This window comes from Rattus norvegicus, chromosome 5 (genome assembly GCF_021556685.1).
Source record: "Rattus norvegicus strain SHRSP/BbbUtx chromosome 5, alternate assembly SHRSP_T2T, whole genome shotgun sequence".
NCBI lineage: Eukaryota > Metazoa > Chordata > Mammalia > Rodentia > Muridae > Rattus > Rattus norvegicus.
This window is the reverse complement of record NC_141538.1, coordinates 138,672,263-138,795,823: the sequence shown is the minus strand read 5'-3', so window position 1 is coordinate 138,795,823 and position 123,561 is coordinate 138,672,263. Positions and strand designations below refer to the sequence as shown.

General features: G+C 48.0%; 1 protein-coding gene, 3 long non-coding RNA genes and 1 pseudogene across 5 annotated transcripts; 3 read left to right on the top strand and 2 right to left on the bottom strand.

The window, feature by feature from the left end:
• Nucleotides 1-18,604: 18,604 nt before the first annotated feature.
• On the top strand, nt 18,605-27,059 carry LOC148006017 (uncharacterized). Its single transcript, XR_015620467.1, has 2 exons — nt 18,605-18,801; nt 25,782-27,059. It is a non-coding gene; the product is annotated as an uncharacterized LOC148006017 (long non-coding RNA).
• Slc2a1 (solute carrier family 2 member 1) lies at nt 22,546-50,791 on the bottom strand. The gene is given in 10 exon segments (NM_138827.2): nt 22,546-23,633; nt 23,910-24,113; nt 25,355-25,456; nt 25,861-25,965; nt 26,244-26,431; nt 26,523-26,685; nt 27,374-27,614; nt 27,764-27,924; nt 39,504-39,599; nt 50,566-50,791. Coding segments are annotated over 10 exon segments (1,479 nt in total). The 5' UTR covers nt 50,584-50,791; the 3' UTR covers nt 22,546-23,432.
• Nucleotides 50,437-60,797, top strand: LOC108351021 (uncharacterized). Of its 2 annotated transcripts, XR_015620469.1 has the most exons (7): nt 50,437-51,591; nt 54,010-54,135; nt 54,848-54,966; nt 57,312-57,498; nt 59,972-60,125; nt 60,241-60,382; nt 60,474-60,797. It is a non-coding gene; the product is annotated as an uncharacterized LOC108351021 (long non-coding RNA). The 2 variants fall into 2 exon arrangements; XR_015620468.1 differs by lacking the exons at nt 54,848-54,966; nt 57,312-57,498; nt 59,972-60,125; nt 60,241-60,382; nt 60,474-60,797 and having other exon boundaries at nt 51,208-51,591; nt 54,010-54,658.
• Nucleotides 60,798-71,878: 11,081 nt separating this feature from the next.
• Nucleotides 71,879-72,271, top strand: LOC108351140 (NADH dehydrogenase [ubiquinone] 1 beta subcomplex subunit 4 pseudogene; annotated as a pseudogene).
• Nucleotides 72,272-73,449: 1,178 nt separating this feature from the next.
• Nucleotides 73,450-84,140, bottom strand: LOC148006016 (uncharacterized). Its single transcript, XR_015621443.1, has 3 exons — nt 83,838-84,140; nt 75,413-75,523; nt 73,450-74,871 (listed from the first exon to the last, which is right to left on the bottom strand). It is a non-coding gene; the product is annotated as an uncharacterized LOC148006016 (long non-coding RNA).
• Nucleotides 84,141-123,561: the final 39,421 nt, after the last annotated feature.

Below are 123,561 nucleotides of genomic sequence, written 5' to 3'. Positions count from 1 at the left end.
TTAAGAACACTAACACGGGTTGGGGATTTAGCTCAGTGGTAGAGCGCTTGCCTAACAAGCGCAAGGCCCTGGGTTCGGTCCCCAGCTCCGAAAAAAAGAACCAAAAAAAAAAAAAAAAGAACACTAACACTAACTAACTTCTAATTTTTTTTTTTTTTTCAGATCTGGGGACTGAACCCAGGGCCTTGCGCTTGTTAGGCAAGCGCTCTACCACTGAGCTAAATCCCCAACCCCTACTAACTAACTTCTAAAGAACTGGGAGTTCAATTTCCCAGCAAAGCCAACTTCCGGCTTCCGAGGACACAGACATAAACATGATGCATAGACATACATGCAGGCAAAAACACTCGTACACGTACAAAAAACAAAGAGAATCTAAAAAGAGAGGGGGAAGGAGGAGAGAGAGAGAGAGAGAGAGAGAGAGAGAGAGAGAGAGAGAGCTTGCCTGCCTCTAGCAAGTAAAAAAATTATATATAGTAAGATTGCAGGATACAAAATGAACATAGAAGTTGGTTGCTTTCCTAAATACCAATATTGAATGAGTAGAATTTTGAGATTAGATATATAGTATCATTTGTGCCCGGGAGATGGTTCAGTAGGTAAAGGAACTGCTGCCACCCCTTGAGACCCGAGTCCCATCCCTGGAACCGACTCCACAAGTTGTCTTTTGACATCCACATGCCACGGCACATGGCACGTGTGTGCACATGCAAACACACACACTGAACAAGTATAAAAATACCTGTGGTGGTTTGAATAAGAATGGCCCCTGTAGGCTCACACATTTGAACATTAGTCAAACTAGGGAATGGCACTATTTGAAAAGATTAGTAGGATTGGGAGGTGTGGCCCGATTGGAGGAAGTATGTCACTGGGGGTCGGCTTTGAGTTTTCAGAAGCTTAAGCCAGTTCTCTCCTGCTGCCTATAGATCCAGATGTAGAGCTCTCAGCTCCGTCTCCAGCACCATGGCTGCCTGGACGCTGCCATGCTTCCCACCATGATGATAATGGACTGAACCTCTGAAACTGTGAGCCAGCCCCAGTGAAATGTTTTCCTTCATGAGAGTTGCTGCGGTCATGATGTCTTTTCATAGCAGTAAAACCCTAACTAAGACTTAAAAAAGATTTATTTATTTATTATATATAAGTACACTGTCGCTGTCTTCAGACACACCAAAAGAGGGCATCGGATCCCATTACAGATGGTTGTGAGCCACCATGTGGTTGCTGAGATTTGAACTCAGGACCTCTGGAAGAGCAGTCAGTGTTCTTAACCACTGAGCCACCTCTCCAGCCCAACTAAGACAATTTTTAAACAGATTTATTTATTTTGCTTTGTGTCTGAATGTTTTTCCTGAGTGTATGTGTGTTATTACATCATGCCTGGTACCTAGGGAGGCCAGGAGAAGGTGTCCCGTGGAACTGGCCTTGGGTCCTTACAGGAGCCACAAGGGCTCCTAAGCACTGAGACACCTTTCCAGCCCTGGACAAGACTTTTTTTTTAATGGACAAAAAAATCTGAAAAGACATTTTGATAAAGATATAAAGGTGACAAATAAACGTGAAAAGCATTCCATACATGGTGTTGGGAAATTACACATAAAATAATAGTGCACTACTACTCTGTTTAAAAGTCCACCTGGAACTCTGACTGCCATACTGTCCCCACCAGTGGACATGTGATGTGGGACAACACATATAAATGCCAAGTGGATGGTCTCATTGGGAATTTGGCAGTTTCTTAAAAACCAAATGTGCTTGTACTATATAATCCAGCTGTCACCTGTTCCTTGTTGCTTATTCAAAGGAGCTGGAACCCATTTGTAACATAATCTCTGTTTATAATTTCCAGAGCTGGAGTGAACAAGACGCCCTTCAGTATGTGGATAAACTGTGGTGCATCTATGCCCAATGCAGTGGTGTTCAGGACTTAAAACGGAGCCTTTTAAGCCACAAAGACATAGGTATATACTACATTTTAGGAAGCCATCTTTAAAAACCACATGCGTGATACCAACTGTATGATATTCCGGAAAGGGCAAAGTTATGAGACAGAAAGATTAATGTTTGCTAGGGTTAGACTGGAGGAACAGATGACTAGATGGAGCACAGAGGACTTTCAGGGCAGTGAAAATATTACATATTGTACATTAATAGGTACATAGATAATAGATACAGGTCATCACACATTTATCCAAACCCCAGTCTGCAAGAGAGAACCCTGCGGTAAACTATGAACTTATAATGTGTCAATGTAGATGCATCAATTGTAACAACTGTTAAAATTGTGATACATAGTATTGCCCTCTAGTGGAGGGGCTGGTTGGACTGGAGCGGGAGATACACAGGGTATATCTGAATTTACTATTCTATTGCTGTAGTAAAACACCATGGTCAAGGCAACTCACGGAAGAAAGGGTTTATTTGGTTTTATGTCAGAAGCCGTCTAGAAAAGGATGGCAAGCGAGTTTTCTGGACACGACCCACCATTTTGCACACCTGCAATGGGCAAGCTCTGAGATGCAGGGTCCTCAGAGACTCCATCCCAGGATTGCTTCTCGCTGCTGATCTGCCTTTCCTGTCACTATGTCATAGCTTAATGATGGCTGGGCATGAGCCCACCCTATGGGGCAGGTCTTGTGCAGACTCAGTGTGAAGATGTACTTTCATGCAGTAATGCTGTGTGGACAAATTGATGATTTCATAATTTCTGATCATGATTTTATAGAACCCCTGAATGGATACAAGCAATCTCAACCCCCCCCCCCCCGTAGAATAAAACACCACAAATGGAGCTCTGTAAACCTTCATGTGTCATGGGCTAAATGTACTAGGAAAAGAAAGCAGGCTTAGAACAAATTTATGTTCAAGGAAAACATTCCTCCTAGCTTAGGAATGAGGCCACCATCTGGTAACTAAAGGTCATAAACTGGGACTGGGCAATTTATTGTAGGTACAGGGACTGAAAATAAAATATTAACTAGTTTATCTATACAAGACTTCAAAATAATAAGACACAAGGCAGATGATCTGTCTCTTGGCTGAACCATTCTAACTTGTGACATAAAAACTATTGCTCTAAACTTATAAGGAACTTGTAATGTCATAAAATACAAATGAGGGCTGGAGAGATGGCTCAGTGGTTAAGAGCACTGACTGCTCTTCCAGAGGTCCTGAGTTCAAACCCTAGCAACCACATGGTGGCTCACAACCATCTGTAATGGGATCTGATGCCCTCTTCTGGTGTGTCTGAAGACAGTGACAGTGTACTTAAAAAGAAAAAAGAAAGAAAGAAAGAAAGAGAGAGAGAAAGAAAGGAAAAAAGAAAGATAGATGTTTGGGGCCACCAAGCTGACTCCATGGGTAAAAGTGCTTACTATGCAAGCCTGATGACATGAGTTTGCTCCCCAGAACCCACAAGGTGGAAGGGCAGAAGTGACTTGTGAAAGCTGTCCTCTAGCATCCACATTTCTTCCTATTCTCTCTCTCAAACATACACAGTAAAGAAGTAGACTTGGAGAATTTTTTACAAGGGAATGTTTACAGTAAAACATTTTAAGTTTATTCATGTAAAAGAAGTAGTTTTACTTTTAAGTACGATTAAGTAGGCCTGTGAAAATGTTAAATGTAGCCACAAAAAGCAATAAAAATTCCATTCCAGGGCTGGGGAGATGATGGCTCAGTGAGTCAAGAGCTTCTGCAGGAGGTGAGCACTTCAGTTTGAACATTCAGAACCCACATGAAGCAGGGTGTGGCAGCATACGTCTGCAATCCCAGTGCCCCTTTGATGAGGTGTGTGTCGGGACGGGGGTTGGAGTAGCGGTTGGGGTGGGGGGCCCAGGGCCAGCCAGTCTGATGGACATAGAGGCTAACTAGTCATAGAGACCCTGTCCAAACAAGGTGAGAGCTGAAGACTGACAGCCAAGGCTGTCTGTCCCCTGACCTACACACACACAACAGGCACAAATGGTTTTCCAAGTGAAAATAAAAATGTAATAAACTTATCAGTTAGAAGACAAAGTGTTTTCATATTAGTTAAGGAAATATGTCCCTAGGCTGATTTATTGACTCTCAAGGGTTCCACTTTGTTCCAACATCGCCACCTAGGGGACAAAGCTTGAATTCTGGGGAGCGTCTTAGTCAGGGTTTCTATTCCTGCACAAACATCATGACCAAGAAGCAAGTTGGGGAGGAAAGGGTTTATTCAGCTTACACAATCACATTGCTGTTCATCACCAAAGGAAGTCAGGAGTGGAAATCACACAGGACAGGAAGCCAGAGCTGATGCAGAGGTCATGGAGAGACGTGATTTACTGGCTTACTTCCCCTGGCTTGCTCAGCTTGCTCTGTTGTAGAACCCAGGGACGGCACCACCCACAACAGGCTGGGTCTTCCCCCTGGATCACTAGTTGAGAAAATGCCTTACAGCTGGGTCTCATGGAGGCATTTCCTCAACTGAGGCTTCTCTTTCTGTGATAACTTCAGCTTGTGTCAAGTTGACACACAAAACCAGCCAGTACAGGGAGGCAGAAGCAGTTGTATCTCTGAATTCAAGGCCAGCCTTGTCTACAGAAAGAATTCCAGGACAGTCAGGGCTACACGGAGAAATTCTGTCTGGAGGGTGGGGGTGGGGAGAGGGGTAGATCCAAGCTGCACCTAGAAAGTTGAAGTTAAAAAGATTCACAAAAACATACCAAGCCATTACCGCTCACAAGAAGTCTAGTGCACAGCTTTAAGATCAGAAAAGAGACACTAGAGAAAAAGAAGCACTATAGTCAAAGGGCCACAGAGGGCTGGAAAGGTGGCTCTGTGGCCGAGAGAGGCTGGGGTTCTTGGAGAGGGCATGGGCAGGTTGCCAGCGTCCATGCGGACAGCTCACAGTAAGTCTTGCTCCAGGGCATCTGACACCTTCCTCTGGCCTCCATAAATACCTGCACATACAGGTCCAGGCACACACATGTACATGTGAAACTAATAAAGATTCTTTTTAAAGGGCTACGTTTAAAAATTATAAGCCATCAGAAATATATAATTCCAGAATGATAAGCATCTCCAATAAAGACTTTTTAATGTATTGTATTTTATTTATGCTTATGCATATATGGAGGTCAGAGGATGACTTGGAGAATCCAGTTCTCTCCTTTCACCGTGAGGCTTGCAGGGATCATACTCAGGAGGTAAGGATTGCAGCAAGCACATTTAGTCACTGAGCCAGAAACCATCTCAAGAGGCTGAAGAACACAGCCAAAGACTGTATCCCAGCACTTCCGAGGCTGAGGCAGGAGGGTAGCCTGGGCTCTAGAGTGAGACCTTGACACAAAAGGAAATAAACAGGCAGGCAAGATTTCTCAGTGGGTAAAGGCCCCGAGGTCAAGACTGACAGCCCCAGTTCAACACTGGGACCCACAGAGTGAAAGGAGAGAAGTGACTCTGGCAAGTTTTTCTCTGACTTCCTTATGTGTGCTGTGGTATGCATACCACACGCATGTGCACATACGATGAATAAATACATAAAAATGTATAAAGATTAAAACACAAAACAAGTATCCACTAATTGTAATACAAGTTTTCTTTGTTTTGTTTTTAAAAGATTTATTTATTATCTATAAGTACACTGTCGCTGTCTTCAGACACACCGGAAGAGGGCATCAGATCCCATTACAGATGGTTGTGAACCACCATGTGGTTGCTGGGAATTGAACTCAGGACCTCTGGAAGAGCAGTCAGTGTTCTTAACCACTGAGCCATCTCTCCAGCACCCCCGTTTTGTTTTTTACAAGCTAGAGGAGCTTGCAAATTTATCAGCTCATTGCACAAGGGTATAATTTGAGTCCATCAGAAGTCCTGCGTTGTCATGGTGACTTTAAAAAGGGCTCACTATATCTACTGTGACTCAGAGAGAAACAGCCTGGAGGATTGCAAAGCTCGGGTCCTGTCCCGGGTGTCAAGTTTCTGACTGATAGTGATATGGTGTGAATAAATTATCTACCCACCAGCCTCCACGTAAGATGTCAAACTTGGCCTTCCTGTGCGGGACATGAGGTCACAGTCAGGAACTGTTGAGCTGGCCACCTCGGCTTGGCCGCCTGAGAACTTAACTCTAGCGCAGCTGTGAATTGCTGACCCTGTAATGTGAGCTCTGGATGTGCTGGAACGTTCCCCCTGCTGACTAATGGCTTTTTCCAAACCCAAATGTCCAGGATTAAATACAGTTTACGGCTCTCCCACCCAAAGGCACCAGATCACGAAAAGTGAGCAGGCCTGCTCAGTACCTGGAGGGGAGAATCAATACAGAGCTGATAAAGAGATTAAGCAGCCTAGGCTAATAATTTTGTGTTTAAAGTAAGATTGTGTGCATGTGTTTCACCTTACAGGTGAGATTTTAAAATAATCTGGCCTATTACAGAATCCGATAGGTCAGTGTAATTGGATTAGGGCTCATGAGCTATAAGAAAATTTTGTTAAGTCCATAAAACGGTATTGTAATATTTGACAACTAGACTCGCTGAGTTTGTTTCCTTCTTTTCTTTTTGTCTCAAGACAAGGTTTTCTCTGTGTAGCCCTGGCTGTCCAGAAACTCATTTAGTAGACCAGGCTGGCTTTGAACTCAGATGTCTGCCTGCCTCTGCCTCCTGAGTGCCGGGCTGACTGTGCCATCACTGCCTGGCAAGCTTACATTTATACATTCTTTGTAAAGTACTTGGGCAGGACTTGTTTGCTGGGGGGTAGGAACTGGATTAGCCAGGAATACAAAAGCGTAAACAAAAAGAGAGCACGAAGTGTACAAATTCAGTTCAAAATACGTAAATATGTCAAATTTGTAAGTTTATAAGTGAAATTCAGCAAAGTTTAGCTTATTTTGTGTTATCTGAACAATAATACAAGATCTCCTTAAGCCCAGTAATTATCTTATACCATGTACATTTGGGGGTTGTTTTTGTGTTATGAGTTGGGGTCTCAAACCTGTGATCCTCCTGCCTCTGTCTCTAAGTGTTGTGTTTACCAGTATGAGCCACGTGAGTGGCTGGGTCCTTTGTTTATGTGTTTGTTTTTGTTTTTAGAAAGGACATCTAGGAGGGGTTGGGACTGTATAGCTCAAGGTGGCTTTGAACTGATGACAGTGCTCCTGCCTCAGTCCCCAAGTGCTGGGATTATAGATGAGAGCTACTAGACCTGACTCTAAATTGTATACTTTTTTTTCATTGATGTACATTCACTGTACACAGTGGGTGGTTTTAAAACATATTTATGTGTCTGAGTGTTTTGCCTACATGTATGTCTGTGTAGCATGGACATACAGTACCCATAGGGGTCAAAAATATCAGATCCCCTGAAACTGGACTCTTAGCTGAGAACCATATGGGTGCTGGGAATTGAACTCGGGTCCTCTGGAAGAGCAGCCAGTGCTCTTAACCACTGAGCCATCTCTCCAGCTCTCACATGGGTTTCGAAGAGACATTCATATGACGTATACAGCCTCCTTCCCCTATTCTCCCCTCACAATATTTCCATCCATTCTCATATACAACCCTGCTCCTGCCTTAGTGTCCTATGTACATAGATGATTTTATGTATGGGTGGAAAACCTAGGATCCACAAAGGTGAGAGGCTCTGATGAAATGTATGCTATTAAATGAACCTTGGAGGCCTATGTCAAACCCAGGTCTTGGGTTTGGATGGATAAATTTCACATTAATTTTTAACTTACGATGTGGGAGAAAGCCTCACCCTCACTGGATCTGCCCTCACACATGAGAGAATAAATCACTTTGGCTGGGAGCTCCCTGGGAACCAACACCCACTTCTGACCTCCTCAGGCACCAGGCACACACATAGTACCTGTGCAAACATGTCGACAAAACAGACACACATAAAATAAATCTAAAATAATCTTAAGAAGAAAACAAAGGGTTGGGGATTTAGCTCAGTGGTAGAGCGCTTGCTTAGCAAGCACAGGCCCTGGGTTCCGTCTCCAGCTCCGAAAAAAAGAAAAAAAGAAGAAGGAGGAAGAAGAGGAGGAGGAGGAGGAGGAGGAGGAGGAGGAGGAGGAGGAGGAAGAGGAGGAGGAGGAGGAGAAAACAAAGCCCGTTGTGTTGTTTGCACTTAGGAGGTGAAGAAATTTGAGCTTAGAAAGCTTAAGAATGAGAAGTCAGCTCTAAAGCCTGTCCCCAGCCACCAGACACGGAGCTACTGTCAGGTAACCTGGGGACAGTTTAGCTAAACACCTAATTTCAGCCTCAGGAAAGGCAGTTTCTTGGCTCTGCAGTGAAAGGTTGGCTTCAGGTATGGTGGTAAAGACCCAAGCCCCACTCCCTGTTATTCCGTCCATGTTGGCTCCATTCAGAAATGCCTTCTTTCCTCCAGTGTAAAGGTTGGAGCTGTCCCTCTGGGCTCAATGTAGCCAAGAAGAAAATGTGACTGGCACTTTCTCAGCTGTTCCCACAAAACAATCCTTGCCTCTCACGAATCTGATGGGACTATGGGTCTATTCTATGAGGCCGAGGGGAGACAATGTTTTTCATTTGCCATGCCTGGGACAAGAGGATGACCTCTGGGGCTTTCATACAGGCAAGTGCAGTATAAATGTGTGGACTGAGAGTTCAGAAAGAGTGAGTCTCCGTGGAAGGGCGGTTACACAACAGGCAGCAGAAACCCACACCCCCCCAGTACAGACTAGCCTGACTTCTCTCGCTGGCAAGCTCTCAGGGTCCTTCACTGTGTCTGTCACTCACCTCTGAGCTGAATTCCTCCTACAACTGCACTTTGAAGACAGAATATCTATTTTTTCTTTCTTTTTTTTTCGGAGCTGGGGACCGAACCCAGGGCCTTGCACTTGCTAGGCAAGCGCTCTACCACTGAGCTGAATCCCCAACCCCTGCAGAATATTTATTGCTTTTCTCCCACAATCTACATAGAAGATACTCAAGGACCTGCCTATGGATGTGAAACCCAGCTTCCAGAAACCTGAACTTACTGCTCAGAGAGTAAACAAAGAGAAACAAAAGAGGCTGACAGTCAAGGTGGCAGAGCGGACCTGAGTAACGCAAAGAGGAAAAGCCAGATTCTCCAAATACTTACGGACAACTTCTTTGTGCCAGACTGATCCCTGTTGGGCATAGTGTTTCTGTGGCTTTTCAGGAGGGAGGGGCTGGATGGAGGACATTGGGACTGTAGTTTCACGTGGCCCAGACCCGGGTTGTGAAGAACCCTTGGTGATGGACTGAACCCTGGACAGCCTTTGGGTTACCTTATAATGCTGGTTTGTTGGGGATTCTCCTTTTCCACTTACTGAACACCCCCGTCGAGAAACTGACAGCCAGAGGGCTGAGAGGATGGCTCAGTGGGCAAGGCACTCTCCTTTTGAGGGAGGGGCTGATGAGGGAAGAGGGAGGGCCCAGTCTGAACTCCTTTCTCAGTGCATGTGGGTCTGAAATAAGGGTGAGAGGCTGTTTCTGATAGTGAGGTGGGGGTGAGAGACGGCTCAGTGGTTAAGAGCACTGGGTGTTCCTCTAGGGGACTAGGGTTCACTTGCCAGCAGCACCCACGTGGCAGCTCACAACTGTCTGTAACTCCAGTTCCAGGGGACCCACTGTGCCAGGCATGCGTGTGGTGCAATCTCTGTGCGAGCAGCAAACCCACACCAAAAAACAGAAAGAAAGAAAGCGGGGAGCACCTACCCACTTTAAAACTGCCCGGTGAAACAGAACTGAAGGACAGGTCGACATAAAAGGAGATATAAGGGTTGGGTTGCTTGTTTGTTAAGGCCAGGGAGTCCCATCATATCCCGTGTATGCGGATAACCAGGAACCCCACTCTTACGTCAGAGGCCCACTAAGGAGAGGGAGGGCTGCAGAGATGGTGGAACAGCTAAGCTTAGCACTGGCTCTTCTTCCAGTGGGCCCAGCGCGATGGGGGCTCACGCCGTCTGTAGCAGGCATCTCATGCCCTCTTCTAGTCTCCGTGGGCATCAGGCATGTGTGGGGTGTACAGACATACATGTTGGCAAAAGACCCACGCATGGAAAATTTTAATTAAAAAAGAATGGTGTACCTCATAACCCAAGGCTGAAATCCTGAGACTCAGGGTGGGTTGGAGTGGGTCCTGAAGGCCCAGGATTGCTTGAAGCTCTGTTACCTGAGCAGGAGTTCCTAGCAGGCTCAGAATGGAAAGAGTTTTGCCCTCCCTCCACAGTTTGCTTCTTTTGCCCAGACCATGAGGGGACTGGATACTGGGCCTGCACTGGTGGGACTGTCCCAATCAGCTGATTCAAATGTTAGCACCTAGAAACACCTTTACAGATGTATGCATGCATCATGGAATGTCTACCTGTGTGCAATGTCACCAGCTGGGAACCAAGTGTTCAAATACGTACACAGGCGTGTGAGGGACATGTCACACCCAAACCATAATATTGAGTATCCCTTAACCCAGGCAAAAAACTAACCACAGTAAGCCCACTCCTGTTAACCTGGTGCCTGTATGTGTTCCTTAAACCGAATTTCATCTCCAAATAAGAACAACAGGAGGTCATGGTCTTATGTAACACACAGTGCTGCTATCTATGTGTGATCAAAGCCACTCCGTCCCTTTAAGGGGACATGGCGTCCACGAATGCCATACATTTCCCTTAAGCTATTTTACAGATGAATACTGTGATGTGAAACTGACAATGCCCCTTTAAAGTCAACATGTCCCATGTTACGCGCTAACTGAGAAGAAGAAAGAAGACACAGACGGGCGCTTAGACAGGCACGCAGATTGACACATCAGGAGGAAACAGTTGGTGACAGAGCTGGAGTACTTGCTTCTGTAAGTGCACGAGTGGTAGCAGCTGAGATTGCAGAACTCTCTATTGGCTTGCACCACCCACTCTGCATTCACCTCGTTTTCATTAAGAGCCCCCAGCTGATCAGGGTTTCTAACCAGGGGCGGGAAGTGGTACGGGACCCAAATCTTCATTCTTGAAGCGTATAGGCCATTTGTGCTCCTGCCTGGAGTGGGTTATAGTTTTCCAGTGATCATAATAAAGGCATAGTGATAATAGAGGCCCTGAGGGCTCAGAGTCTCCCTCACCTCCACGGTGTAGCAAGCCGATACCCACTTAACAGTCTGGAGCGATCACACCACTTCTTGGCCTGCTGGTTCAGAGTCATGGGGAGTCCCAGGTGGCTGGGGGGGGGGGGCAGTAGCTCAGTGTCATTGTCACATCTCCCAGTGGAAGTGCTCCTTCCTCTGGAGCTTAAAGCCAGCAGAGAATAAAGTTGGGCCGCCAGGAAGCAAAGGTAGCAGGTGATGTCACCTCTACTCCCACCCCTTGACTCCTAGGCCCGTGAGCCCCTGCTGTGGGAAAACCGACAGATTAAGCAGAGACCTAGAATGTGTATAGCCTTCTGGAGAGTCTGGCCCCGCTGGTTTTGTGTGTATCCTAATTGGAACCAAGTTGCCAGAAGTTCATTCCACTTCCTGTTAAGCCAGTTGCTTCAGGATGTCGAGGGTGATAAGATCCGTGAATTCCATGAGCATGGGCTCGCTGCAGCATTTCTCTATGAAGCGAGGTCCTCAGTCGGAAGCCATGATGTATAGAGTGGCAGGATAACGGGTGAGCCAGTGGGTAATAGCGTTGCATGCAAGGAAGGTAGATCCATGTCTAGAGTCAATGCTGATTCTAGAAAGACCAATTGCTGGTCTTTGCATGGTGGAAGTGGCCCAGTGTAGTCACCCTGCCACCAGGCATCCACTGATCAACCAGCATCGGCTGATCATCCTGGGAGATGCTGTCCAGCCAGGGATTGGCTTCTCACCCTGGGAAATGGTGTCATGTTGGGGGCTCAGTGTTAGTTGGTGCTGTTGCTGCTGGATTCGGAGCTGAGGCTAGGTCAGCTTTGGTGAATGGAAGTCCATGCTCCTGGCTCTAAGTATAACCTTTACTGCCATAGAAGGTTGCTTTGTTCATGAGCCCATTGAACGATGCCAGAGGTAGCAAGAGAAGGAGCTGCCTGGCCACATCTGTTGAATGGGTCACTGTTATCGACATCCTTCCCTGTTAGATCACTGTGTGCTTAGCGTTCATGTAGCACACAGACGTGTTCATATCTTTTGACTTTACAGGGAAATTGATCATACATATCCCCACTTTTCTTTTTTAAATTTGTTTTTATTTTTTATTTATTGATTGATTTGATTGGTTTGAGGAAAAGTCTCACTATGTAGCCCTGGCTGGCATGATTCTTATTATGTAGTTCAGACTGGCTTTGAACTCACAGAGATCCTCCTGGTTCTGCCTCTTCTGTGTCAGGATTAAAGGCATGAGCCATCCATCCCACCTAGGTCAAATTTCTTTTTCACCTAATTCCCGATCATGCTCCTTACAAGTTCCTGACCACTCGGGCACACTGTCGGCTGTGAATGGTGAACCCGTGGGCTTGTATTATTGCATTTCTGGCTAGTTCGCCAACCTCCCCCTCCCCAAACAAAGAGCATAATTGGGGGCTCTAAGTTCTGCTCCCTGGGAAGGTCGCCCTTGGTCATACCAGACTGGGCTGCAGCTGCCTGCTTTTAGGCTGTGCCTGCGTATCACACAGAATCATCCCAAGACCTAAATGAGCTTATATTATTTTCTTCCTCTGTGACGTCATCTTCATGAGGCCCGAGTGCAGGAAGGGCAGATACAGTACAGCTGGAGGGAGGGGCTTTGGTCATTGGGCCCGATTCATGGAACTTACGTGTGCCTGCAGGGCCTGACTGGACTAGTCACATACGTATCATTTCCATGTGATAACAGAGTGTCAGTTATCTAGCACACCTAACTTTATGACTTTATGGGACAGATAACCATAGCACCTACACATGACAAGCGGCTTGGGTCACAGAGTAACCTTGCAGCTGATGGTCAAGCTTTTGGTTTCAACCAAGGTGCAATAGCAGTGGAGAGCTGCTCCTCAAAAGGACAGTCATCTGCGGATGATGGAGGGGCCATGCTCTAAACTCCTAAAGACCACACTGCAACTATTGGTACCTGCCAAGGACTCCAAGACCTCCCCTGCCCGACACACCGAGCGCAGTTGGTCTGTCAGCTCGAGTAGCCCAGACGGCAAGGCAACAACGTACATCAAGGTTCACTACCTTAGACCTTTTGTTCTAGGGTCCACTCAAAAGTATCAGCCTTGGGGATGGGTCGCTGTTAAAGGAGCTGGATGGACTCGGTGGAGAAGTATGTATTCTCTCTCAGTCAAAGAAGGCAGAAGGCGGCTGAATGCTGTTCCTCTTTCTCAGTGGGTGGAGAGCCCAGGCCCAGCAGCGTATCTTAGGATGGGCTGGCTTTGTGTGCCCCGCAGCTCCTCATCACCACAGTTTCACCGAGGTGGAAAGGGTTTTTTGATTGTAACTTCTGAGCCTTACACTAGTGTCATACCGTAAGTCTAAATTGGCTGGTGCTTCTCGATTGTTAAATAATAATAATAATAATAATAATAATAATAATAATAATAATAAGCAAAGTACTTTCATTAGTGTTACGGACCAGTGTAAGAGAAAGGTAAGGCCCCTGTAATTAAATGTAGGACTCAAGAGATGGGACGGTGAAAATATGTTGCTGGCCTTTCTGACTAAATGAAAGCCATGTTGGTGGGACTTTGCACAGGCATAGAGAAAAGGCCATTTTCCATAGTAAAGGCTACACACCGAGTACAAGGAGGTGTGTTAATTTCTCAAACAATGAAACCGTATCAGTCACTATAGATCCCTTGGAGGTACCATTTGGTTAAGGGTGTCACATTCTACCACAGTCTCCATGATTTCTTTGTGGTCTACACAGTCCAGGCAGGCGCACCATAGGCAGCTGTAGTGGGAATCACCACCCACGCATTTTCGAGTCTTTGATGGTGGCATTCATTTCTGCACTAAATTAAGAGCAACATTGTTTTTAATTACTGGTGTTCTAAGTACCATGATGATTAAGGAAGAGTTCTAAATACCGTGCTAATTACGGATCCCACGGGCTCTGCTCCCTCCTGTCCTCACTCATGGTGTCTGCTACAGGAACAGGTTAGGCAGGAGGCCACACTTCAGACTTAACAGCTGCTGCTGCTGCTGCATCTTCCTCTTCCTCTTCCTCTTCCTCCTCTTCCTCTTCTTCCTCTTCCTCTTCTTCCTCTTTCTCCTCCTCTTCCTCCTCCTCCTCTCCCTCTCCTCCTCTTCCTCCTCTCCCTCCTCCTCTTCCTCCTCCTCTCCCTCCTCCTCTTTCTCCTCCTCCTCTTCCTCATCTTCCTCCTCCTCCTCTCCCTCTCCTCCTCTTCCTCTTCATTTTCCTCTTCCTCTTCCTCCTCTTCCTCCTCCTCCTCTTCATCTTCCTCTTCCTCTTCCTCCTCTTCCTCCTCCTCCTCTTCATCTTCCTCCTCCTCCTCTTCATCTTCCTCCTCCTCCTCTCCCTCTCCTCCTCTTCCTCCTCTTCCTCCTCTTCCTCCTCCTCTCCCTCTCCTCCTCTTCCTCCTCTTCCTCCTCCTCATCTTCCTTTTCCTCCTCTTCATCTTCATCTTCCTCTTCCTCCTCCTCCTCCTCTTCCTCTTCTTTTTAAATAATGGTTCTTTAGAAAAAGTAATGCACAGGGAAGTTCACTTAGCTTTTAGAGAAAGGAATAAGAGGTGTCCATACAATGAATTCGAATTCCCATCACCAGCCCCAATGTAAGGGAGGTTGTGACCCCTTCAAAGTTAGTACAGGACACTCCCAGACACCAAGTTCTTGGCATAAAGCAGACTTGTTACCGGAGAGGGAGAGATCGTAAAGGCAGACATCAAGCAGCAGCAGCAAGTGTCCCCCTGAACCTCCCCATCGACCCCAGGAGTGACTTTTTAAAGAGAAAAGGGGGGAGTCTTTGCTAGGGTGAGTTAGTAAATCCTGACTGGACAGATTAACCAAATGATAAATTTTAATTGTTGGACTTTGGGGTTTTGTCTCAGGAATGAGGCAGTGGCCAAATAAGGAAATAGATCTTGGGGGTTAGATTTAGGAATGTAATCTGTTTTTAGCAAGGGAGAGGGAAAGGAAGGAAAAGGGCAAATCCTGCCCTTGCTGTGTTTGCCATCCTTGGGCCTGCTAGAGTCCCTCAATCACCGTGAGGTCTCTGGAGGAGGTGTGTGCTCACTCGCTTAGAGATACAAAATAAAGGAATCTGAGAGAGAAAGGACCAGTTCGATAGCCCTCCAAACACTAACAGCCACTACAGGAAAAAATCTTCTGAAGGGTCCAAGACATCAGGTGTTTCCAAAGGAGAATCCATAAAGAGCTCATGACCTGCACAGTCCTTCTGAGATAGTTAGCGCACTTCTAGCAATGCAGAACCATGAACTGAGACTGAAGTTACCATCGCAAATGCCCAAGTCAGCTATTTTCATAAATTGACTTAATTGGTGTTGAAAGAGGGCAAGGGAACTCACGTTATTAATACCGGGAATGGACGAGGCACCACCGGTGCAGACATCATAGGTTAAGTGGGTAATTGAGTGACACTAGGGGAACTCACTATTCAGTGTACAGTTTCTCTTCTGTTGCTGTGAAAACACACCACTACCAAGGCAATAAAAGAAAGAATTTAGGGGGCCATAGGGATGGCTTAGTGGTTAAGAGCACTGGCTGCTCATTCAGAGGACCCAGGTTCAATTCCCAGCACCCACATGTCAGCTCAAAGCCGTCTACAATTCCAGTTCCAGAGTTTCTGATACCCTCACACAAACACACATGCACATGAAACCCCAATCCACATAAAATATATAAATTAACTGATTAAAAAAAGAATGAGTTTAATTGGACTTACAGTTCCAGAGGGTTAGAGTTCACAACGGCAGATCACAGGCAGGCAGCTAGAGCCCCAGCTGGGAGCTATCATCTTGAACCTCACCCAGGAGGCAGAAAGAGAGCTAACCAATCTTTTGAAACCTCAAAGCCCACACCCAATAACACACCTCCTCCAAGAAGGCCACACCTCCTTTTAAAAAATTATTAATTTATTTTATGTATATGAGCACACTGTAGCTGTCTTCAGACACACCAGAAGAGGGCATCGGATCCCATTACAGATAGTTGTGAGCCACCATGTGGTTGCTGGGAATTGAACTCAGGACCTCTGGAAGAGCAGTCAGTGCTCTTAACCGCTGAGCCACCTCTCCAGCCCGAGGCCACACCTCCTTAATTTTTCCAAACAGTCCCACCAACTGGGGACCAAGTATTGTAGCAGATGTACCAATGTGGGCCATTCTCATCCAAACCACCACAGGCAGCTTAAGTGAAACGGACCAACTTCTTGAAAGACAAACGTTTACAACCTTGTCACGCAAAAGGGAGCAGATGATGTAAGCTGTCTGGAATCAGTAATTAACAGGCAGCCAATCAGCAACAGGAAGAGGTGGGCTTAGCAGTGAATTTTCTCAAACACTTAAGGATAAGCTGTACCAAACCTCTACAGTCTTTCCTTGAAGACAGAAACAGACAACAAATCCTAAGTTATAATTCGGCTTTAACCTGAGATCAAGAGGCCCCCGTTGCTTTGGAGGCAATAACCAACAACTTTCTGGTTTGATTTAAAGCCCTCCCTACAAGACAGCATTCATGCTTGATACTTTTACTGTTACTTGAGACAAAGCCCAGGGCTGGCTAAGCCCTAGGCCCAGGCGAGAACCTGCTGCCATTCTTTTGCCAAGTGGGCATATCGACAAACTGTTCCCTACGTCTTTACCTTTCTAGTCACACATTAGTGCCTCTCTCCACCTGTATCAGAAAAGCCTCTTTTTGCAGCAGACGGAGATGAATGATTTACAGAGGCCCACATCTGGCCAACACACGGATTAGGAGGCTGTGGAGTAATCAGCCCTCAGAAATCCACAGCACACTTCTTCCCCCTGAGACTCAGGGAATGGTTGACAAAGAGAAGGTGGGAAAATTGCAAAGGTCAGGGACTGTAGGCATGTCCAGTCAAACATTATCTGTTCAATGTGACGTTGTTGCACCTATGAGCTCATATGCAGCTGCATGCAGAAGACGTGTACAAGATCCAAAACCCCAGCACTGCTGGTGTGGTGTTCACGAAGCCCAACCCCCTCTATCTGCAGAGCAACTGATGCAGTGCAGGATGCCAACGGATGGCTCCTGGGGGTGGGGGTCGATTTTCCTCAGGGAGGGAGGCAGCCCCTGGAAGGGCTACCCATGCTCTAGTACATGGCTCTACATCCATGCACATACAGGCGGCACTGCATGGAGTAGGTTTAAAAAGAGAAGAGGGATTCTAGAGAGAGGGTGCCTTAGTTCAGCTCGGGCTGCTCTTCCCCATTTCCATTCTGAGCTCACACATGATAGCTCACAACTGTCGGCAACCCTGGATCCAGGGGGCTGACTCAGTGCCCTCTTCTGGCCTCCACAGACACCAGGTGCGCATGCGTGACACAGACATACATACAGGCAAGATGCTCATATACAGGAGATTTTAGAGTAGCTTGTCTATTTACTTATTTTGTCTGAGACAGGGTCTCACTGTGTAGCTCTGGCTGTCTTGGAATTCATTATGTAGACAGCAGGCTTTGAACCCACAGTGATCCACCTGCCTCTGCCCCCATGCCCAGCTAGTTGAAATACCAAAGCAGAGGGGTGAGCTGGGCTCAAGCTCTCTCCCTTCCCATCCCCCCATCCTTCCACCTCCTCTTCTCCTCATCTTCATGTGCTTTTGCTCACCTCATCACTCTCATTCTGGTTTTGTCTTTTTTTTTTTTTTTTCCGGAGCTGGGGACCGAACCCAGGGCCTTGCGCTTGCTAGGCAAGCGCTCTACCACTGAGCTAAATCCCCAACCCCTTTTTGTTTGGTTTTATACTCATCTTTAATCCCAGCACCACAGAGGCAGAAGCAGGCTGATCTCAAGGAGTTCCAAGCCAGCCTGTTCTCTACAGTGAATTCCATTCCAGCTAAGGCCACATAGTGAGACCTTATCTCAAAACAGAAAACAAAAAACACACAAAATGAGAGTGACTGAAAGTGCACACAGGAAGACCGAAGAAGAGGTTGTGGAAGGATGGGGGATGGGAAAGGAGCGAATGCTTGTGGGGTGGCCGTCGATTTGATCAACATACATGCCTGAAACTCTCATTTTTAAAAGTTTTTGAGGGAAGTATTGCTTTCTGAAAATCAAAAGGGAGAAGATGATGAGACCTCAGCTGACACCTGCTTTACACTTATTCCACTTCCCCCACCCCTGGTTTTTGTTTGTTTGAGACAAGATCTGTGTAGTCCTGACTGTCCGGGAACTCACTCTGTAGACCAGGCTGACCTCAAACTCAGAGATCCACTTGCCCCTGCCTCCAGAGTGCTGGGATTAAAGGCGAGCTTCACCACCAACACCACCCGCATACTTATTCCACTTTAATGGGGCCACGGATGAGGGCACTGGGGATCAGAAGCGAAAAGAGACTTTCCCGAGATGACTCAGCTCAGAAGCAAGTCTAAAGTCAGCTGCTTCTGACTCGTTTCTAAGGCAGTGAGTGCGTAGTGCAGGAGGGTGCCCTCGGAGCGCGCGCTTGATTACTTAACAGTTGAAGGAGTGAACAGACGCCTCACAGAGAAAGTGACAGTTAATTTGGAGTCGTGTGACCACACCACGTTGCGGACGTGGAATGCTGTCCTCTGAGGAGAGCAGCCATTACCACCCAGGCTTACGGCACGCACAGCGGCACCTGGCTTCGTCATCACTGTGTCATCCAGAGCAGCTGGGATGACTCACAGCAGCCCTGAGCTTTGTTCAGTTTCCCTCATCGACGAACCAGGTGGGACAAGTCTTTAGACCCCGCCCCCTTGAGGTTCCAGCTACTCGTTCCCCGCACCTCCCCACATGCTGTAGGCTACTTTGCCCCAACTACGCATGGTCTCGGGAAGATGCTACAGTTTACAGAAGGTGAAATGTTAATTGAAACGGGAACTCAACTCCATCTGTGAGGCTGTGGGCAACTCAACCCATGATGCGGAGAGAATTCTCAGTGGGGTAGCTGTTTAGGGGTCACCTGTGTCCCTGGAAGTAGGGCCAATAAACTCATTGGTCCTCTAAGCTACATTTGGGTGGCACCTCTGTTCTTTCATTGATTCCTTGTCTGGGGTGCGTAGATATTTACTCATGTCTCCCCAAGGAAAGTGCAGGTAAAAACGGAACAAAGGCAGACCAGGAGGGAAAAAAGCTTTCGCAAAACTGCCGGGTTAAGACAGCTCCAGGAGGTGTTTCTAGGGATTACTGAATGGTCAGCTTGCCTGGAGCATAGAACACCAAGCATCTGGTGTGATCTTTAAGAACTATAATTCAGGTAAAAGTTCTGGACCGCATCATGAGACAGTGTGGACTATTAAGGCATGTGATAATATGGCAGATGGTGCTTTAGTGAAATCCATTTTGAGGGACTGGAACAGGGGGACCAAATGGACCTGACCCCTTCAAAGCAATTTATTCTCTTAACGAGAGGCCGAGGTTAAAATCAGCCGTGAGTTAAATTCACCTGCCAGCCACTAGTAGGCAGCAGTGCGCCGATGAATGGATAGACCCAGGCCTGGTTTTCCCACAAGAAGGGGCAGTGGTGAAAGGAACATGCAAAAGAACACTTTAATTTTCAGACTAAGAAAGATAGAAATTCAGATGTGCTCAATGATAAAACAGAATCAAATCTGATATGGGGGAAACCAACTACTTTCTGATTGAAACTGAGGCCCGTTCTACAGGAGAGAAGTCATGTCGGGGGTTGCAAACCCTTCCAAACCAATGGCTGGAAAGGTCACAGGCCCTAGTGGAAAGTTACAGTCATTGCTTTGCTAAATGGATGTGGCATTCCCACCAATTTGCCTTCTAATAATCATGTCTCACCCATAGACTAGTGCCAAGGCCAGTTTCAGTCAGAGGAGCTTCTTCATGCAGTAGGCAGCAGTAATTGTAGACTCATAGCTGGCTAAAGTTGTTCAGCCGTTAAGTGGGACACTTATATGGTTCCATCTAAAAAGGTCACCGGGAAGAGAGGGTAGAAAGAATGTAGGAACAGGAGGGTCACCACCTGAAGAGTGATGGAAGGCTGGTTTCTGAACATGGTGTTGGCTGTGTCACTCATGAACTCACAACATAAGATTCAGCCATCAGCACAGGGAGGGAGAGGAGGGACCCCACCCATCTCCAAGGATCTAGAGGCCATTGATGTTAACAGTTGCTGAAGGATAGCGTGATAGTTTCTTTGAGGTGTAGTCACTGGCAAGAAGCCCATGCTTCTGTAAACAAGCTGTCAGCCATGGTCCTTCAGGAAATTCTAGTGAAACTCAAGAATAAGGAGGAAGAGAAGGAAAGGGGAGGGAGAAGGAGAGGGAGGAGAAGGAAGGGCCAGTGAGATGGCTCAACAGGAGGAAGTGCTTACCACTAAGGTCTGACCACCTGAGTTTGATGCCTGGAACCTACAGTGGAAAACCAACTTCCACAAGTTGTTCCCTGACCTGGACACACATGGGAGGCACGTACACTCTCCCACTGCCGCCACTCCAATATAATGAAAATCTTAAAATTAAAAAAAAAAAAAGGAAATTAGAGAGGGGCTACTTGGTAGAAGCGGGGCCTCAGGAGAATGAAGTAACAGTGTAATGGAGGGAAATATGAACAAAACACAATTCACGCATGAATAAAATGCTGTAAGGAAACCCATCATGTGTAATATATGCAGTGAAAAGAAAGACGGGTATTACACCGAGGGAAAAAGGGTACCCAGGAAAGGTTTATAAGAAGAAAGACACTAAATTTTAGAAGGATCACTACCATGAGGAGATTGAAAGAGAGGAAGCTGTAGCATGATTTGGGGAAAGCAGCTGGACGGGGGACTGGAGAGACAGTCGAATGGGAGGAGGGGCCCATGAACATGCAGTTGACAAAAGACAACAGGCACGCTTTCCCTATTAATGAATGCACTTTCTGAATTGGCTCTTCTGCCTAAAACTGCATCGGAGGAATTCAGTTTGGGAAGCTAAGAGTGGGTTTTCATGCTCTCGTTAGAAGTCCTGACCAGATTCTCTGATGGAAACTGAGGTCTAAGAATAGTTTAGCTGGGGCTGGGGATTTAGCTCAGTGGTAGAGCGCTTACCTAGGAAGCGCAAGGCCCTGGGTTCGGTCCCCAGCTCCGAAAAAAAGAACCAAAAAAAAAAAAAAAAAAAAAAGAATAGTTTAGCTTTGCCCCTCCTTGCTCTGGCAAAAGGACTGTAGACTCCTGCCGTGGATGGACAGCATTTTAATGAGGAAAATACAGGCTGCCGCGGAGTCCAGATAGTTCTCAGGGAGACTGAAGCAGGTTGCAGATAAAGTACCAACTTGTCTAGGAGCTGGTGAGACCGGGGGGGGGGGGAGGGGGGGAAGGCAGCGACAGGGAGAAACCCCAGGCTACTGTTGGCTTTCAATCAGACTGAAGGGTTCACCTGATGCTCGACAGGTGTGCCCCTCCCTAGCTCAGAGCCCGCCCCCTCACTCCAATTGGTGAGGGCGTCGCTAATCCCGCCCCCCAGCACGGTAGCCGGAAGAAGTGGCAATCTCGGCCCATTTGCGCCTGCGCGTCGCTGTGTTTAAGGACAGGCAGGCTCCAGGAGAGAAGGCTGCAGATTCTGGCTTTTTCAGCCGAACTGAGTGATGACCAGCTTCTCCGGAATCTGGAGCCCTTTGGGCCTTAAGGCCACTCTCCTTGGCACGCACCTACTAACATGCTCCCCACCTGACCCTACCCTGTGTGTTAACGGACAACTAGGCAGTGGGAGGTCTTGCAGGTAGTAAGAGGCTAATAGGCCCGTACTCTAGTTTGCCTCAGTTCAGGCGTGGCCCTTCTCAACTTTAACTTGGACACCAACTGGAGTTAATTCCTTATACATTCTCTGTAGTTCCCTTTCCTTAAGCCCTTTGTCATGCTGAGATTGAAGAGTTGTATGAAGGGGAAATTCCCTTTAGGCTTCGTAAAGGGGATTTTTTTCTGAGACAGGAGACCCATGGCACTCTACTATAGCTATTTCCAGAGTGCCTAGCCCTGGATTGAATAATGCTCTGAATCCAGGTAAATCCAGACAAGTCAGATGATACATTGCCAGTCCCTTCAGGTGCCTCTGAATTAGGTAAAGGGAGGTTTCTCTGGGAAGGATCTGCCTGTTTAGTGTTGCCCAGACACCCTGGACACTCCCTCGGGTGGCCTCTCTGCTTCCTTGGATACAAGGCATCACAACAGCGCACTGTGGCAGTACGATGGGCTCATTTTGCTTGGAGACTGGGTATGGGGAAGGAGTAAAATGTGCCTGTCAGATTCCTTCCTACCTTCACTTTCAAGATAATGTTGAAGCTTGATGTCCTGGTTAGCTATCAGTCTGAAAGCAGTGTGATGAAATACTGACTTGAGTTTTCCTCTGGGACAGAGGTCATACAGATTTGAGATCCCCAGCCACTGCATGGTCATAGCCATGCTGCCCTTCTCACTTCCATCCAAACCTGCCTGGCCCCAATCCACAAGCATTTTGAAACCAAGTTTCTAAAAACCAGCCATTTATATCTGCTTAGGTAAAGTTACAGGAGTTTGTTGGTGTATTTACAAGTGGGTTTGTCCAGATATATACTATAACTTAGTGTCTGTATTTAATATTGACAACCAAAAAATATATAAATATCTTCCATCTATACACAGCAGGGCAGGAGTGTCCGTGTCTTCAGCAGTAAGTTCTCAGCCTCCGAGGTCCTTCTCATGGTGTTTGTCTGGCCCTCAGTGCACAGGAGACCTGAACCTGGCAGCCCAGCCTGGCCCTTCCCTCTCCTCCCTGCACTCCAGTGCTTTCAACTGGTCTCAGGCAAGGAAAGATTAATCGAGTGGTTGGTTGAGTTGGAAGAGACAGGAATGGGCGAATCCTAAATGGAGCCTGGACCCCTATGGTGTCGAGATCCAGGCCTGCAGAAGTGGGTGGCAGCTACCGCCTCCTGCGGTAAAGCCTCCTAGCTCATTGTTCAGTATTAGTGTGTCCTTGGCCAAAGGTCCAGCCCTACAGATTAGCTTGGCAAAGAAGGCATGTGTCTGGACAGGGCGTGGTCTCCACCCTCAGGCACTAGGCCAATCAAGGTGAAGACTACAGTGTGGAGATAGGAGAGTGGCTGATAAAAAAAAAAATAATAACAAAATCAGTAATAAAAAAATTATAAAATCTGCTGCTTATCTGAATAGATCTGAGCAACAGTCTTGCTTTCATTAAAAATTCTGGAGCCATCAAAGTCCTGAATATTCTTCTGGACTTCATTGCTGACTGAAGAAAGGTGCCCAGGCCCGGCTCTCCCGAGATCTGTCAGTTTGGAAGAGGTCTCATCTAGCTGCCTGTGCTCCAGAGAGATCCTCGGGGCTGCTGGGAGTAGGCGGGACTGGCTGTGGGCTCCTCACACTTGGGAGTCAGCCCCCAGAGGGTGGAAGAGCTCCTCAGGTGTCTTGTCGCTCTGGCTGGCACCCCCCTGCCGGAAGCCGGAAGCGATCTCATCGAAGGTCCGGCCTTTGGTCTCAGGAACTTTGAAGTAGGTGAAGATGAAGAAGAGTACCAGCAGCACCGTGAAGATGATGAAGACGTAGGGGCCACACAGTTGCTGGAAAAAAAACACACACACACACACACACGCACGTCACCCGCCAGCCTGGCTAAAAGGACCCTGAACCTTTGGTCTGAAGAAGGGAACTGCTACCAGCCACCCAGAAGTGCTGGGAAAACTGAACCAAGGGGAGGGAGAGCCTGGACCGGGCGGCCCTGCCAGGTGACCTGGGCTTCTGGGCTATCTGTCATATGACTCGGGCCAGTACATCACATAGCGCGCTAGCTCCCTCCATGGAGTTGAGTGATGGAGGACAGTGGTGATGTGGCTCACCTCCACATATTGGAAGCACATGCCCACGATGAAGTTTGAGGTCCAGTTAGAGAAGCCAGCCACAGCAACAGCAGCAGGTCGGGGCCCCTGGCTGAACAGCTCGGCCACAATGAACCATGGAATAGGACCGGGGCCTACTTCAAAGAAGGCCACAAAGCCAAAGATGGCCACGATACTCAGATAGGACATCCAGGGCAGCTGCTCCTGTTGAGGGAGAATGGGTGAGGTTAGGTGGGATGTGACAGCTTCTCAGGAGGAAGAGAAGCTGCAGAGGGGCAGGCCTGGGGTGACTTGGATAGGCTCACGTTGGAATGTTTGGGAAGGACAGGGGATGTGGCCTTGCTGGAGGTGTGTCATCCTCAGTAAGGACCCCAGCAGCAGGCCTGCCTTCCTGCTGCGAGCTCTCTAGCATCATGGCTGTGGACTCTGCAACCATGAGTCCCCAGGTCAAATTGTTTTTATAAATTGCATGGTGTCTTATTACAGCAATTAGAAAAGCAACAGACACACCCAGGTACCCTATGCAGGGTCTCGGTCTCACAGGGGTCTGTCTAGTCCATGCCTGTCCTTTAGTGCTCTTGGACTCCATGGTGCTTTTCCTTGTTGGGTGAGACTCAGGAGGGTGTGTGTGTGTGTGTGTGTGTGTGTGTGTGTGTGTGTGTGTGTGTGTGTGTGTTGTCATAGTGGTTAGTGTTTAGTGACAGACTAGGGACCAGCTGACCTAAGGTCAATTCTTAGCTTCATTCCTTATCCAACACGGGACTTTAAGTAAAATGGGAAATGCAAGGTAAACATCTCTAATCTGAAAAACCAGAAATGCAAAATGCTTCAAAATCTGAAGCTTTTTGAGCTGGTCACATGGTTCCAGAAGGGAAAATTCCACCTGACCATGTTTGATGTTAGTCAAAATATAGATATGATAAAAATACCATTTAAATCTGCCACCAGCCTGTGTGTAGAAGGCACATATGAAACAAATGAATTCTACTTTCATATCTAAGTAACTCATTGAATATATGCAAATATTCACAAAGGGTAGTCCTTCAGAGAAGCTCAGTTCCTGGTTTGGAGAATGGAGGCAGGTGTGTTTGTGCACCGCTGTGGTACTGAGGGGACCATTATATGGCTGAGGGTTGCTCTGGAGATGAATTGAGGCTATAGAGGTAAAGACTCTACAAGGTTCAGCTTTAGGCAAGGCACTTTCACATGGAGATGAAAGTTTGGGTCTACATGTGCAGGATGTCCCAAGTCCCCAGGCAGGGAAGAGGAAGATCAAGATGGGAGGAGACAACCCGAGGGTCAGATCCCAGGCCAGAGACACACTGTATGGACAACCTAGGCTGGGTGCAATGTGGGCAATTTTGGGATCTAAATCCAGGTGAAATCTGCAGTCACGGCACCTTGAACATGCCCGTTGTGTCTAAATCCAGGTCCCCAGCACTCACCAGCAGGGCCAGGGCGATGGTCATGAGCACAGCACAGCCCGCCATGCCAGCCAGACCAATGAGGTGCAGGGTCCGACGGCCAGCTCGCTCCACGACGAACAGCTGTGGAAAGGAGAAAGGCATGCTCTCTCTGTCTGGTGCCCCTTCAGAGGCCCACCTCAGTAGCTAAATTTAAGGCAACACACACACTAGTAGGGGAACACCTTTCCCCACCAAGCTCTAGCTTGGGGGGCTTGTAGGGACCGAGGGAAGGAATATGCCTTCTGAGCCCAGGGTACGGGGTGACAGGTACTGGAGATCAGAGAACTAATGTATACTGGCTGTGACCTTGGGAGAGCACTTGCCTTCTCACCTCCCTGGGCATCTGAGTCAGCTGAAAGGTATGAGTAATGAGCCTCACAAGTTTACTGACATTTAGTCTATCTAGCTCCCACAACAGGCTGCCATTGTGTCCTGATGCCCTGAACCGGACCGGATCCTGGCTGCTGACCAAAAGCACGACTTACCGACACCACAGTGAAGGCCGTGTTGACGATACCCGAGCCGATGGTGGCATACACAGGCTGCTGCACACCTGCCTTCTCGAAGATGCTCGTTGAGTAGTAGAACACCTGCCAGAAAGGGAGATCGTTGGAGACAGAGCCACCATGTTTATGGCCTTCTCCTTCCGCTGTGCTAGTTACCAGTGGGTGTGGGACCCAAGGTGAATGAATAAGTGGGTATGTGTATGTATGTGGAGGGGGATGAGCAGTACCCAGGCAGGTAAATAACTGCTGCAGGTTGTGTACCCGTGGGCAGACTAAAATAATTTTCCTTGGGCCTCAGTCATGGTGCACACTGGAGCCTGGACTTGGCTGGGGCCACAGGAAGGGGTAGGTGGGGCACTCACAGCATTGATGCCCGACAGCTGCTGGGACAGCTGCAGCACCACGGCGATGAGGATGGGCTGGCGGTAGGCGGGTGAGCGGAACAGCTCCAAGATGGTGACCTTCTTCTCCCGCATCATCTGCCGACCCTCTTCTTTCATCTCCTGCAGGTCTCGGGTCACATCGGCTGTCCCTCGAAGCTTTTTCAGCACTGGTGGGACCGGAGGGAAGGTGGGGTGTCTCAGAGTGGGGAAAGGCCTGAGCTCAGGGGGGCAGGGAGGAGGGCAGGGCCCAGCCCGTACCACTCTTGGCCCGGTTCTCCTCGTTACGATTGATGAGCAGGAAGCGGGGGCTCTCAGGGCAGAAGGGCAACAGGATACACTGTAGCAGGGCTGGGATGAAGATGACACTGAGCAGTAGAGGCCACAAGTCTGCATTGCCCATGATGGAGTCTAAGCCGAACACCTGGACAAAGAAACTAGGACTGTGAGTGCCCTGCCCTGGCCCTACTCCAGCATCCACCCCAGCCACCAAGCGGGCCTTCCCTGCCCACCAGCTGCTGGGCGAGAGGGAAGGACCTCTCTGACCCCATTCTCGAATCTGCAAAACCAGCTCAAATTATACAAGACAAGGGAAGGGCTGGAGAGATGGCTCAGCAGTTAAGAGACCCGACTGCTCTTCCAGAGGTCCTGAGTTCAATTCCCAGCAACCACATGGTGGCTCTCAACCATCTGTAAAGAGATCTGATGCCCTCTTCTGGTGTGTCTGAAGACAGCTACAGTGTGTTTATATATAATAAATGAATAAATCTAAAAAAAAAAAAAAAAAAAAAAAGACAAGGGATAAAGCCACGTATAAATGTGTCTGCACACATGTGGGGGTTGCTACTCTGGCTGTAGGACTAAAGGGTGGGTGGAGGGACCTCTAGAAGAGGAATACCCTACCCATGAAGGCTTCTAGGCCTGGAAGCCCAAATGAAGGCCAAGGGCTCTAGCTGTAGGCGGGTGGGCCTGGGGCTCCTGTGTGCTCTGGGATCTGCCTACCGTGAGGCTGTCCTAGGCAGGGTTGGGTAGAAAAGCTCTGCTCGACTGTGACCCGAGGGACAAAGCTGTGCCAGAGGCAGTGCTGGTCAGGTAGACCCAGACTGGCTTACCTGGGCAATAAGGATCCCAACGACGATGCCCAGCTGGTGCAGGGTGCCCAGGGCTCCACGAAGAGCTGTGGGTGACACCTCCCCCACATACATGGGCACAAAGCCGGTGGTCAGGCCACAGTACACTCCAATGATGAAGCGGCCCAGGATCAGCATCTCAAAGGACTTGCCCAGTTTGGAGAAACCCATAAGCACGGCAGACACAAAGGCCAACAGGTTCATCATCAGCATGGAGTTCCGCCTGGGGATGGGTCGCAGGTTAGCCAGCTCCCAGGACCCCAGGACCCCAGGCTCCCCAGGGATGAGGCCATAGTCAGGGATGTTTCTATTACCAGCTTCCCCCAGAGCTCCCCATGCAGAACGACATGGGCTGGCGTCTTTCCTGCTTACCTGCCAAAGCGATTAACAAAGAGGCCCACAGAGAAGGAACCAATCATGCCCCCGACAGAGAAGATGGCCACGGAGAGAGACCAGAGTGTGGTGAGTGTGGTGGATGGGATGGACTCTCCATAGCGGTGGTTCCATGTTTGATTGTAGAACTCCTCAATTACCTGCAGGGAGAAGAGCCTGGGTAGGTGTGGCCACCTCACCACAGATGCCAGAACTTGGCTCTGCTGCAAACTACTGTGTTCTCCAGCCAGCTCTCTTCTTTGTATAGGTTCAGTGTCCTCCTCGGCTCTCTTCCTAAGTTGTTCAAGACTCTCTGGGGAAGATGGCCAAGGATGACAGCTGGCTTTGGGCACAGAGCAGGAAGGTACAGGAAAAGAAATGCTTCTGCCCAACTGGCCCCTTTCAGATGGCTCCCTGCACACTCTAGGCCACAGCTGTATGTAGGCCCTGGGCCCTATCCCAACCCCCTGCCAGGGAGGAAGGGCAGCTGGACAGACAGGTTATGCCATTCTTGAGCCTGTAGGAAGTGTACACTCACTGACTCTGCATTTTGAGCCTGCAGGACTAAGGGACACGCTCCAAGGCACACTGTCACTTCTGTCTCCCAGGCCCAGCTCCCCTGTGGCTGGCTGGAAACGCCACCTGAAGGAACCAAGGCCTCCTTTCCTTTCCAGGTGCTCATCTGGGATGTTCAGGGAAAGGCCCTAGGCAAGAAAGTGGTTCCAGGAACTGGAGAATCTGTCCTGGTGTGGGCTTGCTCATAAGCCCTGCCCCCACAGAGGGCCTAACCTAGTGCCAAGGATATGGCCATGGGCAGGTGGCACTGGTTCTGACACACTCACCACTGTCAGGCAACACTGACAACACCCAGTGCCACAGGCCTAGCCGGACCCACCCAGCGCATATGCAGCCACAGACAGGCCCAAGTACACACAGGGAAACAACTTTCTGGTCCACACCCTGACGTGACCCAGCATAGCTTGCATTTCACTTCACTTTTTTTCTTTCTTTCTTTGAAACAGGGTCTCAGGAGCTCATAGCAACCCTCCTGCCTCAGCCTGTTGAATGTTAGGATCATAGATGTGAGTGGCTGGGCTTGGATCACATGTACCCATAAGGCTCCCGGTTTCGGCCAGCCACAGCCCCTCCTCCACCATCACTTGTAGCGTACCCAATCCCCACACTGACACAGGTGTACACTGCATGCCCCTGTGCATGGAACAGCACGTGGTCTGCACAGCCACTCGGTATCCAGTCCTGATTCTAAACCTCAAGTATGGCAGAAAGGAAGGAGTGCAGAAAGGAAAGCAGTAAAAGTGTGTGGAAGTGGGGCAGCCGAGGTCAGTTGCCCTGGTCCTGGGCCCTAGTCCCTCCTCCTCTTTACCCCTGCTCTGTCACAATGGTTTGTGGGTCAAGTCCAGAGACAGAGCAAGCCAGGCTCGATTGGGAAAAGGCAGCCTAAGCACATACTGTATACAGAGTAAGCACCTGCTGTACACAGGGAAGCCAGGCAGCACAGGGATCAGAAGCTGGTTCTGAATGGGAATGCAGTCGAGTTCTCATCCCAGCTCACTCCTTTGCTCCAGGCTACTGTGGGCATGGTGAGCAGCTGTGAGCTCCAACCTCCTCCTTCTCTAACACCGACTTCGGCATTGCGGTCATGCATCACTTAAACAGGGCCCACTCTCTGAAATGTGTTATTAGAGTGCATTTGGAATAAAACTAAATGGTGTGGGTCATTCAGGGTTCTTGATGCAATTAAGGGATGGCAAACATGAGATACGCCAGGATGCTGCCCTGTGTTTAGGGTGTTTTAGGGCAGGCTGTTCTAGTCTGTAGAAGGAACTCACTGTAAAATTATGATTAAAAAAATAAACCCAATAAACTAATGATAGCTACCTACTTCTGTTACCATTTATAATTTTTGAAAATTTTGTTCTAAAGTCTATGTGTTTATCTGTATGTGGGTATGCGCACCTGAGTGCTGGTGCTCATGTGGGCCAGAAGGGGGCGTCAGATTCCCCCAGGGCTGGAGGTATAGGAAGTTGGCAGCTGTCTAAACCTGCACGAGCAATCTGTCTTCTGCACTGCTGAGCAGTCCCTCCAGCCCCTATTGTCATATATGGTATTGTTACTTGAACATGACCGTGTGCTAGACATGTTTCTGTCATAGTGAAGACTAAAACTTGGGGTCCTGGGTACACTAGGCAAGGGCTCTAGTGCTTGCCTGTTTAGCCCCGTGCTAAACTTTAATGACTGGCAGCACAGTGGGTACATTTACAGACCCATGAGTAACACTGTTATGCCAATGTTGCTGGATCACAGAGCTACTCTTTTCTACCTGGCTTTGTTTTGCGGTGCTGGGGATAAGCTCAGGGCCCTGCACATATTGGTCACATGTTCTACCACTGAGCTACTCTCCAGCTGTTACAGCATGGCCAGTCTGCACACACTGTCTGTCACGGAAAGGTCTTTATGTGTGGCACACACTGCTTCCTCTACAGTGCCAGAAGAAACTGAGGAAACATTACCTACCCTCCAAACAGTACCTACACCACATGGTACTGGCCCCAGTTCAGTGAAAGCCACTGTCAAAGTCTGACTACACTTTCCCGCCATAATTCAACATCGAGGGCCGTACCTCGCTAATCCAGCCTCTGCTCCGATGGCCATCTTCCACATGTTACCTCCCTTCTTGCTGTCACTCCTGCCTCTGAGATCCAGCCCAGATTTCCAGACTCCCAAGAGTTTGTCCTCCCTGAGGTCAGGACCAAAGCCAGTGGTAGGGGTATCTTGAGTCAAAGGGTCCTAGGCTCTCCTCCTAGAAAACGTTGGTACTTCAGGGGTCAGAGACCGGGCCAACTCTGGCAAACAGAACAAAGTGCTTGTGTTCTTCAAGGGATGCACACCCCAGAGAGCGGCTGGCATGGCCAGGCCCGTTTATCAGGCCCTACAGAGGACAGGCTGTTCTGAGTAAGGGAGCCACACAGATAAAAAAAAAGTGCCTCTCCAGGGCCCACGGCTGGGAACTGGGGCTCTTTCCCTTTGGTTGTGGAGGGTGACCAAGCAGATCCACAAGCAAAACTGAAGGGTAACGGGGGCCATGTAGGCAAAGCACTCATACACATAAAAAATTTTTTTTGAGATGGGTCTGTCTATGTAGTCCTGGCTGTACTGAAATTCTCTATATAGACACCAGACTGTCCTTGAACTCAGAGATCTGCTTGCTCCTGCCTCCCAAATACTTGGGTCTAAAGGCAAATGCCACCACAACTGATTAAAAATTCTGTTTTGAAGCCAGCTATTGGAGCTGTTCAGACTTAAGCTGCCTACATGAACTTCAGGACGAGCCTCTCTTCCTTTAGCTCAGGTCTTTATTTAGCTCTCCTCACAGTGCAGGGACAGAAGCAGCTAAGTGATGATGTGCTCCCAAGCTCTCCCACATCCAGGGAAGCTGCTGGCCTGGGTTTTCAGCAGGGAACCAAAGCTCACCCTTTCCCAGCTCCTCTATGCTGCTATGCCATCTGCTGAGCATGAAGAAGCAGGGGCAGCCAGCTGCCTATATTGTAACAGCAGCCCGAAACTCAGGGACAGCAGAGGCTGAGCAGGGCTTCCCATCAGAATCAGAAATACTGTTTGAGAAGTTTCTGGTTTTCTAGTCCTGCTGCTCTGGGAGACTCCTTTTGTAAAGCCCTCATGGGGCTTCAAGCTGACACTGGCTCAGGAAAGACAGGGCAGCCCCAGAGAATCCTAAGAATTCTCTATGGGGAAAAGTTCTAGGGTCACCTGTTCTATCCAGCTCCTGCCCGCAGCGTCCACCCGGGAGAAGGGTGTCCGGCAGGGACAGAGCGTCTGCTGACCACTCCCTCACAGGATCCAATGAAGCAGCCTTCTTAGCCCTGGCTTACGCTTGGGGTGAAGAGTGGTAGCTGCCTGTCCTGAAGGTTCCCACCCCTTGTGCCAATCACAAGCCCAAGAGCTATCCCTGATGCTGCCATGGTGCCCACCCCAGGCATCCCAGGTCTGCTGAAAGTGCCTCCCATCAGTCTGCTGTGCTATGTGGCATCCTCACGAGGTCCACCCTGTGTTGCTGTCTTTCACCTCCAAAGCAATGCCTTTATGAGGGTAATGAACTAGCACAGTCCTCCACTCACTCCTCCTTGTTGGGAGCATTTGTGCACACTGAATTAGACCAGTAAGAGGCAACAGTTGATTGAGGTTAAGGAGGCCTATTCGGAAGGGCCTGGGCACAGCTCTCACTTGCTTCTCAAACAATCCTTTTAAACTGTAAAACAGCAGGGCTGGAGAGGGGGCTCAGCAGGACTGGAGGCGGCTCAGTACTTTGTTCTCTTGCAGAGGACCCAGGTTCTGTTCCCAGCACCCAAGGGCAGCTCACAACCATCTGCAATGCCACTTTTAGGGATCTGATGCTCTTTTTGAGCCTCTGTGAGCATATGGTACAGATATGTATGCAGGCAAAACACCCTCCAAACGTAAAATAAAAAATAAAATGTGAAACCATTTCCTCCTGGGTTCATGCTGATGAGATAGGGAGGGCTCTAATCAGTTGAGAGATCTGTCGTGAGTTGTCCTGCCATGAGGGCTGACATCTTAGAGATGCTCTTTGTTGGCGCAGAGGGCACTCAGGCTTCCTTGACCACACTCATGGGAAGCACATGGCTCGGTGCAGCTGAGGCCCCTGGGCTGAGACAGTTTACAAGAAAAAAACTATTCCTCATGACCTGCTCGCTCCCTAGAGTCAGGGGTGGGACCTGCACACGTTCGAGGGCTTCTTAGAAAAATCCTAGGCCACACTCTACCAGGCCGGGGCAACTATGTGTGAGAATGCCTGCTCTCTACAGAGGAAGTACTCGCTTCCTCTCTGTGGTGGCAGGGTGGTGTCTGTCTGTAAAGGGACGTGAGGCAGAACACGTAGCCTACTCACAGAATAAGCCGTTATTGATGTTACTTTTGTTCCCCAGGAGAGAAGCCACCTTTCAGAGAGAAGCAACAGGGGGCTAAGCTGACTCTGCTGTAGAGAGCTCGCTTAGCACACCAAGGTCTCCAGTCTCAGGACAGCAAAGACATTCGAAATAGAAAAATACCTAAACTACAGAGGAGCATCTGAGACAGGGCTCCCAGCTTACACTGCCAGGGATATACGGACTACAGGGGCAAGAAGACCCTGAAGGAACTGGGGGCTTGAATCAGAAACCCTAAAGGCTCTGTGGCCCGAGAGCAGAAGCCCCAGGCTCTTAGGTTTTTGATAAGAGGCTCCCCACCTCAGGAGTGGGAGCTCTCTGTTGTAGGGGACCTGCAGGGAGCGATCCTATGAAGGGCAAGTCTGAAGCCACATACACCCTGCCACTTGCTTTTCTTTCAACCCTTTCAAAATGTGAACCCCACTTTGCCTTACAGGCCATATGGGGTACTGGCTAGCTTGGCCGGCCTGCTGACCTTAGGATTTGAGACTGCTGCAGAGGTGTTTGGGACCCTCTGGATCCTCACAGTACCCATCCTTGGATATTCTACTTCCAGGCCTGACTCTTCTCTCCCGTCCCAGCAACGATCCCCTCAGCTCTTTCCCCATGTTCTGCGGGGATGAAGGGGAAGTGGCCCTTCTATAGGCTCACTGCCTTCCCACTCCCTTACAAGAAGGAAAGGGTCAAGTTGTCTAGCTCAGTCTCTCAGCCTGCTCTTGACCCATACCCCCCAGCCTCTCATCTTTCCCAGATCGCTAGCCCCTGAACCTCTTTTCCCCTCAAATTAGCCCGGGGCTCAGAGTCTCTATAACACCACACCTGAGGATCAGCTGCTGCAGGTGGGGCTGGACATAGTCCCACCCACTGCATCCCCAGAGGCCCCCTCTGAAGCCTGGGAGGAAGAGGCTCAGGTTAAAGCTCAAGGAGCATCAGACAAGGAAGGATGCTTCAGATCACCTAGAGTGGTCTTCTTCCTCACCAAGGACACTGCCCTGGCTAGTGGTCCCTTCCCTGCTCTACAGCCTGCAGGAACTTCTCACACAGACAGAGCTTCACTTCACTGTGTCTGTGGCTGTGGCAGCGGCAGCAGTCAGGGCCACCTCAGCCCTCAGGATGAAGTTTCTTCAGCAGCACTCTGACTCACAGCCTCTGGGCAGACAGTGACACCCACATCTCAGACTGCTTTCCTTCTATTTGATCACCTTTCAGGGAATGCAGTTCCCCTCTGAGAAGTCCCCCTGGCCAGCACCCTCCTCCATCAAAATCGTGTCTACAATACCTGCTGTCATCCTACTGAATATAGGACAGCTCATCACAATAAATACCAAAGGGCTGTCCAGTGCAAAGTACCCATGGTGCTAAGGTTGAAAAACATCGTTAGGGCCAACTGCCACCTCTGCCCTACTGTGCCCGTCCATGTTTCTATTGCTGTCTTCGGACAGCTGACTAGAAGACACTAGCTATGTTCTAGATCAGACTTCAACACTGCTGCTGGGTGCAGGGAACCAGGGGGGCTTGCAATGATGGGCCATGACGGCATGAGGGATTGTGCAACTGTTGTGTGGGAAGCTCTTGAGATCTGTACATGACCAGGCTTGACTCAGCTCTGAGCTCAGAGCACAGTGGGCCAGTAGTGTGAGAAGTTGTGAGCAAGGGTCCAGAGGCAGAAGCAGGAAGATGGGAATAGGAAGAGGGAGAGACAGGGAGAAGGGGGAGGGAGAAGGAGAGGGAGAGAGGGAGAGAGAGAAGAAAAGGGAGGGGCAGAGGCAGGGAGGCAGAGGGAGAGACAGGGGAAGGGAGGGGGAAAGGGAAGGGGGAGGAGGAGAGAAAGAATATCCACCCACTATTGCTCAGTGCCTGTCTCCCAGAGGTTGAGCAGAACACAGACCAGAACCAGACTCACTGGATTTAAACTCCAGCTCTGCTCTGTGCTAGCTGTGTGTCCTTAGTGTAGTTTCTTTACATCTCTGTGCTTGTTTCTTACAAAGTGGAGGTTATGGGGCCTACTTAGTGAGGTTATCATGAGAACAACTGAATGACCACCTTTAAAGCACTTAGAATACTGAAAGGAGAGTAAGTGAGTTGTAAGGGTTTGTGGTGGTGGGCCACACTAAAGCTGTTGGTATCCCCAAAAAGATGAGACCAGTCTTCAGCTTAGAGTCAGCTCAGCTCAGTAGTGCTGGGCTGGGGGTAGGAAGCAGGTCCAACTGGGGCCATTTCTAACACTGGCCAAGCCAGGTCACTTAGGGCCAGGTCACTTCCTCTGCAGACCAGGATCCTCCCTTGTCAAACAAGAAGGGCTGAGCTAACATCAGGCCCCTCCCAACAGCCTCTGGGTTCCAGAATGCCTCTTTCTCAAGAGTGCTTGGTCCTACCCCTCATCAAACAGAGGGAGGCACTGTGTAGGTCAGCCCAGGATGGTATCCAGGGTGTCACTGTGCAGTCACTGCACCCTCTGTGGCCAGGTTCACCCTTTCCACGCCAGGGCGGGGGCCCACACCCCTCCCCTCCCGTCCCACTGCAGCTCAGCCTCTCACTTGCCAGCCAACCTTGCTTCCTTTCCTTATCCAGGAAAAGGAAGACAGTCTAGTCCTCCTGTGTGCCAGGCTCACAAGGTGCAGGGAGAGGAGGTAATTTGAGGGCAGGTGCAATATAAACATTAAGATAATATCATGATTAATTACCACTCCCCGCAGAAGCCTTTCAGGCCTGTTTTATGGCAAAGAGCAAACTCCCAGTGAATGTATGTCTGCTCACTGTGGGCAAAGCTACCTCAGGACCTTGGCCACCCAGCCTCACTCCCTCAGAAGTACTCAGAACAGAGTGCCCAGTGCGCATACACAGATTCCACCCCAGGGAAACCCCTTCCATGACACTTTTTGCCTGGCATCTGACCCTCCTTGCTGTGGGGTCACTCCTCATCCAGGTAGGAGTGGGCTGCCAAATCCTTCATCGTGTCTTTCTGCTGCCCTCCCCTAACCTCTCCACTTTTGAAATCTGTGGGTTCAACCGGCTGGAGAACATAAATATTTGTAAGGAAACTCCATCTGTGCTGATCACGGACAGACTGTTTTGTCTTTAATCCCTAAACAATACAGCAGTCCAGCAACTTCTGACAAAAGCACTTACAGGGTCTCAGATGCAGGTGATGTGGGATAGAGTGTGAGGGGGGCTGTGCACAGGCTTGGGTGGTGCTGTGCTATATTACATGTGGGGTCTTGACTGTACAGATTTCAGTACACGTGGGGGATGGGAAGATCCTGGAACGACCCCTCAGATTCCCCACACACTCTCCTCTAAGGTCTCCCCCCACATCATCCCTTCTAGACGGGGGACCTTAGAAGACTGTTGAGTTCACAGCCATAGCTCCTTGCTGCAGAGGGGTCTGACGGACTGGATGCTGGGTTAAGTGCTTGTTGATTGCCAGTGCTGGCAGAATTGAACAGTGCTTTCCTTGAGCAATGGGTTCAATCTTATCCCAGCATGGTGGTCACTGTGCTATATACTAGCTGAGCCACACGTCCGTGTCCTATTCTTTCTACTTCCACCCTCTCCTCATGATACATGGGAAACCCAGACAGGCTTGTGAGAAATGTCTGCACTAGCACCGCTGTGCTTAGCTCGGGAATGTCACTCCATCACGGTCATTCTCAAGTCTGGCCCTTAAGAGGACCTTTGGATAGGTATTTCTGGCTGCTTTTATACATGCAATTCACTGGGTGGGCCCTCTGTGGCTTACCTGTCCTCAGACACAATGGGCAGCCTTCCTCCCAGCACTGGCCTCCCACTGTTCCTTACTAGCTAGGAAGCCTCCAAGTCAGACAAACTCATTCCAGCTTTGCTTGTCCCTCCTTGCAGTCTCCCAATCCCCTGCCCAGCACAGTTGCTTCCTACAGGTTCCCTAAACTTACCTCCTTAGCTTTTTCCTCTCCTCCTCTACTGATGCCTTATAACATGTTTAAAAATGAAGTCTAGAATAAAAACAAAAAAACTCAACACAAACAACCTCATACACGCCATCCCGCCACTAGGACCTCTTCTCTCTTCTCTACCAAGTCTACTCTTTCTCTCTTCCCCTCTTCAAACTAATGTGAGGAGATTTCTACACACACTGCCCACCTATCTGCTCTTTGTAGCCACAAAGCTATCACCTTTGTTCTACACTAAGCAGTGTGGGGGTGACCGGTCCAGCTCCGAGTATTTTCTCCCCTGCTCCTTTACTGTTGGGTGTGAGCCTATTACAAGGACACACTTGTGGAGAGAGTAAGCTTGACAAAGACCTCCATCCTTCAAACCTCAGGTCTTCATTCACCTTGTGATGTTCCTGTTTCTGGGTTCTATATTTTATACTGGCTTTTCTGAAGCAGAATCTTATATAGACCACACTGGCCTCAGACTTGCTGTACAGTCAAGGTCTTAGAACTCCAGAGCTTCCTTCCTGCCTCCACTTAAATCCCCACTGGGATTCTAGATGTATGCCACCATGCCCTGCACTGTCACCATGCCCTGCACTGCCACCACGCCCTGCACTCCCGTCCTAGATGTCAGCTCTCCATCCTAGGGTCCTTTCCATCTGCCTGGCACTGTCCTCAAGAGCTGACCTTCGCTCTCCTTACCTCACAGATCTCCCCCATGCCCATCTGGATAGCAGTGACTCCCTCAGTCTCCAGCCTGTGCACAAGAGACCACTCAGATCCGTGAGCACCTCTACACACCTCCAAAGATGGCCAACAGCCCAATCCCTGCCACCTCACACCTAGAGACAAACCAACTCCTGCCACCTTGCATCTACCAGCTCCTCCCCTGAACCAGACATATAGAAGCCATTTTTGACCCCTTTTCCCTCGTGTCCTCATACGGAACTTTGACTACATTACACGTATTTGTTTGTGGGGGAGGGTAATGTGTATTCTGGTATGTGTGTGGTGATCAGAAGACAACTTGTAGGGATCTTTTCTTGTCTTTTACCATGTGGGTCCTGTGGACTAAACTCAGGTTGTCAGGCTTGCTGGCAGGCATCTCGGACGCTGACCCATCTCTCCAGCACCCAGCACTTGTTCTTATGACATTATTCCGTGCGTGTCTGACCCCAGCTCACACTCTCAGATCCTTCAACTCCAAGTGCATTAATATTTCCAAAGATGCAGATCTGACTAGGCCTCTCCTCCTCCACAGGCTCAAAGGTCCTCATAATACCCACCCTCCGCCTATCCATCTGACTATGCCAGGACAAGCTGGGGGCTAGCTATGCTGTAGATCCAAGAGACTCACGAGAAAGTGGTCCAGTTCTGGCTTGCTGTGGAGCCAACTTCTCTTCTCCCCCAGCCTAACTCCCAACACTCGTCCTTCAGAGGATGCAGCTCTTTACTTGCTGGGCATCTTACCGCCTCCCCTGCGGGCCCCTCTGCCCTGCCTTTAGAGCCCTAGTTATGTCGTTAGCTCACTGTGACCAGTTACGACAGTGCTTCTCAGCTTCGGCTACCCTCAGCAACAGTTAAGGAGCTTCGCTGGCATCCCAAACCAGAATCTGGGTGTCCAGGGAGGGACCCTCAATGCAGCAAGCTTATCTCCCTACTTCCTCCCATCTTCCCATCTGCAACTTCCCCAAAAGAGCTGGCTGCAAAGCACACACCTTCATGGGTGCTGTTCTGAGCACTTAGTGAAAACAAGGTTTGGGATTTGTTCCAAGGGCTCACAGTTGCCATGTTAGATCCTGGAAAAATCCCATCAGGGCTGCTGCAGCTCAGTATGACTCAGCAGCCAAGCCTTCCTAGGGACTGGCTCCCCAGCAGCAGGCGTGGCCCCTACAGCCAAGCTCCGCCCACTTGGAAGAAGTCCAGCTGATTCCACACAGTCTGGTGCCCCAGCTGTGCCCCTGGTCCTGAGAGGCACTGGCGCTCACTGTCTAGTCTCATCAGCCTGGGTGGCGAGCACGGTCCTGACAGGAGGACATTCTACTTCCATTCCATGATCCCGAGGAAAGTGTGAATTGTTAAGGACAAGAGAGTGTGGGTCAGGAAGGCAGCCTGAGGCTATGGAAACAAAGAGCTTGGCTGAGATGCCACCATTCACTAGTACATGACCTTGGGCCCACGGGTCACTTCATCAGCCTGGGCCTCACTTTCTGAGTCTATAAAACAGAAATCACCAGTGTCAACACATGTGAAAAGCCTAATGCAAAGGAGGGGCTGTGACAATCTCCACTTCTGTTCCTAACCCGTGTTCCTTCTCTCAGAACAAGTAGGTGATTGCCAGAGTCGTCTCCAGTCTAAACACCCAGAGAGCAAGTGGGGGCAGATCTGAGATGTGCAACCTCCAGCTTCTACAGTACCTCGGGGCAAGATGCCATGTTTGTTTAAATTGACCGGGGACTTCCAGGGACAGGAAGCAGTTTGAGTGTGGAACGGGGGTATGCTGTACGTAGATGGCATGTGAGAACAGACTGCATGACAGGGTGGCACTGGGAAAGGCTCCTCTTCTGACCATTCTCCCCTCTGCCCGCCCGCCTGCCCAGCAGCAGTGCAGAGCTCTCAGGAGCCCCACATGCTCTGTAGGTGAAGTCCCACTACACTGTGTGGGACTGTGCTGCTCGGGATACAGTCAAGATGGCCAACCACAGTACCACCATTCTAGGGCCCTGAGATTCTTGAATTCTCGATGGGAGGGAAGATGGTCAGTTGATATCAATGATTGACACTGCAGCAGCACCATGAGTGTTGGGGTGATGGTATATATGGGTGGAGTGGCATAGCACTTACCTTCTGGGGGGCGTTGATGACACCGGTGTTATAGCCGAACTGCAGGGATCCGAGCACTGCCCCTCCCACGGCCAACATAAGGCGGCCCGTCACCTTCTGCAGAGGGAAAAAAAAGAAATCAGAGTTACAGGCATGTCTGGGCCCAGAGTACTACAGAGCAAAGTCAATGCTGGCAGGTTCCCATGTTCAGATATGCCTCGCCTGACTCCTGGCAACACACCTGTCCTTCTCCCAGGAAACCTGGCTACTTCCTGGCCTCAGGTGCCCAAACCTGCCCAGCTGACTCCTCTGAGGAGAGAGCAATCAGGCTTTCCTTTACGCAGTTAGAGGCTTTGGTTTTCTAAGGTCTCACTGTCCAGGTAGGAGTGATACTTACATTTCAGGTGGCCCCACACTGTGGGGAGGATGCGGACACAACCTTCCCTCCCTCACCAGGGAGGCCTAAATGAATAAAAGGGACAGTGCAGATGGGGAAGAAAGGCTCTGGATTTGAAGTCAAGGGCAATGGCCCGAGTCTAGCCAATGGGAACTCTAGAAGGATAGCTGGGTCTCCCTGCCCCACTGCCTTCCCACCCTCCATGTGCCTATCTGCAAAATGGGAACAGTCATTGTTCAGTGCTGAAGACATGACCCTGCCCTTCTCTAGCTTTCCCACCTTCACTTGGAGAAAACAACGTTCTTGGGAGCTCAGAGCAAGAGATCAATCTACTCCAATCTACTCAGGAGTCCCCATACCAATGCCCCCACCATTACCCCCAGTAAACCATGAGCTTTCATTTCAGGGTGAATTGTACCAGATAACAGAAATTAAAAAACTACATGCCAAAGCTACTAAGTGCTAAACCAAAGAGTTCCTAAGGGGAAAAGAGTTGAAGACAGCAGCAGGAAGGGTTGAGGCCAGCAGGTGAAATGGTCTGTTTACACAGAGGTGAAGGGTCAGTGAGGTGTCCACCCGAATAGATAAAGGTTAGGGACTCTCTCCAGCCCTTCAAATGAGGAAGCTAAGTAATGTAACTTGAGGCGGGCCCCTAACTGACTGTGAGACATGAGCTGGGGACTCATGTCAAAACAAAAGTAGACCGGCACCTACAGATGCCAAACGCCTGCACAGCGCGGGGTCCAAGAGGGAAGCATAGGATCAGGAGCCCCGTGAGCCTACAGAACAGTGGGGACAGTCAGAGCTAGGCTTCAGCCTTGGGTGAGTGTCTGGGCCTGTCTCTAGATTGTTAGATAGAGCTGGGCGTAGCCCTTAAGCAGACCTGTTCCTCAGTCTTCTCATCTTCCAGAAGCCTTCAGGACAAGGATTGCCAAAGCTATAGTTCTCACATGACAGTCTGAGAAGAGGAAGGCCTGGGTCTGCTCCAATGCACACTCAGAATGTTGGAGCCTGCCTTCTAATGGTCTGCCTGTCTCTCCTTGGCTGACCTTGCAAATTCATCCTTTACTGTGAGGCTTCCCTCCAACTCCCATCCTCTGTGAACTCAAGTCAAAAGGCTTGGCCTCTCAAATCTCCTGTCTCCTAGCTCTCTAGGGAGCCTCCAGATCCAGGACTGTGGGGTGAGTGGGCAGGGAGCACATGACAAGCTTCTGGGAGTCACAGTCAAGCCAACGGTCATCAGGTGACCACTGGGACTTAAGAGGCTGTGGTAATCATCAGTGGCAGGGCTCAATGGTGACAGCTGAGCCCCACCATATGCGGGGCTATCTGCTGAGTGATGTGCTCAGGGTTGTTCAGGTGTGACACTTATGGTATACAAATATGCATTTTTCTAGTACACATTAGAATAGAAATGAAATTATCACATACCTACAGTTTAGTGAGCTGTGGCATAGCAATAATGGAACATATGATTTCATATTACTTACAACAAACATATGAACATATGATTTCATATTACTTACAAAAAAACTAATTTTTTTAATAAAAAAATAGTAAGAGAACAATATAAACTTGTCAAAAGTTATACGGGTAGAGCATGAGCAGAGCTACTGCCATGGAGGGAGAGAGGTGGGTGCTGTGACACCAGGCCCTGTCTTACATTGAGCTACTTAGGCCTGTGTCTTCCATAAGGTGCTATCAATCTCCAGGGATTGAGACGGGAACTACTGGAAACAAGGACAAACCCTTTCCTAGGGGCTTTGCCATCGCAGTGGCAGATCAAGGTCTAACTTTACCTGCCTAATGTCAAGGGCGGCTAGTAGTCAAGTGAGCGCTGGTGGGGAGGCAGCACCCATAGTGCAGACTTCAGGAGAGCTGCTGGTGGTGGGGGGTGGGGAGGGTGGGGGGTGTTAAGGAAGCCTTGGAAAGATCGCTTTGGGAGGAGGATCAAAACTCAACTCCCAGTAGGTGACTTTGAAATCGGCTCGAAGGACAAGGACACAGTCTGCCAACTGGGAAGCAGTGGTAAGACAACATTCCAGGTAGACAGAACAGTATGTGCAGTGGTAGGCTGATACCGCTAGGTTAAGAAAATGAGGCTTGGCAAGGCTCAGTACAGCTAAGGGGAGGAATAGAGCTCCTACCCCTTGGTAGGCACATGGCTGAGGTCTGTCACCTGCGCCAGCCCTCTTCCCAGCCCGCAGCACCCCATCTACCACACTTGATGACTGCTGACTCAGACTTAAGGGGAATAAGGCCGGAACAAAGTCCACCAGCTCCCTTTACTTTGTTGTTAGAGGCTGAGGGGGCAGCCCTGCCTCTGAGGAAATAGGGACAGCTCACTGTCCCAATTGCATGTTAGTGTCCATATAAGGCCTGGGAAATCTCAACCAACAAGCGTTTGCTGAGTGAGGTAAGGACAGGAAATCACCCTCAACTTGGCCACCACTGTCCATCTGCTGCCATTAGCCTGCAGATGAAGTTGAGATCCATGAATTCAACACGTGTTTTTTTTAACCAGGCTGCCATGAATGTGATGACATAGAAGGGATGCAAACCTCATTTGAGAATGTGGGGTACCATTTCCTTCCCCAAGTCCTCTGTGATACGCCCATAGGGATGCAGAAGACCTTTGATTCAGGTATAGAGTTCAAATCCCTTAGGCAGACCCTGAGCTCTCTCTCAGTTCATCCAACACCAGGCCTCTGCATACAAGAGGCTCTTCCATGAGCCCCTCCCCCACCTCAGGAAGTAAATGGTGGGTGTTAAGTGGGGAACCTTTCTTCCCATTATCTGAGATGATAGGTAGCCCAAGCCACAGGCCAGTGCATAGTCTTTCTTTGATCACTGCCTTTTAACCCCACCTGTGTTGTCCTTCTAGCCTGTCCTGTCCTGTCCTGCTACAGGCTCTTAGTCAATATTGGCAGAGGGTGGGAAGGCGTGTGACACCACCACTAGGAAGCAGAGGCAGGGTATTCCTAGTGGGAGGAGAGTCCCAGCTCAGACGTCACTCTTGTCTGCTACTTCCTGTAGTCTTCAGGTGTGCTGGAGCATGAACCACTTGGCTCTTTAGCCCTGGGAGACAGGGAGGATGTTCAGCCCCCTGTACACATTATTTATTATAGTTCTTTTCTAAGAATACATCTGAGTGAAGTTCTCTGGCCTCCTATTTCACTCCCTTAGTGATGGTTTAATCTGGGAACACCAATGTTGGCCTTCATGTGACCTTAGGTCCCCATTCCTCTTCAATTTCCTTAAAGCCTTCTAGTGATGTTAAGATTTGCATGACTGACTCCCGGGCACCCTGGTGGTGGGTGTGTCCATCTGTCTTGAAAGGGGGGAAGAGTGGGAACCAGGCACTTATCAGCAGCACCAGTAAGGTACCAGGCACCCTGCCAGGGGCTGCTCATGTCCTGATTTAACTACCATGAACCCACTCTACTCCACTCTAGAAGAGATTGCTTCTGCTTTAGAGAACAGAAGGCTCAAAGAGGGAAGGAAAGGCTCCTACCCTGGAGTTCTTGGACTTCTCTGAAGCTTCAAATGGGAGGTGGAGGGGTAGGTAGGGAGGGCCTCTGGTACCACAGATCTGCCCTTCCTGGTCAGGTTCTCTCCTCTACTTCCCGGTACTGGTTCCTGAAGGAAGCTGGTGCTTTCTATGTAGGTCAAATTCCACTCCAGCAACTCTCCAAGTCCTGTCAATTCTGAACCAGCAGCCAAAGTCTGGGGACCTGTGGGACCTTCTCACTGGATTTTACTCTAAGCCAAGGTTGGCTGACAATCACCCCTGGGCTAAGGAACGAGGTCCCACCCAGCTAAGAATGGGCTTTATGGTTCTAAAGGATGGGGTTGAGGGAGGGGAATACATGAAAGCTACATTAAAATAGAACTTCCATGACCATTAACAAAATCGTACTCATCTGAGTTTGTTTGTGGCTTTGTGCTTCGGTGGCTCAGTTGGAGTTGAGGCAAGCTAAAGCAGACAGATCTTGCCACAAATTTTACTAGCCTGCCTTTTATAGAAAATGTGCCTACCTGAAACATACCTCCTTGAGCTGCTGGATGCGAAGTCAATGCCTGAACTGTGCCGGGCTCTCAACGCCTTTCAGGTAAAATGCACACCACCCTCCTTAAGCAGCTGAAAAGGGTATTCTTCCCATGAAGGGCAAACAACTACCTCCTTTGCCTGCAGGAGTGGACCTGGGGTGAATAAAGGAATCCCAAAGAAGCAGACACCCCTATGGTACACTTGGTAGTATGTTGGCACCAATTCAGCAGAGATAAAATAATAATATAATAATATGAGACTGGGCATAGACAAATGTCACTGTCACTCTTGGCAAGTTTAAGTCCCATCTTTTTCACTTTGGTGACTTTATGAAAATCCGTTCCCTATTTCTTCCATTCTCTTTGAGGTATTCCTAAGACACTGAGTGAAGACTGTGTTTGAACATGCTCCCAGAACTACCTGAGTAAATGAACATTGATTTGGTTATTAACTGAAGCAAATCCCTGTCTGTGCGACTTGGTATGTTCATTGGCAGCCGGAGCAGAAATGAATATATGTAATGCACCTAGTGACAGGATCACTGCTTCTCAATCACAGCAAAACACATCTGCAATGGAATATGTGCAGCTGTTGAAAAGACTGTAAAACATCCGTATGTGCTGGAAAGAAAGAGCCCTGGGGTGGCTTGTTAGAAAGAGATAAACAAAAACAAAAGCCCCTGACGTAATTGTATTGGAAAAAGAGTTCATGACCCAAAGTCCCCTGAGTTGCTAGATGTAAAGCCAATCAGTGTCCTAACTGCGCAGGACACTGAATGGGATGGGCTGCATGACACAGACGTGTGAGCCATTACACCAATACTGCACTCGGGCACACATCTATGCATACATACGAAAGGGGTCTCTGGGGTAAATACTAACTGAAAGCAGAGACTAGGCGTTTACTTTTATGCTTCTTAGTTTGCTCCATTACTTCTGTGATTTTTAAAATCCAATTTTATTTTCCATTCACATCTGGGGATTTTACTGGATACAGCCCCAGAGCTTGGCAGGCCCAGCACACTGCCTTCAGAAGTGTTGGGGAGAATGGTAATTCCAGTACGGAACTCTAGCTGAAGGTTTTACTTAGCTGGGAGACACTGCTCCCAGATTCATGAACAGGTCTGCTGTTACAAGTAAAAGTTTAGAGTAGAGAAAAAAAGGTATTATGGTAGGGTAACCTCCCTGGTGAGGGTTGACATTCGTCCAGTTGACTGTGATAAGGTGGAGGGGGCAAGGACAGGGCCGACAGAGCAAACTAACCCATAGCTGCTGTGGGCATGACCTGCTAATAGCTCTGGAGTGAAGGCTCCTTGAACTATACTCTGGCTGTTGGGGTCAGAAGAACTCTTTATGGAGAAGACAAAGGTGGTACTGAGACCAGAGGCCAAGTGTCTGGGTGAGGATGAGGATGGCACTATGGCCACAGTACAGTGCCAACACAATGATGCAGCCCACAACACTGAGGGCAAAGCTGGCTAACAGGCAGGCTGCGAAGGCCCACGCTCAGGCCAGTGCCCAGCTGAAGGAAATGACTTCAGCAGCTAACACTACTATCCAGAGAACTGGCACTGAGCACTGCCACACCACACTAGCCATGTGACTGACACAGCCACCACTGGCAGCACCCAAGGCTGTATGTGGTGTGGACCATGGATATTGGGTGCGATGCTGAAGACTTGCTCTGGCACACTTGGGGGCCACTTGGAGTCACCAGGAAAGCTGAGCAGGAAGCCATGGCTCAAGCTGGGAAGACAGCTGTAGCTTGATGCTCAAGGAAAGCTAAGAGGTACCGTTTCTTCTTCCCTCTAGCTGGGCTCCCGTCCTTCCTTCAGCAGCAGCCTTACGGACACCTGAATTCCTGACACCTACTGATGTGAAAACAGACCGGAGATCTAACAGGCCTCACATCTCTGTGCCAACATCAGTATAGATGGTCTACAAGTGAGCATAGGCTGGAGACATGACAAGGAAGCAGTTTCCCTGGACATTCTCAATTTCAAGGCAGAGGACATGAGCTGTGGATCAAACAATTTGGACAAATCATCTGGGGCCAGGCAGAAATGCTCTGCCACTTCTGGATGTCAAAGCCTTGGGGTAAACCAAGGCCGGGTTGGAGGCCCAGTGGCCCATGGCTCAGTTACTGCAAATCTGTCTCTGTATAAGCTCCTGCCAGGCTGGGTGGCTGAGTGACAGAGCCTTGGGCTCCACCCACTCCTCCCTGGGAGGGAGGTAACAATTGGAGACTTGTTTTGGGCTAGGCCAGCCTGGACACAGCCTCTCAGCCACTGAGTCCCGCCAGGAGCTTTCCTGGCCTCACAATCCTGGGACAGTGGTTGCTAGACTGAATGGCTTTGTCACCTCTGTACCCAGGAGAGAGGTGAGGGGTGAGGCTGCAGGCCCCAAGCCAATGTTGCACACTTCCCCCTTTGTTCCAGGCCTCCTAGCTCTGCCAGTGGGGGGTGGGGGATACTGATGTTTGTACCCTTGGTGCTGGAGCAGATCTCTGGGCACTGACACCCTGTGACCAGAAGGCACCCAGTAAAGCTGCACTCCCTGAAGTCACAAGCTGATTAGAGGGGGATTTGGGGCTGACCCAGCCAGGGAGAAAGTAAGGTAGAACCCAAGGGTGGCTTGACACTAAACAAGAATCATTTTGGTTTGTTTACATTGCTTTTATGTATCTAAGGGAGGGGAAGGGGGTCTTTCCACACCACCCTGATTGAGAACAAGAGGACAGTCTTCACCACAATTACCAAAGAAACTGAAGCTCCCAGGAAATCCACTTCCCTTCACAGAAGCTTCCTGACGTCTACTTAGACCTAATTAATGCAACCCTCAGAGTCCCACTGTACCCAGAAATGGCTTGGCAGTCCTGAAGCCTGGGGACTTCTGCCCACTTGGGACGGGTGGAAGATGGCAGAGAATGTGGGATAAGAGGGGAAAACTGTCAGCAGAACAAATGCCTCAAATCTTAACAGTCTTGTCTTGGACTTGGCTGGCCTCAATCTCCTCCTCTGTAAAAGGAGGCTAACCCAATTCCCGGTCTCTTCTGGAGAGTGGCTAGCTAACCCATGGCCAGGCCTCTTCCTCAGTTTCCTTTATCCTCATGCTACCTGCAAAGGCTGGCAGTGTATTTTGGAGAGTGGGAGGGGGGTGCAGCACGGAGTTGATAGTTACTTTTCTCTGAACTTTAAGGTCAAGGTGGCATGGACTCCCATTTCTCCTACAGTGCAGTTGTTAAGGCCTCACACGATAGGCAAACGCTCTACCACCGAGCGGCACATGTCCTGAGCACTCTGTGGTGCTTTCCTAACTACCCGAGTGGCCATCAGAGAACTGAAACAGAAGCCCAAGGTAGGACAGGCAACCGCACTGGCTGGCTTAGCTCTAGGTCTGGCACTTTGCCAGAATTCTCTCCACACACCAGATTCCTGACCTGACCAGTGAGAGCTTTTTTTTTTTAAAGATTTACTTTATTTATATGAGTACACTGTCACTGTCTTCAGACACAGCAGAGAGGGCATTGGATCCCATTACAGATGGTTGTGAGCCACCATGCGGTTGCTGGAAATTGAACTCAGGACCTCTGGAAGATCAGACAGTGCTCTTAACCGCTGGGACATCTCTCCAGCCCTGACCAGTGAGAGCTTTAATGCTCCCTAAGTAACACTCGCAGCTCAGCATCCTGAACCCTCAAAAGCACATGCTATTAGGAGGTAGGCTTCGGATGAGGTTGAAGGTTGCTGAAGTTTATTCTGGGTCCAGCATGTCATAAGGAAACATTTGGAACATCTATAGGGTCTGGCAGACATATATGTTGGGTCTGCTTTCTCCAAATTCCTTCCTTCCTTCCTTCCCTCTTTCTTTCTTTCTTTCTTTCTTTCTTTCTTTCTTTCTTTCTTTCTTTCTCTCTCTCTGTCTTTCTCTCTTTCTTTCTCTCTTTCTTTCTCTCTTCCTATCTATCTACTACTTACTTATGGCCCTATCTATCTATCTACCTACCTGCCTACTACTTACTTACGGCCATAGCTACTAACCTGGAACTCACTATATAAACAAGGCCAGCCTCAAACTCAAGAGATCGGCTGGCATGCCTGCCTTCACTTACTTATCTGTGTAGTGGGGAGAGACACATGCTAGTGTGCACATGGAGGTCAGAGGACAACTTGCGGAAATCAGTTCTCTCCTTCTACCTAGCATGTGAGTCCTAGGAATGAACAAAAGTCTTCATGCATGACCGTCAAAGTGCCTTCACCCATTCAGCCATCTCTCTAGGCTTTTCCGACTAAATTCTAACAGTCTAATGACTAGGATTGCTGTCATTCTGCAGATGAGGCAACTGAACTATGTTGAGAATTTAAAACCTCACTGTGAATCTCAGATACTTACGTTCTTCTACCACCGTATCCCAAAGAACCCTGTGATTTTTAGGTAGTTATATACTGAGTGCAGAGGCTGACCAGTAAAACTAACTAGCCTAACCAGGATGGCCAGGGCATGGAGGTGAACTCCTGCTAGCCAGGAGCTTCCACTTGCCCCTCCCTATTTTCTACTTAGTTACAGAGTATACCAGAGGTGTGCCAGACAGTCAAACAGCTCTCCAGGACTCTGTTTTAATACACAACACAAAAGGCTGTGGCCCTGATTGGGAAATCTGTGTCTCCAAAGGGAAGGGCTTTTCCCAAGAATGTACACAAGATTATTAAAATGTACCTAAACTGGGTACAGTGCCACACGCCTTCAATCCCAGCCAGAGGCAGGTGGGACTCTTAAGTTCAAGGCCAGTCTGACCTACAGGTCTTCACAGTGAGTTCCAGGACAGCCAGAGCCATGTAGAGTGACCCTGTCTCAAAAAACAAACAAATAAACAAAAACCGAAGTACTGAAACTGCTCTCTTGTGCTTTCTGAGTTGTTTTATTTAAGCACGAAAATCTTTTGATGTGTTGGGTGGTGATGGTGGTGGTGGCAGAGTGGCGACAGTGGCCCTGGCACACCTTAGATCCCATCACTCAACTCAAGAGGCAGAGGCAGGCGGATCGGAGTTTGAGGCCGGTCTGGTCTACAGAGCCAGTCCCAGGATAGCCAGGGTTACACAGAGAAACCCTGTCCCAAGGGGAAAATCCTATTGGTGTAAATAACAGTGCAAGTGCATGAATTCATTGACATAGATATAAACCATGGGGAAGGAGGGATTCCAAGATGGAGCCAGGAAGGAAAGTTTGTGAAGTACAGTAGAGAAGCGCACGCATCCACATGCCTCAGGCAGCATTTACTATTACTACTCTCCTTGCCGCTCACAATTTAAGAAACACTAGTGAAAAGAGACAGTGAGAACAGCCCAGACCTTAGGAACTGTATGACTTTAGGAAACTTACTTCCCTTTAGTGTGTTCCTGGTAAGGAAATACAGAACGGCATGGGAAAAGCAGTTTAGCCACGAGCCCGGTGATCAATGATTGTCGATTTTCTCCTCTTATCCGCTCAAAAAATAAACATCCAGCGAGTGTGGTGGTACGCGGCTTTACAGAGCTCGTGAAGGAAAGGAAAGGCAGGCTGATCTGCGAGTTTTGAGGCCAGCCTGGTCTACATAAGAATTTTAGGGCAGCCAGAGCCGGGTAGTGAGATTATGTCTCCAAAATAAAAATAAAAATCCAAGGAATTTGAAAGGACAAATTAACCTCGGTCTGGCACTACAGAGGGTAAAGCAGTGCTTTCTTTTGAAGAAGTCGGGGAGAAAAGTTCTACATGGAGAAACCGAAGTTCGGAGTTTAAGTGGCCTCTGAAAGACTCCGGGGCCTCAGACTTTCATTTTTTGTCTCTTTTTTTGTCTTTTTTTTTTTTTAACTTAGTTACATTCTATCCCTATCACTGTGGCCCTGCAGAGACTGTTAATACGACCATCGGGAGCCAAATGGAGCTTCCTTTACTGGGTCCCACCAAAACACCCCCATTGCCCAATAAAGGCAGCCCGGGATTTAGCACATGTTCGGGCTTTAAACGGGGAAGTGGGGACATGAAAGTGCGCATCCTTGAGCCTTCCTATAAACCAAGACGAGAAAATCCAAATGCCTTTTTAAAAAATTTAAAAGGGACTAGAACAAACTACACAAAGCAAAGGCGATACAAGAAAGAAACAATGTCGCACATCCAGGAGGGATTCCGTAAATCGGGCTCAAAGTCTGATCACAGGTGGAGAGATCCTATCCAGACAGAGGCTTGCCCCGGAGAAAGGCCCCACATTCCTGGAGGACTGCGCATCGTGCGGTCCCCGGAGATCGTCAGCCCCCGACCCAGGCCTGGAGGAAGTGCCTTCACCTCCTAGCCAGCCCCAAGGCCCGGGTTCCGGGCGCCGCGCGGCTCGGAGCGGGTTCCGCCTCCTCCGCGCCTAGCCGGGGCTGGGCCGGGGGCTCGGCCCTTTTAGCCAATGGGCGCCGCGCTCCGGCCCCCTCCCCCGCGCGGGAGGAGCCGCCGAGGTCGTGCGCGACGTGCGGCGCCTGGGCCCCCGATCCGCGGCCCCCGCCCCGGCCGCGTGAAGCGCGCGGTGGCCGCGTGAGGCAGCGGAGACTCGGACAAGCGCCCGGGCCCGCGCTCGGCAGCACATCGCCGCCCAGGGCGCACAGCCCCGCTACTCACCTTGCTGCTGGGCTCCATGGCCGCGCTGCGCTCGAGGCTCAAGCTGTGCGGGCTGTGAAACGGAGAATGGACGTTCTGTGACTATGCGTCTCCCGCCGGACCTCCGCGCCCTGACTCACTTAAGACCCTGCAACCTAAACCGACACTCCACAAGGGATTCTTGTGTTCTTAGGAAGAGAGCGCGCGGAGCTGCCTTTTTATAGGACCGCCGCCATTGGCCCGCGCCGCAGGGGGGGGCGTGTAGGTGGGCCGGGGGGCGGGGCCTGAGGACCACGTCCGGGGCGGGACTCCAAGGGGCGTGGTTCTGGCGGGAGGGGCGGGAGGGGCGGAGGGCGCCTGACCGCAATCTGGGTTTGGATGCTAGAATTTGCAGTCCCCGGGTGCGTGGCACCCCTGGGGGGCGCTCGCTGTGTGGCTCTGGGCTGGTTTGCACACCTCTCTGAGTCTCAACGGCCACTAGCAAAATGGTAGCGCTTGGTTCAGGGCTGTAAGCCAGTGCTAGGTCTCCGGCTTCCTCACTAGGCTGCGGGATAACTTTGGTAAACTGGCGATAATAATAGTACAACCTCCTGGGTTGTTAGGAAGATTAAGCGAGTTAATATTTGGAGGGTGTTTACAACCACGTCTGTTATGTGTAAAGAAAGTGGCATTAAGTTCATTAGAGAGACCACGGGAGGAGGTCTGGCTCCGAGGTTGAGTTCTCTTTCTCCATGCTCCGAGTACCTATGCCCAAGCCCAGTTTCCTCTTTTGCTCCTAGACACCATGTCCGCCACTTCTCTGAGCTGTAAAGCCGCCACCTCCCTCTATTTCTGACTGTATGGTGATACCTAAGTGTGAAGACCAGAGAGGGTGGGTGTCTAAATGGTTAAGGACACAGAACACCTTGGCATTGAACCAGCTCACCTATAAACCGCCTCTAGCTGGTTCTGGGCAAGCTCCCAGCCAATGAACAGCGGTTTTCTTCTGGATAAAATGAAATTTGTATCAAACTGGGCTCTGAGAATCACAGGTGTGCTCCTGAAGTGGTAAGTATTACAGTTGATAGCCTCTGTGGTCCCTCGGGTCTGTTTCCCATCTAGCTAGGTTCAGCTAAAGGAGGGATCTGGGAGAAGTTAATTTCTGTTGGAGACAGGAAGCTGAGCTTTGTCCCAGATGCTGGCCTAGGGGGTACCCTTGTTGGGCATGGATCCCTGAAAAGTAAAGCATGTGGAACTGGTGAGTCTGGGATCCCCTTCCTCCTGTCCCCTGATCACCACCTTGTCCCCTTCCCCTGCTTACTGCAAGATCTATCCCCTCTGCTCTTGCTTCCTCCAACCATGGACCTAGTTCTTTCCCTCAATACATATGATGTCGAGGCTGGAACAAGGCCCAAGCCTGGTCACCCAGGCCCTTCCTTAGGGTACCAGTTCATAAATTCAACCACCCCCATTATAGAAGTACATCCTATATCTCAGTCAACAAGACACCAATTAGCCATCTTTTTTCCTCCTCTATTATGGTCCTGTGCTAGTCAATGTCCCAGGGACAGAGGCATTAGCCTATTACTAGCTTCAGGGAATCCTCAAGATGGGGGGACAGGGAGAGGGGCAGTGTATACCATCACCAAGGATGAATACAGGATAAGTCTCCAGAGATAACTGGGGTGTGTTTGTGTGTGTGTGTAGTAGTAGTAGTAGTAGTAGTAGTAGTAGTAGTAGTAGTAGTAGCAGCAGCTCTTTGGGAAAGAGGAAGTGATGCTAAGGAGGGTTTGGAAAGTAGTTCAATAGGCAGCTAGAGATGTAAGCCATTTTTGATAGAAGAGCAGTTAGTTACAAAGGCAGCCTTTAGACAGCACCCCGAACCACAAGCTTCAAACATTGGAGTCCCAGCTCTGTAGCCACTTGCCGAATGCACACTGCTCACATCTCTTCTCAGCTTCAAAACCCACATCCATCTCTAAAATGGGTCTAATAGTCTCCTCCTGGTTTGAATAAATGTTTCTCAGAGTAACTGCACTAATACTTCTGGTTTGCTTTATTGAGGCAGGCACCCCAGCTGTCCTGGAACTCACTATGTAGACCAGGATGACTTCGGATCCACTTGCCTATCAAATGCTGGAATTAAAGGCTTGTGCTACCAGACCCTGCTCAAACTGCACTAATTGTTGGCGTCAGCATTTCAGCCCAGTGCCATGGTCCCATGGCACCAACACAGAAAAAGCAGAGTAGCCAGGAAAACAGCGTTACTTTTCCCCATTTCCCTATACCTGCCCAGACACAGATCCCATTGTCTGCTTGGAATTCCACTTCTCTGTCCTCTCTTTGTGTAAATGTTTTATAGCCCCTGGAGGCAACTGTTTGGAGGCAAATTTACTAGGAGCTATGGACACTGGATCAGAGGTTAGATTCTTAGGTGGACTATTATCTTGGAGACCGAGTCCTTGGAAACAGAATTTAACCCTGTAGAGAGCACCAGAGAAAGTCCAGGAGATACAAAGCCCTTAGCTAGGATCGTGTGCCACAGAGAGAGGGATGTGAATAGAAGCCCGGAGGAATGGCTTCTTGAAGTGTTACTGGCTCCTAGAAACTGGTGTGTGTGTGTGTGTGTGTGTGTGTGTGTGTGTGTGTGTGTGTGTGTGCGCGCGCGCGCGCGGAGTAGGAGCTGAAGAGATAGTTACAAAGACCCTGGATGCCATCCATTGAGGTAGAGGCCAGAACTTTCATTACTGGATGGGCAGTGGGGAGCCATAAAGGGTTCCAAAGATCCCGGTGACAACTCAGCATCCCCAAAACCGCCCCTACCTGAGGCTTCTAAAGAGAAGGAATTGAGGGGTCCCACAGCGACCACCTAGACCTGGTGAGACTTGCTAGTCTGTGCCTGCACTGGCAGCTTTGTTCCCTGGAGGCTGACTTCAGCCCTTAAAGGAACCAGTCTTTCCTGGGTTGTGTCCAAGACGCTCCAGCCCCTACCAGTCTGAAAGAAAAAGAGCTCCCAGGACTTGGGGGGAGGGGCCAGGTGCACATGATGATTCGGGCAAGTGCCGGCCTGATGCGTGTCAGCCAGCACGCCTGTGGACCCAAGGCCCTAGAAATGGGCGGTGCTTTCGCGGGCGGGTCCTAGCGGCAACGGAATAAGAGTGAGTAAGACAGCCCGGAAAAGGCTCTGTTGCCTTTAAAGGCAAGTGTTCCCGGTAGAGCGAAAAGGCTTTGCTGAATCAGTGGCAGCTGATGCAAGGGGCGCAGGCAGGGGATGGGAGGGGGAAGCCCTTAATCCGAAGGCTGTTTTGCAACTCAAATCCTCCCGCGCTGGAGGTAAACATGGTATAGGACTCAAGGAGGGCAGGCTGGGCCAGGCAGGCTGGGACAGTTCTGTGTGTTTTTATAATTCATTCTGATTTGCACACCTGCCCCAATCACCTGCTACCGGCTCATCGGTGTCCCTTTATGATCATTTTGTCTCTGCAGGCGCCACCACCACCTATTCATTGATATGAGGGATGCTGAAAGGAAGTATCCCTCCTCCACTGTATCCTGAGCGCCACAACTGGCTGTCTAACTGCCTCCAAGGACAACGTTCTGGGTATCCCACAGGTGCTCACAATCACCGTGCTTAAATCTCGGCATTGCAGCCCTAGTCCTCCAAATATCCCAAAGATGGCACTTCCAAACTGTCTCGGACTCCTCACCCTCAGTACCCAATATCCAGCCAACCCGAGGCTTCTGCCCTTCCAAAGGACTGTGGGCCTCCCTCACCTCCCTTCTCTTCACTCCCACTCTCCATCACATAGCGCCATTTCTCAGTTTTCTTTCCACCTTCCATGACCGTTGTCGCTGTATTAAGCATTTTCCCATGGTATATGACAGCACGGCTAAACCTCTCAGGCATCAATCACATGAAGGGTCATATGCAAAAGTGTGTTTGTGCAGGCACATATCATGGAAAACCTTCTGAGCTCAGAAGTCTGGAGGACAGTTCTGTCTGGAAGGGAGGGGCTCCACTGTGAGGGGGCCTGCTGGATAATCAGGGTGAGGCCGCTGGAGAACCAATAAGTGGTTCTCCTGTTTCTCTCTTTGCCCCAAGCTGATATGACTCAGCAACTCACGATAACTAATCCCATCTTTATTGAAAAATTTGATGCTTTGTCATTTTTTCTTCCTTTTTTATTATTTTTAATTTCTCAAAAATATGGCATTAAGGATGGGGATTGAACCTGAATGGTCGAAGGTTTGCTTAGCCTGGATTTGATTTCCCAGCACTGGACAGAAAAGTTGCATTAAGATTATTATTTATCTTCACAAGTAGGTTCCGGGACACTTTCACTCACCCCAGCTTGAACTTTACTTGGGATAGGAGGATCTGTCTCGCCACACCCAATTCCTGACCCTGTTGCTGTTTTTTTCATGACGATACTGATTACCCAGGTGTGTTTTGTTTGTGAAAATATCAAGCTGTGGATGTTTCTAATGTCTGTGTTTGTCTGAATGCATATTGGGCTTCTGTTTGTTTTTACTTAAAGTCTTTATGTGGTTCTAGGGAAATGTTCCCTGCCTGCGTCTTCCAGTATGGCAAGCCCGCAAATCAATACCTGAAGCACACTGGGTCTCCTAACACAGACACACAGACACACACACACACACACACACACACACACACACACACACACACACACACACAGATACACACACACTCATATACACACAGACACACACACATATACACACAAACACACAGACTCCACACAGATACACACACACTCATATACACACACAGACACACACACATATACACACAAACACACAGACACCACACAGATACACACACACTCATATACACACACAGACACACACACATATACACACAAACACACAGACACACACAGATACACACACTCATATACACACACAGACACAGACAGACACACACACAGACACACATATACACAGAAACACAGACAGACACACACACAGATACACACACACATACACACAGACACATACACACAGACACACACACAGACACACACTCACTCACACACATACCATACATTCACACACATACACACACACCCAGTCACACACACACTCACACACACTCACACACTCACAGACACACACAGACACACACACAGACACACAGACACACTCATACACACATACACACTCACAAACACACACACACACTCACACCATTTTGTTTTATTTTGGTTGTTTTTCATTTGTTACTTTTTTGGACTGACTGACATTATGTCAAACTCAATCCTCCTGCCTCAGCCCCCAAGTGAGCCACTAACTCCTGCTTTTTGTGTGTTAAATGAAACAGTCTGATAATCCAATTAATTAAATTTCCTCAGGAAGTCTACGAGATGAAAGTTTTTCTGCTACATTCTCTAAAGAAGAAAAGGCTCTACAAAGCAATTTGCCCAAATCATATAGGTGATAAATATGAGTTTTAGTAGATTTTAAAAACATGGGGCCGATGAGATGGCTCACTGAATGAAAGGGCTTGCAGTACTTGACTTTGACTTGAGTTCAAACCCTAGAACCTGCATAGAAAGCCAGAGACTGCATCTCTAGCCCAAGGATACTCAAATTGAATGAGAGGTGGAGACAGGCACTCCTGGTGGCAAGACAATGGAGAAACAAAAGAGACTCTGCCTCAAAAACAAGGTGGACATTAGAGGGAGAGAATAGCAAAATTCATAATGCATAGTGAGAGAGAGAGACAGAGAGACAGACTCACAGAAATACACACAAACCCACAGAAACATACACAGAGAGGTGTAAAATGAATAAAACTTACAAACAAGGTAGAAGCAGAGAACTAACTGCAGAAAAGTTGCCCTTTGACCTCTACATGCCCTAACTCCCACATTCACACACAAATCTTTAAACTAAAGAAGGACTGGACCAGCAACACTTGTCTAGGCCCCTGTCCCAGTACCAGCCGGGCAACTGCCTAGCCTGGTTCTAATCAATTAGATTACAATTATTTGAGCCTTATCTTCCCCTGAGATAAATACCTCTCCAGGGCAAGCCCTTTGTCATTCCCAGCTTCCTTCTGTCCAGCAAGTTAGTTGGCACCAGAAATAAGCTGTAAATGCTTAATGAGTGACAGAACCAAGGAATAAATGAAGAAGGAGGTGACAAGGTGTGGAGAAGACATAGTATAGGGCTCAACAATAGACCTGCTTCACGGTGTGCCTTGGGTGTGTGACCTGACCCGAGTCTCCCAAATGCATCCTGGGAATATCTCCACCTAAAGAACTGACTGTGAAGGGGTTGGGGATTTAGCTCAGTGGTAGAGCGCTTACCTAGCAAGCGCAAGGCCCTGGGTTTGGTCCCCAGCTCCGGAAAAAAAAAAAAAAAAAAAAAAAAAAAAAAAAGAACTGACTGTGAGGGCTGGAGAGATGGCTCAGTGGTTAAGAGCACTGACTGCTCTACCAAAGGTCCTGAGTTCAAATCCCAGCAACCACATGGTGGCTCATAACCATCTGTAATGAGATCTGATACCCTCTTCTGGTGTGTCTGAAGACAGCTACAGTGTACTTACAGATAATAAGTAAACAAATAAATAGATAAATCTTAAAAAAAAAAAAGAACTGAATGTGAATATGAAGCGAGAAAATAATATTGCATGATTGTGGCCATACAAGTAGTTAGACAATAGTAGTCATTATATCCAGGTTTGCATCCTCAGAACCCTGTTTATACCAGGGTTGCAGGCCCTTCCTGTCTCTTGCAAATTCTATATGTTGCTTTTTTTCCAGGGGCCTCTGAGATTGGAGAGAGGATTGGATGCGGCTCGGAGACCTCCATTCCTCAAGCCTCAGGAAGGTGCTAGGAATCAGAAGTCTAGTGTTATCTCCAGAGGTGTTGTCCTAGGCCAGTCTTCCCTGTGGATGTTTCTCTCTCTAAAATGGGCCCTGAATACTCTACAAGTTGTTGGGTTCTGAGGTGGGTTCTATACTTTGTCCTGGGCCTGACACATAGTAGGCCTTCTATAAAGATTGGGTGTGAGGAGCAATAAGGAAAAAGAGCAGCTCAGGGAAAGCGGACAGCCATCCTTGGCTGGCTTGCTCTGAGAACTGACCTCTACAGAGGGGTTAACTGGGCATCCATTTCACACAGATGTAACCAGCAAGCCACTGTCCCAGGAAGCTGTCCTCCATCCCCTCCACCTTTACAGGGAATCCCAGACAGGCTGAGGAAACTGTAGCTTAGAGGTTAAGGTGCTGCTGCTGCAGGCTGTGGAGAGGGAGGAATTTAGTAGCAAGTTGAAACTTGGGCATCTTTACTTTAAGAATCCACCATGTAGTCGAAAGAAACACATGACAGCTCACCCCTAGCAGGTTACCTGTGTCCATCTTTCTTTCCTCGCTGTCCCCGAGGCCCCCACCTGGATGTCTCCCGGCAGTCACAGGCAGTTCATCAGGAAGAGCTGGGTGACTCACCCTGGTGCTGGAGCTGACTCATACTTTAATAGAGGGAGTGAGATCCTATCCTTATAGAAGTTTGAATCGAGTGTCACAGATCCAGGATGGTGGGCTAGTACCTTAGAGAAGGAGAGGACTGCGGCTGGGGACTCGAGAGGGAGGAGAGTTGGTCCATCTGGGCTCAACGACAAGTTTGCTAGTTGACTTCATCTACTCATTCTCCCTCAGACTCTTCAACTTTATAATCAAAGCACTGAGGCAGGGAATCTGTACAAAAAAAGCAGACAGAACCCCTCTTCTGTGTGGGACCTGGTGGAGAAAGGTCAATCTAAGTGAATTGCGGGACCTACGGGTAGTAAAACTAGGGGCAGCTTTTTCTTGTTTTTTTCTTTTGAAATATTTTTTCTGGCTTTTCTATCAGGAAGGAGTAGCCATTGGGTAATTTTTTTCCTCACAGGAAGTTGAAGATACACACACACACACACACACACACACACACACACACACACCCCACACACACGCGTGTGGGGTGTGTGTGTGTGTGTGTGTGCGTGTTACATTCATATTCATGCCGGTATTTGCAAAGGCCATACAATCCCTGGCCAGGGGTAGTAGGTTTAGTAAGCTGGGGTCACTCAGAGCTCTGTCTCCCTGGAGCTAACAAGGGTAAGGATTGGCATGGGGAAGCTACTCAGGAAAGGGCTGTAACTATTCTGAAAACTAGATGTGAGAACACAGGACAGGAGAGGAAGCGGTTCCAGACTCAGTGGTTTTAAACGGCAAGGATTTGTGGCTTTGGGACCCATTAAGCCATTGCACGTGCGGCATTTCACATGACGTCAGCTGAGGTCATCCACACAGCTGTGTCTGTAGACACACGGTTGGTCTCACCTTTCCACATGGTATTGTACCCTCTTCCGCCTGTCGCAAGATAGCATGGCTTCCCTCCTGCCTGCCAGCTGGGTTCTAGGACAAACCCCAGTGTAACGAGCTTACTGGCTTATTGGCCAGATATATCAATGTAGATCATTCTGGGTTTTGGTCGCTGTGTCATTTGACCATGAGCATGTCTCTGCAAGAAAAAAATTACCCAAAACAATGTTTTTTTTGGTTTGTTTTTGTATTTTTGAGACAATGTCTCATAATGCCCAGGTTGATCTTAAACACTTTATGTAGCCGAGGATAACCCTGGACTCCTGGCCTTCTGGCCTCTAGCTCCCAAGTGCTAGGATTATAGTGCGTCAGACCCAACACCTTTTTCGCCATTAATTAATTTATTTATTCACTTTACATCCTCATTGCTGCCCCTCCCCTCCCCCTTCACAGAGTCTCTCCTTCTATCTCCTCTCTCTTCCTTCTGTGAGAGAGTGGAGGCCACTCCCAACTGGAATTCTTTAGATAGTTTTCATCATGAGCCAATTATAAATAACTCTATAAATAAAAATATTAACATCTTATTATAAATTTTTAATTTTTTTTTTCCGGAGCTGGGGACTGAACCCAGGGCCTTGCACTTCCTAGGCAAGCGCTTTACCACTGAGCTAAATCCCCAACCCATAAATTTTTATAAGAGAGGAATTACAAGGTGAAAAGATATTCTATAATTTTTAAGATTTTGACATATTGTGCTTCAAGAATGATATATTTTTTTGCCAGGCAGATTAAAGTGCCTTTAATCCCGGCACTTGGGAAGCAGAGGCAGGCAGATCTCTATGAGTTCAAGGCCAGCCTGGTCTACATAGGGAGTTCTAGGACAGCCAAGACAGAGAAAACCTGTCTCAAAATACCAAGAAGAAGGAAGGGGGGAGGAGGAAGAAGAGGAGGAGGGGTGTCTTGTATCTATAACCCTAATACTGAAGAGCTTGAGGCAGGAGGACTATGGAACGTTTAAAGTGGGCCAGGGCTACAGTGTAAAACCTTGTCTCAAAATAAAAATGTATTTTTACATCTTGTTTTTCTGCCTGCTGAAGTATGAATCATGTGCTTTCTTTCAGATCTAAACTGCTGAGGGTGAATTCTAGATTGAGGCCACCCAGGCTTCACATCCTCAGTCCGCTACTACCTGCAAGTCATATTTTATTGTTGTTTGCAAGCTTGACACACACTAGAGTAATCTGGGAAGAGGACCCTATAAAGATGGACCTCTAGGCAAGTCTGTAGGGCTTTGTTTGTTTGTTTGTTTGTTTGTTTGTTTGTTTGAGACAGGATCTCTCTTTGTAGCCCTGAACTCACTTTGTTGACCAGACTGGCCTTGACCCTCCAGAGATCTGCCTGCCTCTGCCTCCAGAGTGCCGGGTTTAAAGCCTTGGACCACCATGACCTTCCAGCATTTTCCTGATTAATGATAGATGTGGGAAAGCCCAGCCTGTGGTGGGCAGTGCCAACCTTGGACAGGTGATCCTAGGGTATGTAAGGAAGCAGGCTGAGAGCAAGCCATGGCTGGGGCATGGGGAGGAGCACCCAGTAAACAGTGTTCTTCCATGGTTTCTGCTTCAGTTCCTGCCTTCACACTGTGTCCTTGAGTTCCTGCCCTGACTTCCCCCAGTGATGGCATATGATCTGAGAATTATAAGAAGACATAACTTTCTTCCCAAGTTGCTTTTGGTCATGGTGAGCTGCCCTGCATGGCCTGGTCCTGGAGCCCTGACTGGGGTGATAAGGGTGATAAAGGAGGTTCAGTCTGTTGCTATGTACTGTAGTGCTGAATTCTGTACCGAAGGTCTAGGCCTATGAGTGAATTCTCACACTCACAAGCTTTTGTTGTGCAAACCTTGTACCTTGATTTAAAACTAATGGTTAAATAAAATTGACTACAGCCAATTACTGAAGGGATTAGAGGTAGGTGGGTTTTGAGTTACCTGGTTGGGGGTGGAGAAGAGAGAGGAGGAAGTCACCACGACGGGAGATGGCGCATGAGTGCATGGCCAGGAGAAACAGCTAGTATCTGGGATACACAGCTGGGGAGGTAGCCAGGACAGCAGTTAGACGGAGAGGTTAGGGGTTACACCCCAGTAATTGTAAAAGCCAAACAAAATAACCATAGTCTGAGTCTCATTTATTTGTAAGCTAGTCGGGGATAAACTTAAATGGGTTGTACTACATGAACATACAGAAAATCTGGGGGGGCTGGAGAGATGGCTCAGAGGTTAAGAGCACTGGCTGCTCTTCCAGAGATCCTGAGTTCAATTCCCAGCAACCACATGGTGGTTCACAACCATCTGTAATGGGATCTGATGTACTCTTCTGTCATGAAGGCATCCAAGCAAATAGAGCATTTATATATTATATATGTAAGTAAATAAATCTTTAAAAAAAAAAAAAAAAAGAAAATCTGGGACGGGGTAGGATGTGAGCATTGATGGAGTCACATGACCACCACCAGCAACCCAGACACTCGATGCCTCGTATAGATCTGAATGGAGGAGGAAGGCTCCTTGTATATATAGCTGAACAAGGAGGTGGATTGGGGTAGGTCTCTGTTGGAGTCCTGTCTCAGGCTGCAGTCATCCTAGAGGAGAAAGTTGCACACACACACTGGTCAACTGTTTATAAACACGCCTACTGGAGCAGAGGCAGGCAATACTCACCACCCCATCCCCCCAGCTCCATCTAGGGAAGGCTCTGCTGCTCTCATGGATCTGAAGCCCTGGGGTCCTTGTCATGGCTCTGCACAAGTCAACAAAACACATCTGTTCCCACAATACACAGCAACAGAAACCTAAGACACAGTCCCTTCGCAGTCCTCATCAATACTAAGTGTCCTTTGTGGGGGTCCTTTAGTCTTTGCCTGATGAATCCGTATGAAACGGTATCTTGATATTTTTGACAGAGAGAAGATTCAAAGTGGCTCTGAGCCAGGTGCAGGTTGGTGATGGAGCTCTGTGGTAGACGGCTTGCCCATCCCTAGCACTGGAAACAAACAAGACTACTTGGTTTTGGTTTTGGTGTTTTCTTTGAGACAACAGACCAGCATCATGACACACAGGGACAGAGTAGGAAATCAGTACTGTCCTCTAAGCTACTGGCAGTGGGTCTAAGGTCACTGTCTTTGCTGTGCCAGCTACCGGGGCAAGCCCACGATTTCCTGTCCTGTGTTTGTGGGCTTTGCAGTGGGGACAGGGCATGTGACCTTATCTGCCACACCTCTCTAGTGGTGATTGCTCCCTCTGACCCAGTCTGGAGGACCTGGGCCTGGCTGGGGCTGGCTGGGCCTGGCTGGGCCTGGCTGGGCAATACTAATGAGGGCAGAACAAGGGGAGGAACAAGAGGTGTACAAGGTGCAGCTCTGGGATTAGTCTTTGTCCTCAGAAACACATGGACTCTGCTGAAGATGTGGCTGGTTGATAGATGTTCCTTGCGTGAGAGGAGCCCTGACAGCACAGAAACAAAGACACCTCCTGCACTGGGGGCTGCCTTCCTGAATGAAGTAGAACTCCTGAGCTCTGCCTGTGCTCCCTCCTGACTGTGGCACAGACCATGGGTCTAAAGCCAGCTCCATGCCGCATTGAGTCAAGACTGATGACTTGGGTACAGTACCCAGGACCCAACATAGTGGAGGAACCAAATCCTGAACATTGTCATCTAAAAGCCACATGTTTGTCATGGGTATGCGTGTGTGTGTGCATGCACACCCGCACACACACACAAACACATACTGCATACAACACACACACACACAGTCAAGGCAGACATGTCTCTGAGTTCAAGGTCAGCTTGGTCTACAGAGTAAGTTCTAGGATAGCCAGGGCTACACAAAGAGAGAAACCCTGTCTCAACACACAAAATTCACCAAAACTAAACGATGGACCATCTGTTTCTTCATCCTGAATAGAAGGGACTAGAGTCTCAAGGGTGAAGATACACTTCCTCTATGCCTACCCTCGAACTACACTGTGACCCTCAGAGGGACCCTTGAAGGCTGGGACTATTGTGCCCACTTTACAGATGAGCAAAGTGTGACCCAATAAAGAGAACTGGCTTCGCCTGAAACCCTGGGAATGAGCAGCAGAGCTGGTGGTGAACTCAGATTTATCAGGAAAACTCATCTGGCCTTGTGCAGACAGGCCAATAAAGGGTGAAGGAGAGAAAGCAGAGAAACTGGTAGCCCATGCCTGGAACCCAGCAATCAAGAACACAGAAGTCCCAGGTCATCCTCAACTACACAGAGTTCAACACCCTCACAGATTCTTAAGATATTATCTCAAACCATAGACAAAAACCCAGAGGAGAGGTAGGGAGGGGCTCTGTAACCTCTCAGGATTCAAGAGCACCTTTGACACTGAAATTTGGAAGCCTGCTGTCACCCACTGGGTGATGAAGCAAAGTTATCCATGCCATTCTCTGTGGGCATGACATGATGGCTGCATTGAGGACCCACCCCGGAGACCTGACAAGTCTCTGAGAAGCTGCCTTGAGTTGGCCCTGCATTCCACACAGGGAGGGAAGGCCTCAGTGGATACTGTTGCCCAAGAATGAGGCAGTTACGGTGAGACCATCAGCACGTGCCCACCTGTGCCCAGTAGCTCATCTCTCAGCCCTGGCAGGCACCAGGACCTTTCTCACCTTGCCAATGGAGAAACTGAGGCAGGGGGTCGGGGGATTGGGGGAGAGGCAGGTGCCTTTCCTCAACTCGACAAGCTCAGTTTAAAATGCCGGCTAGGGCACTAAAGGAAAAGTTTGAGTGTTTCTGGATCCCTGCCTGTCTGGGAAGCAGTGACCTCAGCCAAGTCTGGCTGGCCTCGATTCCAGGGAATCAAGGTGGGGCAGGATGGGTAGGGAGTGAGGTCAGAGGGGAAGCAGGCATGGAAGAGGAGGAGGCAAGTCCCTGGGGATTGTGGGAAGAGAGAGAGAAGGGAGCCTGGATAGGCTAGGAATTGGGGGTCAGCCCAAAGTAACTTAGCAAGGGGTTAAGCAGGGGCCATGTGGGAGTATGCAGCCCCAGAGTCACATGTTCTAAATGAAAATGTTGAGTTTGGGCTAATGGTCTCCGTTCACTTCAGTGTTCCCATCCTTAAAAGATCAGAAGCCCAGTGGCTATCTGGATCGTAGCCTGGGTTAGATCCCATGTCTCCTGCCTGCTATGTGACCTGGGGCAAATGAATCCACCCCAGTGGGTGGGTTTCAGCATCCTTATCTGAGAATTAAAAAGTACAGTATCAGAAGAGTGCTGTGAGGGTGAGGGGGTCTGGCAGACCCCTTTACCCAGTAAGTCATTTCTGCCTCCTCCTCTGCTCTTCACCGCTTGTCAGTGTCTCACCATTCTGTCCTTGTTGTCACCCATCTGAAGGGGTCCCAGGCAGGCTTACACCAAGCACCTTGTGCTAGCTGTCCAGCACTGGTGCTATTAGATAATTACAGACAAAGTGGCAGATGCTGTCCAATCAGAGTGATGGAAAGCAAGAAACAAACAAGAGGCCCCGATTGTGTTCTGTGGAACAACAAGCTGTTTCATTGCGGTGGTGAGGGGGAAGGTGGCATCTAGCCACCGGGGCTAGGTCTCAGTGAATTGAGCTTGGCTGTTGGTTTAATAGTGTTGCTTGGGCCACTTTTAAAGAATCCCAGTCCCCGGTCCAAGCCATCGATATTCTGAGCCAACCGTTCTCAGGTGAGACCCAGGAGCTGTCACTGTGGAAAGCCTATGCCCACTAGAACGAGGACCGCTTTTTCTCTATTTCAGTTGTTTCTGGATCCTACCATGGCCTCTCTTAGGCCATGGGAGTATGGTAAAAATAGGTAGTGGGTCTCTCTCTGCCCACCCCAGGGGGTTCAGTCATGTTCCTTCAGCTCCTCTGAGCTTGAAATTCTTTGTCACCTGGAGTATGACTAAGAACAAGAGGACCGAGACAGGAAATGCACCCATGGGTCAAACATTTGCTTCAGGGACCACTGGTCCAGCCTCAAGTCCTTGAGACTTCCTGGTCCCCCTTAGCCCCACTCTCTCTGCCCTGGCTCAAGCTTCCCGGTGGGACTCCCACACCCTGGCCCTGCCTAGGTCTTGGTGCTCAGGATGAGAGCAAATTGTACAGCCCACCTTCCAACTCCATTCCACCCAGAAGACAATTGTCCTGAGTTAGCTCTTGCCTAGGACGAGGTCAAGGAACATTTCCTCACGGGGCAGCAGAAGCAACAAACATGAGGAAATGACCAGGATTCCCAGGATTTCAGAGCACAGAGCTCAGGTACAGGATGGACCCCCTGCAGAGAGCTGAGGCTGACACTCAGGGCAGCTTCCTTACCTCCCTCCTAGAGCCAGCTCCGTGTCTTCATGCTTTGTCTGTTCTTTCATTAGGATCCCTTGTGTGCACCAACCCCCAACTCCATTCCTGCCTCCAGTCAACTGGTGCCAGGGATCAGCAGATATATATATATATATATATATATATATATATATATATATATATATATATATATGTTCTTAGAGCCAGACCCAAGTATGGCTAGCGGGACAATACATCCTTACCTGAACAAAACAGCATAACTGAATAACCATAATACAACATCGGTAATTGCCACCATGGTGTTGTATATACAGGCTCATAAAACCAGGGTGTAACTGATGGAAGGCTGGCCAGAGACTGAGTAGACACTTAAGGAGAGAGACAAAAGGGCAAAGGCGCAGAGGCGTGAGCTGGTGTTTTCAGTGGATGGAACTCAGGTGAAGTCCAAGGGTGCAGAGGGAGAGGAGGCTGGTGAAGGGCCTTGCGAGTCATGCTGAAGAACTGGCAATGGTAGCCACTGGAGAACCTGAGGGTTTGGGGGTCAGGGTCAGCTTTGTGGTTTAGAACAGTCGTGTGGAGGTTGGGCGGAGAATGACCTGGTGAGCCATCACAGCAGTGTGAGGCCTGTCTCCCAGGAGGGAGCTGCTGCTGGAGTGAGTGGCTGGGCTGTAGAGCTGGCTCCGCTAGGGTGGCTGAGGATGGTGGAGGCTGAGTATGAGGACTTTGTGCTTGAAGATGCTCCAGCCCACACCTGGGAACCAGAGCAAAGGGCAGCCCCAGAGAAGAGCTTCCACAGTCCTGACAAGTGTCAGCTGGATCACTGAAATGTGACTCTCGGGCTGAGGAGGCCTGACCTCCTGTTTTTTAATTGACTACTTGGGAAAATGAGTCAATCACACCTGAGGCATTGGGCACATTTTCTTGCTGTGTGGCTTCTCTCAGGAAACTCCCCTCAGGTGCCTCATTTAGATTCCAGTTACCATCTGCTCCAGACCTGGAACTGAAATCTGGCTTGCTTTTGGCTCCAGGCTCATTTGAGGATGAACTCTGGCTTGGTTTCACTGACCTGCGCGTGACTTCAGGAACATGCCCACATTGCCAGGCCCCTCAGGATGCAATCCCAGAATGAGGAACAAGGAAGAGAACAGAGCTCACTCCCTGCAGCCCACTGCTCAACTAGTTCTCCATATGAGCATACCGTGCCTTCCCAGGGATCGAGAGCCAGGGCTATAGGTTGGCTCCAGTTCCATCCTTGTGCTAGAAGAATCCTGAAGCCAATGGAGACAAGCATTCAACCCAGCACGCCTGTTACAGAGCAACACAACCAGCACAACTGCCACCTGTCCTCTCACCTCCACCAGCAAGAGCATGTGTGCGTGAGTGCGTCTACGTACATGTGCTCACATGCACCCATCACTCACACATGCAACACACACACACACACCCATATACACACACATGCATGCACACGCATGCACACACATGCACACACATACACACACACACACACACACACACACACACACACACACACACACACACACACACAAAGGGCCCAGCCTGAGGGATTTGGAACGTCAGCAGTTGGAGGGAAAAGGTGCTACTCATGGATCACCTGCTTCATTCCTGTCTCTGAACTGACACAGGGACAGTAGATTAAGACTGAAACATGTAAAGTGCCTGACACAAATACTCTTTGGTTCAGTTTTGTTGTGTTGTGTTGTGTTGTGTTGTATTTTGTGGTAGGGTCTCACTATGTGGCTCTGCTGACTAGAGCTCACTATGTAGACAAGGCTGACCCCAAACTCCTCACCAAAGCCAGCTAATCCATGGATTCTTTTTTTAAAAAAAAATTTTTTTTTGAAAAACATGTTTACTTTTGGTGTACATAGATGTTTTGCCTGCGTGTATGTGTGTGGGGGGGTATCAGTCATATCTTGGAATTACAAGTAGTCATGAGCTGCCTTGTGAGTCCTGGGATTTGAATCTGGGTCCTCTGGAAGAGCAGTCAGTTCTCTTATCCTCTGAGCTATTTCTCGGACCCTCTTGGATTCTTAAAGTCAGAGAACTGAAGAACTGCAGAACCTCAGCCTTTAAAACCTTAAACATAGGACCTAACTAAAAACATAGCAGCTACTACTACTACTACTACCACCACTACGCTGGACATACTTTTAGTTGGTCAGGTTACTTTGTGAATTCTTCTTAAAAAGGAGAGGGGGGGGGGGAGAAATCCCTGAATCTAATTACTTTCCTTTTGTTTCTTCTTTGAGTATGACACAAACTTCAGCCAATTCCCCTAATGAACACCTGACTACCCACCCTAGCTGGACTCTAGACTTTATATAACCTCTGAAAAGTTCTCAGAATTCCAAATGTTGCACAATCGCAGAAGCATGCCTCTGTTAGAGCACGAGGCAAATCATAGTCAGCTGCTGTGGACAGTCTGAAGCAGCCCCATATCCCACACCTGGAATTAAAACAAAAACATGTTCTCATAATATTTCTGTGATTCCACAAAATTCCAGAGCTGTCATTACATATAGTAGCATACACCTGTAATCCTAGCACTTAGGAGGCAGAGGCTGGCAGATCTCTGAGTTTGAAGCCAGTTTGGCTGATCTACAGAGTGAATTCCAGTGCAGCTAGGCTACAAAGTGAGACCCGGCCTCAAAACAACAACAAACATTAGAGCTTAAATATTAGCTAGAGGGGGTTGTCAAGAAGATTTCACTGTCCCTTCAGGTGGGAGTGACATTTTCCCCTCATGCTTCAGGGTCCAAGATGGCTGTATTCAGTTGTTTGGGTTTTATACTCTGTGTTCTAGAGAAGGCTTCCTGCACAAACAGACAGACTGATGTGAATGGAGTCTCTTGAAACCATCTGGCTTATACTACCAAGAGGGAAGACCCTGCTTTCTAAGAGAAGCCTGCCAAATCCCCAGAGGCTCAACTTCACCTGTAGTATGTTTACTATGTCCTGGACCACACTGACCCAGGTGTTGTGGTTTGCCCTGAAGTTACTGTATTTTGATGCTAATTCCACTGCCCCAAGGACAGCTGCCTAGTCACTACTCAGAACTCAGGTGACTTCACCAGTACCACCTTCCCATTGAATTTGTAAAGTACAGATGAAGGGCAGGTACAGGATAGGAGGCCTGTCATTGGAGGAGAAGGAAGGATGGGCGGGAGAGAAGTTTGAAGGAAGAGGAGGAGACTAGAGGAGAAAGGAGGAGACAGGAGGAGGAGAGGGTAAGAAGCCGTGGCAGGTGATGTTAAGATTCTGCTCTGTGGGGGTTGGGGATTTAGCTCAGTGGTAGAGCGCTTACCTAGGAAGTGCAAGGCCCTGGGTTCGGTCCCCAGCTCCGGGAAAAAAAAAAAAAAAAAAGATTCTGCTCTGTGTATTTACAGGTTGTTATTAGGGATGGATGGTACCGGGCTTTGTATGTTTAAGTGGGCAATTATATCTTATCAATTGGATCTAAGATTATTGTGTTGTGTGTTCTTTTTTTTTTTTTTTCTTTTCTTTTTTTCGGAGCTGGGGACCGAACCCAGGGCCTTGTGCTTGCTAGGCAAGCGCTCTACCACTGAGCTAAATCCCCAGCCCCGTGTGTTCTTTTATATGAGGGTTTGAGTGTAGGAAAGTGTGGCTGGGATGTGTTTCCGCCAAGATATCTAGCAGATATCTTGGGGCACCACGGTGTGGACCTAGCGGGTAAAAGACAACAATACCTTTTTATTTATTTATTTTTAAAGATTTATTTATTTATTAAGTACACTGTAGCTGTCCTCAGACACACCAGAAAAGGGCATCAGATCTCATTACAGATGGTTGTGAGCCACCATGTGGTTGCTGGGATTTGAACTCAGGACCTCTGGAAGAGCATTCAGTGCTCTTAACCGCTGAGCCATCTCTCCAGCCCCCTTTTTATTTTTTATATTTTTACAACACCACCCAGGTGTGATTAAAATCAGATCTTGGATTTCATGCAGAAATACCATCCCCCCTCCCCAAACACTCTTTCTTTGAGACAGGGTCTCTCTGTGTATCCATGGCTGTCCTGGAACTCAGAGATCTACCTGCCTCTGCTTCCTGAGTGCTGGGATTAAAGACTTATGAGACTACCACCTGATCTCTTAGTTTACTCTTTGAGGTAGAGTCTTGTTTATATAATGAAGGCTGACCTGGAGCTCTCTTTGTAGCCTGATTAGCCTTGAACTCATCACCTTCCTGCCCCTACTTGGGATGAGAGGCATGTTCTACCACGCCGTGCTTGCTGTTTCTGTAACGTCTATCTTAGGATTCCCATCACTCTGCCTACATTGCCTGTTTGTTCTTACATGATGTTACTTTTCCATGAGAGCTCTGAGTCTGTTAATCATCACTGCTTTAAATGCCCAGTCTGATACTCCCAGCATTCTGTCATATCTGATTCTAGTTCTTATACTCTCCAAGCTTAGCTTGGCCTTCCAGCGAACCGAGATCGGAGAAGAGAGGATTACTGACCGGACGTCCTGGGAAGCCGGCGCAGAAGCAGGGACGTATTGGGGTAAGATGGGCTAGAAAAGGCCTCGATGATTTAGGCTAGTGTGAGTAAAACTTGTAATAAAAAAGGGACAAGGTAATGCTACAGTGTTTTTGCATATGTGTTCTTTTAGAGTTATGTTTTAGTCTTTGGACCCCGACTAGAAATAGTTTGCACCCTAGACATGAGAGAGAATGAATAAACTAGGGAAATATCCAGGAAGACCAGCCTAAATCTTAAAGACAAAGACCGAGAAAACAAAAGGCAGGAAAGATTCACCCAGGTGTGTGGTACCAGGCGAGACTGCTCCTTTGTTAGGAACTGAAGGCTTCCACATGCATCAGCAGGGCTCAGCAGGGGTCAAACCCTGCAAGAGACCCGGAAGGGTCTTGTTCGGGCTGAAAGCATTCCGTGATTGTAATCTTCTTGTGCCGTAAATTCATGGGAGAGGCTTTTTGTCCAACAATCTCAAGACTTATGGCAGTCATCTTAACTGTGGCCATACGGCGGCCAGGCCCAAATCCAATATGGCTCCCTACATATGCTGTTGTTGAAAGTTATAAAGTGTACTTGATAAAAGGAATATAGAATAATAAAATGCATCTTTAGAGTCGTAGCAGGGAGGCGAAGGCAAGGGAAGTGTGTCTCAGTCCAAGGGTGGGCCTGAACCCCTGGCTGAGCTTTCCTTGACTTTTCCGGTTTTTCCCTCCTTTAGTTAAGACCAGATGGAGAGAGAAGGCTAAAGCTATTACCCTCTCCCAAATGGGAGGCTAGAAGAAGCTGGTGTTCGATGCCTTCCCCCGCCAACCGCCAAGGCCAACCAGGCTCTTCCACTGTTCCTGAAGTGGAACTCTGAGTTCTCTTGAGTTCTTGTCCCAGAAGAGCAGCGTTCTCTGAGACACTCCAAACCATCATCTCTCTTTCCAGGACAAACATGATGTCTACTGATCCTTACACTCTTTTCTTTCTTTTTTTTCCTCTTCCTCCTCCACCACTACTACAACTTCCTCCTTCTCCCCCCTCTCTCTTCCTCCCCCTTCTTCCCCCTTCCCCTCTTCCTCTCCCTTCCCACCCCTTCCTCCTCCTTCCTCTTCCTTTTCTTCCTTTATTAGTGTGTGTGTGTGTGTGTGTGTGTGTGTGTGTGTGTGTGTATGTGTGTATTTTGCTTACATGTATGTTTGGGCACCACATGCACACCTGGTGCCCACGGAGGCCAAGATAGGCTGTTTGGTCCCCTAGAACTGGAGTTCAGATGACTGTGAGTTGCCGTGTGTGTTAGGAGTCAAACACTCGTCTTCCGGAAGAGCAGGCAGTATTTTTAACTGCTGGACCATCTCTCCATCTCCAGTCCCTCCTTTTTGTTTGTTTTGTTGTTGTTATTCGTTTGTTTGTTTTGTTTGAGACAGGGTGTTGTACGGCTCTGGCTAGCTTCCAATTGCTATGTAGTTGAGGAATGATCTTGAACTCCTGATCCTCCAGCCTCCAGCTCCTAAATGCTTAGATTACTAACATATGTAATCACACCTGGTGTGTATAGTACTGGGACTTCATGTGTGTTCGACTGGCATTCTAGCACCAGATCCACATTCCCAGTTCCCGAACTCCTTCTAACTGGACATTTCAAACCTTGCCATCAAGTGCTGAGTGCTCGTGTAGAAGCAAACACTTTAAATATTACCTCATTTAGACGTTTCATCAATTCCTGCAGAGCAATGGCTCTCCCCCAGTCTACAGAATTTATTTTTGCAGCCCAGCAAAAAATGAAATACTTTGCTCCAAGTCATACAGTTAGCTAGAAAGTAGGATTTGGACTTGGGTCTGTCTTTTAGAAAGCTTATGTATATCCCACCTACCGTACTGTCCCCTACATCTACCAGACTCAGGATAGGGTTTCCCAGCAAGAGACGGACAGAAGCCAGATATCAAATCTGGATTTCAGACTGGAATGAAGGAAGAGAAATGGAAGCTAAGAAGGTTCCAAGCATTCGTTTCATTCTTGGCCTGCCAGTGTCAGGAGTCTGGAGGCTACTAGTCTAAACCCAGTTCTTCCTCCTCAGAGCCCATCACTGGGTAAGTTGCATCACCCCTCCTAGCCCCAAATTCTAGTGGTCGGTGGTGAAGTTAATACTGCCAGGTGACAGATGTTTACGGGAGCCCAGATGTCAGGTTCCAAGTAAAAGCCTGCGAGCCTGACCACCCTCCCCAGTACCTTCGACCCTGTGGAGTACGATGTATCTCAAATGCTGCGACCCAAAAGGTACAGGTCGAGCACTTGAGCATAAGGCCAGGCTTAAACGGGAGTATCTGCTTCAGTACAATGGCCCCAAATGCCAAACACACATCGAGAACCCTGCCTCGATTCATTGGACCTATGCAAGATCAGCACATATTTATCCTAATTTCAGACCCACTCCCAAGAATTCACTTGTAGGAGCTATGGTGGGTTTGGGGCCCCTCATCTTCTGCTATTATGTTTTCAAAACAGACAGGGACAGAAAGGAAAGACTTATCCAGGAGGAAAATTGGACAGAAAATTTAACATCTCCTACTAAGTCTCCTTCTCCTGACTGTTGACCTCAAGCACTCAGCCCCTGACAGCTTGAGAGTACAATGGGACCAACCCCTCAGATCTTTGTAGACAAGTGTCCCAACTGTTGAGAAGGATGAAAGCAAACAGACAGACAGACAGACAGACAAAGACGCGAACAGAAAACCTCATAGCTCCAGCTCACATCTACTTCTGAACCAATCTCAATGTCGATGGCAGGGCCATGAACTTCTGCTCAGGATGGCTTAAGAGACTTACACTCCCAACTCAAACAGTTTGAAAAGACAAAACAGACCAAAGGAGTGGCCCTGCAGACAACTCTGCTTAGGCAATGACAAACAGTGACAACATGAGAAAGGAAGGACAGCCTGGTGAGTCCCAGGGCTGCCTTACCACTGGGAGCCCCGTCTAAGGCCACTGTACTGTAAGACATGACTGGGAGCCTGGGAAGCCAAGGACAGTCGAGCTATGGGCAGTGAACTGGGGAGAGAGCTACAGGGAAATAGACAACACCAAGAGGAGAGGGCTGGATATTCAACTGAGTATTGTCCATGGAAATCGCCTGAGGCTAGAAAAGACCTACCCAAAAAGACAACAGAACCACTTAGAACACACACAGTGCTGGGAAGTAGAGCTTGCCCTTGAGAGGCAGATAGAGAGCTTCTTAGTTCAAGGGGCACAGATAAGATTCCTAGAAAGGGCCTTGGCTGAGAGGTGGGGATAACGGGGACATGACCATTCCGGTATGGCTAAGGAGAAGATCTTATTATAGATGGGAGAGAGAAAGGGAGCAGCCTGAGAGGCATCTGGAAGAGGTCAAAACAGGGAGAAAGTAGACTGGACACAGCCAGGGCCATCTGTGAGCAAGAGGGAAAGAGCAGAGGGTAAAGGAACAGAGAAAACAGAGAAACTGGAGCAGAGCATTAGAGACAGGAACATGGAGAGAGGAAATGCGTCAGAATAGCAGGAGGGTGAGCAGCTGCAGGGAAGGAGCTGAGGGTAGGGAGGAGGTGAGAAGGGCTAGCATGGATTCTGAAATATATAACAGGTACTTGTGATACTGAGGGAGGCCAACATGAGCTTTGAATGAGGATAGGCACCCCAGGTAGCCATATGTGCCTTCTGCCTGAGGTAAGGGAAATGACTTCTCTTGGTAGAGGGAAATCAGTTTCACAAGTTCTTGGGGGAATACTTATGGCTTTTATTAACCACCAGAAATCCTCCTATAACCCAAGGCGAGCTCATTTCTGGATTTTTCGTCTGTCTTTTGCGTTTGGGAGACTGGAGTTTCGTTTCCACCTGAGAGGGAGGAAGTAGCTTTATGCAAATTCAGATCCAGGTCCACTTAAAAGGGTCAAACTCACATTAGTCTCAGAGTAAAACATAATATTCTTTATATAAACACAAAACACATATGTAGCACCTATGGACAAGTGTCTGACTTCCAATCAGCAGCTACCAAGAATCAAGGATCAAGGAGACAACTGCCTGTAGCTTTGAAATGGCTCGATGGTTCCTCCTTAGTGGGATGAACAGAGTTGTTCTCTCACACACTCTTTTTTTTTTTTTTCTTCCCGGAGCTGGGGACCAAACCCAGGGGAACCACACACACTCTTAAAAGGACTCTGCTCATAGTGAAAATATCAGTCCATAAACACTGTCTTAGAAATGATGCAGATGGCAGAGCCAACAGACAGTGACAGAACAAAATGACATATTTAGGGGATGGAGAGATAGCTCAGCGGTGAAGAGCACTGGTTGCTCTTCCAGAGGACCTGAGTTCAATTCCCAGCAACCACATTCCTGGAACTGGAATGAATAGTTTCCATGAGTCTCTGGTCCTGCCAGAAATGGCCAAAGTGTTTTCAGCTCTTAGAAAGGAAGCAGGCATGTTTGGGTGGTCCGCTCAGGGTCCCAGGTCTCATCTGGCAGGGGCAGGGGCAGCAGCTGCAGGGGCGGCAAGGAGAGCCTTATCAGCTAGGCGGTCCAAGGTCCAGCGATGAAAGCTTCGGGGAGAGAACTCTTGCCCAAGTGTTACAGCTCAGTAAAATAGACACTTTCAGATGATTCTTGGTAAGATAGATTACAGTTTATTCCACGTGGACAGGGACTTTATAAACATTGAGGAGTAGATGCCTCCCATTGTTTCAGTGTGAAATGCTGGTGATGCTGTTTGCATGGGAAAGGACTCTAGCTGTTTTCCCTAGGTGACTGATGACCATGTCCTCCCAGTGTGATGTCATGGTTGGTATTCCAGAGCAGGTAGAGGCAGGCAGGGAGCGGCCATTCCTCCCGTTCTCAATTCTGAGATATATGGGGTTTGAGCTCACTCGACCTTGGCAGTTCTTGTCTGGTGACACGGTCCACTTGCCCCATACCACACTAGATGTCTTACGACTATAACTCCAGCTCCTGGGGTTTTGGCATCTGTGGGCACCCGCCCATGCACACATGTAGACATATATGCCTATACATACATAATTTTAGGGGCTGGGAAGATGGCCAGTAAAGTGCTTGTCCTGCAAACCGGGTTCAAATCCCCAGCATCCACAGGAAAGTCAGGTGTGGTAGAGCACAAATCCCAATACTGCTACTGGATGGGAACTAGAGAAAGAAGAATTCACGGAAGTTTGTGGGCTAGCCTGGTACACAGAGCTGTGAGCAACAAAGAACCCCTGCCTCACACAGGTAGAATGAAAAGGTGCCTGAGCTTGTCCTCTGACCACTAGCCATGCAGGCGGGTGCTAGCACTCTCATGCACAAATATGCCCACACATCACACACACACACACACACACACACACACACACACACACACACACACACACACACAGAGTCAAAATGAAATATTTAGGGATAAATCTGATAAAATATGCCTAAGACTTATGTATCAAACTGATAGAATTGCTGAGATAGCTTAGCATATCCACAAAAGAGAGAAACCGATAAGTTCGATTACATAAAAATTAAAACTTGTTGCTCTCAAGAGCATATTGCTAAGAATGAGAAAAAGATGAATCACAAGTAGAAAATAGAGTCATCTGGGAAAAGATTTGTTTCAAAATATAAAGAGTCATTACAAGTCGGCACTAAGAAAACAAACAATGTAATTAAAATAGGGGCAAAGATTTGAACATATACTTACTTCATGGAGAAAACAGTGCATGGTGAGCCAGACTGGGAGAGCCATGACCTCAGCACTTGGAAAGACTAAGAGTTCAAAGTTCAAAATCGTCCTTTTTCATAGAGACAACATCTCAAAAAAAAAAAAAAAAGCAGTCAATTAATTAATCAATTATAATAATAAATAAGTCAATGCTAAAGAGATGGCTCACAGGCTAAGAACACTCGTGGCTCTTGCAGAGGACCTAGGTTTGATTCCTGGTACCAGCATAGAGGCTCATACCATGTAGCTCCAGTTCCAGAAGACCTTTCGTTCTCTTCTAGCCTTCAGGCACATGTGTGGTGCCCAGACGCACACACAGGCAGAACGTTCGTACACATAAAATAAAAGGGGCTGGAGAGATGGCTCTGCTGACTTCTCTTCCCAGAGGACCTAGGTTTGATTCCCAGCATCCACATGGTGGCTCACAACTCACTGTGACCCCTGTCCCAGGGGATCTGATGCTCCTGGCCTCCACAGATACCAGAGACAAGCAAGGTGTATCTTACATGGAGACAAAACACATAACACATTAAACAACATCAACAACAACAACAATGAATTCAAGCTAGGTTAATTGTGCACATTTCTAATCCCAGCACTCAAGAGTCCGAGACTAGTGAATTTCTATGAGTTTGAAATCAGCTTGGTGTATATATTGAGTTTTAGGCCAGCCAAGACTACATAGTGAGAATTGGTCTCAAAAAAATAAATAAATAAAAGTTATCTGGGTGACAGTGACATATGCCTTTAATTCCAAAACTCAGGAGACAGATCTTTGTGAGTTTGAGGCTAGCCTGGTCTACAGAGCAAGTTCCAGGACAGCCAGAGCTATTACATAGAGAAACTCTGTCTCAAAACAAACAAACAAACAAGCCAATAATTAACTAATTAATTAAAATAAAAGAAAGAGATGTTATTAAGATGTGAAATGAAGCCCAATATTGAAATCCTTAAGAAATTGTAATTTAAACTAAAATTTGGACCTGGGGAGGGTTCTCTGGGTAAGGCATTTGCTGTGCAAACATGAAGGTCTCAGTTTGGATCGCTTCATCAATGGGAATACATGGAGCATGCAATCCCAGCTCTGAGGGACGGGATTTCCAGAGTTTGCTGGACAGCCAGCTTATCTGAAACAGCTCCAGGCTCAGTGTCTCAGTGACTCAAAAAGTGTCAGTGTCTCGGTCTCACAAAATGGGAGCAGGGTGATTGAGGCTGACAATGATGGCCACCTCAGGACTCTACACACATGGGCACATACATGTACTTACCTGCATATACACATAGAACACACACATACACACGCTTACACACACACACACACACACACACACACACACACACACACACACACGAATGTGATGGCATTGCACCTCTAATAGAATGTTCAAAATTAAATGACTGATCATGTCAAACAGCAAAGAATGACATGAGGTGACCAGAGCTTTCCTGGCTGCTGGTATTTATGATCTGACACGTGTACTTTCAAAGTCTGATAGTTTCTATAAAAGTTAAGTATACAGGGCTTGGGAGTTGCCTGTCTGTATTTCAGAGGACTGGGGTTTAATTCCAGCACCCACATAGTGGCCCACAGCCATCTGTAACTCCAGTTCTCCAGTTCCAGGTGATCTGATACCTTCTTCTGGCCTCTGTGGGCACTAGCAGGCATGTGGTGTACAGATAAAGATATAGGCAAAACACTATCTATTTATCTATCTATAAGTATATATGTACATATACATATGTATACATATGCACACACACACACACATATATATATAGTGACAAATATCACATGACTCAGCTATTCCATCCCTAGTTGTTAATTCAAGAGAAGTTGAAGCATTACACAAGCTCCTGCATGAATATTTATAGTAACTTCATTTGTAATAGCTAAAAGCTGGAAGCAAGCCAGATCCTAAGGTCATGGAAACAGGAGACTGGCTTGGCTGTGGGAGTGTGCAACCCAAAAGTCAGAGGCTTCTACAAACTGTGCAAATCAGGGGAATGGGAAGTTCTAGTGGAGAAGGGCCTTGTAACAGCGGAGCAGAGACCATGGTGAGGACCTGGAGGGGCAGTGGTCCAGGAAGAGGCCAGAGCAATGTCTCCCTGGACATGTGCCCCACCATCATCATTCTCATTATTCCTGTCCACTGGTTATCGCCACCGTCAGCATCATAAGCATGGACATTGTCATTGCTGGTCTCTACCTCCATGATTCCGCAAAGGCACACACGAAGCAGTAAACGGATGTGAGCTTGTGAGATGTTTGTGGGCAGCATGGCAGGTGCCGGGAGGCTCCCAGAAAAGTGTCGTATCTGGTTCAGTGGGATGAAGGGCGAGGCAGCCCAGAGGAAGCAGCGTTTTAGTTAGGCCTTGCATGTGTATAGAAGTTCTCCGTGTGTAGAAGGGGAGGGAGGAGATGTAGAAGGATGAGCTTTTGTTAAGACTTGGTCATGGGTAACTTGAGTGTGCCTGAAGACAAGGAATCATTCACAAGGCCATGTGTTTGGGGTTAGCATCAAGGCTGCATAGGGGCCTGAAGCCAGATCACAAGGAGCTAGGGATTCCTCAGTGGGTGCTGTGATGGTTTGTATAGGCTCGGCCCAGGGAGTGGCACTGTTAGAAGATTTGGCTGTGTTGGAGTAGGTGTGGCCTTGTTGGAGTAAATCCAGGCTTGGTGAACCACACCTTTAATCCCAGTGCTTAGGAGACAGGCATGCAGATCTCTGAGTTCACTCTCAGCTCTGCCTGCACTATGCCTGCCTGGATGCTGCCATGCTCCTACCTTGATGATAATGAACTAAACCTCTGAACTTGTAAGCCAGCCCCAACTAAATGTTGTCTTTTATAGGACTTGTCTTGGTCATGGTGTCTATTCACATCAGTAAAACCCTAACTAAGACAGGGCCTTAAGCTGGTGTGTGTGTGTGTGTGTGTGTGTGTGTGTGTTCTAGTAAGTGTAGAGTTTCTACTTATCAATATGACATAATCATTTAGGGCTATATAATGCAATGCATCGTGTGTATCTGCACAACTGCATGCACTGCAGTGTACGTGTGGAAGTCAGAGGGCTTCTAGAAGTCGACTCTTCTTCTACCATGTGGATCCCAGGGACTGAACTCAGCCATAATTGATTAATAGGATTTTTGAAATAGGGTATCTCTGGGTAGGTCTGGCTGTCTCTGGAACTCACTATGTAGACCAGGCTGGCCTAGGTAGAGCTTGCAGTGACCATTTGCTTCTGCCTCTCTAATGCTGATATCAAAGGTGTGTGCCACGGTGCCCGGCTATTTATTTCTTATGTGTGAATGTTTTGCCTGCATGTGTGTCTGTTTACCACATGCATGCCTGGTGCCCACAGAGGTCAGAAGAGGGCTTTGGGTCCCCAAGAGATGGAGTTATACATGGTTGTGAAGCACCGTGTGGATGCTGAGAATAGAACTCTGCAAAGAACAACAAGTGCTCTTAACCCCCGAGCCACCTCTCCAGTCCCTGTGTTTTATAGTTTTAATCATGTATATGCATTTGAAACACCTTACGACAATACCATTCCATAGTCTCACCAGTACTAGTCTGAGCCAGTGTGTCTGAAACATTCCTATAGAAAGTAGTCTAGAGAACCAGGAAGAGTTGATGGATTTTTAGCCAATGAACCAAATTGGAGCCAGGGAAAAGGAAGAAGTTGTAGTGTTTGAGAGAAAGAGGAGTGGGCTCTTGTTTTCTGTGGCTGTTGCTAGGGAGACCCCCGCAGTGGAATGGAACAGAGGAGGAAAGAAAGTCCTTGTCTGATGGGTAACTGGAAGCCTTCGGATGACACTGCAGAGGTCAGAGCAAATCTAGGAGAGGCCCACTTCCTCATTCCTGATAACATCCACTGAGACACTGGAAGCAAAAAAACGACTCTTATTGTTTAAGCCAGTTTTCATTCATTTCTTTATTTGACAACATGTCCTGATCACTTACCCATGAGTACCACACATAATCTAAGTAGTAGTTTAGTTACATCTTTCATGGCCAGAATCCTAAGTCCTGACCCTTAGCCATGAACTAGAACTCCGACTGACAATTTCTAGTAAAGAGCTGCTAGTTGGCAAGAAACAAGTGGCTAGCCACTGGTGCTGACTCGGTCAGAGGGGTATTAGTTAAGCATATGCATGGGACATCAACAGAAAGCCCAGGGGTATTATGAAGAGCACAGTCACAATGGACCAACCTCATGGAGGCTAATGTTGGGGAATTCATTCCCTCCCTAACCAGGAAGTTGGACATGTCTGGGACTTAATATGTCAGTTTCTATATATCAGAAGTCCCAACTAACAGCAAGATCTTTAAGCAATTTAACCCAGGACAAGATATACGACCATGTTCATAGATGGTTGATAGGTAATTTTCAGCTGGATAGATGTGATCATCTTTATATGCTTCCTAGAAGTTTCATTAGGTGAACACATTAGCACTTTAAACGTGTGGTATTAGGACTTTAAAATCATTGCCAGTGTTGAGCATATTTTCACTTCCTGGTTGAACTCAAGGACAGCCTTTGTTTTGTGGCCATTCTGAAAGATATGTGGTATGGTGGTATTTCACTGTGGCTAAAGTCTATACTTTTCTAATGACTAATAATGTTATGAATCTTATTTTAAATTATTTTTTAGGGACTGGGGTGATGGCCCTGTGGTCAAGAGCAGTCATTGGTCTTACAGAGGATCCTGCGTCAGTTCCCACATGGGTACACCACCACCCATAATTCCAGGACCAGGGTTGTCCAACATCATCTTCTGACTTCTGTGGTGATGCACACACGGTGTAGAGCCACACTGATACATATAAGATGGATATGTCTATCAAAAACAAATTTTCAAGATATATTTTTCTATAAAATTTATTTATTTTTATTTTATATTTATTATATTATTATATTTATTTTATTTCATACGAGGAGGGAAGGCATGCCTGGTACTTTAAACCCATGGCTAGGGAGGTCATAGGTGTGGAGTCAGAAGATAGAAAGCATGGCTTACTTCTGCTGTCTTACTAAATGGTGCTGTCAAGTTACCTTCTAAGCATCGTGTTTATACAGAGATTAGTCAGGCTCTCCATCTTGGCGAGAAAAGCTTCTCTCTGCATTGGGCAGCAGTTAATGAAGAGACTCATAACTGGTCGAAGCTCTGAGAATAAGTGACTATTGAATGTCAGGGACTCTGTATCACCCTACTCCCCCAGGCTCATGGAACATTGCGGTAAGTTGTGTGGAGAGAATGTAAGACCTAGAGAATGGGAAGGTGTGTGGTGAAATTGTGTCTCCTGAATGTTGAGTGACTATTGCACCCATGACCTCACTATAGCTATGGTTACCCACACAAGGTCAAGCCAACATCAGTCAACATTTCAACCTTTCAACAAACAGTACTAATTAGATTTAGGGAGAGAAAACAAGAAAGGAGAAAGGAAAAAGGAAGCTGGTATTGTGACGCACACTTTTAGTCCCAGCACTCAGGAGGCAGAGATGGGTGGACCTCTATGAATTTGAGGGCAGGTTGGTCTACAAATGAGTTCCAAGACAGCCAGGGCTACACAGAGAAACCCTGTCTCAAAATACAAAACAACAAGAACAAAACAAAGAAAAAGAAGGAGGAAAGAAAAAAGACGAGGGAGAGGAGAAGAAAAAGAAGAAAAGAAGAAGAAAGAGAAGGAGGAGAGGGAGGAGGAAGGGGAGGAGGAGGAGGAGAAATCCTGAGTGGGAGAGGGGATCTTCATGGTCTTCATGCTTAGGGAGTGCAGATGACCCAAGTATACTGATTATGCACCCCATTGCCAAAGAATAAATAAAAGATATTCTAGTAAACATTTTATATTTCTCCTATGATGACTTCATATGTGTACAGAATATTTTGATCATATGCATTCATTACTCTCTCTTATACCCCTATTTCCATAGAACCCCTTGTTTCCAATGAGTTTCCCCATCCTACTTTCTTTTCCTTCCTTCCTTTCTTTTTTTTTTTTTTTTTTTTTTTTTTTTTGAGAGGTTTCAAGGTAGAATTTCACTATGAAGCTCTGACTATCTTAGAACTCTATATAGTTCAGACTGGTCTTGAACTCACGGAGATCTACCTGCTTCCGTCTCTGAAGTACTAGGATTATTGGTGTGTGTCACCAGGCACCGTGTGTGTGGTGTGGTGTGTGTGTGTGTGTGTGTGTGTGTGTGTGTGTGTGTGTGTCCTACTGAGTTTAATTAGGGCTGGTTCTGTGAGCATGAGTTTAGCTTTTATTTACTACATTACTTACTGAAGCATGGGCAACTGACCAGTGGCTATATTACCAGGGAAGATGGCTTCCCTATCTCATTACCATTACCTGACCACTAACTGCAATAGTAGAGTCCCTAAGAGTCTTTATGCATACCCATCGGCCATTTAGACATCTTCCCTGATGTAGTATCTGTTCAAATATTTAAGTTGTTCCTTGTTATTAAATTGCAAGAGCTCTTTACATATAAAAGTACTATATCTGATGTTTTTACCACTGTTATCACACCCCTGTTATCACACCCCTGTTTTCTTCATTGAACTCACAAATGCTAACTCTTCCTTTGGGTTCTCTGTTCAGTTGTCCCCTACATAGGCTCAATCTCTGGACTCTCCCATGCCATGGCTTCTCTGCCTTCACTCCCTATCATATTTTCCCAGTTCAAGTCCCCATCCAATTAAGCCCATCTCGTCTTTCCTTCTATCAATGACTGTTGGGCCGAAGATACTTAGTCTGTCTGAACTATTTAACTAAATGGCTTGCTTATGTGCAACAGAAATTCTTTGTAGTTCCAGAGACTGGGATGTCCGTGATAAGCAGAAGGTGTCCAGTTTGGGCCCCTTCCTCAGTCATAGATAACACCTTCTTGCCACTGTCCTCATATGGTGGCCCAAGCTGATTAACGTCTCAGAGTCTCTCGGTACTTGGATCCCAATCATGTCCACATGACCCCATAGTCCTCAGCTAATGTTACCTCCTGGAGCCAGCATTTCAATGTGTGAATTTTGGACATAAACACTCAGACCAAAGCAGAGGACAAGGGTCCACAGGTCAAATGAACGTTGTTGGGCAACTGCAGTTGTGGACAGACCTCTCCGTCTTTTTTAATTAATTTACTTATTTTATGTATATGAGTACTTTGTCTTCATGCACACCAGAAGAGAGTATCCGATCCCATTACAGATGGTTGTGAGCCACCATGTGGTTTGAACTCAGGATCTCTGGAAGAGCAGTCAGTGCTCTTACCCACTGGGCCATCTCTCCAGCCCCCAACTATCTCTCCTAATGACACCGGTCCTGTGATGAACACTTCTAACTCCAGCTTTACCTGGAGCCCTCACTCCTCCCAATCTTTGAGGTTTGCTATTTCTTCCTCCAGTCTGTGAAAGAGAGTCAAACTTGCTTTTAGGACTGAACTTTTTTTTTTTTTTTTAACCATTCGGTGTTAATTGTGTTCATTTTCTTTTCTAAACCCTTCCCCTCCCCCCTGTTCACTCACAGAACTAAATCATGCCGGACAGTCTGGACCTTTGGCAGCAGAGAAGAAGACAAATCTCGAGAGGCTAAGTGGCTTGGCCGAGTTGATTAGCAGAGCAAGTCAACGCAGAAGCAAAATTAAACATCGGCCTCCTGGTTTCCCCATGAGTGGTTTTCCCCTCTAGCCAGGACTTGGTGCCAGTTGGCACCGCCCGCTGCTCTGACCTCCCACTGGGGTCTGTGGACAGGCAAATTGCTGCTTCATTCCAGAGGAGGCAGGCAGGGCACAGGGCAGATGACAACTGTGATCCTGAGAAAGTAGCCTGTAGGCAGAAAAGATGCCCCAAAGGCTGACACTTTGACCTGCTAAGAGATCTTAGAGGATACCCCAAGTCACGGCTCTTCTCCCTCTCAGCTCAGGGAGAGGCTGTCTGTAAAATTCCCTTATCTAACTGGCCAGATCCACCCAAAGGGAAACACAGTTGCCTTCATTCTTCTGAGTTTGACTAGAAGTAGAACCTTGCTGGAGCAGGACCATAAACGCCCATGTGCCGGAAGAACGCCTGTGGTCTGTCAACACCGTAAGGTGGACTTTTGTCATATACCATTGTCCTCTATTTTGGTCCCAAACAGAATAATTTACAATCCCGTTACCTGTTCTTGTCTTGGACTCTTAAGAACTGTATGTCCCTACTTCTGTGAGCCCCTCCCAAATTCACTCACTTACCAGTCCTCTGAAAACTCTGTCTTTCTCTATCCCCATCACACTCCTGTGATCTCCCTGCTGCTGGAATGTTTCCCTTCCTGTTTCCATCTGTCTTTGACAGTGTAATCCAGCCAAACTTTGAAGGGTAGAGGAGAACCCTCCCTTCGCCCTAACACTGACACCCCACCTTACCAGAGTCTGACTTCAGAGCTTAGCTGCTGGCTGAGTGCCTCCACAGGTCCAGGTTTGGCTAGGCAGATGCAGGAGACCACTGGTTGAATGCTGCGGGGACACTAGACCTATCTTAGTGTCCCGTGGTTGCTGGGACCACGCCAGCTGGGCGCCTGGCAATACCAGGAATGTGCATTCCGTGCTGAGGAGGAAGTCCCAACCCAAGTGGCAGCAGGTTTCCTGCCCTTCCACACCTCTGTGGGAGAACCTGGTCTTTGTCTCGTCCAGCCTCTGGTGGCTGCAGACGTTCCGTGGCTTGTGGGTACATCGCCCCAATCTCGGCTTGTCTTTGTATCACACACCTCTGCATAGATTTGCATTCTTCTTCTTTCTTTTTTGTTCAAAGCTGCTTGGAGGGCCTTTGGGGCTTGCTTGGACAGATGAGGAAAAGATGACTTTTGTTCTGGAAGGTGGTGATATTCCGAGGATTCAGATCTGGTATGAGCACTTTCCTAGACACCACTTTCAGCTCAGTCTCCTTCCGCCGTATTTCACAACAGACTGAACTGTGGGAGAAGAGCAGTGGGCCCAGCTCTGGTTTTATTTTTGGTGTTTGTTGTTGTCGTTTGCTCTGTTTTGATTTTTAGGTAGGGTCTTACCATGTAGCCCTGGCTGTCCTGGAACTTGTCGAGGTCAGGCTGGCATCGGGACTTACAGAGATCCACCTGTCTGTTTCTTCCTGAATGCTGGGATTAAAGAAGGCCTGTGGCCTATGCCTAGCCCACAATTCATTCTTTAATTTTGGAAGTATAGGGGAAATGGGGAGGGCATGGGGATGGAGGAGGTTGGGGAGGAAGAAAAAAAGGAAAGAAAGGACAGAGGGATGGAGATTTGGGAAGATACACCTTTGCCCTCCTACTCTGGATTCAGACATGTGTTGCTGTTCTCCTTGAATCAGCTTGATTGGTTTCTTGGGGAGGAATTAGTATTCCCATACTACAGGTAAGGAAACTGAGGCTCACAGAGGGGCCAGTTCACCTAAGCAACTCATCTGACTGGTGCATGTCAGATGTCTGGCTTTGAAGGCTGTGCTCTGCTGGGAAGTTCACAGCCAAAAAGGCCAGTGTAGGCCTGCATGTGCTGATGCCACATCTCTGCCTTCCAAAGTGGATTCCCGGTGCCTCTACCGCAGCACATGACCTCAGGTCCCAGCAGAAGGTGGGGGAAGGAGGCAGAAGGACAAAGGGGGACAAAGTGCTGGTCTTTGTTGCTTTGCAAGGGCTGGAGCCATAGGAGGAAAAGGTATGAAAGTTCCCTAGGAATGTCAGGTTGATGGTGGGGAATGCGTGGTGGCCTGGGTTACAGTGAGATCACACACACACACAAACATACACACACACACACACACACATACACACATACAAATATACACACAGAGAGGCAGACACACACTTACACACATACACACACTCACACACACAAACACACACACTAACACACATACATACACACACAAACATACATACAGACAGAAACATACACACATAGACACACACACAAACACACACACATACACACACAAACATACACACACACATACACACACAAACATACACACACATACACACACAAACATACACACACACACACACAAACAGACACAGACACACATACAAATATACACACACAGAGAAACATACACACACAGACACACATACTTACACACACAAACATACACTCACACACAAACATACACTCACACACACATACATACACACACAAACATACATACACACAGAAACATATACACACAGACACACACACACACACACAAACGTACACCTCCATAAACAAACAAAACAAGAATGTCCTCATGGAGGATGGGAGGTATTAAGAGAATTCATCAGGGGTCCCAGCTGGGCATTTATGTCACATGCTGGACCCCACTTCCCTGTCTGCCGAATGGGCAATTTACTGAGTTTGTAAGGTGATGCCCAAATCCTGAATCTCTGTGATTGAAAACGTTCTAATGAAAAACAGCCTTCAATCGCTTCTCGGCCTTTTGGCTAAGATCAAGTGAAAAACAGCCTTCAGATTTGCCCTCCGTTTTTCACTCGCCACTTAGCATTCAGTGAATACTGCCTTCCATCACTGACCCTGAGTTAGATAATCCTGGGTGACCGTGGTTACAGGGACAGAGGAACAGCAGCTCCTGTGGTCTGGGACCTGTTGGTGTAAATACACGGGCTTAGAACAGAAAGGAGGGAAGACGATGCCGAGGGAGCTGAGGGGGAGGGGGCGGTGCTGCATAGGACCCCAGTCTTCTCTGAAGCAACCAAGATGTATTTGTATCTTTTACAGATAACACAACGAAAGCCCAGAGAGAGAAATGGCGTCCAAGGTGGCCAGTCTTGCCTACAAGCAGACTTTTGTCGTAATGCCCAGCTGCCATTCACCACAGCAATGCATAAACTGGAGGAGGGACTGAGTCTAGGGAAACCCTGTAGCGCCCGTGGTGAGCACTGACTGCTCAGGAAGCACTACAGGACCTGCCATCTTTGTGTATCCGGGCTTGGCCAGGAGCTGAACTACAGGGCTTCCTGATTCTAGGGAAGATGCTACCTGACCACCCGAGGGTCAGAACAATGACATTCTGCTGCAAGCCCCAGCTTTCTCTGCAGTTGCCTCCCTGGGCTGATACATTTATTCATTCATCTACACTTAGATTTTCTTTGCTGTGTGTGGGAACTTCCCTCTTCTTAAATCCCGGTCTTGAGCCCTGAGCTTCGGGGTCTGCGGTCCCAATCTTCATCTGTGCAGTGGCTACAGCATCCCTGGGACCTGGGTATGACTTCTCCAGAACACCCATAGACTACTTCACCAGGCTGCGTGGTACCTCAGAGCTTCTCTCTCCTGCTCTGTGCTCCCGGGCCTAAGAGTGAAGACTCCAAGTCAGGGTTGTTAGAATCAGGGCACCTGGGCACCTCTCCCCAGGGGACTGAAGGGAACCCCACATCACAGCCACAGGAGTCGCCCACTGTACTGGTGAGGAAACAGAGGCAGGCATAATCTCCCATCCAGTAGGAACTCAGTCAGGGCCGATAAGCTTCCTTTTCTCTTCTGCCCTCAAACCCTATCCTGGGTGGTCCTCTGACCTACATTTGGTGGCTTTGGTGGGGGATGGGAGGTCACTCTACAATGAGTTGGGCTGTGAGGCCCTAGGAGAGGGCAGCTGCTTGGAAGCAAAAGACTTCCCTCCCAAATTACCTTTGTTCTCCCTGAGCCCTGGGTTGCCCACCCCGCTCCCAAGCAACAAAATGTGAGGAGTTGGGCTGGAGGGGGAAGGGATATGACCCCCAAAGGGTCATTCTGAGTTCAACCTCCAGCTCTTCTTGCCTAGTGGGGTGTAGCTGACCCACCTGCTTGTGTGTGTGGTCAGGTGAGGACTGAACCTGAAAATTTAATCAGGGCCTGTGTGAGTACCTATAATAGAGGTATCCTGTGGAGACGGAGACGTGCGGTGGCGACGTGGGTAGCTTGAGTCTCCTAACCTCAGCGGCGCCATCCCTCCCCCATCCTGTTTGGGACGAGGTTTCAGAATCTTGTGCCACTTAAAACCCGTTCATCCAGGTAGACTAATGGCCTCCCGGATAAGGCATTCCGCAGCCAGCATCAGAATGTACACATCAATCCAATCCCGCCCTGGGGCCTGAGGCGGTCCTTGTACTCGCACCGAAGTGGGTGTGTTGACAGGACCACCACGAGGTCACCTCTTCCCTAGCCGGCCTAACCTAGGGCTGTACTTTGTGGGGCTGGGCTCCCCTACAGACCCGAGCCCAATCCACTTCTGCATCTGGGCCTGAGCCATCCCGCCAGAATGCTAGGATCGTGGCGCCTTCCTCGGGTGGAAGACAGATCCCTCCTGGGCCCCTGCTCCCTACCCCCACCCCACCCCTGCCTCCTCCTCCTGGCCCAGCCCAGGCGCCCGCCCCACACTAGCGGCTTTGTTACCTGCCCCGGCGCGCGTAGCCTACGAGTGCTACGTGCGGTTGGAGCCAGGGCGGAGACCCGGCATAGAGGACAAGGGGGCGCGGGCCTCGGTTGGTTCCCCTCCTCCCGCCCCCCTCCTCATACAGCCCAGCCCCGGGCTGCTGCCACCTCTAACAGGATCTTGGTGAAATTGGGTTCTGGCATGGTTTGCCTAGCTTCAAATTTGGGGGTTCAGGCCTTGGAGCCCCTCGCTTGTTTTCTTGTGCTCCACCCTCCTGAACCCTCAGGCTCAAAGACGCTATACTTCATTTTCCACTCTGGGTTTAGGTGATCCTCCTCCCTCTGCATGCGATGCCTTTTTTTTTCTTTTAAAACTCTTCTTGTCAGTCTGTCTAAATCTGCGCCCGAGGCCCTTTCTGGGACACGCCCTTGGGTTCCCGGCTTCGGTCAGTCTCCGAGCGCCTTCTGCTCACATCCAGAGGTCCACACTTGTCTCCCCAAAATTCAGGCCACGCAGTAGCACTGGCTCAGGCTGGCCTGCAAAACAGATGACTTCAATAGGTGACCTAGTGGAGTTGAGACCAAAAATCCTGTCCACTGCATGGATAGCGGGCATTTCCTGTGTCTCCCAAATCACGCTCAGCTGTGCTGGTCACCAGGACCTCTGGCCTTCTAGTCTCATCCGGACTGTTCTTTCTGCCTCTCTCAAAACAAGTGAAAACCTGACTTTCCCAGGACCCATCTCCCCTGGAGAAGCCAGGTCTGACCTGAGGAGGTTTGAGGTGGTGAGCGGTGCACCTGTTTGTGCCATATCGTTTACTAGTCATGCTGCCTTTGTCTCTCCTAACAACCCAGTAAGGTGAACCGAGAGCCTAGGCCAGGAGGTGTGGGATGTAAACTCTATTCCAGAAAGACAAGTTCTTTTCTCCACTTGCTCTCGGCCTCTTTCTCCCAGGTTATTCCCCGGGGATCACGCTGCTCCTTAGAACCTCTCCCACCTTTCTTCTTTCTCTTTTCATCCCGGAGCAGGGTGGGGTGGGATTCCCGCTCTAAATTAATTCGAGTCCCCTGTGGCTTACAGCCTCCGAGAAGAATTTCGAGGGAGGATGTGCAGGGCGTGGAGAGAGGTGGGGAGAACTGTAAGAATGTGGGGCTCCGGAGGCAAAGGGGGGAAAGGTGGAGAGGGCGTTGAGAGATGACTTTCCCAGGGCCCTGGGAAGCAGGGGCCAGTTTGAATGACAAAGGTTCCCTGGAGAGCAAAGGAAAGCTCTGGAGGATGGGAAAGGAGGAGGAGGAGGGTCAGAAGGGCGGGGAGGAAGCTTCGGTGGGCGCCCATCTGCAGCTGCCCTTTCAAGTCCGCTAAATCCTTAACAATGAGAGGAACTGACCAGTGGACAAAAACGGGCAGAAGATGATTAACGTAGTTCACTGAAGAAATACAAAAAACCTTGTAAAAACATTAGAAGTCCAGAGTGTAAATGAAAAGGAGATTCTGGGGTTTCCTCTCTACACAACTGGTCAAAACAATAACAGGCAAAACAGCAGATGTTGGGGAGGTGTGGGGAAGTGAGCCCCTGTCTGGCTGCAGGGGGAGGTAAATTGCAGTCTCTCAGCAGGGTCACTGTAGCCCGTAGCCCAAGCTTCACACCGGCTTGGCTTTGATTTGGACGCTCAGGTTTAACAACTCTATTTAGTAAACCCAAATCAATCAAAGATCTGTTCTGGCTTTGTGTGTAACCCGGCAAAGCTAGTGACTTTGTAAATGTTCACTGAGGGGCAGCGGGTAAGTGGACTTATGCCAGGTTTACAGACCGAGGTCTATACCGAATTGGAAAAAAAAAAAAAAAAAAAAAGCACAATGTGGAAGAATATTGGATATAGGAGGAAATATTCAAGATAAGCCAGGGGGAGCGGAAGCTATCAAGCAGCATGGTTCATTTTATACAATGTCTACATAAATCTGTGCAGTAGCCACTGCTCCGGGTTGCACGGGGCCTGAGAATTGCACCTAGGCTCTCTCGCCCAAGTCCAGAGAAAGAGCCTAGGAACCGGACAGGGGAAAATAGCAACCCACATCCAAACCAAACTGCAAGGAGATTACCATGACCGGAAGAGCACATACACTTTAAGTCTCGTTTTTACTTTTTTAATGGTTTCCAGGTTCCTTTGATAAAGATGTGGTAAGACATTCAGAAATCGAGATAACAAAATCCATTTATTCCCACGTATCTTCGGTAGACTCTTCCAGGGTTGGGGAGAGGGCAGGTTTCTCATCAGGTGCCGGTCTCCTGGGGACCAAGTACCTCATACCTGGTGGTTTAAGTCACAGATGGTGCTTTTCAAGGCTGTGGAAGCTGGAGACCAATGTGCTGGCAGGATTGTTCCCCTGGGTCAAAAGAGGATGTGCCCAGGCCTCTCTAGCTGCTGGCAGCCCCGAGGCATCCTTGTCTTGTGGGTTCTTGTGAGTCTTCACATCTTTCCGCTCTTCCTGACTTTGAGTCTAGTCATATGGACGGGGGTTAGGGGTGTGTGTTTCACCTTAATGATCTCATTTTAATTTGAATACCAGTATAAAGACCCTGCTAATAAGGTCACATTCTGCTGTGTACAGAAATTTGACATATGAATGGGGGTGGGGCGGGGCAGAAGACTTCCCCTTCCCCTAGCCCTGCTGATCCAGTGTGCTACCTCACATTGAGTGTGGCTGGAAGGTAAGAGGAGAGCCATCTCTAGAGGTAAAGGCCTATAATGGTTCTTTTTGGCTTTGCCCCTCTGTGTAGCCTTGAGTTCCTCTGGGCTGAAAGAGGATGCATTCAGGCCTCTCCTAGCTGCTGGCAGCCCCTGGCTTCTTTGTCTTGTTGCTTCTTGTGAGTCTTCATGTCTTCCCTCTCTGCCTGTCTCTTTCTGTGTATAAACTCTGGGTAACAGTTTCATCCTTTGTAGATAGGGGCTGCTATTCTTGGACCCTCCAGAATTGTACAGAGGGAGGGGCTTGGTGGGAGCGGCTCTGCAGAGGGTCTTAGGAACTGTCTTCTTCCTCCCTTGTGTCTTCTCAACACCCTCAGGGATAATGCTGCTACAGGGACAGACACACTGGGGCTCTTAGCTGTGTGGTTCCTGTGAGCCCCAGTGCCCCTATTCACAGCAGATGAATAAATATTGGCTAGAAGGTTGAGACAGAAGAGTGGGAAGACTGGGTTGTGAGGGTTTCTCACAGCCTGGATTAGCCTCCCCCATCCCAGGTTTCCCCTCTACTATCCTCCACTGTGGCATTTATACCCTACAGATAGAGCAAGGGCCACATACTTCCTTTTTTTTTTTTTTTTTTCTTTTTTCCGGGGCTGGGGACCGAACCCAGGACCTTGCGCTTTCTAGGTAAGCGCTCTACCACTGAGCCAAATCCCCAACCCCCACATACTTCCTAAGAGCAGGAAAGACTCTCTGCAGGAAGGCTAACACTCTGAGTGGTAAACCTCGACAATGGCAGGGTTGTACTGGGCCATACATGCCAATGGTGCTGTTTAGAGGTAGTCATCAATACCTGATTTAAACAAACAAACAAACAAACAAACAAACCAAACCCACACATAGTCAACTGGACATCATGGCTCAAGCCTGTAATTCCAGCATTTGAGGCTGAGACAGGAAGAATGCTGTAAGTTTGAGGCCAGCCTGGTGTACATTGAATACTAAGACTACCAGGGCTATATACAACAAAACAGAAAACCCAAACAAACAAAAAAAAAGTCACATATTTTGGTCAAATATGACCATAGACTGTTCTTCTGAAAGTATATCCCCAAGCAAATAATGTAGTGGTAACCCAAAGTCTTATTTGTACACAGTGTCTGAGGTGACTGTGTGCCCTGAACAAGAGTAAAAAGAATAGAGATTGAAAAGTAAAGTCCAAGCTGTGGCAGACCAGCAGACCTCCTGAGACCTGAGCACATGCGGCACATGCAGAGGACAAAGCTCAGTGTGTTCTAGTCACACCACTCGGGGAGCAGAGTGACAGATGAGAGGGAAGAGTTTAGGAAGGGCCAACTCCAGAGGAAGCCCTCTGGATAAGGTCTTATCTGGAGCAGAAACCACGATGGCTCCTTGATGACACAGGCTCCACTATGACAAGGGAGGGTGCAGTGTAGACAGAGGTGAGGTTCCCCTTGGAAAAGGCAAGATTTAAGTGTGGCTGCAAGGTAGAGGGCATACGGGTTGGTCTAAAGTCAGGAGGGGCAGCTCAGCAAAGAACTGGAATGCTAATGCCACTTTACCCAGCAAAGACATAAAAGAAGGCAGGACCCATAGAGAGGTGAACAAGGCCATTTCTGTGGCTTAAGATCAGAATTTGGGCTGAGAGAATGGTTCAGGGACTGAAAGTGCTTTCCCCTAAGCCTGATTTGAGTTCAATCTCCTGGCCCAGTACGGTGGAAGGAGAGAATTGACTCTTGAAAGTTGTCATTGGACATTCTCACACATGCTGTCACATGTGTGTGGGAGCACATAAATAAGTCAATGAAGAAGAAGAGGAGGAGGAGAGGAGGAGGAGGACACTAGAACAGGCTGCATTGCAAAACACAGTCACAAGCAAGACCTGGTGGGAGCCAGTTTTCAGGGTGGTTAACAATGGTTGGGACAGATGGGTGGAGGCAGGGGATCATGAGGGGCTGATACCTCTTGGCCATTGGTGGACACTGGTGAGGAGACATGGGCAGATTTGGTATCACCAGTCTCCCATCAGGAAGCCTTGGAAGAGGACCAGTGTGGGAAGGACTGGGGTAAAGTCAGTCTTGGATCTGCTGGGATCTAAGTGCAGTAGAATGGACAGAAGGACAATGCAGTAGCTGGTGGCACGTGGATCCAGAACTCAGGACAGACACTTGGGCAGAAGGTCAGGTTTGGAAGCCATCATGGGTTGGAGGAATAGGTCGGAGGCTGGAGATTGTTGGCCCCTACCCTGCAAGCAAGTTCACTGTGGAAAAGGTCTGGAGAAAGCTCCAGAAGTCACAGATGCCCAGGAAGAGAGTACAAAGGGGAAGAGTATAAGATGTGCTCATTTCTGGAGCACCCTTGGTGACTTTACTTGGACCTCTGGGAGCTAGCTCCCTACTACTTGTGTGGGGTCTGTGAGAAACACGCCAGCTTCACGTATATCCTTCAATAATCCTAAAGAGTTCCTGGGTTTCAACCTGGCCATTGTAATTTTACCAATCCTCCAGCAATCTTCACAGTCTTCAGTGGTTCAAGAAATGAAGGAGGGGGGAGGGAGGGAGGGAGAGAGAGAGAGAGAGAGAGAGCGCAACACAGGTCTTGTCAGTAGAAGCCTTTAATCCCAGCACACACAGAGGCAGGCAGATCTCTGAGTTCAAGGACAACCTGTTCTACAAAGGGAGTTCCAGGACAGCAGGACAGCCAGGGCTACACAGAGAAACCCTGTCTTGAAAAACTGAAAACCAGAAAAAAAGAAGAGAAAGAAAGAGATGAAAGAGAGGTTTGCTCGCATCTCCATGACTACTCTCTGAGTTAGCCTTTAAATGTCAGACACTTTCATCAGAGGTTCTGCTGCCTGCATTTTCTTTTGTCTTTGGTGGTTCTTTGGCTCACACACCCCTCCTGTCTCTCTTCCATCCATGTCTCTGTTCTGACTTGTTCTGTGGCCTGTTGTTGATCTATGGCTGGCCTAACCTGGGTTTTGTTGAATCATCTGTTCAGCTTAAGATTTATTGATGGTGATTGTTCTGAGGCCAACTCCTCAATCCATTTTTTAATAACCCTATCCCCACCCTCTTTGGAGACCAAGTTTCCTTATGTAGCCCAGGCTGGATCTGGAATTTGCAGTGATCCTCCTGTCTCAGTCTCCCAAGTGCTGGGATTACAGCTTTATGCCCCCACATCTGTACTTTGTTAAGCTCTTTAAGGTCTTTAAGGACTCCACTACCTCGTTTTTCCCTCAAGAGACTCAAAGTCTACCATCATTATCTTGTTACTGTGAGAGGGGCAGAGAGATGCTTTACCTGTGGAGATCGTAGTATGTAACTTGCTAGAGTCAGCCCTCTCCTCCTACTGTGTGGGATCTAGGGATTGAACTCAGGCCATTGGGCTCCATGCTAAGCGTCTCTATATGCTGAGCCATTTTGCTTCCTTCCCTTCTTCATATAACCCAGAGCCTTGAGCATGGCTTGAAATCTCTCTACTGTAATGTATCTCAATTCTCTTTTTGCTCTTTATTTTGTGCCAGGTTCTCACTAATTTATCCTGGCAATTGTTGAACCTGAGATCCTCCTGCTTCAGCCTCTTTTTTTTGGGGGGGGGGGTAGGGTGGGAACTTATTTTATTTTATGTGTATGGATGTTTTTCTTGCATACATGTATATGTATCACATGTATGCCTGTTAGATCCTCTGGGACTGGGGCTATAGATGGTGGTGACCCACTATGTGGGTGCTGGGAATTGAACCCAGGTCCTCTGTCAGAGCCCGTCTCTACCATCTTTTTTTATTATTTTTTTAAAAAGACAGGGTCTCTCTACATAACTGTGACTGTCCTAGTATTCCCCATGTAGACCAGGATGATCATGAACAAAGATGCTCCTGCCTCTGCCTCCCGAATGCTAAGGTTAAAGGGGTGCACCACTACACCTGGTGTTCTACCCTCTTTTATCTTTTTAATTTTGTCTTCTGGATTTATTTATTTATTTATTTATTTATTTATTTATTTATTATTTATATGCGTATCTTACCTTCGTGTATATATGTACACCACTCAACCATCTGGGTTGTGAGTCACTGTGTAGGTGCTGGGAACTGAACCCAGGTCCTCTACAAAAGCAAGTACTTTTAACCAATGAACTCTCTCTCTAGTCCGCTACCATCTTTTAAACAGGAGCTAGTGAGATGGTTCAGTGGTTAAGGTGCCTGCTGGCAAGCCTAACAATCTGAGTTCAATCCCTGAGATTGACGTGAAATCCACATGAGATCCAGAAACTGAGCACCACAGGTTGTCCTCAGACTTCAACATGCTCACCATTGTATGTTATGGTTACACACACACACACACACACACACACACACACACACACACAAAATAGAAACAAAAATTTGTCATCTGAGCCTCCCCTCCAGCTCTGTTTCCATCTGTGTGTTTTTTCTTTCCCTCTGGAACTACATCTCATGTAGCCCAGGTTGGCCTCTTACCTATGTAGCTGAGGATAAACTTGAACTTCTCATCCTCCTGCCTGTGCTTCCTGAGGATATGGATTGCAAGTGTGTATGAGAGGCCATCACTCTACCCACCAAGTTACATCCCAGGCCCCCCCTGTATCCTTCTCAACCAGGTCTTTTCAAGCGATTATGTACATATCTGCTTGGTCTTTCCATCCTCAGTAATCTGGTGTCTGTTCTTACTTAAATTCTTTGTAATAAAAATGGCTCCCCTGCCACACACAAATGGTTCAAGTCTTGTAGAAGCTGAAAAGCTCTTTGCAGATGTGACTAAGTTATAGATCTCAAGAGGGGATTATCTTGGACTTATGGTAGACCCTAAATATAGTCACTGGACTCCTTATAAGAGCAAAGAGGAGACTGGAGGCTAGACACAGAGGGCAAGGTCACATGTACAGAAAGACAGAGTTGACCTTATCAGGTATGGTTGACCACAAGAGTGTCAGAATTGCTGGCGGTCCCTTGGTCTTAGGAGATAGGCGTGGAATAACTTGTCGCTCAAGTGTTGGAATGAGACAACCCTGTTAACAGCTTGATTTTAGACTCTGGCCTACAGACCTCTGCAGAAACTCATTCTGTTGTCGACTTCCTGGTTTGTGGTGATTTGTGTAGACAGCTGATGAAGCGACATGGACCAAAGGATCTGAGTGCATGCTCCAGGGCCAGGTGGGAATCTATGTACCTTCTAGAAATTATTTCATTTACTTCCTCCACCATCCAACCCAGCAGATAGTCACAAAAACTGAATTCACTTAAGAGTTACTGAGGGGACTGTGTCTTTGACATTTAAAGATTGAACGCTAGCTGGGCATGGTAGTACATGTCTTTAGTCCAGCACTCAGGAGGCAGAAAGAGGCTAGAAGATCTTTTCTGAGTTTGAAGCCAGCCTGGTCTACATAGTGAGTTCCAGGATAGCCAGAGTTATAGAGAGCGACCCTATGTCAAAAAACTAAGGAAAAGAATAAAATAAAAAATGAAGGGGTTGGGGATTTGGCTCAGTGGTAGAGCGCTTACCTAGGAAGCGCAAGGTCCTGGGTTCGGTCCCCAACCCCAGAAAAGAAAAAAAAAAAAAAAAAAAAAAAAAATGAAAACCGGACCGTCGATCTGAACAACGTGATTTCCTACAGGCCGTTTTCTTTCCTACAGGCCGTTTTCTTTCCTACAGGCCCAGAGCTTATAACATCTGCCCAGGGTCATACAGTGAATGTGGTGGAGCCAGGTTCCAGCCCTAACAACTCCTGTGAATATCTTTGACTGCTTTGCACTTCCTCTGAGGTCACAGGCAGAGGCTGGGGTGATGTGAACAAGGGCTGGGTTTTATACAGTGTGAAGGCTGGAGGTGGGAAAGGGACTGGCAAATTTGTGGGAAATTTCCAGTATAAAGGAAATAAAGTAGAACCGGTCTGATGGACTGGAAGATGGGAAGCAGGAGATAAGAAGCCTTGATGACTCCATTGGCAGATATCCCTGGAGTTGAGAGCCAGAGAGAGATGTCTATGGCTACCCAGGGACCATATGTGTTCTAGAGCCCAGAGCAGGAGCAGTTCTGGGTAATTGTAAGGTTAATTATAGCCTTAGGCTAATCAGTTGACCCAAAGTGGATCTGTTGATGTGGTCAATAGACTCCAATAGGTCAAGGAATGAGACAGGCAGAGGTCATACTGAGGGCTGCGAATACAGCTCAGTAGGTAGAATGCTGGGTGAGCATGCCTGAAGATTTGGGTTTGACCCTCATCATCTGAAAGGTGAAGGCAGGGGCATCAGAGATTCAAAGTTATTATTGGCTAAGTGAGTTCTAGACCAGCCTGAGATACTGCTTGAAAAGCAAAACAACAATGAAGAAGAAGGAAGAAGCAGAAGGAAAAAGGAGGAGGAGGAGGAGGAGGGAGAGGAGGAGGAGGAAGAAGTGGAGGAGGAGGAGGAGGAGGAGGAAGAGAAGCAGAAGTAGAAGAAGAAAAACATTCTTCTTCAATTCAAGTTCAAAGCATCAGACAACCTTTCCAGTGCTTGTTGAGAAATGTAGAAGCAAACAGATGTAGGAGGTCATTTGAAACAAAAGGACATAAATAACAAAGACGGGTAGTCTGGTGTGGTGGTGCACACCTTTAATCCCAACACTTGGTAGGCAGAGGCAGGAGGATCTGTGAGTTCAAGGCCAGTTTGGTCTACACAGTGAATTCCAGGACCGCTAGGGCTACAGAGAAAGAATCTGTCTCAAAACAAACAACAACAACAAAGATGTGAAGATTCATTGTGATGGGGACTTGGATGTGCCTTAACTGATACCTTACAAAGTAGATGCAGGAATTCAGCCACATACACTTTGAAGTGTGTTCAAGTTTATTCTTTTTTTTTTTTTTTCTTTTTTTTGGAGCTGGGGACCGAACCCAGGGCCTTGCGCTTGCTAGACAAGCGCTCTACCGCTGAGTTAAATCCCCAACCCCTTCAAGTTTATTCTTAAAACCTTCACAACTGTGTTTGCCTCATACTTGAAAGCCTTGGTCTGCCCATTCTCTAAGAATACCTTGAGTATATTGGGCATACATAGCAGAGATGTCCCTGGAAAACAGGAGTGGTGTTGTGTCCTACTCCTGTCTATACGAGTCTCCAGTCACCAGGTGCTGCGTATTTAGAAGCCTCTCCAAGTCAGGGATAGCTTGTTGGCATTTGGGAATTTTAGAAGGACATATTTGCTTTGTTCAGATATATGCATGAGATTTGCTCAATGTGATATTGGTCCAAGCTAGGATGCTCCCAGGGAGTGAAGTGAAGGAATTCCAGTCCTTGAGAGAACTGGCTTCAGAGACCGTAGAACACAGAATTGTCCCATAGAGTTGCAGGAAGTTGGAGTTCTTATCCACTGACTTTCTGAGTCATCCACTCAGTGATGGCTGAGAATGTCCCTGACTGTAGAGTACTGCCCAGGAAAAGGAGTCTAGCCCAGGCCACAGGAAATCCTCACGCAGAGAGCTGTGAGCACTTGAGGTGGGAAACCAAATCTGTTGTAAGGTGTCAGTAAGGGCTGAGGGCTTTGGGGTAGAATGCTAATAGCACTTTGTAGACAAGGAAGTTTAGTCATGGGAGCTTAGCAGTCCCTTACTAGATGGTTGTCAGCAACGGAATCTCTCACCAGCTCCAGAAAGCCCTATAAGGGAAAGACAGTGAGATGAGACATTTGGGATGCAGGGTGGTGGGGCTGAGAAAAGCCTAAACCTGGTATAGAGTTCAACTGGATCTGTGCAGAGAGATGGGGGAGGAAGTGTGGGCACCAAGGGGGTGAACAGTGCAACTCTAATGGGTATAATTAATATCTCCAAGATGTGTGTGTGTGTGTGTGCCCTGTACAAGTATGCATGTGTGTGTGCTATGCACATGTAAGCACGTGCAGTACATATACAGGCCAGAGATCAACCCTGAGTCTTCCCCAGGAGTCATTTTTTTTTCTAGCGAGCCTATCTCGTTGGGACCCAGAGATCTCATAGCCAGTTAGGCTGGCTGGGCAGTGACCTCCAGGGCTTCTCCTGTCTCTGCCTCCCCAGCACTAAGAGTACAAGTCCATGCCACAATGCCTGGCTTTTTAAGGTGGTGCTAGGGGTCACACTCAGGCCCGCATACTTGGGTGGTAGACACTTTACCCAGCCCCCAAGGCACCGTTTGAGAACATGACGTACTGGACGGGAACCTTTAAATAAATTATTTTTATTACATTAATTTGGTGGGGGAGGGGGCACCCTTGAGGGTCAGAGTACACCCCTCAGGAGTCGGTTCTCCTCTTTTCAGGTTGTGTATCTCAGAGGCAGAGCCATCTTTACCTCCTGAGCCATCAGCTTCTGAGCACAAGTCAGCCAGGCTCTCCCTACCTTTGACCTACTTAGAACAGTCATTTAAATTACTTTTAATATCCATCATCTACTGTCAATGTATCTATCATCATCATCATCATCATCATCATCATCATCATCATCATTTTCTATCATTTATCCTCTTCTCTCCTCTCTTTCTCTTCTCTCTCTCTCTCTCTCCCCCCTCCCTCCCTCTCCCTCTCTCTCTCTCAGCCCAGGATGACTTTAAACCTTTAAATAACATATCCTCCTGCCTCAGTTTCCCGATAGCTGAGATTGCCAACATGTACCATCGTGCATAGATGTAAAGTCCATCTTGAAGGAAGCTGTGTATCAAGTTAACTACATGCCTTAACATTTCTCACGGCCACTGTGGCTGGTCGATGCTATTATGACCTCCAGTTTATAGGTAAGGGACAAGGACTCGAAAGGCTGAACAGTGGAGACAGGGTCACACAGCCGGGATGTTGTAGGAGAAGATCACTGTGATCGCTGTGCTGTCTCTCAGCATTCGCCACATGGCCTCAGGAAAGATCGCTTACCAGCAGCAGGCCTGAGCAGAGGCCTAGCATTTTAAGTTCCTATATCAAGTCTGCTCATGCCTGTACTGAGTCTCTGAAAGAGATTTGAAGGTCAGTGACAGACGGTGCCCTCATTTCACAAAGGGTAGACGACATCGAGGCCCAGAGTCACAGAGTACCTTTTCCAAAAGGCTCGTCCCTGACTCCTATTTTTGGGCAGGGTCTAATGTAATCCATGCTGGTCTCCAATGCTCTATGTTGCCAAGGACAGCCTTAAATATCTTGCCTCTCCCAAGAGCTGGGATTACAGGCACAAGTCACTATGTCCCTGAGTCTTTTTGTTTTATTTTGCTTCATTCTTTGAGTCTATTTTGAAGGGGCCAGACAAGCCTCCAACTCCTGGTCATGCCCCAGCCTCAAGCTTATGAATGTTGGGATTATACTGCCATCATGGTCTGTTTCATTGCTGCTTCTTGACCTCAAGTTGTATCTCAAGACACTCCCTGGATGCATGTTATCAGCAGGGAGCTCAGAGAGGAAGAGGAGGAGGATTACAGCCTCTGACAAGGTCAGTAGTTGGGAAAAGGAGGAGGACTCCCTCCGCACGCATGCCCTTGGGTGGTTCTGCTCTGCTGCCCTGAGGGGTTTCCCCCGGCTTCCCTTTATAGACTGGGAACTTCTGGAGGACAGAGATGTCAGTTGCTCTGTCTGCATATCCTCAGTGCATACCGAAGGCTCACTCGGTGAATACTCGGTGATGTGGCTAATGATGACAGCATCCTTCTACTGGGTGACCAATCTGTATCAGACATGGTGCCCAGTCCTTTTTTATATATGATGTCATCACATCACGGGTGTATAAAAGTGTCTTTGGTTACAGGGTTACAGGTGACAAACTGAGTCAGTTTAAATATAAATAAATATATATTTAAATATTAGTGCATGGGCTGGAGAGATGGCTCAGTGGTTAAGAGCACTGACTGCTCTTCCAGAGGTCTTGAGTTCAAATCCCAGCAACCACATGGTGGCTCACAACCATCTGTAATGAGATCTGATGCCCTCTTCTGGTGTGTCTGAAGACAGCTACAGTGTACTTATATATAATAAATATCTTTAAAAAAATAAAAAATAGGGCTGGGGATTTAGCTCAGTGGTAGAGCGCTTACCTAGGAAGCGCAAGGCCCTGGGTTCGGTCCCCAGCTCCGAAAAAAAGAACCAAAAAAAAAATATTAATGCATACATACATATCTATAATATGAAAGATTCTTAGGACAGCTTTCCTCTGGGCTCATCTGGATCCTGGCATTCAAACATTGTCCCCTTTTAACATTTGACTCAGTATCTTCTGTACTGACATTGGTAGAAGGCCCTGCAGTTGTAACTGTGGATCAGTTGGTGGGTGACTTGCCTTAGCAGTTCTGAGGCACTGAGTTCGATACCCAGTTCTGCATAAACCAGGTATAGTGGCACCATCTTTAATTCCATTGCTTTGGAGATGATGCAGGATGATTCAAGTTCATCCTGGCTAAAAAAAAAAAAAAAAGAGAGAGAGAGAGTTGGAGACTATCCTGGGCTACATGAAACCCTGTCAGAAATTGGGGGCACTGGGGAATCGGGGAGCTGACACCCCTAAGCTCAGAAGTCCTAGCAAAAAGGGTCATCTCTTCCCAGTACATCTAAGAGACCATGGAAAGGAACCCCTCCCCCACCCTCACCCATGGGTCAGCCTCAAGGCACCTAATTCTTAGCTAGTCAAGGTACTTGAACCCATTAATGGGCAACACTTAACTTGAATATCTATCAAGCTAAAGGAAGGGTCAGTCTACTCAAATGTAAAAGAAAGTCTGACGTTTGTCTAGACAACTAATTGATATTTTAGGACAGGTAACCCCCATTTTTCAGATGAAAAAGAGAAAAGAAAACCTGGTCTGCATGACTTGTAAATAATTCGGGACACATGGCTCTGTTAGAATGAAGGCACGGACCACGCCTTGTGAAGAACACTACAGTGACTCTTGTGGACCTTATGGGAAGCCCAGGAAGGCAGAATATCCACCCCACCTGGCAACTGGGCAGCCAAGAAACCTTAGGAACCTCCACTCCTTGCTCAGGTTGCTGGTGCTTGGCTTCCTGATCTCTCCTGCCTCCAAGACAGGCAGCAGGCGGGCAGCTCAGGTCTGAGCAGCTCCAGTGCCTAAGGGCTGTTGGTCTGGATCCAGATGGATACTGGCCGGTTCTGCCCAGAGTCTGAGCACCTGGTACTCCCCACCCCCACTTCCAAGCCCTCAGGGGGAAGACAATGGCTGACCCAGACTGTCCTTGAAAAATCGCCCTTAAAAGCCAGGCAGTTTATATTTTTTTTCTTTTTCTTTTTTTAAAGACAGGTTTCTCTGTGTACGCTAGCTGTCCTGGAACTTGTTCTGTAGACCAGGCTGTTCTCAAACTCAGAGTTCTACTTGCCCGGGCCTCCCAGGTGCTGGGGATTCAAGGTGTGTGTCATCAGGTTTGGTTGTTGTTGTTGTTGGAAGCAGGGTTTTTCTGTGTAGCCCTGGCTGTCCTGGGACCCATTCTTCAGACTACCTTAATCTCGATCCAGAGATCTACCCGCCTCTGCCTCCTGAGCTCCGGAATTAAAGGCGTGCGCCACCATCCCCCAGCCAGCCAGCCAGCCAGCCAGCCATTTTTAAGCGGAGGTGGATCTTGGGTTTCTCGAGTTGGTCCCAGGGATAGTTCATGGCTTCCCACTTGGTTTTTCTCTTTGGTGCAGACACTTCCTGGTGGGCCACGGGTCAGCAGAGCAGTTCTAGGCATGAGCATTTCTCCTTAGTCAAGATGACTCAGGATGGCAAGTATAAACCAGAGTGGATGCCCCGGGCCAGTTCGGATCTTCACTGGGAAGTTAACAGTCCCCTGGCATCCTAGCTCTGCTTTCCCCGGCCTGTTCTGTCACGCTTGGTACCGTGGAGAGGACGAGAGAACTGAGAAACTCAGTTCTGTGCTTCTGCTGAGTAACTGGGGACAGTTCACACCACTCTGCTTCTCAGTGACTGTGGCTGTGTCGAGAAAGGCCTAGACTGGGGTTGGGGATTTAGCTCAGTGGTAGAGCACTTGCCTAGCAAGCGCAAGGCCCTGGGTTCGGTCCCCAGCTCCGAAAAAAAGAAAGAAAAAAAAAAAAAAAAAAAAGACACGTGTACCAGGTGCCCTCGACAGGCTTCTTATTCCAGCCCACAGTGAAAACATGTTTGAAGGCACAGTGAGTTGCATGTCCCCGAATCCTATGGAAAGTGGGGACTGCCTCAAATCCAAAGCTAGCCGCAGTGGCACATGCCTTCAATGCCAGCACTCAGGAGGCAGAGGCAAGAGGATCTTTAGGAGTTTGAGGCTAGCCTGGTCTGCATGATGAATTCTAGGCCAGCCAAGAGCTACACAGTATGAGACACTGACTCAAAACAAACAACAAAAGAAACAAAGAGAAAGAAAGACTCTGAGCTCTGTGATGTGTGGTGGAAGCTGAATTCTGTCTGAAAGATTACTGGCGGAGCTGAGAACACGGGGACAGGTCTCTGGACAATAGTGGACATGAAAAGCAAGTGGACAGACAGTTGGAGGGATGAGAGGTAGAGAGGCTTGGCTTTCGTTTCTGATAACCGAGGTAATTTGGCCGCATACATTGTCTGACAGAAAGAATCTGAGGAAGCAGTAGACATTCAAGAGAAAGGAGAGAAGAAAACACAAACCCCGGTGTGCGGGTTTATGCCTGCAATGCCGGCACTTGGAGGCTGAGGCAGGAGGAACGGTTTTTGTGTTCAAAGCCAGGCTGAAGTACATAGTGAGTTTCAGGCTAACATGGGCCTTAATAAGAAACCCGGTCTCAGAAAAACCCCAAAACAAACAAACACATGGCTCCCGTGTGTTTGCACGAGTACTTGTGTGTGTGTGTGTTCGTCCATATGCATGTGTGCTTCTGCGCGCATGTTTGCACATGCATGCCTGAGGGGACCAGATAAAGGATGGCGTCTCCTTTCTCTGCCAAGCGGGAGGCGGAGGAGGTGCCACTGAGATCAAGAACAGAGGACCGCCGTGTGAGGAGAGTGGTGAAGGTTGGAAGAAGCTGCGGCTGGAAGACTGGTTGCTGGACAATATCCGAGGCCCGTCTGAGCTGAAGACTGTGGAGTAATGAGCAAAGTCCTCTTGCTCGTGATGTGACAGATTCTAGTGTTTGGCTTGCTAGGCACAGGTATGGAGGAAGCAGATAGCAAGGGATTTGCCTGATTAGTGAGCTCTGGGGCTCAGGTCCTGTACCCACGTCCCCATTTTTACCCTCGCAGTAATTTTAGGAGTGGCGAGTACCATCAGACTCTCTTCCTCCAAAGTTAAGACTACAAGAGACTAAACGGCTCGTCCAAGATTGTAGAAGTTCAGTCTTCTTAGTCATCCCAGGTCCTCAGCAGGAGGGAGTGTATAGCCCTTGACTTCCATATAAGCACAGACCTGAGAGCCTGCAAGCTTTAGCATGCTCGCTCCTCTGTTCCTACTTGAGATTTGTATCGTGGTTAAACAGCTGTGTGCTTCCCAAAGTCCATTTGAGGCCTCATCTCCAATGTCATGGTATTTGGAGATGGGGTTTTGGGAGATAATTAAATCTGATGCTGTGATCGGGATGGGGCCTCGAAATGATGGATTAGTGCCCTGGTAGGAACGGATGTTACAGCTGTTTCTATCCCTCCACACTTACACCCTGAGGCAGGCTGCGTGAGAGCAATTAGAGAAGGTGGCTGTTTGTAAGCCCAGAAGAGGGCCCTTACCAGGACAGAAGCAGCCAGTCTCTTGATGCTGTTTAGGCTCTGGGAGTGTAGCTCAGTGGGTACACTTGCTTAGGAAACAAGAGGGAGGCTCTGGGGTTGGTCCCCTGTACCATGAAAAGAAAGAAATGAGAATTTGGCTGTAAAAGCCATCAGGCGCCCCAAGCTAATACAGTCGTCTTCCATTTCTTCTGTCTCTTCTTCTCTTGTTTTTGAGACAAAGTCCCACTATATAGCTTTGGCTGGCCAGGAAACTCTCTACATAGCTGAGGCTAGTCTTGAACTCACGGAGATCCTCTTTCCTCTACCTCCTGAAGGAGCTGGGATCAAAAGTGAAAGTTACAACACCTGGCCCATTTCCTCCCCCTCTCCCTCCCCTCCCCCTCCCCTTCCCTTCCCCTCCCCCTCCTCTTCCCTTCTCCCTGAATCTTTGAGAGCCCACTCTTTGCTTTTTCCTCATGACTAGGAGCTTGCTACTATATTGCAAATGCTCTCTGCTTCAGGAAAGGAATCCACCTACCGAGGGGTCTTCCTGACATCTCACCCTTCTGTTCTTGACTCACACAAAACCAGCCTCTCTTCTCCAGGCTTGTCCTTAGGGAATGCAGGCAGAGATGGTGACTATCTAAGGAACCGGACAGAAGTCACGTCAGTGGTCTGGTCTATATCCTTGTCCTATACACAGGCACACACACACACACACACACACACACACACACACACACACACACACACACACGGGAAGCTTCTATATATTCGTTGGTCAAAGGATTAAAACTACGTTTCTCCAGGTTAAATATTTTCACTTCTACCTCCAAGATCTTGTTCCAAGCCACCCGCCCTCCATTTTTTTTTTTTTTTTTTAAGCAACTGTGCTTTTTCAGAAATGATGGATTGGCATAAAAGAATGATGTGTGGATGCTTACAACGTGGTAAATGGAGGAATTCCTCTTACAGCATTCTTTTCCCTGGCCTCTTCCGTCTTGTCTTTCATGGCTGCACAGCTGTCATCCTGATAGAAGACAACTAAGGCTGCAGAAAGCACAAGAGGGGTGGCAGTGAGTGATTCCAGCGCGTAGGAAGCAGAGGCAGGCTGATCTCTCAGAGTCTGAGGCAAGCCTGGTTTATGTGGTAAATTCCAGGCCAGCTAAGGGCTACACAGTGAAACTCTGTATCAATACAAAAAAGCAAATAGCAAAAGCAGAAGCAAAGGGGGAGGAAAAGCTCCAAGTGTCGTACTGTGTGGAGAAGTCTGTGTGAGGACCAGAAGCCAGGCAGGGTGGTGCAGGTGTGTAGTTTCCTACTTCTGGGACCAGTTAGGGCAGGTTGCAAATCTCGGCACCTCTACTTCAGGGCGGTGTGACTGGGGGGTGGGGAGGGGCAGGCTCTGATCTTCCTGAGCCTCTGCCCCCTCATCAATAAATAACACCTACCTCATACCTCCACATGACAGCTGGATTTCAGGACAAGATCTGGGATCCTGTCATTAACAGATTGCCCAGCACAGAGGGAAGGTTGGTTGTGGCGGTGATGGAGGGCGTTAGAAGCCCTATGGAGATAGCAAAGCTGCTCTGTAAGGAGCCCCAAGTCTCAAGCTTTTCTGACAGGGGGTCACCTTGCACAAGTGGCTTTCCTTTCCTGGGCCTGCTCTCCCTTATCTGCCACAATGGAGGGGGAGGGTATGCTCCTGAGGCCGCTGAGGGAATGAGTGGGCAGGAACAAAGTTCCCAGAGTGGTGACAGGTCACCTCAGCAGATGTTTGTTTTCTGTCTCTTCACAGGTAGAGTGGATGCTTGTGTCTCACGTTAGTGGGGCGAGCTGGTTCCTGTAGACAGTCAGACAGACATCCAGATGCATCACCTAGGAGGGGGCAAGGGGGTGTGTTCAACTGGGGAGCAAGGACGGTGAGCTTTCAAGCAGGAACAGGCACCCTAGGCCTTCCTCCCTTCTCCCTTCCCCCACCTCTTCACAGTGTGGTTACTTAAGATTTGGGACCAAAGAGCACTCAGAACAAGAGTGAAAGCAGGTAGATCTCTATGAATTTGAGGCCAGCCTGGGCTACATAGTGAGGCCTTGTCTCAAACAAATAATTTTAAAAAGAAAATACATATGGAGCCTAGAAAAGGAATTTTAAAAATGCAGCAGTTTGAAAAGAGCACAACTGGCTCCAAGAGGCTGAAAACACCAACCAAAGAGCATACAAGGGTTGGGCCTAGTCCCTATCCCCACCCCCACCCTCACACATACATAGCAGATGTGCAGCTTGGTCTTCGTGTGGGTCCACCAACAACTGGGGCTGGGGTTGTCCCTAAGTCTATTGCCTGCCTGTAGATCCTGTACCCCTAACTGGGCTGCCTTGTCTGGAGTCAGTGGGAGAGATGCACCTAGTCCTGCAGTGACTTGAGGTGCCAGTGTGGGTTGGGACTCTGGTGGGGACCGTTCCCTTCTCAGAGGTGAAGGGGAGGGGCAGTGGGGGAGAGATAGGGTGAGAGGGACTGGCAGGCAGAGCTGCAATCAGGATGTAATGTGAATAAATTATACCCCCTCCCCTTGGGGAGGATAATCATTTGTTATCCGAATTTTTTCTTTTTTCCTCAAGTTAGGGTTTCTTTATGTAGCCCTGGTTTTTCTGGAACTCACTCTGCAGATCAGGCTGGCCTCAAACTCAGAGATTATTTGAATTCTTCTAGACTCTCTTCTAAGTAAAATCCAGTTAAGTACCCATCACGAAGCGTTGTTTCCCAATTGGCCTTCTCTTCCTTTTAACTTAACAGTATGTGGGGCTGGAGAGAGAGTGTGGTGGTTAAGGTCACTTGCTCTTTTTGCAGGCTTTGAGTTCACTTCTCAGCACCCACATGTTGGCTCACAACATCTATGCCTTCTGTTCCAGAGCATCCAATACCCTCTTCTGGCCTTCAAGAACATAAGGCAGCCTGGAGAGATGGCTCAGGGGTTAAGAGCACCCGACTGCTCTTCCAGAGGTCCTGAGTTCAATTCCCAGCACCCACATGGTGGCTCACAACCATCTGTAATGGGATCAGATGCTCTCTTCTGGTGTGTCTGAAGGTAGCTACAGAACTCATATACATAAAATAAATAAATAAATAAATAAATAAATAAATAAATAAATAAATCTTAAAAAAAAAGAACATAAGGCACACTCATGGACACACACACACACACACACACACAGGCAAACGCTCATACGCATAACACACAAGTAACTAGATCTTTGAAAAAGTAACAATAGTTTAGATGTCTCTTTATGTCATTGAAACTTCCTAAATACTTTCAGATTTTTAGTATCCATATGGTGCTCTATGGACATTCTGTAAACAGACCTCCCTCTTGGGCATACGGGTATTTTTGATATTTTTCAGTTTCTATCTACACATACACATGGTGCTTGCTCTGCTTGTGTTAGCTGGCTTGCTCTCCAGTGAAACCTTAGATTTTTATGCTGTCGCTGTTCCCATTTTATAGATTGGGACATTGAAGCACAGAGAGAGCTGAGGAAGCCGTTTGTCCAACATCATAGCAGCTAGTGCACTGCTTCTCAACCCCTTTGGGGTCACAGGGATCGCCTAAGGCCATTGGAAATGTCAGATATTTACATTACAATTCATAACAGTAGCAAAATTACAGTTGTGAAGTGTCAATGAATAATTTTGTGTTCAGGGGATGCCACAATGTGAAGAACTGTGTTAAGGGCCACAGCATTAGGGAGGTTGAGAACCTCTGAGCTAGTGGGCTAAGTAGTGGGCCTCATTAGAATCCAGGCAGAGGAGGATCCTGAGTCTATGGCCCACTTCTCTAAGCTGGTGCTCTTCAGTGCGCAGATGTGTATCCTAAACCCTCATCTTGCGATTACCTTAGTTAGACCTTTACTGTGAGGACCTAGAGCAGAATAACAGGGTCTCAGAGCACATACAGTGGACAGGTTCTCTCTTTCTCCTTCCCCTCCCTCCCTTTCCCTTCCCCTCCCCCTCCCTCCTCTCCCTCCTTCTCCCGCTCCTTCTCTTCCTCCCTCCTTCCTTCTTTTTCTGTTTTTTCAAGTTAAGCTTGTTCCATGTAGCCTTGGTTGTCCTGGAATTTGGCTGGCCTCAAACTCAGAGATCTGAGAGATCTGCCTGCCCCTGTTCCTCCCTCTGCCCCTCCCTGTGCCTCTGTCTCTGTGCTGGGATTAAAGGTGTGCATTGTCACCACCCGCTGCTGCCGCCACCACACCACTACGGTGTACTTATGTCTATATGGGTGTGGCGTGTGTGTGTATTTGTGTCTGTGTATATGTGTGCATGTGTATATGTGTATGGTGTGTATGTGTATATGTGTGGCATGCTTATATGTGTGCTGTATTCATGCTATGTGCATATATGTGTGCATGTATGTGGGTATACATATGTGGGGTGTGTATGGGGTATATGTGTGTGTGTGGTGTACACATGTGTGCAGGTATGAGGTATGTGTATATGTATGTGTATGTACATGTGTGTGCTAGGTTTGTAGTGTGAGTGTATGTGTATATATGTGAGTGGTGCATGCATATATGTATGTGTACTTGTGTGGGATGTATGTGTATTTGTGTAGATATGTGGGTGTGTGTGAGAATGTGTATATGTGTGCATACATGTGTTGTGTGTATATGTGTGTGAGTGTATATGTGTGTGCTGTGTGTATTTGTGTGGGGTGAGTGTGTATATGTGTGTGTGAGATTTGTGTATATATATGTGTATGAGTATGTATGTACATGTGGTGCACGTGTGTGGTATATATGTATGTGTACTTGTGTGTGTGCTGTATGTATGTTTATGAGAGGTATGCGTATTTGTATATATGTGTATATGTATATGTGTGTATGTATATACATGTGTGGTACATGTGTGTGGAGTATATGTATGTGTGCTTGTGTGTATGTGTGAGTGTTGTGCATGTATGCATATGTATATGTGTGCATATGTGTATTATGTGTATGTGTCTGTGCATGTGGGTATATATGTATGCTATGTATATATATGTATATATGTGTGCTATGTGTGTGTTGTGTGTATACATGTGAATGTATGTGTTCCATGTGTATCGTGTGTGGTGTGTGTGTGTATGTGTGTGAATGTATGTGTTCCATGTGTGTCATGTGTGGTGTGTGTGAATGTATGTGTTCCATGTGTGTCATGTGTGGTGTGTGTGAATGTATGTGTTCCATGTGTGTATGTGTGTGTGTGTGGTGTGAGGTGAGGTGAGGTGAGGGTAAGAAGCAGGGGTTTGATGCTGACTATCTGAGTCTGAATGCTCAGCGCTGTCAAGTTATTCTGACCTTGGGCATAGTTCCACCTGAGTTTCTCCATCAACAAGTAGTAGCAGTCAGGTAGAGAGACATCAGATGTTAGCCTTACAATGATAAGAAGCTCTTCAAGCCCCAAATGGGTAGACTTGGAATCACAGCAGAAAGAGTTACAGTGACTCCCTCCTGACTAACTCCAGCACGTTCTTAACTCTGATTCCAATGGGAACTATTCATTAATTAGCTGAAATTAATGAATTACCTGAAAATAATTACCCAAAATTAACTTACTATATGTTGTACTTTTTTTTTTAAATCTTTCTTTTTGTTTTTGTTCCTCTATTTTTATGAATGTAGGTGATTTGCCTGCCTGCATGCCTGTGCACTGTGTGTATCCAGTGCCCAGAAGAGGGTGTCAGCCCCTGGGACTGGAGTTGCAGACAATGGTGAGCTGCCATGGGGTGTTGAGAATCAAAACCTGTGCCTCTGGAAGAGCATTCAGTGCTCTTAACCGCTGAGCCTGCTCTCCAGCTCCTGTTGTTTTGTTTTTGTTTCTTTCTTTTCTAAGAATGTTAAAATTATTTATATATGTGTATGTGCACGTGTCTTTGTACTTGTGTGTGGCCGTGTCTAGGAGGCCAGAAGTACTGGATCCCCTGGAACAGGCAGTTGTTAGCTGCCACGTGGGTGTTGAGACCCGGACTCCAGTCCCTAGAAGATCAGTAAACACTTTTGATGTGCAGCCATCCTTCCTGCCCCACACATTCTGCGTGTTTTGGATAATGCCATCTTTGGTTTCATTTAGGAACTGCTGTCTAGCTTATATGACAGCCTAAGTAATATTACACTATATGGAAATTGTTCTTATTCAGTGGAAAAAAAAATTGAGATCCATAAGGGTGAGACACTTGCTCCTGTGTGGCAGTTGGGGATGTCGGTGACAAGGTTGGGGATAGCCATGGTGTCTATCTCTCACATAAGACAGAGAAGAAGTTCAGTGGCTTGCTTAAGGTGGCCGAAGCTTCTTCTCTGTCATATTAGTTCCTTATGCAGGCCGATGGAATTTTCCAGGATCCTAGGGCTGGATGTGACCTCTGTGGTCCTTAGATGTTTGATGGAGATTACCAAGACAGCAACATCCTGACTATCAGAAGATCACGCTTGGTATCTCAGCAGGCCAAGTAGGTAAGAAGGTAGGAAGAGAATCCCAGGAATCTGAGGCCAGAGATCAGAACACTCCACCCTCAAGTGCCCAGCTCTTCCCTTCCTGCCCCTTCTTTCTCCAGTAACACCTACAGGAAGGAGGCCTTGCTATCTGCTTCAGGAAGCAGCTCCCACTGAGGCAGTTCCTCACCTTAGCCTGGCCCCGCCTCTCCTCTCCCGGGACAGTGAAAGTGGAACTTCACAGTGACCACAATCATGCACGTGGTTTATTCTCAGGACTCTTCCTGCTTTGTCCCCCAAGTTCATCTTCCCGAGAGCCCCAAATGGGTCCCTAGCATTCCTACTTGACAGAATAGGAAACTGAGGCTCAGAATGGACCCTTACTTTGGTGGTGGGGACCTTGCTCTTAACCACAGCCTTCAGAATACAGGTTCACACTGGGAGCATCTGGACAAAGGGATCTGCTGTGTCACTGAACAGATCTGTGATCTGAGGGGAGGACCGGACAGAACTAAGCTCAGTTTCTGGGTGACGTCGAACAGATTGCTTGCCCTCTCTCTATGCCTGGAGAGACTTCTGTAGGGCCACAGGAGTGAGACTAAAGCCCCGACCCCATCCCAGGAGCTCTAGCTACATGTGACTGGCAGAAGGGAAGGGCAGATAACAGTGGCTTTTGAGTGCCATCTGGGCTACCCACGACCTATCTGGGCACGACTGCCAGTTTGTGGCTGGGCAGATTTTTATTTAAATGCCTTTACTAATGTTAGCTTGCAATGGAATTCACAGTGGGACGAGAAAGTAAGTGGGAAATATTTCTTCAACAAATAAAAAGAGCAGCGGAGCCTGTCAGTTCACAGCTTGAACTGGCTCTGGGCCCAATTCCTTTTCTAGCCTCCACGATCTGTAAAATGAGAACATATATACTTATGCGCATGCGCACGCCGACGCGCGGGCACACACTCCCTCTCTGATCTCTGATTTGGGAACAGGGTCTTGCTGTGTAACTCAGGCTTACTTCAAACTCATGATTCTCCTGCCTCAGCATCCCGAGTACTGGAATCACAGTTATATGCCACTGAACCCTAATACATTTGCAGTCTCTGACATACCTCTTACGGTCACTAAAAATCCTGCGGGCTACCTCAACTCTTGTCCTGGTGCCTCCTGAGGCCTGCCTTGCTCAGATCACCAGGTAGAACAGTCTGGGTCTCAAAATACTCAGCGATGGGAACTCAGGTGGGCAGAGAACTAGGAAGGACCACATTGCCCCAAGGACAGGCTGCTCCCTCTTTGGCCCCTAAGTCCACCCTCCCCCAAGTGGCTGGGGGCCTGGCCTGAGATCAGAGGTCCACCAGCGTCAGCCCGACCCTGCCCAGCGCGTCAAGAGGCGCCTTCTCAGCACAGAACAATGCCGGTTCTTTGAAGGGGTAGGCAGCAGGGGATGGGTGTTTCTCCAAACATAGGGCCTCTTTTGCAAAACAGGCTTTGATTCCCAGGCCCAGAGGCCCCAGGTGCCTGTTGGGCGGCAGTCGGGTGGCTGGGGGTTTTGTTTGGCAGGAAGGGGGGCCTTGGAGACTCAGGAACAAAGGCGGGGACAGAGCTGGATGGATTGTGGTGGCCTGGGTAGGCAATCAGGCTTACAAAGGTGGGGGTGGGGTCCGTACATCTCTGGCAGTCCCTCTTCAGCCTGGCCCACTCAGGGCAGTCCCTGTTCTCTAACTCTGTCACGAATACAGCATGTACAGTCGGACTTCCAGGTTGGCCTGATAGCCCCTGGGTTCCAAAAAACTCTAAATTGGGAATGAAATCGGTAAGACTGGAGATCGGAATCCAAGAAGCAGGAGCCAGAGCGCCTAGAACGGAAAGTCCCTGGCTTGTGCACCAAGTCTTAGAGTACGGTGTCAAAAGTCAGGGGTCTGATTTGTGTCAGATGTCCTGCTGAGTGCGGAGACACCTGACTCTCTCATTCAACCCCCATCTCCCCTATCGATAGCATCTGAAGCCCCTATGCGGCCTCTGCCTCACTCACTGCTACTCTTTCTGCTCTGCAAGCTTGGCCTCACAGATCCAGTGCGGAGGACTCCATGCCCACATGCTGGCTTAGAATCTTACATTCTTCAAGGCAACTCACTGGCCTCCCCGAGCCCTGAATCTGGATATAACATGACAGCCACCAGCCTGGGCACCTCAGCCAGTTTTACTTACACACGTAGCTCCATCTAGACTCTGCTAGACACTAGACATGATTTTCAATCAATTGACTGTGTAAACAGATTACAGTGTGGAGGTGGGTCTCTCACAAGGCCTGTGGATGACTAGGGGCAGAGAGAGAGTGAGGAATGATTTATAGAATTGAATTAGACAAAATCAGTTTCTGTGTTATACTTGATCGAGTATTGTTATTTTCATATGGTTCAACCTAATGTTTGTAGAATGAATAAATGAATAGCCTTCAAAACTATCATGAAATACCCATTATCTTTCATCGAAAAGAATAGTGGGGATGGGAGGGGCTGGAGAGATGGCTCAATGGTTAGGAGTACTTGCCGCCCTTCTAGAGGATCCAGGTTTGATTCCCAGCACCCACACGGAGGCTCGCCACCATCTGTAACTCCAGTCTTCTTCTGGTCTCTGCAGACACTGCATGTGTATGATACACAGACATACACGTAGACAAAACATTCATACACTCAAAATAAAGAGAAATAAAATCTCAAAAAAGAAAGGAAGGAAGAAGGCTTGGACTCAGGGGGTTAGCCAGGCTAGGTGGCACGGGCCTGGGGAACGGAGGCCTAGCGTCAGGAATTGGAGGGCACTCTATGCTATATAGGAAGTTTGAGGCCAACCTGGGCTACAGGAGACACGGTCTTTAAGCAAACGAAGATTCAGAGAAGTCAAGTGGGAGAGCCGAGAGTCAATCTATAGACCCACTCCAGTGCTAACTGACGCCTAACAGAACTACTTACATGGCAGTCTCTCTAGTTAACCCGCTAGGAGGCTACCTAAGCAGAGCCTGCTACCTCTTTTGGGGCCTTAGTTGGCCAGGTCAGTGAAATAGTAACAGGACATTCAGAGGGGCTAAAATGCCTTGAAAGCAACCATAAGCTCTCAAGCTTCCAGGCAAATAGCAATTTCCCAGTGCCCTTCATCGGAGTGTGCCTCGGGCTGCTGGTAGACTTCCTTGAGTCCAGAGATTCTGACCAGGGACTGGTGACACATCATCTGTCTCAGCCCCAGGGGAGTCCTGAAGGGAGCTGGGTGGAGCAGGCTCTGCTCCCAGGCTCCTCCAAGACTGCAGGTGCCTGGTAGGCAGCAGGTCGCAGGAGTCTGAGGCAGAGGTGTCCTTGCAATGACCCACCTGAGTGCTGAGCAGGGCTTGGCCACTTACTGAGCCAGTGGCTTTGGTATCCAGACATAGATAAAACATGAAAGTACAGTATACTTTGTTTCTTTTCTTTTCTTTTCTTTTCTTTTCTTTTCTTTTCTTTCTTTTTTTCTTCCTTCCTTCCTAAGATTTATTTATTTTACTCCATGTGTATGAATGTCTCACTTGCCTACATGTATGTGCACCAGGTATGTATCTGTTGGCTGCCATGTAGGTGCCAGGAATTGAACCTGGGTCCTCTACAAGAGCAGCAAGCGCTCGCCTTTGCGGAGCCATCTCTCCAGCCCTGAACAATGTGCTTGCTAAAGCCAAACAAGAGAACTGCACCAGAGCTTTGAGTTCTGAGTGCTGACAGCAGTGGTCAGTACTAATCCGTTCAGGGCTTCACAGTTTGGAGCTTTGCCAGAGGTGGGAAGAGCTGTCCATATTTACTTCAGGGCCCTGACAACACTCATCCGTCCAGGAGTCTCACTTCTTATGCTGTCCTCCTTGAAGAGAGTCCAACTGTGGCAATTCCTGTGGCTTTGCTTCAGTGAAGCTACACCTTCAGGTGTGGCCCTGTGGGGGAGAGGTGTTCCTTGCTAAGTCCTGAGCTCTCATTCTGTTGGTTAAAAACAAAAGAGACCAGAATTTCAGACTCCTGGAAATGACTGACCCTCGTGGCAGATAATTATGATACTTGGGAATTTTTTTTTCATAAATTGGTGTTTATCCTAAAACTGTAGGTGATGGGTACTTGAATCCAATTATAAACAGGTGAAGAAAATCAGCTGAGAGGAGACACAGCCACCAATCGTCAGCAGCAGCTGTAAACATTGCTCTCCCTCACTGTGCAGAGAACTCCCTAGGGACAGTTTGCTTTCCATTGTAGAGATTCGAGACTATTTTCTGGGTTGGGGAATTTTTTTTTTTTCTCTTTATGTTTGTCTATTGCCTGGATTCTCATGGAGCAAGCTATGTAGCCCAGGCTGGCCTTGAACTCATGATCCTCCTGCATTTGCCTCCTTCAGCAAATCCTACCATCCTGCGCCACCACAACTGGGGGAATGCTTTGATTATTATAGACAGGAGCCGCTATACCTAGTTCTCTCTCTATATTTAATTTTTTAAAATTACGTTTTACTTATTTACTGAACTTGACAGCCTCAGTGCCTTGACATGCTGGGCCATTTTAAGAGCCCTATATTGCATTTAAAAAAATAACAGAAAATAATTGTTCTTTATTAATATAGAGAGATACATAAGTAGAAAATATAGAAAATGTTTCTAAGAGCTTGAAGGGGCTCGAGTCCCCATATGTACAACAATGCCAAGCAACCAGAGCTTCCAGGGACTAAGCCACTACCTAAAGACTATACATGGACTGACCCTGGACTCTGACCTCATAGGTAGCAATGAATATCCTAGTAAGAGCACCAGTGGAAGGGGAAGCCCTGGGTCCTGCTAAGACTGAACCCCCAGTGAACTAGACTGGTGGGGGGAGGGCGGGGAGGGGAACACCCATAAGGAAGGGGGGGGGAGGGGGATGTTTGCCCAGAAACCGGGAAAGGGAATAACACTCGAAATGTATATAAGAAATACTCAAGTTAATAAAAAAAAGAAAGAAAGAAAATGTTTCTATACTGAAGCTGCTTGCTCGGATTATTTTTAACCAATAACGGTACAAGATCAAAGCGACCACAGCCCTGGGAACTGTCCTAAGTCTTAGCATTCAGCATGGCTTCCTTCCCACAGTGGGGCTCAGCTTTGCCTGGGGAACTTCAGTGTCATCTCTCAGACATTGGTGTTCCTGAGCCTCTTTGGAGCCATCCATTCTCCCCAGCCCCCAAACAGTCTGGCTCACACTGGCTCACACTGGCTCACACTGGCTCACACTGGCTCACACTGGTCCAGGAGGTTATGGGTACTGGCACCTTCAGCCGCCTTCCTTGTTATCTGTGCCTGAGTGTCCACCTAGGAACTTCAACCTCCTGTCCCTTCCCAGCCTGCTGGGTTACAGTGTGTCCTTAGAGAGAGAGTAAACAGAGGAGGTGACAGTGTCAATAAATGTCACCCTGTGGCCTTGGCTAGCACATAGGCCTTTCTACTAAGAGACAGGTAAATCTGTACTTGCGGCCTTCCCTACAATACACACAAAAATAAATATTAAGAAGACAGGAAGCAGTAATAAAAATAAGGAAAAGAACAAAAAGGAAAGGAATGTCCCTTCTGGTCTCTGGAAGAGATCTTAAAGGGCCAACTCTATACAATACAATGACCTAGACCCTTGTTATGAGAAGGACATCTGAGGCAGAGCCAAGACAAGCTGGTAACATGGATTTCCCATTCACAGACAAATATATTATGGGAGTGTGGAGTGTGTCGTTTAATAATTAGTTAATGAAGAAATCTATAAGATGTTACAGAGAGTTCAGAGTAGAATTAAGAGACCCACAACATGTTGGGACTAGATGGGAAGCTCGGCAGTTATGAGCACACACATACTGCTGTTCCTGAGTTCATCACATCAGATGGCCCACAAAAGCCTGTCACTGGGCTCCAGAAGGCTCTGATTCCTCTGCCCTCTCTGGTCACCTGCTCTCAAGGGCAACACACACACACACACACACACACACACACACACACACACACACACCACATACCACACACACACACACACACCCCACACGCACCACACACGCACCACACACACACACCACACAGCACACACCACACACACACACCACACACACACCACATACACACCACACACCACACACACACAGAGCTCTATTCCAATGGGACCAATTCAATTGCTTTGTTGTTGTTTGAGACAGGGTAATGTTACCATTTCTCTGTGTAGCCCTGGTTGACCTAAACCTAGCTGTGTAGACCAGGCTGACATTGAACTCACAGAAATCTGCCTGCCTCTGCCTCCTGAGTGCTGGGTATGCTCACTACCACTGCCTGGCCTTCACTTGCGTTTCTATGGAAACAAACAATTTGTATTGTTATCAATTTCCCATAATTTATAGATCTCCAAAACAATAAACATGAAAATAAGTTGAAACAGAACCTTAGTGTTTTATTTATTTATATGTGTATGAGTGTTTTGTCTGTATGTGTGTCTGTGCACTAATGCTTGCCTAGTACTCCTCTCTCTCTCTCTCTTTCTCTCTCTCTCTCTCTCTCTCTCTCTCTCTCTCACACACACACACACACACACATTAAAAGAAAAAAAGTTTTGGAAATACAGTGAAAACGGCTTTGGATTCTGGGAAACTCAACGTGGGAAATACCTGGTTTACTCACTCCATGGCTTTGCTCCTAGAGGAGATTCAGGAGACAGCAACATGCTATTCAGCCTGGAAACCTGGCTCAAGTTTAGCCTTACCACTCTGTAGCAGGGTAGCCTTGGGCCACTCACTTCTCTCTGTGCCCATGACCCATGGCTTGTGAAAGGGGGCCAATGATGATCAATGAGATTATGGGAGGAATTGGCCCGTACCAAGTCTGGCACAGGGATATACGGTTCTCTTCCTCCATTTGAGCACTATCCTCCAGTCTCACATGTTACCTTCTCTAGTAGCAAAGCCTTCATACCCCAGCTCCCTGGCATTGAAAACAGACAGTTCATCAGCTCACAGCTCAGGAAGCCAGAGTGTGAAATGAAGGTGTCAGAGGTTAAGCTGCTGCTTCTGGAGGTGCTAAAGAAGAATGTGTCCAGCCCTTCCCCAGCTCTGGCATCCTCAGGCTGGGGGGTAGCACTCTATGCCCGAGCTTTTACGATGTAACCATCCCCATCCTCCTTCTAATGGGGCTCTTCTCGTGTCTTTGTCGTCATGTGACCACTTTCTTAGATGGATACCAGGTCTACAGGATGAAGAGCTGACACTCCTTTTGACTTTCTCTTAGCTAATTATGCTTGTAACACTATTTCTAAATAAGGTCACATTCCGAGGCACACAGGGTGAGGATTTCAACATGTAATTTTGGTGAGTATAACTCTTTGTCATACCAAATAACAAAGAGTGAGGTGGGAACTTTTAGTCACAGCACCTTGGGGTGACCAGTCTTCTCCAGTAGCTCTTGGCCAGTGGCTGGGTACAATGGAAATAATAAGGCTTGGTCATTTCTGCCCAAGGTAGATTTCTTCAAAAGTTCATATTCATACTGCAGACTGGTAGAGCTTTGATTTGGTCTCCTTCAAGGTCTAAAGGTTCTCCCAACTTTATCTTGTGTACATTGTTTGTTTGTTTGTTTATGTATGTAAGAAAGGGTCTCCTGCAGCCTGGACTGGCCTTCAGTTTACCATGTAGTTGAGGGTGATCTTGAACTTCTGATTTTCTGCCTCTGCCTCCCAAATGTCGGAATTACAAGCCTGTGGTACCACACATGGTTCGCGTGGAGCTGGGGCTAAAAAAATATTCTAATTCTATATATCGAGCTATGTTCCCAACCTCTTCTTTCATTTTTTTCACAGACATCGTATCTTAATAAGTAACTTGCATTCTTAACCCTGCCTCGTCTGTTTTTGAAGAATCCCAACTGATCCAAGGTATAAGACCTTTTATTGTTTTATTAGATCACTTGTTGCTTAACTATCAATAAAGATGTGTGTGTGTGTGTGTGTGTGTGTGTGTGTGTGTGTGTAGTAGTGTGATGTTTGATGTATGGGTAATGTACAGACTTGGCAGACATTTATGTCTATGTTGCTAAAACTCTCAATGAATGACTTGGAGTTCTTAAATGGCTTGCCAATCAGTAGACAAAGCTTAAATTCCAAAGCTAGGACTTAGCAGAAAGAAGTTTCAGCACTGACAGCATACCTGAGTGTTATAGGTCAGTTATGCTAAGCTCAGGGTACTGGTTGGGAAAACATGGGGCTTGGGAGTATAGTATAGTGGCAGAGTAACTTGCCTAAGACTGTGTAAAGCTTTGGGTTCTGCTCCTCCGTTCCCACCCAGGACCTGACACATAAGATGAATACACATGTAATGGGTACTTCTATGTGTTTTGGTTCCACAGAATTTTCTGTACTATTTAAAAAAGTGCAGAGGTGACCCACCTTCTCCTGAGATAGCAACCATCACTTCCATGCAAGAGATACTAAAGAACATTCTCTCCCACTGGCTTACAGGGGCCCAACAGGCGCTCCATTAAAGAGTCCACCTCACCTCCTTCCCTGGCTGTCGGACTGATAACTGGAGTCTAGCTGCACCATGACTCAACCAGGGTCTTATCTGGGAGGAAAGGGACAGCACCTCAGAAACACATCAAGAATTACAGCAGTAAACATGTTTGTAGTGTACTGTATTTTTATGGAACCACATGAGGAGATCTAGAATTTAAGACTGGGATTTTATTCTCCGTTGTGGATCCAGGGAATGGTACACATGAGAGTTAAGAAGCTTTTAGAAGCACAGAGAAAATGACAGCCCACTCCAAGTGAGGCTGAAATAATTGACGTGCTTTTGTACCTAGTGGAGAAAGGGATGAAAAGTTTCCAGGAAGTGGATTTGCTAGACTGGAGGTACCATTTGAGGCCAGAAGACATGTCAGAGGACTGCACAGGAGAGACATCATTTTGAGTTTATTACAACTGTGTGAGAGGGACACCAGTGACAACTTCCTCTTCTGTAAGTCTAAAAGGGTGATGGAAGAAATGGCCTCAGAGCATGGCTTGTTGGTAGAACTAGAGGCCGTAGAACTAGAATAGAGCTTGGAGTCTGGGGCATGGCGATACGTGCTTACAGTCTCAGCCCTTAGGAAATGAGGCAGGAGGTGGAGATCAGCAAGGACTATGTAAGAGTTCTCCTTCCAAGCAACCAACCCAATAACTGAACAACAAACAAACAAGCAAACAAGCAAACAACTAGGAAGCCACAGTTGTAGCAACCAGGAATATTAGAAAGGTAGCCAAGGAAGCATGACATGAGGAGTTGCGGATGTGGTTACAGAAGACATCACTACAGGCCAAACAGACAGCCCAGTGAGCAGAGCATCAGAAGAAAGCCAGAGTGTTTACGCAGGGCGTTTGGAGTGATTGCACCCACCATTATAATCTTTTGTTTTGTTTCTGGATCTGATAGAGTATTAATGTCTCTGTGTTAGTGGAAGGAAAAATCTGCTGACTAAAGAGATGGCTGGAGGTCTCCAGGGGAAGGGGCTGCGGTCGTTAGAATGACCTGTGAAGACCTCTCTAGTTCTAAGACTATTGAGATTAGGGTCTGAAGCTGGCATCGATACTCAGAGATTCAAAGTGTCACTATGGTCCCCTTATTAAATTGGGGTCATTCAAGGAATAGTTAGTAATAAGTGAAGTTCAAAGTCCAATTCATAGTGGATCACTGAGAATACAAGGCCACTTCTCTGGTTTCTTGTTACATTTTTATTATTTATTTTCTGTGCAGGAATTCGGGGAGGGGAAGGCATACATGAGTCACAGCACCCCTGTGGAAGTCCGAGGACAGCTGTGGGAATTGGTCCTCTTTTCTTACCATAGAGGGTCGAATTTAGGTCATTGAGCTTGGAAGTAATACTTTTACTTGATGAGCCATCTCTCTGGCTCCTTCTCTAGTTTCCTAATGTATAAGCAGGTTGAAACATTTAGGAGGATAGTTAATCCCCATATTCACTGGACTATGGAAATATTAATGCTATTCTTTTTTTTTTTTTTTTTTTGGTTCTTTTTTTTCGGAGCTGGGGACTGAACCCAGGGCCTTGTGCTTCCTAGGTAAGCGCTCTACCACTGAGCTAAATCCCCAGCCCCTATTAATGCTATTCTTAAACAGCTCAGAATGCAGGAGTAGAAATCTGTTTCCCAGGGGTCAGAATGGCAAATTAAGACAATTGGACCCCAGAGTGTGGCTGAAGACAAACTCTATCAGACAAGAGTTCTAAACCTAGTCCCTGCTGGTCTTCTCTCTTCACCAGAACATATTAATATGGGCTCAGGTACATAGAGCATGCGATTACCAATTTGGAGTTCAGGTACATAGTATGCAATTACCAATTCGGCCAAGTTTTTCTCTCAAGAAAAGTCATAATAAATCATATTTGTTCTGAGTGAACAATACCCCAGAGCTATGTTAAATCCCTTGCTCCTTGTCACAGTGGAGTTGAAGAGCATGGCTCACCTGGACATTCTGCAGAACATTGCACAGATTCATTACATCGGTGACGTCATGCTGTCCAGAGATGTGAAGAAGTGGCCAGCAGGTCTTCATAAGAGGCGTTCCAGACAGTAAAGTGATAAGAATTACAAAGACTCACAAGACTGCAGTATCAGTGACGAAGTTATGGGGCTGGGCGTCAGGAACATGCTGGAATGTTCAGTCTAACGCAAGGGATAATAGGCTGCTCCTGCCGTTTTGTTCCTGGCACCATAGAGAGGGAGGCAGTGTGCTAGGTAAGGCTCTGGGTTAGTTAGACAGCACGCATCCCATATCTGGGTACATTTCTTTTTTTTTTTAAAGATTTATTTATTTATTATATATGAGCACACTGTAGCTGTCTTCAGACACACCAGAAGAGGGCATAAGATCCCATTACAGATGGTTGTGAGCCACCATGTGGTTGCTGGGATTTGAACTCAGGACCTCTGGAAGAGCAGTCAGTGCTCCTAACCACTGAGCCATCTCTCCAGCCCCCTGGGTACATTTCTACAGCCCATGTATTGGAAGACAAGCAGGACCTCCAGCTCCAGTGGGACCTGGGGCAGGAAAGGGTTTTCAGAAGGTTGCAGTGCACTTTGGTACTAGAGATGACAGGATGAAAACAGATGGCTGTCGTCTGTGCTACTTGGGGAAAAACAATCTCAGTTTGGGTCCTAGGGTTCCAGGACAAAGCAATGGCGTCCACAGAGAGAACTGAGTTCCTTTAGGGAAACAGTTCCTGTGGACTATGGCATATGCTCTATCATGGTGTGGAAGACATGCTGGCAGGAACTGGTCAGGACAGGCTGGTCACATTACATCTACAGTCAGGAGGCAGGGGGATGGGTATTTGTCTCCTTTTCACTTTTTCATTCTTGAGACCCTTAGCCCATGGAGGGGGAGGAGCTGTCCACATTTAGGGTACATCTCCCTTCCTCAGTTGACACAGACTAGAAACTCACATGGGACAGCCCACAGGTTTGTTTCCGAAGTGCTTCTAGATCCTGCAAATTGACAGTCAACATTAATTATCACACCACATATCTGGAGTTGCCCATATATCCTGTCATCTGTAGGGTCCACTGAATCATAAAGTTAGGTTAGTCCAGCTGTGTTGAAATGACTCCTGTGTGACTTACCCTGAGTGGGACCCCAAGGCACAAGTAAGTTTCGTGAACAAGTGGGCCCTGCTTCCAGAGTCTCCACCAGGGTTGTATCAACGATCCTCTCTGTCTCAGTGGGTGCTTGGTCTCTTGGTATCTCAAGAGAGTGGGGCCAAACCCAAGATCGTTTTGTAGTGAGCCTCTGTAAGGATGACTCTGGCCTTCAGATCCGGACCCTGAAGCCTTTACGTGGTTTCAGGTGTTCAGAAAAATACAGGATTCAAGGATGAAAGGATGAAGCGGGAGCCGCCCCATTTCCTGTTGTTTCCAGCCACCCACTGGAGACTGTGTTTCCCACTCCCGTAATGCCTGGCTCTGGCAGCTTAGAGGTCAGTTCTGCTCCTAGAGAAGAGATGTCCTTGCTGAAGACAGACAACGAGGCCAGGTGTGGTGGCACACATCTTTAATCCCAGCACCGGGAGGCAGACAGACAGATCTTTGTGAGTTCAAGGTCAGTTTGGTCTACATATTTTAATATGATGATGATGATGATGATGATGAGGATGATGATGATGATGATGATAATAATAATAACAATAAAGGATTCACCATTTTAGCAGGCCTGGAGCTTGTAGTAGTAGTTTTGTTTTATTTTTCACAATGAGGAAACGAGGTGACTGAGCTTAGGGAGCTGATTCAGTGGGTAAAGCTCTTACCATGCAAGTGCAAGGACAGTTCAGATCCCCAGGACTCATGTAAATGCCAGGTGGGTGTGGCAGCTTGCCTGTAATCCCAAAGCTGGAAGGCAGAGATGGGGATGCCCGGGGCAAGCTGGCTAGCCCCAATGCCTTGATAGATAAGATCCAGCCTTGGGTCCCCACATGTATGTGCACACATGTACATAACACACCCAGACATATGCATGTACCTGCACATATGTGAACATACATAGACACGTGCATACACACATGCATAAAAGAAAAAGAGAAGAGAATGTGTGTGGAGCCAAGCAGGTCCTTCTGGGACCTGTGGGACCTCCTGAGTGGGTAAGAATGGTCACCAGGAAAGAGGGACATCCCACCTGACTGGCCATAGTGTTAGTCAAAGTAACAGGAATTCACATATTGATGGTGGCAGGGGAAATGATGAGCATCCAGTGACACCCCAAGGTGACACCTTGCAGAGTGAGGGTCTGACCCTTGTTTCCCTTCCCATCCCTCTTCCAGGCCTTCCCATTAGGAGGCTTGGCAAGGTGCAGCCCCGCAGTGTGGGGGTGACTTGAAGACTCCCTTCACTAAGGAACTGGCC